The sequence below is a fragment of the Ammodytes marinus genome (assembly GCF_949987685.1).
Source record: "Ammodytes marinus genome assembly, chromosome: 7".
Taxonomy (NCBI): domain Eukaryota; kingdom Metazoa; phylum Chordata; class Actinopteri; order Uranoscopiformes; family Ammodytidae; genus Ammodytes; species Ammodytes marinus.
The window spans coordinates 27337856-27480822 of record NC_137211.1 but is presented as its reverse complement, the minus strand read 5'-3'; the positions used below and the strand labels follow the sequence as shown (position 1 = coordinate 27480822).

Here is a 142967-nt window from a genome sequence, read left to right as displayed (position 1 = left end):
CGAGTTGGCCTGTCAGTCAAAGTCTCCCCGGATAGTGAGCACCTCTTTGGACTGTCTGCAGGTTAATATTCACACACACACACACACACACACAAACACTCACTCACTCACACTCACACACTCACTCACATGTGAACTCATTACATTTTATTTAATTTTTTTAATTTTTTTTTATTAGTTACACTACTCGTTACTGTAAAAAGCAACCTGTGCATTTCCCCCATGGTAGAAGCTGATAGCGTACGGCCACATCACAGGCAATGCTCCGGACAGCGGGACCCCGGGGAAGAGGCTGATCGACCGCCTGGTGGAGACCATCTGCAACTGTTTCCAGGGCCCACAGACGGACGAGGGAGTTCAGCTACAGATTATCAAGGTACACACCCAGTGCTTTGTTTGGTTGCACCTTTTTAGGAAGACCATAACAGTTGCATTGATTAATTTGTCCAGTGTGGAGCTACACAATGCAGTCCATTGATTGGTTGACAGGATCATCATTTACGTGCAAGACATTTCTATTTATTTCCATTTCCTGGTCACCTCTTTTGCTAAAAAAAAACTTCCTAGAGTTTCTATAGTTAGCTATGGTTCATAACGGCTGCTTATTAGTTTTAAAAAAAACATATGGAGAGAGAGGGGGAAGACATGCTGTAAATAGCTAATTCCTATATCTTTAGTTTGACACTCGTCTTTTGAGTCAAAATGGACAACAAACATTTAGATTAGCACCAAACCTACCTTAGCAGAGTATAACAAACATATGCCATGTGAAGTTGTGTGATTTTTCCCACAGGTGCAGCAGCCTCGTCTTCATGACAAGAGATCTTGTCTGATAACTCTTGACTTCTCCCTTTCCCCCCTGTGTCCAGGCCCTGCTAACGGCGGTCACCTCCCCACACATAGAGATCCATGAGGGCACAGTGCTGCTCACTGTCAGGACCTGCTACAACATCTACCTGGCCAGCCGCAACCTCATCAACCAGACCACCGCCAAGGCCACACTCACACAGATGCTCAACGTCATCTTCACACGCATGGAAACCCAGGCCGTAAGATTGTTACTGTGCATCGCAGTAATTAAAGATGTTTACTGTATATCTTAGTCCATCTTAAAGGTGCACTATGCAGTTTCAGGTTAGGGGTATTTGCAGAGCCTAAACATATTTTCTCTTCATGTAATTCTTAGAATTGAATATTTCTATCATCATTTATAAAAACTAAACTAACTAAAACTAATTCATTTAAGGCGTCTGGAACCTAACGACTAAAATATGTTTGTAAACTAAAATGATCACATTTTCCTGTGAAAAAAGTTGGTTTATTCAGTCATGAGAATATATCTTAGAACATGTTCAATTCTGTGACACACCCAAAGTTACATAGTGCGCCTTTTAACAATCTTAATCTTAACTGTGAAGATAACAGCTATGTGGCAGAGAAACGTCTATGACCTTGGTATTATATTTTTAGCCACAACCTCAAAACTTCATAATACCAGCGCATTCAAATTAACAGTGGCTATAAGATTAACCTAGCTACTTTTTTAAATTATTAATAAAATGACCGTTAACACTTAACTATCTAGTGAGCTCACTTGAAACATACAATTGAAAAGCCTAGATCTTTAATTTTTTTACATTGTTTTGAAATGTAGAAGAACTGAATGAATTACTTTTTAATTGAACTATCGTTATCACTTTTCCTCCAATTTTTATCCAAATTGAAAAAGTAAGAACCATATTCCCTTGTACAAAATGTCTCCCTCCTTTTTCTCCTCCTGCTGCCTCTCAATAGTATCTGGAAAGTCAGGAGCAGGAGAAGGACAGGCTGCATCTGCCCCAGCACGACTCCTCTCCGGTCCCAGGGAAAAGGAGGTCGGGCTCCCCCCACTCTGACCGGACGCCCACCCCGGAGCTCCAGGGCTCCCCAGCAGCCAGTACTCCAGATCTCACCACTACCAATACTCCCAGCTCCCCCACACCCCCACCTCCAGCCCCTGACCAGGACCAGGACCAGGACATAGCACCAGACACACAGTCAATCAACGGGGAACCGGAGGGCAGCGATAATGCTCCGATGAATGGAGGAACAGAGCAGGTCACAGAATCAAGAGGTGTGTGTTTGTTAAAGCCTTTTTTTTTGCAATAAAACAAAGACACATACACACAATACACATAGCTTGAAGGTGGATTGCCTAAACATTAGTCAGCCAGTATTAAGCATGAAATAGTCTATATACAGAGTTAAATCAAATACAAACAGTAGCAGAGCACGTCAATCAAGAGGATTGTATAACTTGGGCCTGCATCTTTCAGCTACATTTAAGCTAGAAATGTTTGTTCTTAACTCTTTTCGTTTACCTCAGATTCAGTTTTTGAAGAAGAATGTGAAGAGAAGCCTCCAGCCGCTCTGCCAGCTGAGGAGGATCAGGACAAACCAGAGAGAAATCCAGATCCAGCAGAAGAACAGCAGGGGGATCAAGAGCCAACACAGACACACTGTGAAACAGGTCGGAACGCATTTCTTTATGATAGGTTTGTTTTAGTTCACCAGGAGGACCTGCTGGGGTCAGCTGCAACATTCCAGACCTACAGTGGGTGTAGTAGAGGGCCTGGATCCAAAACTAGCTGGAGAGAATATATCTTCATACTAGCCTGGAAACGCCTTGGGATCCCCCAGTCACAGCTGATTGATGTGGCCCGGGTAAAGCTGTTGGTCCTCGCGACCTGACCCTGAATAACGGATGGATGGATGGATGGATGGATGGATGGATGGATGGATGGATGGATGGATGGATGTTTTAGTTATCCACTCTTTTGTATTGATAAATGTCAACACACTTGTCAACAGTAATTGTTTTCCTTTCATGTTCCTGACCTGAACATGTTGTAACCTCTTGTCCAGGAGGGGAGCATCATCCAGCCCCCCCTGACACGGAGCAGACCCAGGTGGCTCCTCCCACCGTCACAACAGACAGTCAGCAGATGAACGGCATCATTGAAGACCGCTCCTCTGTGTCCTCCACAGACATGCTGGTGAGCACTGTTACTAAGCGATAACATTGATTCTGTTTACGTGCACACACAAGACAATATTCCAAATCAGATGTTTACATGTGCAGTAGCTACATGTACTGTATATTCCAGATGACATGTTAATCAGAGACGTACAGTTTTGAACAAGTTTCTCCTTTTTTTGATGCATGTGTTTTCATAAAAAGTAAGACAGACTTTCTCCATCTTTATTTCCCAGGATGCCGAGGGCCTGCAGGGACCCCACAATGCAGCTCGCTTCTCTCACATCCTGCAGAAAGATGCCTTCTTGGTGTTCCGCTCTCTGTGCAAACTCTCCATGAAGCCGCTCGGTGATGGGCCTCCAGACCCAAAGTACGTCTTTATTATATGCCTCTAAATGAACGCTCACTTGAATAAACGGGGCTTTTAAGTCTGATCACGGCTGAGTCATGTGAAAAGACAGTTTTAGGTTATTTTACCCATCTCATACTCGGTACCCTTTTCCAGTCACTATTACATATTTAATCAATTGTAGCATTTTTCTTCCAAGCCTTTATTTGTATATATTTTTTTTCTTATATCCCAACAAATACTGTACCGTGGACTTGTTACTTATGTATAATCGTATCGTGAGTTTTTAATACGGTCACATCCCTTCCATTTTGACCTGATAGATAGAAAAAAAATAGAAAAGGCTTTTGGCTTTAGGCTCCATGCCTGTCGGTTCTCTACAGGTTAGCTCGCCCCGTTCCATCGTGGTGTGTCTGTCAAGTTTCTAATTACTGTAACATTAGAACCTGAGCCAGTCAGTGTGAATAAGTCAAGAGTAAACTGAGCCCAGAAGAAACACACAAAGTAGTCAGTCTTTCCACTGTTTACGGGGTTGATGGTGAGGCCAAACTTCTATCACCAATGCACCTTTCTGATTGACAAACAGTAGACCTATCACGAAGAGTACAATATCTGGATTGAACAGGCCAATTTGATTCTACTAAGAAAATTCCGAGTTTGGGGAGAGCCCTAACACATAGCATGATGAAACACCATTGTATGCAAGTACATTGCAACACTATGGAACTTTAAAGGTGCACTATGTAACTTTGAGTGTGTCAGAGAAGTGACATTCTCTCAAGCTATATCAAGACTGAATAAACTTTCCTGACAGGAAAATTGGATCCCTGTAACACTGTTTGAAGTTAGAAAGCTGACTGAAAAGTGACTGTTTTACTGTTGTTGTTGTTTTGGTCCACATTTTGGTTACAAACATATTCAAGTCTTACATTTGGTTACAGGTGCCTCAAAATAATTTGTAAAGATAATTAAAGTTCCCTTATACTGCATAGTACACCTTTACGCAGACTTACATTCTGTTATTATTGCTGTTACTGTAGCTATTTGCCTTTTTCTATCTCCTTTTCTATTAACACTTCCAGCTTCACTGATGGCTGTTGGCCTCACTATTGCTCTCCTCTGCAGGTCCCATGAGTTGCGGTCTAAGATTGTCTCCCTGCAGCTGCTGCTGTCTGTGCTGCAGGGTGCCGGCCCGGTGTTTCGCACCCACGAGATGTTCGTCAACGCCATCAAACAGTATCTGTGTGTGGCCCTGTCCAAAAACGGTGTCTCCTCTGTGCCTGAGGTCTTTGAGCTCTCACTGGCCATCTTTCTCACCCTGCTCTCCCACTTCAAGGTCCACCTCAAGATGCAGATTGAGGTAAAAAAAAAAAGAAAGAATGTAGAGACTGTCATCGCGTATACCCTATACTGAAGAGGGAAATAAACATGTTGTTTTATTTAAAAATAAATATCTACATTATAAAGTATTTGTTGGTGCAGCTTTGATTAAAAAGTCCCACTGACATGTCCTTATTTTTCACCCCCTCTCGTCCACTTTGCCTCAGGTGTTTTTCCGGGAGATTTTTCTGACCATCCTGGAGACGTCCTCCAGCTCCTTTGAGCACAAGTGGATGGTCATCCAGACACTAACACGCATCTGTGCAGGTAACACTCATTTCATTTTCTGTCAAGCTGAAACAAAAAAATGTAAAACAAGGCATTCTGAACCAACGTTATCCTGCCCATATCGGTTATTTCGTTTATTATTTAATTTTTTATCATTTTAATGCTTTCCCTCTGTGTGTGTTAATGTACCGTCCCCTTAAAAACATAGAACAGCGTATGTAGTCAAATGACTCCCCCAATCCGCAACATGGAAGAGAACTCAAACACTGAGCAGGGTTCGACATAACGTATAGCCCGATGGCCCGGGGCCAGTAAAATCATATGCAGGGCAAGTTGATTGGCCAGTCACTGTCCCGCCCAGGCCAGTGGCTGGCCAATCACAGTTCAGTATCTTTTTGTAGACTATATCATGGTTCATTGAAATGCGCGTTGAGAGTCGGAATGAAAGCAGTGTTTATTTAAGACTCAATATAATAAACCTAATATAAAATATATTTTTTGATGAAAGGCCAGTGGACAACCGATGCGTGGGCGGACAGGCGGAGCAACAAGCGGGTGCACTCTCGCGCCGTTGGCAGAGCTGCCTACCGTCCGCCTGTGAGTCGACAAATCAATCGACTTGCTTTGCCCCCTTTCTTTCTTCCCACAGCAGAGGTTGAGGTGCAGAAAATGATAACTGCGCTTTTCCTTTATCTTTAATGTTACAGTATTTGCATCCAAGCCCCAATGGTAACACAAATGAGAGGCGTTATTTAAACGCTGTGAATGCGTCTCCGGTGATTGTGTCGGTTGTAGACAGAAACGAACTGAGGGACTCCGCTCACTGTACAGTTCCTATAGTCGCGCAGTTTGGCACTGTGTTTTCAGGCTCGAGACCATGCTCGAGACATTCAATCAGATCGCGGAAGTCTTTCCCATTGAAATCGCTAACGGGGAGAATATCCCCGGTTATTATTTTAGCCACAAACCACAGTTCATCTGCGCGGCGGCTCACTCGCTGGCGAGATCACACGGTGAAACGCTGCTGTGATCGGACGAAGGCATTGTGTGTTTCTAAGGTGATTTAACGTCATAGTCTTAGACGAGCGTTTAACTTATGCTGCATATTTTGCACTGCATTTTTTTTTATCAATAGTTTGAAAAAATGGTCCCACACCGGACTCTTATGTGAAGCTGACACTTCATGGAGAAGTGACACTCCTGCAGCGCGCTCACGACCAGATGAATGAAATCTCCCATTAAAAAAACGGCATAACCCCCTGATTTTCGGATTTCTATTCTATTTTTAAAGTCAACTTGAGCGCAAGTGAAAAACCGGTCATTCGGTCGACACATTCACATCCCTAATGCATATAGAGAAAGTAATAAAAACAGCCTAACACACCACAAAGAATGATCAGACCTTCATCTCTTATTTTTTTTTATGTTTGAACATTTTTTCATTTTTTCATTTGACTTTTATTTATCCTCGAGAGACCAATTGAGGGGTGACCCTCATTTTCAATGACGTCGAGTCAAAACAAATTCAAAACAACAATACAAACAAAATATTCAATGCAAAAACATCAAATGACATGACTTCATGACTTCTGCAGGTGAACTATTCATTAAACTGCCCAAATTCAAGAATAAAAACAATAATCAAATTACTGGACTTTAAAATACTGGCCGACTCTTTCAACATACTTTCAGTTGTAGGCTTCTAATTCAATATGTTTGCCTGGTTTTATATTATGTGTATGAGCAATATCAACATTTCATGTAATTAACTAAAAGAAAAATAACCAAATCTAAAGGGAATATCTATACTGTTACAGTATAGATATTCCCTTTAGATCTGGTTATTTTTCTAATACAGGTATTATAATTATTGACACTAAATTATGAAGAAAAAAAAAGTGTGTGCAGGGCCAGTGAAAATATACAAGGGGCCAGTAAAACTCGGATCCACTGGCCCAGCGGGCCAGTAGGAAAAAAAAGTTATGTTGAACCCTGCTGAGCAACACAAGGAGTTTTAACCTAAGAAAAATGCTGTGTCCATAGCGTTGACACATTTTTGCCTTAGTGAAGACGACATACAACCCCACTTAAAAAATACTGAACTATCCCTTTAAGGTGGAACTAAATTCACATTTCATATCTTTGAATACCTGCTCTGCTTCAACTTGAAGCATCAGGCAGCATTAGATTCACCTGCCATGTTAAGTGTTACAAAAATATTACAGTTCAGAGTTGGTAAGATTGCTGTTGAAAATTGAATGTAAAAGTGGCTCCGGCTCAGACATGGTACCAAAAATGCAAAATTGCCATTGCATTTATTTTCCTTATTTTGAACACAACAGTGTATAATCGCCATACTTTTTCCTCCCCCAGATGCCCAGTGCGTGGTTGACATTTACGTGAACTATGACTGTGACTTGAATGCAGCCAACATCTTTGAGCGCCTTGTCAACGACCTGTCAAAGATTGCTATGGGCAGGAGTGGTCAGGAGCTGGGGATGAGTCTATTACAGGTACTTAAGGATATTCTGTCCTTATGTCGCACATTGTAAATCTCAACCAGTTTTGAATACATAATTTATCTTTCTGGTCAAGAACAGACAATAACATCCTCAATTTGTTTTATAATAATGTTTTACCTGCTAGTTATTACACTGTTTTCTGGATACACCACTATTATGGATCAGAAGCTTGTAGTGTAGCAAAGGGTGACGCAGGATTATTCTGGCTGTAATTTCTACAGTTATGGATTTTCTGTTACACCAATTCTGTGTGTCTGTCTGTGGACTGTGTAAAGTAACTCAGTTGTGTTTCTGTAATATCCACAGGAGCTGAGTCTACGTAAAAAGGGCTTAGAGTGTCTAGTGTCCATCCTGAAATGTATGGTGGAGTGGAGCAAAGACATGTATGTCAATCCCAACCTTCAAGCTAACCTGGGTAAGTATGTTACTGTACAAGTCATTATGTGAATAGTGTCGCACAGCCAGACCAAACAGAACAGCTGGTAGTATGGTCTGGTAACACGCTATGTCAATTCTGAGATTGGGGGTTGCGATCAAACCAATTACAATCAGTTTGGGCGGCGCTAAGCCCAGGTAGCAGCAACATGTCCTTTCAAATGAGTGAAATTTAACCTGTACATACATAACTGTGTGTAGCAAAAGATCTCTTTTACAGTCTATGAGCTAGAGACTATTGGCGTTACAAACACACACACACACACACACACACACAAACACACACTCTCTCTCTCTAAGAAAGGCTTATACAGTCTATGGGCTAGATACTATTGGCGTCACACACACACACACACACACGCACACACACATACACACGCAGCACACAGGTAGCCTACATGCACACTACAAACGCCAACACACCACACACACTCACACACACACACTCTCTCTCTAAGAAAGGCATATACAGTCTATGAGCTAGATACTATTGGCGCTACACACACGCACACGCACACACACACGCACACACACAGCCTCTATGATTGGCTATTGGCCCGATCTCAATTTTTTCTACATCTGTGGAGAGCTATATGAACAATGCACACACAGGAGAGGGGAGGAGAAGTCTAAACATCATGTACTTGTGTGTCTCTATGTTTCGTTCTTCAGGCCAGGATCATCCATGTGACAGTGAGGGTGGAGAGCTGAAGCTCCCAGAACACCTGTCTGTGCGTAGAGACAGCCTGAGCTCCCTGGACTCCACCGTGTCCAGCAGCATAGTGTCCCAGGCCGACCACCCAGAGCAGTACGAGGTCATGAAACAGCAGAAGGACATCATAGAGCACGGCATAGAACTGTGAGACCCTTTTCTTCTCTCCATAGGATCTACGTTAGAATTACTCTGGCTTTTGCCTTTTTCCTCTGTTTATTTTATTTTAAGATTTTTTTTTAACATTAAAGCAAAGACACACACAATATACACTAACAACAACTGATACAGAAAAAAATAAATAATTCATAATAATAGCATAAAGAAAACATAGATTGAAGGTGGATTTCCTAGACATCAGTCAGTATAAAGGATAACGCAATCTACAGAGTAAAATCAAATTACAATCTAAACAGCAGAAGAAGAAGTTAAAGCAAAGCTGTTCCACCCTAGTAAAGGAAATCAGCACGGGGCCCTGTGGAGACTTCCAGTTTAATAGTATCAACTTTTTAGCTGTAACAATGCCAATTTCAAGCAGCGTTTTCCTCTGATTGCTTCCATAGCTTCAACAAGAAACCAAAGCGAGGTATCCAATACCTTCAAGAGCAAGGCATGCTGGGAGCCACGGCCGAGGACATCTCCAAGTTCCTACACCAGGAGGAGCGACTAGACACTGTGAGGGATCACACAAGCTTAAATCAAACAATTGTTGTTGATTTTCCCCAGCAAGAAAAATACATTCATTTAAGTTGACAATAAAACCCCTATCACTTTTCTTTCTGCATCCACAGACCCAGGTGGGAGAGTTCCTAGGCGAGAACATGAAGATTAATAAAGAGGTGATGTACTGCTACGTGGACCAGTTGGATTTCTGTGGACGGGACTTTGTGTCGGCGCTCAGAGTCTTCCTGGAAGGCTTCAGGCTGCCCGGAGAGGCCCAGAAGATTGACAGGCTGATGGAGAAGTTCGCCGCCCGATATCTAGAATGCAACCAGGGGTAAGGCCGCACCTTTAGAACTCCATAAGTGACATGTATTTTTTATTTTTAGACACAACTTTACATTTGCTTAAAACATTTAAAAAATATATATATATTAGACCAGTGCAGTTACTAATGGTTGCCGTGCTATGTGTCCTCTTTCACAGACAGACCTATTTTGCCAGTGCAGACACTGCCTACGTGCTGGCATATTCCATCATTATGCTCACCACAGACCTTCACAGTCCTCAGGTAAGAACAGATTGTTTGGGGTGCGCGTAATGTGTAGTGGTTAGAGCGTCCCCCAATAGAGTCTCAGTCCTCCTCGCAGCAGACCCAGGTTCAAATCAGGCCCGGGTCGTTCTCTGCATGTCATTCCCCTCTCTACTCCATTTCATCTCCGTCTCTCAACACTGTCTAATAATATAGATAATCCTGTTACTGTCATCACCATGTTCATATGTTGGCCATTTATTTAATTGAGAATAAAAATGTGCCTTGACTTTTTGGTGTATTACAGGTGCATCTCAAACAATACTCATGCAAAAGTTAATTTTTACCCGTAATTTGATTCCCTAAGTAAAACTTGTAAATTCTTAATCCATCACTCACAAAGTGATATATGTCAGGCTATTTAAATGTTGTTGATTACGGCTTACAGCTGATGAAAATAATCCAGCATCTCAAAATATTAGAATATTACAGAAGATCAATCTGTTTTTATTATACAGAAATGTCGACCCTTTGAAAAGTATTTTCATTCATCCGCTCAAAACTTATTAGTTATTTTGCATGAATGATTGCATTAATGCGCTGTGTAGGGTTGGGTTGTATGATGGTTTTACTACTCTCTTCGCATCACCCTCCAACTCTTTCTTGATCTCTTTATTTATGCAGGTGAAGAACAAAATGACAAAGGAGCAGTACATCAAGATGAATCGCGGCATTAATGACAGTAAGGACCTGCCTGAAGAGTATCTATCCTCCATATACAATGAGATCGCAGGCAAGAAGATCGCCATGAAGGAGAGCAAAGAGTTCTCAATCACTCCAAAGTCCTCTAAACAGGGTGAGGACTTATCTCCTGTCATATGCATTCTGTTAGCATGACTTTCTTAAATAAAATGGCTGCTCTCTTTGTTTCCCTTGTGAACAGTATGTCAAATATTGGCTTGTAAAAAAGAGCATTTCAAGTTGATGTGAAAGTTTTGTTTTCACTTCTTCTAAATTGAAGGTAAGGGGTTCTAGAACAATTGTGTCAAGAATCCAGACCAATTATTATTTTTTCTTCCTGAATTATCCCTTCAAAATGTATCATTTCAATTGTGGCCATTTTGGAAGATGGTAAAAAGAAAATGAAAAATTGTTCTGGTTTCTTGAGTTGCTCTATAAACCTTCAATTTAGAAGGGAACTAAACTTTTGCATCAATTTGAAATGATAACAACAAATTGCCCATATACAGCCCCCCCACTATTAGCACTTATCACTGTTTGCTGAAAGCCACAAAACCATGAGAAACATTGGTGTTTCCCTCCAGGTGTAGCCAGTGAGAAGCAGCGTCGTCTGCTGTACAACGTGGAGATGGAGCAGATGGCTAAGACAGCCAAGGCTCTGATGGAGGCCGTCAGCCACGCCCAGGCCCCCTTCTTCAGTGCTACACACCTGGAGCATGTCAGACCAATGTTCAAGGTAGTTTTTATTGATTTAACTCCTACGAGGAACTTTTAAATGTGTATGAAAAAGTCAAAAAAAAATCCCCGAAGATCATGAATGACCAGTAACAGCGAACCAGTTCTGGGTGTCTGTGTTAATTTGTGTCACAAAGCCGACGTTATGTTGTGAATGTGATCGCGTGGTATTCACAAAAAACTGTCATTGCTTGCACTGAACAAATCAGACCATTTTTGGACACAGAAATGTACACCTGCTGATTATCTTGTGTCTTGTAGCTGGCGTGGACCCCCTTGCTGGCAGCCTTCAGTGTAGGACTACAGGACTGTGACGACCCTGAGGTGGCCTCACTGTGTCTGGAAGGCATTCGCTGTGCCATCAGGATCGCCTCCATCTTCAACATGCAGGTCTGCTCATCTTTAAGACACCCATTCATTATGTCATCTGTACATGCAAAACAGCTGTAAAGTGTTCATCATGATCTTCCTTATACGTTTTGTTCATTTAAAAACAAATTGGCCCAGTGTTCATGGTGTTAAAAATGCATCATCGAGGGGGAGGAGGGGGGGCACACTCATGGTTTTGACCCCGCCTCCCCCCTCCCCAGAAGCAGCAGACCCGGGTTATAATCTGGCCCGGGTCGTTCTCTGCATGTCATTCCCCTCTCTGCCCCCTTTCATCTCTGTCTCTCCACACTGTCTAATAAAGAAACAAAAAAAATAGATGCCAACAATAAAAACAGGACCGTGTATTAAACTGTCTTTTCTGTCTGTAGTTGGAGCGGGACGCGTACGTCCAAGCCTTGGCCAGGTTCACCCTGCTGACAGCCAGCTCCAGCATCACAGAGATGAAGCAGAAGAACATCGACACCATCAAGACCCTCATCACTGTGGCACACACAGACGGAAACTACCTGGGCAACTCCTGGCATGAGGTGACTGCTGACCAACAGGGTTTATGAGCATTAGTAGCACAGGATAAGACAGGATATGTTATAAAAACCTTTTAGAGAGGTGTTGATTCAAAGGTGTGGTCATTTTAAATGCTGCATGTTGGGCTGCTTTTGTATAAAACTGTTCTCAGATCATCACATTTAGAAACAAATGTATTTACTTTTTTATACTGTTTGGTTTAGCCTTCCTTTCTGCACTATTTAGACTGTATTTATTGTATTTGATCCTTTTGTACTTATTACACCATGGGTCGGGTCATTTCGATTCTTCCGTATGTCTGGCGCATATTGCAGACTCTGACAATAAAGCTGACTTGATTTGACTTTACTTGACAGTTATTGTTAATATAAATAAAACCTAATGCTACTAAGAGTTATTTGTGGTTAATTTCTTCTGTTGTCTTGTAGATCCTGAGGTGTATCAGTCAGCTGGAGCTTGCCCAGTTGATCGGCACAGGTGTGAAGACGCGCTACATCTCAGGGGTGGTCAGAGAGAGGGAGATGGGCATCAAGGGCTTACCCTCTGGGACAGAAGAGTTCATGCCTCTGGGGCTGGGTAAGACACACACACACACACACACACACACACACACACACACACGGCGGAGTCAGACATTCTGGAGAATGCTTGCTGATAAATTAACTTTTTGTCAAAATCAGTAAATATTTCCATGATTCACTACCTGTCTGAACTGTGTGCGCTGAAAAAAAAAATCCAGGGTTAACTAGGCTCTGTAAACTGACATGTAAACCAAGGATATGTAATCAAAGGGGGCTAACTGTAGCTAGCAACGTGCCCGTTAACAGAGCCTAGGCTGTGTATTTAAACCAGACATCAGAAAACACACAGTACTGAGAGGTATTCACTGATTTTGACATAAAAACATTCTCCAGAATCGCTGACTCCACCTTTAATCACATATAATAGCACTCTCACACATTTTCTTTATGATTTTATCGTCACATGTGGTGTGTGTGTGTCTAATGCCAGACTTACATTAGCTTTGTGTTAAATGTGTTTGTGTTTTTGCAGGGAACCTGGTGGGAAGTCAGGACAAGAAGCAGATGGCTCACATCCAGGAGTCAGTAGGAGAGACCAGCTCTCAGAGTGTAGTGGTAGCTGTGGACAGGTAAAGTACTCGGATACAGGACATTAACATTATAATAAATGCATGATCTCTATTAGTCCTTTGTAATGAATGGATGTTACCGTTCCTTTACAAATACTAAAGCTACTTTTAAAACCTGCAGGATCTTCACCGGTTCCACCAGACTAGATGGAAATGCAATCGGTGAGTGTGTTATTCTTCACATTATCACTGTCTGTGTATGTTACCTCAAAAAAGAAATGTATTTATCCTGTTTGGCTGTACAAAATGTTTCCAGTGGACTTTGTGCGTTGGCTGTGTGCGGTGTCCATGGATGAGTTGGCCTCAGCACACCAGCCCAGGATGTTCAGCTTGCAGAAGATAGTGGAGATCTCTTACTACAACATGAACCGAATCAGGCTACAGTGGTCTAGGATCTGGCAGGTCATAGGAGACCATTTCAACAAGGTAAGTGGAACAGAGGGGTGTGTTTTAAAAGGCATTTTATTTTCTAGTAAAGAGTAACCCTGCGTTCCAATCCCCATACTTCTATACTATTTAGTAGGCCAGAAAAAGATTTAGGATGTCCCAATTCATGCACGTCAATTATAGTATGCTGAAAATACGTAAATGCCCCACTAACTCCAATAGCATTTTGGAGTACTAGTCTTTATTCTTGACATTTCTCGACATAATGAAAGAAAATCTTCCTTATCTGATATTTTTTCTCTCCTGTGGCCCAAAAACTCTTCTGTACTTTAGTATGTAGTGTAGTAAAAAGAAAGAGTATGTGATTTGGAACGCAGGGTGAATCTAATGCATATCTGATCTTCACTCATGCCTGTGTTCCTGTAGGTGGGCTGTAACCCTAATGAGGATGTAGCCATCTTTGCTGTGGACTCACTGAGGCAGCTCTCCATGAAGTTCTTGGAGAAAGGAGAGCTGGCCAACTTCCGCTTCCAGAAGGATTTCCTCAGGCCTTTTGAGCACATTATGAAGAAGAACAGGTAAAGCGTGTTGTAATATAGGTGGTGGGTGGAGTACAGACTGTACTTTGTAAGTACACAGGTGGCCTATAGATATTGATAAGCGTCATTGAATTAAGAATGTCTAGGAATGGTTGGGCAAACATGGATAATATACAGTAGATATAGGGCTGGGTTATACAGCAAAAAAAAAATATTTCTTTTTCCATATTGATCAATATCTTTAACACGATATATCATTTGAAGATAATGCTGAAGCCTGAAGAAACCAGAGGGTTCATTAGTTAAACTGTAGAATATAGTTCACTAACATATTTTGGGATAAAAGAATATTGAATCCCATTAAAATGTTAACATTTAACTTCACAAACATGCTTTATCTGCCTTAACAAATCGATATCATAGTTATCAAAGTTAGTTTTATTAGAGATCCACTATTGAGATGGTTTTAATAGACCAGCTCTAAGTAGACATATAGAGGACTTGTGTTTCTCTATTAAAATATGATATGCAGTGTACCTTTAATAGTGTTTGTTTATTTGTTGTCAACACACCCAGGTCGCCCACTATCAGAGACATGGTGATCAGGTGCGTGGCTCAGATGGTCAACTCCCAGGCGGCCAACATCCGCTCAGGTTGGAAGAACATCTTCTCAGTGTTTCACCAGGCGGCCTCGGACCACGATGAGGCCATAGTGGAGCTGGCCTTCCAGACCACTGGGCACATTGTCAGTGAGTATTGAGTACTGCAGCTGCCTCCTGACGGGCGGCCATCTTGGCTCAGGTCATTTATTAAAAACTCAAATGACAGAGGGCTGTTGAAACTGCTCATGTTGACAGTGAGATCTTCAGTCCCACTTTACAGGGTTCCCACAGTCTTGAAACTCCTGGAAAAATTATGACATTATAAAAAAAACTGTTATCCTGGTCTGGAAATGGTTTGGAATGAACTGAATGTTTGGAAAATTTTTGAATTAACTTTACTTTAATTTTCCCTAGTGGTTAAAACACGTTCATAAAAATCTATCGTTATGCAAAATTGTTCCTGTAATAACTATTGTTTAAAATCTAGTGCTGCTCAGCCTACAGATAGCAGTTTGCTTATCTGGAAGAAGTGGTGTTTTAAACCCATTGATGCTAATTTTCATGGCGCGCGCAGCATAGAATGCACTGTCATTGGTTCAAATACACATGAGGTGGGTTTTGTTGATCTTTTTTTTTTATTCAAATCCCTATCCCAACTGGCATTTTCTCCCCAAATCCTCCACCCCAGCATTAAGTTTCAGTTTCGTTTTCATCTCTGTTTGGACCAGCTGATCGGCTCCCGACAGCGGGAGTCAGTCTGCGTTCCAGTTGTACTGGGAAGTCGGATTTATGGTGCCAGTGATAACTGAACTAAATTATAAAATAAAGCTATCTCTTCCTTCCTCTATTTGTCTATCTTTATCTCTCCACTGCACACTCAGTCACTACTATCCATGCTTAGAGGAAGCAGGATTATAACTAATATTTTATATTATTTATTATTTTTTTCCCTCCCCCATCTAATTTTGACGATATTTAGAAAAATGTGTTGGTTTGTAAGCGCTACGGGAGCATGTTTAAATTAAACCTGTGAACCTTACCCTTTAAATGTATTTTATTTAATGTTTCTATGTGCTACACAGGCTTAGATATTAAGGTTTTGGTAGACGTTGACAATTCGTAGTATTTTTTCAGAAAACCCTCAGGCATTAAGGACATGCATCCTAATCAATGGGTTAACAATGCATGGCTTTCGAACGACAAATTTACTGTAACGCATGGCTCAAGAGAAATATTTTAGGCTATAAGGTTATGGAAATTGGGTCAAATTTCATGGAAAAGTTTTAAAAATTCATTGGTTAAAATGTGTGGGAGCCCTGACTTTATAATGATGTGTGATAGTTGAGGGACAGGAGAGATTTAAGATGTCCAAAAGCCAACTTTTTGCTGTTTTTTTTTCTTCCCTCAGTGAGCACGTTCCAGGTGCACTTTGCTGCTGCCATCGACTCCTTCCAGGATGCAGTCAAGTGCCTGTCAGAGTTTGTTTGTAACGCAGCGTTCCCTGACACGAGCATGGAGGCTATCCGACTCATACGACACTGTGCCAAATACGTTTCAGAGAGGCCACAGGTGGGGAAAAACTGAGTTGTGACGATACTAGTTCCAGTGTCTTCATGTATCATATGCAACATAAATACAGGAGCGGTTGTTGAGCAATTAAATTATTGAGTGTCTGGCTCCCTCCGATCATGCAACATACAGAAAAGAACACAGAATCGAATACATAAGACAGACATTAGACAAATACTGCAGGATACTTTTAAGTGCAACATTTTTAAATATAGGAATTAAGTAATATATGCACATGAATATATGAACAGATGTATTATAAACAGACAAAAAGAGTTTGTTTTGGTGTGATGGGGGGGTCTAGTACTTTTGGAAAAAAAAGGTTGTTGTTCAACAGAATAATATTTTAATATATGTTTTTTTGGAATATATTGCACTTTATGAAATGTTCTTTTGTGCTGTGTCCCCTCTGCAGACCCTGAGGGAGTACACCAGTGATGACATGAACGTTGCCCCCGGTGATCGGGTGTGGGTCCGTGGCTGGTTTCCCATTCTCTTTGAGCTCTCCTGTATCATCAACCGCTGTAAACTGGACGTCCGCACCAGGTAGAAGAAAAAAAAACTGCTCATTTTGTGGAATGTAGTTCATATTGTCACTATGGAGACTTTTAGCACACTTTTAACTGCACCTTTGACCTACAAACACCTTCAAGATGCACTAAGTCTTTGTGCTGTGCTTGTGTCAGGGGCCTCACCGTCATGTTTGAGATCATGAAGAGCTACGGTCACACCTTCGAGAAGCACTGGTGGCACGACCTCTTCAGAATCGTCTTCCGCATCTTTGACAACATGAAGCTCCCAGAGCAACAGACAGAGGTCAGAGGTCACTAGGAAAGGGCTCGTCAAGTCCCATGTTTTTTTTAATGGTTTTGACAATCCACCTTGGTATTTGAAGGATATCTTTTTTTTTTGTGATTGGGAGAGGCAGAAGATCTTAAAAACACCAATATTTTTAGGACATAATATATGTTAATTAATCATTTATAGAGAGAAAAAAAAACTCTTTTGTTTGCTTCCAGAAAACCGAGTGGATGACGACGACATGTAACCACGCCCTGTACGCCATCTGTGACGTCTTCACCCAGTTCTACGAGCCTCTCAGTGAAATCCTGCTGGCTGACATTTTCACACAGCTTCATTGGTGTGTCCGACAAGGTGACGGCTCCTAATTCAAATTCATTGTAAGGTTGAAGCAGAAGACCTTTTTTTTAAATTGGACCATTTTAAAGTTGTTTTCCTTCCGCCTGCAGACAATGAGCAGCTGGCTCGGTCAGGGACCAACTGTCTGGAGAACCTGGTCATTCTCAATGGGCAGAAGTTCAGCCCCAGTGTCTGGAACATCACATGCTCATGTATGCTGGAGATATTCCAAAACACCAGCCCTCATGCGTGAGTCCTGTATCACTGTCATTTCAACCGGAGCTTTTTGTCAATTTATCTTCAATTCAATCCGATCTGCTCAAAAATCTTAGTGAAACCGCATGTTGAGGTCTTCATGACACCATAAATTCAGCCAGTTATTTTCTTTTGAAGGCAAGAAACGGTTACAAGACACCTCAGAAGGAAGAAGGAAATTAGGGGAATAATGTTTATGTACTTCAAAGTTATTGAATATCACAACCACTAGTTTTCTGAACTGCCATTCTCTTTACTTTTCACTTCAGTTTGTTGACTTGGCGACCGGCTGGACAGGAAGAGGAAGCTGCTGCAGATGGCAAGCATTATGTAAGGAAATAACCAAAACACACTCATTAACTTGACAATTACAGTACAATTATCTATCACTCTTGGTCTGAAACTTAAGTTACTCTTGGACAGTAATATGATCTATCTTACCAACCCTATCAAAATTATGCTACTAACCTGTGAAATTCAATCATGTTTGCTGGTGTTTGTCTGTAGGAAGCTGATTTTGACACTCAGTCTCAGAGCAGCTATGACAGGGCTCTGTCTGAGAGAGGAAACAGCCAGTTGTCCAGCGATGACACCTGGAAGGGCAAGTCCAATGCAAGTGAGTACACAACATTCACAAGTACACACACACACAAACACACACACAACCTTGCTTGCTGTCCATCCATTTCCTACTCTCAATAAATTTTTTTTCTGTGTTGTACAGGACTTTCAGACCAGAAGCTGTTTGCAGGGCTGCTGATTAAATGTGTGGTTCAGCTTGAACTGATCCAGACCATAGACAACATTGTATTCTACCCAGCCACCAGCAAGAAGGAGGATGCAGAGAACATGGCTGCTGCACAGGTAGGTTACAGCAGTTAGATAGATAGATTTTATCCCAATATGTGAGGCCAAAAGGGCATATTGCTATTGCTCTTACTTCTTCTTAATATTATTCTTCTGACACGCTAGCCCTTCCACAGCGTTGCATGCAAAAATGCAAACATTTAGCAGAATATGTATCCCCACTGTGGATATTGTGTTATTGCTTTTCTATACACAGGAGAGTTTCCCCTCTAGGACCATATAAGTCCACCTCAGTTCATCCCATTTTAAGTTTCAACGCAATCAACACAATTTTTTTTACACAGCCTCTGGGAAAATGAGTAAGATAGCTTAAAAAAACATGGCCGCAATAGAACTCATTGACCATAAGTCCTTTTGAACCTAGCCAACAAGGGGCGCTGCATGTCATTCCCCTCTCTACCCCATTTCACATCTGTCTCCCCGCACTATACATTTTTAAAAAAGCATGGAAAATGCCCCCCCAAAAAAGTAATTAAAAGAAAGAGAAAAAGCTTGATCACTTGCCCATGTAAAACACTTTACTATTTCTAGTTCTTAATCTTCTGTCAACCTGTCTTCCCGTCAGCGAGATGCCCTGGACGAGTGTTCTGCTGAATGTGGTGAGGCTGCTCCAGACCAGGGCATGTACAGACACATGACCTCCGCTCATCTCTTCAAACTGCTGGACTGTCTGCTGGAGTCACACACCTTCGCCAAGGACTTCAACTCCAACAACGAGCAGAGGACAGCACTCTGGAGGGCAGGTACATGACAAAGGAAAAGTCCCCTCATGATTGGACTTTAATGTTCTCTATATTCCACATAAAGTACATTGAATGTTTTAGAAAACATCAAAAGTTATTAGAATGTCCTCTGCTAAAATGACAGATGTCTTAACAGTAAGCCATGCAAAGCCCTCTAATGTTTTATCTTTATTTTTTACCAATGATTGCCTCTCCCTTTGTCCGTAGGTTTTAAAGGGAAATCCAAGCCCAACCTGTTGAAGCAGGAGACTAGCAGTCTGGCCTGTAGTTTGAGGATCTTGTTCAGGATGTGCTCTGACACTCAACTGAAGGACTCATGGCCCGACATCCAGACACGACTGTTGTTGTAAGTACAGGCATTAGACATCAAGTATGTATGATACTATAGAAATATACACATTTAACAACCAAAGACAACATTTAAGGCCCTTCAGCGTGCATTTGATCTGGGACTAAGCACCGCATTAAGTTCAAGGATCGACTGGTGCTCAAAAGGTTGCTTCAATCTAACCTTGTTCAATTGTGGAACCCTATATCTCCAGTTTAAGGGACGTTGTACATGTTTTTATGCATTGTATGTATTTCACACTAAAATGGACAGCTTTTCATTAAAAATAGTGGGTTACTCAAACATGACTAAAAAGTATATATATTGGATTGACAAAATCAACAGTCACCCAGTCCAACATGGGGTTGTGTTTTAAATATAAATACTTTTTGGGCAACAATTTAGCTCTACGGTAGAGGTATAAACTACTCTCAATACTTGTTAATATGATTAAGTTGACAATAAGAAAATATGTAAAATTACCAGACTTATCCTTTAACAGAAAAATGTCTCCACTTGCAATTCCTCAAACATGCAGGCAGTGTGTTACTGCCTGGTTAAACCTTGGTCAAAAAAGGGACCAACTGCGTCACTAGTGGTAAAGTGATGTACTGATGTTGGTTCTGTGTTGAATGAGTTGTTGTATCTTATTATACTCACATCTTATTAGATACACACAGTGTACAGTATTGAGTGATGTGGATGCATCAGTGTTGTGTTGGTCATAACCCTGTGTGTGATGTTATGTGTGTTCTCTCTCAGGGTGTGTAGTGAAGCGTTGGCCTACTTCATCAGTCTGACCTCAGAGAGCCACAGAGAGGCCTGGAACAGTCTGCTCATGCTGCTGCTCACCAGGACTCTACGGCTGCCAGACCACAAGGCAGGAACACACACACACACACACACACACACACACACACACACACACACACACACACACACACACACACACACAGTTGTCAGTATACTGTGTACAGGTGTGAAGAGGACAAGAGTTTGATTGAAGCAGGTCAGGAATGCATCAGGACAAGTATGTCCAACTGTGGATAAATCTGACGAGGCTAAGATTTTCAAGAAAAGCCTAGTGCATAAAATGTATGCAACTCTTGTTGTCATTCTATATTTTCTTAAATATCTTTCATAAACACGTTAGTGTGCTGTAATCTAAGAATGATGCACTGTGGGTGAAGTGCATTGTTCACTGATGATTCATGGCACTGCCCTTCCTTTCTCTATTGTGTGTATCCAAAATATTTCCAAAAACACTGGTTATACACCTTTGGCAAATGCTTGAGTTAGAGGGGATTAAAACACAAACTGTATGTCACTTGGTTGAGTTGTGGGTGCTAATCTACATTGTTCTCCTTTTCTTCTCCCAGTTCAAGCCCCACGCGTCCTGCTACTACCCCCAGCTGTGTGAGATGATGCAGTTTGACCTGATCCCAGAGCTGCGGGCCGTGCTCAGGCGCTTTTTCCTGCGCATCGGCTCCGTCTTCCACATCGTAGCTCCCGAGAGCGGCCTTACATCTTAGTGGGCGGGGCAGAGAATGAATTGAGAAGACAGCGAGACATTGTGACACGTGAGAGACTATTTCCCCCCTCCCCCCTCCACACACTTCTATGACTGGAACAGATTACAGAGAGAGAGAGAAAGAGAGAGAGGGGCTCCAGTGTCAGGAGGAAGGAAGACAACAAAAAGAATATTAGCTTTTCATGTCTCACTTCTTCAACTTTTTTCTACTGCAATCAGCTTGTAGAAAAAAAATCCATCCTCTCTTTTATTTCCACTTCGGCGATGGACAGCACTGTGACCAAGCACTCTCTGCTGCTGACTGTAGTAGTCCATTCATCATTCCCCATGACTCCTTATTTCAAACTGTAACGACTAGAAAAAAAACTGTAAAACACATAATTTATTATTGCAAAACCCTGTATCTGGAATTTGTTAGCTTGACTTCGGTTGTTTTTTTTTGTTTTTTTATATGTAACAAAAAAAACATGAGGAAAGAAAACGGGAAAATACCATTGAATTGAATGAACCTTAACATGTTGACCCCTTTGTGAAAAATATCTTTGGCCACCTGTGCCTGTTCGGAAAATGCTGACGCTATCAGCGTCGCCAACGTATTGTGAGATTTGTGATCGGATCAACATACACGGTGGAAAATCTCAACCACTTATGTATCAACAATTCCCATTCTAAGCATCCTGTTTGCCCGCTTTTATTTTTATCTTCCCTTTTATGTCTGTGTCATTCAATAGCAGGCTAATGCCACTGTTAAAGTTACTGAAACTCAGCAGCATCTAAAAACATCTATTACATGCTATCAATTATCAAACACAGCCTTTTCATTTGAGGGTTAGTTAGTTGACAATGAAAGGTTTGTTGAAAAGGACCGGATACTTTCCTCTGTCATGCATTCCTTTATGTTTTGATCTATAAGCCTTACACTTAAAACGAAATGTACATGGGGTGAACTGCCAATTATTATTATTATTATTACTGCTGGCATATAACACCCTCCCACATTGGCCCTATAAGGTGACAGGGGTTGTGTTTTTCCCACACTCTTTTGTGCATGGGTTGGTCATGTATTAACGCCGCCCAGTGTTAAGTCACATTCAACAGCAGAGTTGAGCAACAGTTATGTCCATGAAGGGTGGAAGAAACCAAAACAATGCATCTACAAAGATTGAACTGGAATCTCTTGTTTGTCCTCGTTGTTTGTTCCATGCCTTGTTTTAAAGACGGATGTATGTAATTATTTAAAAGTGCATTTAAATATTTTTGTTGAGAATCATTCCCATCCTTCGCAACTATGGATGTCGATACCTTTTTCTTCCCTACAACAAGTGGAATTATATATGAAAAAAAACTGTGCAGACTGTATAGTTTTCAATGTAAGATACATAGAAATTAAAAGTGATATATGGTGACGTAATCTTCCAAGTATGAATAAACCTGAATTCTGATCCACTCCCAGTGACTATGGATGTCATTTGAAAGTGTTTTGTGTTTTTCTCACGTTGAGTTTTTGCACTTGTCAAACATGAGTGCTTCTAATTATGTCTTATTTCTTCATTGAGTTTATCAGTTCTAGGGGTTGTTGTTATATAAATGCAAGAATGATACATTGTTTCATTTTCTGTTCTCTTTCGCACAGGTCTCTATGGTGTCCTTTGGTCCGGTGAAGTGAACCAAAAAGCAGCTTTATAATAAGCCATGTGACGGCTTTCTTTTCATTCATGAGTCAGATGTTGTCTTAGGTGTGGGAGCAATTAACGTTGTTTCTGAACTGTTCTACAATTGGTCAGTATTTCAGCGGGGCAGAGATCCTCCCAGTGGCATTGGCAGGTCTGTGGCATCTGTGGCAGTTCAGAAGTGCCTCCCCTTGACTCACTGCCAATAAGGACGGGGACACATTTCCTGGGAAAACCATGGACCTATAAGATAAACCCACTGGTATGTGTTTGTTGCTATGACAGTCGCTCTGCTTTCAGGTGATTGTTTAGCAGTATGTTCTACTTTTTAGTGCTATTTCTATTTACTTAACCACTTCCTCAATGGAGTAATGATTAATAAAAATATAAGACAAATAGTTTTCACATTTTAATGTAGGCTACAACGTTTTTCACAATTTCTCTTTGCTATGCACTTATTAGTATCTGTGCCATAGCGTAAATGGGAATGTAAAATATTGTACACATAGTCCTATTCTTATATTTAATATTTCCCTGTTTATATTACTCGTATTCTCAGTTCCAAACATTGACACAGCCATGTGTTTTTATTCCTTTGTAAAGCACTTTGAAATGCCTTATGTATGAATTGTGCTATATAAATGAATTTGCCTCGCCTTGTTATAACCAAGTAGGCTCATTTTCAATAGCATATATGGAGAAATATTTACTTTAAATGTAGATGTTATTGATTTAACTTTCTATGTTGAGATTTCTTAAAAAGTTAAAACATAAAAAGGGTTTCCATTCAAGATTAATTCTTTTTTTGTTATTGCAAAGTCATTTTCCGAGTGTTTGAGAGGCCTTTTCAGTCACTGTCTACTGCGCTGTGATATTATAAATCATTGATTAATGATGACTGAATAAATACCAACTAAGGAAGAACTTGATTAACTTTGTTAGGAGTACAGATCATATTTACAGGCTGTGAAGTGGCAATATTTATGGGATTAACCGTAATATATGCAAATAGGCAATTCACCAGACTGGCACCAGGGGTCTGTGGACAGGCAGAGGCAGAACAAAATTGTTCAGGGTGTATTCACATTCACAACTGCCGTATTTAGTTTGGTTGAAACAAACTCAGGTGCACTTCCGCCTTCGGTGCGCATCTTTCAGGCAGGTGTGAATACAGCAATGAATCACACTCGGGGGGCGGACCAAACAAGAGCAAACATTTCTGGCAACCCCAGAGACATTGTTTTTTCTAGAATTAGTTTTTGAACATGTTTGTTATACTGTGTTGCAAATACAGAGTAGCCAGTGTCGTAGAATGTGATATATCAATAATCTTGTGAGAAATAAGAAGAACTAAAACGCAACTGAGTTTTAAGTATGTTAATAGAAAAGGATAAAACAAACAGAATCAAAAACTAAAACTGTTCATCTGAGCAGGGTCAGAACTCCTTCACCAAAGAGTTGGTTCAAAACTCTGACAACATTCGGTTTCCAGTCAGAATATTTATACAGGGGTTTAATCAAAAAGTTGATTCTCTCAGGAAACTACAATAAAGACCCCTCAAAAAGATGGGACATTAAACAGAGGAAACACATGAAAGATCAATAAAAGTAGTAGTAGACCAGTTGACCAGTAGAACCCAGAAATAGGTAGCTAAGGTCTCTTCTAGGCGTTTTAGATGGCTGCACATCTCCTTTGTGGAGCACTGGTCGATGCTGTTGTCTTTTAAACACTGACTCTGGTTTGAAAGGGGCGAAGTCTGCCTTTGAAATGCTTTCTCTCCAGTGTATGCAAGTTTCCCCCTGAATCCATCAATGCGATACCTCATCTGCATGACATTCTTCTTTTTCCCTGCATGCTTGTGTTAAGTTTGTTAAATTTTCCAAAGATGTCCGTTACATAATGCGAGGAGGCACATTTTCTGCCTCGGTCACAAAGAAAGTCGGGTGAGCTTCTAGCTAGCTCGCTAGACAAAAAGTTTCCTTCGCTCCCCGAAAAAGATTTTCCAGCGTCCTTGGGCTCTTCTTCTTGGTCTGTCCCATCTTTCAGAGTTTTATGCCTTATTTACCACCGTCAAAAGGCTTATAGATGAGATTGCTGCAATGTAGGATGAATGTACCTTTTTTCTTGTAAGGTGCCAGCCCTACAATAGATAAAAGGATTGGTCATTATTTTATTTCAATAACACTAACAAACCAATACAACAATGTAACAAACCAACCCGTCTATAAGTAAAGAGACTTGTTTTAACCTTAGAGGTTGGCACAGCCTTTATCTTAAAGCATTATATGTACTTACCATGAGTATCTTTAAGATGTTTCATGAAGATTGCACTTCGAGAAAACGCTCTGTATTCGCACCATGGACAATGATTGTGGCTTCTTTTAGTTTGATTTCCTTCCGGGCAATGACATGCCACCACAAACTTTTCTGTAAAAAAACAAGAAGTAAATGAGGAATAATAGTAATTTACAAATGACAGTCTTTTGTCTTTGATCATTTTACGATACCTTTGTCTTCATCAACAAAATAGACAGCTTCTCTTAGATGCTTCTGAATTAGATGTCCAGAAGAAGCCTCTACGTCCGGAGGGCAGAATATACACTGCTCACCCTCTAAGTCAAGAAGAGCTTGTGGCTCATCGAAGAACTGATGTGATTCTGTAAAAAAAAATATATGCTAGTTAGTACCCCCCTCGCTATTATATACTATCTATGGTTAGTATTCATGATTCTGACCATGATTACAGAAACTTCTTTCTGTGTCGTAATTTCAAAATAAAATTTTGGCCAAAGGATATAGACTCTGGTAAACAAAGACAGATCAGACATAAATTCAACTAACAGGAAATGAAATGTATCCAATGTAGGGCTGCAACTAACGATTATTTTGATAATCGATTAATCTGTCGATTATTTTCTCGATTAATCGATTATAAATCGATTAGTGTTTTGGTCCGTAAAATGTCAGAAAATGGGGAAAAATTTTGATACATTTTCCAAAGCCCATGTTGACATCCTCAAATGTACTGTTATGTCCAAAGCACACAGATATTTCAGTTTACTGTCATAATATGATTGAAGAAACCAGAAAATATTCACATTTGAGAAGCTGAAATCAGAGAATTTGGACAATTTTTATTACAAACTTACTCTAAACGATTATCAAAATAGTTGGCGATTATTTTAGTAATTTTTATTATTATTTTTAGATTCTTCGATTAATCGTTGCAGCTCTAATCCAATGCAGAAGCAGTGGAGAATGACAGAACACAACACAGTGACTCGAGCCTACTCTCAACCAAAATAAAATAAAAATACAAATAATCGCAAACATAAGTTAGGATAGCAGGATGCAAGTGATGCTGATGCTGTTCACAGTTGCTAGGGAAACCACCTACCGTCGCAGTCCAATGCAGCAGTGTGAACTGCCCTGTTTTTAGAACGTCTCAGCCCGTCTCGTCGCGAGGAGTCGCAAGGAGTTGCGATTTGCAAGCAGTTGCACTCTGATGCCGTTTGTCCTGTATTCCCACAGCGGGAGCATGGCTCGCCTTTTGCGGTCTTGTTCTTGGGGGAGGACGCCCTAAGCTGCTGTGCTTCTCGGGCAGCCATCTCCATCTCCATTGATGTACTTATGTCTATGGCCCTATCCAGCGGCAGGTCAGCCTCAGTCAACAGTCGTTTCTGAATAGCTTCACTTCTTAGACCAAACACCAATCTGTCACGTAAGGTGTCATCGAGTGCATCTCCAAACTCACAATGTTCTGATAATCGTTTCAGTACAGCTACGAACTGTGAAACCGATTCCCCCTCTTCCTGGTTTCTCTTGTGGAATCTGAACCTCTCTGCAATAACCAGCTTGGGGGAGTAGTGATCTCCTAATATTGTCACTGTTTCTTCATAGGACAAATCCCCTGGCTTGGCAGGTTGCACTAGAATCCGCAGCAAGTTGAATGTTTTGAATCCCATAACACTCAAAAATGTGGGCACCAAAAGATCAGGTGCAATCTTATTAGCGAGTACAAAATAGCCAAACCTCTCTGTGTATGAACTCCATGGTTCAGTGTTTAATTCAAATGGTCCCATATTTCCTATCAGTCCAGCCATTCTCCTTTTTTTTTCCACTTCCCTTCCTTTGTCACTTCTCTGCCGGTCTCACGGTCTCGTTGTTACGGTGGAGTTTCCTTCAGTCCTTCCGCGGTTCAGTCCTCTGTTTCCGAACTTTCCGTTCACCCTGCAGTAGCCAGCTAGTAGCCTTTACACAGCTAGCCTCACGTTCGCGCTGTATATCCTCAAAACATCCGTCCTTACTCGATCTTTCCGTCGAAAATAAACACAGCGTGAGAACGCATTACCTCGTGGCCAGTTGTGTTGTAAACTAGGGTATTAGTTTAGTTAGTAAAACAACTTATAAGGACACGAGAGACCGTGAGCATTTCACATGCACTGCTTTTGTTTTGAACTCAGGGCAGAGACGTACTTCTACCTACGTAAGCACGTACAATAACAGAGGGCGTGACAGTATCCAAGAAGGGACAAACTTAAGCTGCCCACAACAGTGTGGTCATAATTGCTTTAAGTGCGTGTGCGCTGTTTCTCAAAAGCCAAAATGGGCAAGGGCAACTTACTTTTGGATTGAAGATGTTTCATGGTTACGTTTAGATAAATCGAGAATTTTTATTTATAACTATCTTTTTTGATCAAATGCTGTTGTTTGGCTGTGGCATGTTCTGGAACTGAGAATAAGAATAATATAAACACAGGGAAATATTAAATATATGAATAAAAATTGTACAATATTTTCCATTCACATTTAAGCTATGGCACAGATATTAATATATATTTAGATTAGATCATATTATACACAATTTCTCTTTGCAAAACAAAGAAATTGTGAAAAACGTTGTGGGCTACATTAAAATGTGTAAACAAGTAGCCGATTTTTCCCTTATATTTTTATTTTGTATTTATCATGGCGAAAGTGGTTAAGCAAATAGAAGTAGAACTAACCCAAATCACACACTCTTTCTTTTAACCATACTACATACTAAAGTACAGCAGAGTTTTAGGGCCATAGGAGAGAAAAGAAGATTTTTTTTTTCATTATGTCAATGTCAAGAATAAAGACGAATAGGCCTACTCCAAAATGCTATTGGAGTTAGTGGAGGCAGATATCTTAATTACATACATTTGGTCTGCAATAGGAAAGAGAGAGAAAGTCTACAGGTTGGCTGAATACAATTTGGTTTACAATAGGTAAGAGACAGAAAGTCTGCTGGCTGAATGAATCAGCAGAGAACTGTCTGGGGAAGACAATGGAAGGTAATTAATGTATGACATGCGTCTTAGCTTGCTTGTTTCAATGTATATTGAAGCTGTGAGATAATTTATCCTTAAGGCTACTCTATATGCTCCAATTCCGTGCGTAAATAGAGACGTACGTTTACAACGTTATATCCGTCACTGCCCTCATACTTCCATGCGTCCTTTATGTTGGAATGGACATTAAGCAAATCAACCATTAGTGGGCAGCATCGCCGCTCAGAGTAAAAAGTTACTCAAATAGGAAGAAGAAGAGTCAAACAGTGAATTGACTGGAATACATATTTTATAATAGGTCCATGGAAGAAACAGCTTTAGCGATATACTACCGTAGCAATGGAAGAGGCTAAACTGGAGGCTGTATTATAGACAGCGGGGGTCTGAGGACATCAATCACGACATGTCAAACAAACTAGTCTCGCACGGACCTCCGGTACTTCTCTATTGCTGCTGTCATCCTGCCGTCTAGCTGACATTCTTCCCCGTGCGATCCCCGCTCATGCTGCTCTGTTGTAGTTGTCTGTCCCTGTGCCCCGGCCGTGTAACTTCATAGATATATAAATGTGTATATAGTTTCGTACCAACTCACACAAACCTCTCCTCAAAAGTTAAGACCTTTTCTAAAGTATTATGTCTTTCGTTTGTGTTTGTAAACAAATGTACAGTAAGTGCAAGTGAACTTGCACTTGCACTTGTTGGCTATTCGCCCCCGTGATCTTCGGTAGTAATGCTCCGTTCTGTCCGTTTGGTACGCATCCGCAAGCTTGCAGGATACGTGCAGAAATACGCACGTAATGTACGCAGAGTACGGACAGAATTGGCTCCGTCTGTATCCGTATGCGTATCTAACGTAGAGCATAAATGAGCCTTAAGTGAAAGTGAACTGTTGGCTGTGCGCCCCTTATATTAACCTATATACTATCTATGTGCGCCCCCCGTGATATTCGGTAGTAATGCTCCGTTCTGTCCGTTTGGTACGCATCCGCAAGCTTGCAGGATACGTGCAGAAATACGCACGTAATGTACGCAGAGTACGGACAGAAGGCTCCGTCCGTATCCGTATGCGTATCTAGCGTAGAGCAAATGAGCCTTAACACTACAAAACCAATATCTTTAAATGATGCCAGAGGTTTTCGTTCTACATGGAGTAGCGCTGGAAGAGAAGTGTCTTTTATTTCTTGTTCTTTTGCTACCCATGATGGGGTCTTATCTATAAGCTATCCAGGATAATGCATCCTGCCAGTAGGTAAAAGGCACGGGCATTGGCTGCCCAATAATAGTGCTGGAAGACGGTAGGGCCAGCCCTCCTAAATCTTTAGGTGTGCACACATGTTTTTAACATATGTGCTTTGTACCCTCAGGGGAAAATAATGAGTCCAATGTTTTAAAAAAAGGCTTTTGGCAGAAAAATGGGTATACTTAATTATGGGAAATAAATACAAAATCCTAGGAAAGGTCAACATTTTAATTGCATTAATTCAACCAATAATGAATAGAGGAAGTATCCACCAAAATTCAATATCATGTTTAAGTTTATCAATCATAGCATGGTAGTTCAATTTGTAAAGCAGGTTTGATTGTTTGGGAATAGTGGCTCCTAGGTACTTTATATGTTCAGTAACTTTAACTGGGAGATTACTGAGAAACTCAGGATCTAGATCATTTTTTTTTGGGCTGTGACCCCATTTTGACATCAAACATTTCTGGCGACCCTAGAGACATTGTTTTTCTGGAATTAGTTTTTGAACATGTTTGTTATACTGTTTTGCAAATACAGAGTAGCCATGATTAGTGCACAAATTCACAATTTTATTTTCAGGATGGCTGACGAGGCTGAAAATGAAAGGGCCTACTGAGCAAACAATCTCTCTCATATGTCACTCAAGAATGTAATCCCTGATGAGTTCTGTCATAGGAAAGTTCAATCAGCTGCAACAGGCAGGTCCACTGCGCCTGTGTCACAGTGAAATGGGTCTCTTACGGCCTCTGCACACATCCTGCGTCTACCTCTGGAGCGCGTTGCCTTACTGCTGCGTCTCTCGGACTTTTCTCGGACACACATGGAACGTCTCAGCAGCTGCTGCTGCTGCTGCTGCCGCAAAGCCCTATCTTTCTACATGGAGTTTTCATAGATAATTCCCATTAAAAATGAAGTTCTTTTGTGTAATTTATGATGCATATGATTTATATTGAGTCTAATATTGAGTCTGGACAGTAATCCGTGCGCCCCATTGCCTTTTTTTTGCCACATTTTGAAAGGGACACACCAGGAAATGGTGAAACTACAGCGAAAGCTGCCAGTATGAAGTCAATATGACTCGCAGCAGAGTATTTCTCTACCAGTTAAAGCAGAGAGACCCGAGAGAGACGCCCAGCTCTCAGAAAAAAATAGGCGAGCCTCCTGAGGTGAAGGGGAGCGTCGCTGAAGACGTGCCTCCGACGCGCATCAGCAGTGCGTCTGAGGTTGGATGTGTGCCCGCTCTAGGTTGATTACACGGTCAGTGACAAAAAGTCAGACGCAGACGCGAGGTAGACGCGCAGTAGAGGTAGGATGTGTGTGGAGGCCGTTACCCAGTCAAACTTAGGCACATCCATATCAGGGAAATAGGTAGCAAAGTGCTCTTCTAGGCGTGTTAGATGGCTGCACATCTCCTTTGTGGAGCTCTGATCGATGCTGTTGTCTTTTAAACACTGACTCAGCTGGGGGAAAGGGGCGAAGTCTGCCTTTGAAATGCTTTCTCTCCAGTATGCCACTTTCCCCCTGAATCCATCAATGCGATACCTCATCTGCATGACATTCTTCTTTTTCCCTGCATGCTTGTGTTATGTCAGTTAAGTTTTCCAAAGATGTCAGTTACATATGCGAGGAGGCACATTATTTGTATTTACCTCCATGGAAAAACGCCAACGGTTCGTTTCTCAGCTTGGAACACCGCTCCAACACGTCACCTCTGGACAACAATGCATGCCTTTAAGTGGGGATCTAGATGCTAGACATTCAAACTTCCGCCAGTTTTTGGTATAACCTGATAGTAAACTTTTTGAAGGTCCAGTAGAGGCGGGACAGACTCCTCAGACTGTGAGAAAAATAAAATGTTATCATCAGCGCAGAGGGCTATGTGGTGAGGTGTACGGGGGTAACTTTGGGGTTGTTTCTGAGGTGAGCCGCTAGCTAGCTCGCTCGACAAAAAGTTTCCTTCATTCATTGAAAGATTCTCCAGCGTCCTTGGGCTCTTCGTATTGGTCCGTCCCATCTTTAAGAGTTTTATGCCTTATTTACCACCGTCAAAAGGCTTTTTCTTGTAAGGTGCCAGCCCTACAATAGATAAAAGGATTGGTCATTATTTTATTTCAATAACACTAACAAACCAATACAACAATGTAACAAACCCACTCGTCTATGAGTAAAGATCATTTTTTAACCTTAGAGGTTGGCACAGCCTTTATCTTAAAGAGGAACTATTATGCTATTTTGTCAGTCTAACTTTGGTACTGCAGTTTAGCCTCTCTGCAAAACACACTCTTTCCCTCTGCACTTTCTTTGAACCTGGCCAGATTTGAACAGGTGGGGAAGGGGGACAGGGACATGTCTGAGTGTTTAGCAGCATGACCATACATGGAAAATCCGCTTTGTGTGACTCACACAATCCAGGAAATTAGACAATGGGCTGCCGCAATCGGCATCGGAGTGTTGAGGATGTGCACAGTCACCTGCAGCAACCCCAGACAGTAAGCAGGGAATTTGTCTAAAATGCATGTATATCATTATCTGACACTTTGGTATCATTTAGCATGACTGTATAACATTATTAGGGATGTGAACAATGTGTCGATCCTCGGCTCGATTGTCGACTCGTGCTCAAGACGACTCTAAAAATAGAAATCGGTAAATCGGGTGTTTTACTTTATTAGATGTTTTGGGGACATGGGAGACGTCCGTTATGAGAGTTCACGTGTGGTCACGAGCGCGCTGCAGGCGCTTCACTTCTGCAATGTGCATTAAATGTCCAGTGTGGGTCAACAGTTCAGTGCAACATATGCAGCATAAAGTTATAGCATTCGTCTACAACCGTGATGTTCAATCACCTTCACACAAAGCCTCCGCCCGGGCAAAGCAGCGAGTAGCGCTGTGAAGGTGACTATCACCGGGAGACCTCGCAAGTATAAGCGAGTGAGTCGCCGCTCAGAAAAAGCTCTCTGTGGTTTGATGGATAAAATGATAACCGGGGGTATCCTACCCGTTAACGTTGTCTACAGGAACGGCTTCCGCGATCTGTTTGTATGTCTCAAGTCTAAATAGGCTACACAGAGGCATGTCGGCAAGCTGACAGCGTGACTGAAGGGACTGTACAGTGAGCCGCTCCCCTCCGTTAGTTTCCGTTTTCAGCCGAGTAAGTTACATTCACCTCCGACGCATGGACAGCGTTTTTAAAATTAAAGGCTCTCATTTTATTATCAAAAAGGCTTTGATGCAGATGAACACACACAGCGAGCGGCAGCAGTGTTTTTTAAAGGAAAGCGCAGTTTATCAGCACCACAACTTCGTGCTGCTGCTGCAAAAAAAGGCACACTGTCTTTTATTTTTTTTGAATGGCACAGTAAATCGATCGATTTGTCGATTCATGCCTCCGACACGTCGACACGCAAATAATGAGTCGTTTAACATCCCTAAACATTATAGCAGCATTTATGGTCAGAAAAGATGAAAAAGCATAATTGGTGCTCTTTAAAGCATTACATGTACTTACCATGACTATCTTGAAGATGTTGTCTGAATACTGCAGTTCGAGAATACACTCTATAGTTGCACAATGGACAATGACTGTGGCTTCTATGAGCTTGATTTCCTTCCGGGCAAAAACATGCCACCACAAATTTCTCTGTAAAAAAAAAAAAAAGTAAATGAGGAATAATAGTCATTTACAAATATTGCTTTAAAAATGACAACATACAGTGTTTGGTCTTTGATCATTTTACGATACCTTTGTCTCCATCAACATAATAGACAGCTTCCCTTAGATGCTTCAGAAGTAGATGTCCAACAGAAGCCTTTACGTTCATAGTGCAGAATATGCACTGCTCACCCGCAAAGTCAAGAAGAGAGCGTTCGTCACTGAAGCTCTGATGTGAATCTATAAAAAAGAAATGCTTAATTACAAACACTGTCAGAGAAAGCCAAGAGAGGGGGGGGGGGGGGGGTGAGCCCATACACATCAAAGCTCATTATGACTTCACTGTTAATCCTTTCAAAACAAGGTAGACAGGGAAGAAGTGTCATGGATGCTCTATTACTTGTCGACACAAATACAGTGGGCAATGCCTAGCCCCTGTCCATAGGGGTGTGTGTTTGACACTTTTAAATAAATTAATAATAAATGATTAATATAAATTAATAAAACGTAAACATATTATTAACAATGTTATCTTTTGCCCAGCAAAGACGGTCAGATCAGTAAACTATCCCAAAGCTAAGACAGTAAAAATAATCAAAGTAGCCTAGGTAAGGGTTGTTGACATGTAAACTAATTGGGCTTAGCTGCCATGGTGGGTGTTGTTGTATACTGTCTTCTTAGTATAACAACTAATAAGGACACGAGACCGTGAGCATTTCACATGCACTGCTTTAGTTATGAACTCGGGACAAAGACGTACAACAACGCAAGCAAGTACAATAACAGGGGGTGTGACTTTATCCCAGAAGGGACAAACTTCATGTCAATACACAACATATCCCTCCCCCTTTACTTCTGATGTACAGACTTAACTTTGGGCATTATTGTGCCCCAATGATGAGTCAGTGTGTTGTTTTCATTTTACAGGCACGTTCAATGTGGCCTTTCTTACCAAAGTTTCGACAGTCCAAGTCTTCACACCAACACTCTGATGCCTTGTGTCCTGTATTCCCACAGCGGGAGCATGGCTTGTCTGTTGCGGTCTTGTTCTTGGGGGAGGACGCCCTAAGCTGCTGTGCTTCTCGGGCAGCCATCTCCATTGATGTACTTATGTCTATGGCCCTATCCAGCGGCAGGTCAGCCTCAGTCAACAGTCGTTTCTGAATAGCTTCACTTCTTAGACCAAACACCAATCTGTCACGTAAGGTGTCATCGAGTGCATCTCCAAACTCACAATGTTCTGATAATCGTTTCAGTACAGCTACGAACTGTGAAACCGATTCCCCCTCTTCCTGGTTTCTCTTGTGGAATCTGAACCTCTCTGCAATAACCAGCTTGGGGGAGTAGTGATCTCCTAATATTGTCACAGTTTCTTCATAGGACAAATCCCCTGGCTTGGCAGGTTGCACTAGAATCCGCAGCAAGTTGAATGTTTTGTATCCCATAACACTCAAAAATGTGGGCACCAAAAGATCAGGTGCAATCTTATTAGCGAGTACAAAATAGCCAAACCTCTCGGTGTATGAACTCCATGGTTCAGTGTTTAATTCAAATGGTCCCATATTTCCAATCAGTGCAGCCATTCTCCTTTTTTTTCACTTCCCTTCCTTTGTCACTTCTCTGCCGGTCTCACGGTCTCGTTGTTACGGTGGAGTTTCCTTCAGTCCTTCCGCGGTTCAGTCCTCTGTTTCCGAACTTTCCGTTCACCCTGCAGTAGCCAGCTAGTAGCCTTTACACAGCTAGCCTCACGTTCGCGCTGTATATCCTCAAAACATCCGTCCTTACTCGATCTTTCCGTCGAAAATAAACACAGCGTGAGAACGCATTACCTCGTGGCCAGTTGTGTTGTATACTTAGGTATTGTCTAGTTAATATAAGAACTTATAAGGACACTAGACCGTGAGCATTTCACATGCACTGCTTTTGTTTTGAACTCAGGGCAGAGACGTACTCCTACCTACGTAAGCACGTACAATAACAGTAGGCCAGGCAAAGTAACCCATTTTTGGGCCAAAAAACAGACAAATTGTAAAAGAATTTTTTTCAGCTCAGATAATTTCTATGAGGTGTCCAGAACAACATACTAAAAGTCCTAAGAAATCCTAGTTGAGGAAATATGTTTAATTCTCATCAATCCGAGATGTGTGCCAATAAGGCGAAACACCAATAAATCCCAATGGGGCAATTTTTTTCCTTTAGTCCTATCAAAATGAAACTTTACACAATGAAAGTATCCATGAAAATAAAAACAAATTGTATTACAAGTTTCTTTGAAAATGAATTTTAATATGCAAATGAGCTATACACTAATCGTACACGCCCAAAATAAACCCAAATAGGCTTAATTTTTTCCTTTACTCCTACCACAATAAAACTTTACATAGTAAAAGTATACTTGAAAAGTCACTTTTTTTGTATTACAAGTTTCTTTTTAAATGAATTTGAATATGCACATCAGCTCCACACTTATTGAATATCCAATCATCCTACTGCCAATGGGTGATGGCAATGCTGCTTTTAGACTGGCCTCAAACCTGAAAAACTGCCTGGCTTACCTGCCAGGGGTGCCTCTCATGAATTAGATTTGTCTCTTCAAATGCCACTGCACGCAATTTGATAGCACTACAACCAATCAGAGCAATGAACAATGTGCCGTATTAAGCCCCGTTCATTTAGCGAACAGCGGGATTAACTGTTAAATTTAACTTTTGCCGTGGTCGTCTGCAAAACAGAATATTCCTCTTACTTGCTAATGAAAGATTGAGTGCCGTCTTCCAAATTGTAAAGGGTCGAGGCCAAAGCCGTCTCAAACTCAAACAACATATCCGCAGCTATCTTTGATGTTTACTATCACGGCTTCGACGGCGCACTGTCGTCATCCGTTTACGTCCGCCCCAGAGCACCATACATAGGGCTCTGGCCCGCCCATATCAGATAGAACCAATTGAAATGTAGCTCAGGATTTCTTGACATATTTAATGAGCTTCAATGGAGAGTGCCCAGACCAACAGGCGCAGCACATTTAACTTGCCAGCGCCTAGTGGCAGGTCTGGATTTCCAGGCTAGTGCCATTCCCTTTCCTATGCCAAATAGACGAGACGTAGAATCACAGCCTGAAATGGCATGGAGAAAGAAGAGATTGTCACACACCTTGGGACCAAGTAACTCCTTTGTCTACTTTATGCACCATATCCGTCTTGTTTTTGTTGCTTTCTTTGGTTCTTGTGCCATAAACGGCTCCTGTGCATTCAGATCAGCATGATGCAACAAGAGTTCTGACAAGTCTGTGTCATCACCTACTGAGACTGTGTCTTTTGTTCTGGCAGAGGCAATAGCAGTTTGGACAATGAGCACATCTGCATCGTGCTTTGCATGGTTTGTGATATTCCATTTTTATCTTTGAAAATTGATTTTAATATGCAAATTAGCTATACTCTAATCAAATATAGGCTACCCAAAATATATTCGCATAAGCTTAATTTTTTCTTTTAAAGATCCAAGTGACTGCTGCAGATATTGCTGCAGTTGGTCGCATACACATTCAGTACTTTATGATTCCTCCTATACGTGAACCTATTGTGTATCAGCCACTGGCTCTGTTGCCAGCAGATAACAAAACATCACAGCTGGATGTTTTGTGGAAGACAACCCTCCTCCTTCACTCTCAAAGGCCATCATGGTCTGGTATGATGCAGATCCTGCATCTTCTAGACGAACACCCTGGGAGAGCTTCAGTAACATTCCTTCCAATGATTGATCTTGATCCCAGTGATTAATCCTGCATATACTCAACATTGCAGTATCTGCAGTATGATGTGACCCCTGTTCTGACGTTCGACCAACCCCTTCTGGAAAGCCTTGACCATTATAAGTTAACTTATAATACAAAGGTTTTACTTTTCATGTAGACTTTCATTGTGTAAAGTTTTAATGTGGTAGGAGTAAAGGTTCAAATTAAGCCTATGCGGATATAATTTGGGTAGCCTATATTTGATAAGTGTATAGCTCATTTGCATATTAAAATTCATTTTCAAAGAAACTTGTAAGACAAAAAATGGTGTATCACAAACCATACAAAGCACGATGCAGATGTGCTCATTGTCCAAACTGCCATTGCCTCTGCAAGAACAAAAGACACAGTCTCAGTAGGTGATGACACAGACTTGCTAGTACTCTTGTTTCATCATGCTGATCTTAATGCACACAAGCTGTTTATGGCACAAGAACCAAATAAATTAATTGATAGCTGTCCCCAGACAAATGTGCAACATCACATCTCTCTTCCTGAGATCCTCTGAGATTGTCTTTCCCTTTTGGCAAGTCTGATCTGTATGGGTTCACTTTGGTGGGCCTACACTGACCTGGTTTGATCTTTGTTTTATCTAGTGCCACCCAATTTCTTTATTACATTGGTCCATTTCATCACAAATTTGGCCCACCTGATTACCAATGCAGCTCAGGGTTCACAAACTTTTTCACATACAAAAGTTGGCAAATCATTTTTTTAAATCTGTTTTAACAATTGATTTCTGGAAAAGAAAAATGTTTAATTGATAAACAAAAATCTGTTATTTCATATAAAAAATACTGGTATTGATAAATAAAATTCATAAAGGCTCAAGGGGTTCACATACTTTCAAGCAGCACTGTATGGTGCATAAAGTAGACAAAGGAGTTACTTGGTCCCAAGGTGTGTGACAATCTCCTCTATCCATGCCATTTCAGTCTCGTCTATTTGGCATAGGAAAGGGAATGGCACTGAAAAAAGTAAAAAATTACACTAGCTAAGGGAGGGGTTAATCTAATTCATGAGAGGCACCTGTTATACCCCTGGCAGGTAAGCCAGGCAGTTTTTCAGGTTAGAGGCCAGTCTAAAAACAGCATCGCCATCACCCATTGGCAGTAGGATGATTGGATATTCAATAAGTGTGGAGCTCATGTGCATATTCAAATGCATTTAAAAAGCAACTTGTAATACAAAAAAAGTGACTTTTCTAGTATACTTTTACTATGTAAAGTTTTATTGTGGTAGGAGTAAAGGAAAAAATTAAGCCTATTTGGGTTTATTTTGGGCGTGTACGATTAGTGTATAGCTCATTTGCATATTACAATTAATTTTCAAAGAAACTTGCAATACAAAAAATGTTAATTATCATGGATACTTTCATTGTGTAAAGTTTCATTTTGATAGGACTAAAGGAAAAAAATAGCCCTATTGGGATTTATTGGTGTCTCGCCTTATTGGCACACATCTCGGATTGATGAGAATTAAACATATTTCCTCAACTAGGATTTCTTAGGACTTTTAGTATGTTGTTCTGGACACCTCATAGAAATTATCTGAGCTGAAAAAAATTCTTTTACAATTTGTCTGTCGAAAAACGCTATTTTGCCTGGACTACAGAGGGCGTGACAGTATCCAAGGGACAAACTTAAAACGTTAAGCGCGTTTCTCAAAACCCAAAATGGATAACTTACTTTTGGCTATTATCATGGCTATTACTTTTAGATAAATCGAGAATACCTAGGGGGCAAAACCCCTTTAAAAAAAAAAAAAACAGACATGGAGCGTTGTAAAAGGTTGTTCACCAGAAATGATATCCAGGACCTTCCAGGATCCCAACCTGGGTGGACAACCTGGTCAACAAGCTGCTGGAAAGCTACAGGGGGCCGACATAGAGCAAATCAGAACCACTGTTTAAGTGAATGGGGATGGGCTAATAGGGATTTTTTTTAAACTTATAGATATCATTATGAAACTTTGCAAGTTGATTACTGACATTAAAACAACAACTTTTTGTATTACAGTATTTTCCAAAAAGTTTGAATAAATATGAAAAATCATCAATATCTTACTAATGATGCCTACATTTGCATATCTGCAAAGCCCCAAAATCTAGATGTTGGACAAAAGCAGAGTCAATTTGTTTTTAAATTTTTAAAACAATACAAGTGTCCAACTGCCTGAAGCTTTTCCTAATCACAGTTCAAATTTGATCAATAACTTTAATAATATAATATAATATAAAAAGATAATAATTTTTTACACTGTTTTTTCCAAGGGAATGTCTAGCCCTTTCCTAAAATACCAGCTGGAGACTCCAAAAGGACACTTTTGGTCCATGGCACATGAAATGCAACTGTGTAAAAAATGTATTTTCTATGGGTTATTGATCAAATTTGAACTGTGATTAGGAAAGGCTTCAGGCAGTTGGACACTTGTTTTGTTTTCAAAATTTAAAAACAAATTGACTTTGTTTTCTTCCAAAATCTAGATTTTGGGGCTTTGCAGATATGCAAGTTTACGCATCATTAGTAAGATATTGATGATTTTTCATATTTATTTAAACATTTTGGAAAATACTGTAATACAAAAAGTTTTTGTTTTAATGTCAGTAATCAACTGGCAAAGTTTCATAATGATATCTATAAGTTAAAAAAAAATCCCCATTAGCCCATCCCCATTCACCCCCATTCACTTAAACAGTGGTTCTGATTTGCCATGTCGGCCCGCTGTATCTTTCCAGCAGCTTGTTGACAAGGTTGTCCACCCAGGTTGTGATCGTGGAAGGTCCTAGATGTCATTTTTGGTGAACAACCTTTTACAACGCTCCATGTCCATAAAATCACTTTGCCCTCTGGGTAGAATGTAGGCTATATTTATAATTACCCTTTTGATCAAATGCTGTTGTTTGGCTGTGGCATGTTCTGGAACTGAGAAGAAGAATAATAGCCTATAAACAGGGAAATATTAACATGTTCAATATTTTACATTTACATTCATGCTATGGCACAGATATTAATATGTATTTGGATTTAGATCAGATTATACACAATTTCTTTTTCCAAAACAAAGAGAAATTGTGAAAAATTGTGTAGCCTACATTAAAATGTGTAAACAAGTAGCCGAGTAGGCAATGTATTACTATATTTCGAGAAGCCTAGCCTTATTTAAAAAAAATATAATTTTAGCCAAAAAAACAAGCCACGGATTTTGCAAGGGCAACAAAATCCCACGTGAGTATCATAGGGAGTCGGGACCATAGATAGCTGTCTTTATCCTACTGACGGCCCTGAGCACAAGTGAGAGTTGGAAGTGTAGAAGAAGGATTTCCAGTGTTTCTACTACATGTCCACAGGAGGGCACTCTGCTCAAACTGGCAGTCGGTCTCAGGCACGCTTGATTTCGGGGTAACAAAGGTTACCATGGAGACCTCACATCCTTTGTTTGGGCAAGTTAAGTGGAAAGCTGATTAGCAACTGCTCTATGGGTCTCTGTGAAGGAGAACGCCATATTATTAACCCATATTAAACCACTTAATACAAACAACGACGAATGAGACCGTCGCACTCAACTGTCAACCTACAGAATTGTAGGCACCCCAACGACCCCAACAAAGAGTGCAGCTAACATTAGCTAGTTAGTAGCCTAGCAGGGACTTCCGTTCTACTAGATAGTCCGGCTCAGGGTAGCCCCGGCTAGCCCTCATATAAATCAGGGAGGGGCTCACAAATCCCACTGTCTCTGTTGAGATAACATTTAACTTCCAAACACATCTGTTGCAGAGTGTGTGATAGCGGATCAATATGGCTGTACGGTGAGTGGGCACGGCGGAGTTACGCAGAGAGCGTAGCTGTGGGGGTGGATCTACGAGCCAGTAGCTGGCCGAATGCTAGCCAGACAGACGCGATGACGGAGAGGGTTACCACTGCCGGGGTCTGGACTGTCAACCACAAGACATGATTTTATCAAGGCCACCCTACAAGTAAGAGTTTCCGCTCAGTCTACGAATGTGATTCTAATGTCTGTGAGCGTTGTGTTGGCGAAGTTAGAAGAGATTGTAGATGACGAGTGGGATTTTCTTCCCTTTCGAGCCAGCTGCTTAGAAGAAGGAGGTCGACATATTTAAGAATGAGTGTTGTGTAGTAGCCATCATATGTCCCTTTGAGCTTCTCCTTTCAACTGTCACTCTGTTTGTTGAAAATCAAACTTGCATTAAATGAGTTTTTCCACTGTAAACACACCAATCGAGATGTGCAATCTACGACGGTACGATCAGATATGTAGGCTTATGTGTGACAGTGACAGCCATCTTCAGTTGCTATAGCTCTGTAACGTTGGTTTTTGGCGAAGCTGTGTGTCTATCCGGATTGATTGACTGAAGAATAGGTTTTTCTAACGCTGACTGCTGGTGTAGCCTAGGAGATCAAAGTGTATGAAGAGCTTGTAGTTAAAAAAGACGTTTTAAACATTGTGATTAAAGCTATGCGCCCAGTGTTTATGATATGGCCTGTGCTGCCTTCAGGGTCCCCTTGTTAGCCCGTTTATTTATATGTCCATGGTTTATCCGTTAGTAAATCAGTTTGTGGAGAGACTACATTCTTGTTGGGGGGGAAAAATTTTTTATCCACGGTTTATGTGACTCTTTGTTAGTTTGTGGTGTAGCCGTAGGTCAGGACCATTTCCACATCATGTCGGTCAGGATATAACAGGTTTTGGTAACACTTTACAATAAGGTACACAAAAAAAGAGTAGTTACCCTTTTTAAAAGGTAAGTAAACTTACCTTTTTTAAAAGGTAAATTTACATTTTAAAAAGGGCAACTACCCTTTTTAAAGGGTAACTACTCTTTTTAAAAGGTAAACTTACCTTTTTTGAAAGGTACATTTACCTTTTAAAAAGGTTAGTTACAATTTTAAAAAGGGTAACTACTCTTTTTTTGTGTACCTTATTGTAAAGTGTTACCCAGGTTTTTTTATCATAGGTGTAGTCCTGTCTTTAAAGGCCAGTTTGAACCAGGAAATATATATGAGCCAGATATTCACACTCTCTCTGAAGGCCACGTCGTGTTACGTAATAGAGGAGGGCTGGGCATACAGCACATTACAGAGAATAGGATAGGAATGAGGGGCGTGCTGCAAACATACACGCTTCCTCCAGCACAAAGTCTCACCTTCTTGGAGTGTGTGTCACAGATTTGTGCACAGAGAGAAGAACTGAAAGACTTGGCCACATTTTGACACACGGGGGAACACACACCGAGGATAACTCCATGTGATTGTATTCAGCACTGCTGGTAAGGCGCTAATGCTAGGCTACTTTTCCTTATCTGAGACGTTCATAATGAAAACATGTTAACGAGATTTTACATCAAGATCAAAACACAGAGATGGCTTGCAAAACCAATCTCTCGCGCAGTCTACAGAAGGCATTGTAGTGTAGATAACTGGTCGCTTTCATCTGAAAGTTACAGTCCAGATTCCAGCGCAATTACGCAGTTTGGGTTTGTTCAGAGTTAATAGGCTATTTGAACGGTCGTCTTTACAAATGTTGCGTTCAGTTGCTACACGTCGTTGGTATTCCTGAGGTGTTTACGTCAGTGCGCGGGGCTGATGATCAAACCCGAGCCACGTGTTGTTGCTTTGGGACCGTGTGCGGTCACTGTAAACACTGCTGCCTTGTGGGGTCTTCAGTTGCTGTAACAGACTGCTTTTTGTTTCATTTACCTCGAATTATGGCCACAAATGGTCGACCGAACTTATGTTTTCTAAGAAGTTGAAGTTTATGGAATAATATAAACGGGATGATCAGGCTTCTATTGTGCAGTCAGGAAGAGTAATACTAGCCTATGTATCAAGCCTATGTAAAGTCACCAGCACTTGACACACTCATGATATCCAACAACCTATCATTTGTTGACAAAAAAATCACTTTTGTCAAATCAGTGTATATCTCTTCATGCTCTGCTATACCAAACAGAACCACTTTGTTAACATTCCCTTTGTTTACATACTGGTTTACAGAGCCTAGGCTGTGTATTCATACTTGGTTTTATTTGCACCACACACACAGTAGTCCTAGTACAGACAGGTAGCAGACTGTGAAGAGATATTCACTGATTTGACAAACAGTGATTTTGGAATTTTTATTTTTAGAAAAGGCCATGATAAGCAGAGCAGAGCTTGGGATCATTAACTGTGTGTGTGTGTGTGTGTGTGTGTGTGTGTGTGTGTGTGTGTGTGTGTGTGTGTGTGTGTGTGTGTGTGTGTGTGTGTGTGTGTGTGTGTGTGTGTGTGTGTGTGTGTGTGTGTGTGTGTGTGTGTGTGTGTGTGTGTGTGTGTGTGTGTGTGTCAGTCACTGTATCACTGGACTCAACACCAGTGATGTGTCAGGACTCAGGTGGCAGATGGAAGATTTGTGCTGACAGACCTAACGTGCATAGAACTATTGAATAAATAACATGTTTTTTGTTTGTTGTATATTTCTCTTTATGTTTCCAGGGCTAGTTTTTCAACGGCAACTAACAAGAATTTTGGTATTCAAATAATCAACAGAATATTTCTTCAATGAATCACATTGTAGAAAAATTCCTGTCATAATTTTCCATGCCCAAAGGAGCTTGCTTATACTGCTTGCTTTGTTTGGCTACAGTATACCATCATATGTGGCAAAGAGAAGTCTCAACTCTTCTAAAGGTGTGGAGATGTCTCGTTTGTAAGATACACAGCATAATCGATAACTAGCTGCAAGCACAAAACAATTGACTAACGTACCAACATTGATTATTTGGTCTCGGCTGAAGGGACTATAAAGTGAAGACGGGATTGTGACAATCTTGCACTAGGCTAGGGCAAACCTCCCAAGTCTATGGGGCTGTAAACAGAACTATAGCTTGGTGCCAGGTTTATGTCAGGAACATTCTAACCTTTATTTATACAGGTATATCCCATTGAGACCGAAGACTCTTTTGCAAGGGAGACGTGTTTTCCTTTCCCACGTTACCATTCACACACATTCATACACCGATAGCAGGCTAACTATCGACATTCACACAAGGCAAGGTGGGACACAACAACTATGACACAGGTGGCAGGGCGGGGATCGAACCTCCAACCCTTTGATCATCGGCCCCATTAAAAAGGACGCACATTCCACCATGGATTTTCATAAAGTCAAACGTTGCTACTTTTTATACTTAAACAATCATCCATGAAAAAGTATGTATGTGCAGTGTCATAGTAAATCCAGGATTCAACAAAATTGCAGATGCATCGAGAATCGTTTTGCAATCAAATCGTTGACCAAGTATTGAATTATTAATTCATTAATAATGGTTTTTATTTACATCTCAGGTAGGAGATTTCCTCCGGCCATGTTTATTTATACACAAACTGTTTAACAAGAGTTACAAAAATCTGTTGAAACTGCATCTGACCCTTACTTACTAGTGCTATCAATGGTTAATCCCTTGTGTGATAACCGTCAATCATACTAGGGCAGAGTAGTGTTGGACCAGAGATGTAAGGTAGGCAATGATTGTGTGTTTTAATGCATTTAAATGAACCACCGACACCAATATAATGACATGATAACTTGTACACTTACTAAAAATCTGTTGGGAAAGTCTGTCTTGTATGTAAATCCAAGGGCATGCCTAAGTGTGACATTAAGCAGATCGGTGTGTAAGGAACAAAGACGGGCGTAAACTGAGACAAACAAGGTGCCGGCAAGCTCAGACTGGAGGTCAAAGGTCACTGATTAGGAGATGATGATCCGCCAGCATCGACCTTTAAAGCCAGATTGTCCCTCTGATCTTCTTCTTTGAAACACGCACACACACACACACACACACACACACACACACACACACACACACACACACACACACACACACACTCTGCCTTTACGACTGTCTTGTTAATATTATACATTGCCATCTGCTCCATGATATAGTCCAATTAGAGAGATGCACTTTGACCCCACCTGTCCCAATTTGATTTGAAATTCTGCAGCCATCCCTTCACACACACACACGCACACACACACACACACACACACACACACACACACACACACACACACACACACACACACACACACACACACACACACACACACACACACACACACACACACACACACACACACACACACACACACACACACACACACACACACACACACACACACAGGGCTCTCACACATCATGTCTAAGGATAATACGACACACCATGCTTATAGCCTATCTAGACTTTGACCTTTCATTGTTGTCTCTCCACAGGGCCTGAGCTGATTTGTCAGCCTTGTCTAGGTTTGCTTTCACACCAGAGTCCCCTGGGTATAAGCGGACCATGGTGGTCTGAACAGAGGACGTGCAGGGAGAAAGCCTGGCGGTGTGTGTGTGTGTGTGTATCGCTCTAGCACAGCAAGAGGCTCAACAGAAAGGAAAGCAGAAGACACAGACGGAGTGAAAAAGCAAATTAAAAAAAAAATAAGCAAAATGACTCATAACAGAGAACTGGTGGTTTTCTATATAAACTACAAACTTTCCCAGAGAGACTATCCCCTCAACCACATAGGACTGCTGGAGCCTCACAATAGAACTGAGCGGGGGGAGGGGGAGTCAGGAGGGGAGGAGGAACAGAGGGTACCGACACATGCCAACGGTACTTTGAACGGGACTAGTCCTGGGTCAACCCCCCCTCCGTCCCCGCTGCGGCAGCAAGACTTGCCCTCTACGACGGCGGGTCTGGACGCAGTGAAGGAGGCGCTCAGAGACTCTGCTAAGGAGTTTGAGCTGCGCTACGCCCGCGCCTTCAGCGACCTGCACAACCAGCTGCACATCACCCCGGCCACCGCCTACCAGAGCTTTGAGAACGTGATGGACGAGGTGTTCCGGGACGGGGTGAACTGGGGCCGTGTGGTGGGCCTGTTCGCCTTCGGAGGGGCGCTCTGCGTGGAGTGTGTGGAGAAGGAGATGAGTCCTCTGGTGGGCCGCATCGTCGAGTGGATGACCGTCTACCTGGACAACCACATCCAGCCCTGGATCCTCAGCCAAGGAGGATGGGTAAGTTTCTCACACACACACACACACACACACACACACACACACACACACACACACACACACACACACACACTGGCACAAACACAAACGCAAATGTACACAATAAGATAGAATAAACATCAAATATTATTACTAAAATTATCGTGGAGATAATGGGAAAAATATCATAATTAATTACTTGATTTTATATATATATATACATTAGGGCTGGGTATCGTCAAGGACTTCGCGATACGATACGTATCACGATACACTGGTCACGATACGATATATCACGATATATTGCGTATCTTGATATATCACGATATATTGCGCCCTACCAACTGAGCTAAGGGCGCCCCCCAATTATTATTGGTGATACCTTATCAGCTCTTTGTGGAGGTACAGCAAACACCTGCCCGAAGACTGGTGGCAAATTCAAGGTGAACATGTATCAACCAGTAAGGGGTTGATCTAATAGTTAATTTAGTGTCTCGTCCTGACCACAAATATGCTGTCATCAACACATCTGTCATGTGTGTGTGTGTGTGTGTGTGTGTGTGTGTGTGGGTGATCTCACGTAGTCAAAATTGTAACACATATTAATTTGTACTACATAGTTTGCTTGGCAACAAGTTGGTGATACATAATTAGTGAGCATGCTGTAGCTGCTTGAATGTCAGTGTAACCTAGACATTGGGAAGTACATTTTTTTGCATTTTTTTTTCTGAAATGTTGAATGGCTCAAGATGTGGAGAGTATCCATTGCAATGGTTTCACTTCTCCTGCTGCCACATTACGTACGTCTTGAGCACAACAACTTTCAACTCAAGCTTTTATTTATTTAATCACATGGTGCGGGGGAAAGAGCATTGGTGTGATGTGTGTTCATAAGCTGACACTCTTACCTTAGGGGTAGTCCCAAGCTGAAGGGAACATTTTAAATATACAGAATTCAGTGGGTGGTTTACTGGTAGAGTGCTTTGATCCATCACTGTTTTTTCCCCCTTTGTCGCATAATCATTGCTTTTTTGGGAGGGGAGTTCCCTTCAAAGACATCTACATTTTCCCCTAAAATGAATTACTCTGTAGGTAAACACACATACAACTTTGTTGTCTTTCCTGCTGTCTCTGAGGGCACGTTCACACTAAGCAATGTGCCCAAGCAGGATTCACAGCTAAAGTGTAGTTGGGTTTGACCACACTTCCATTGGCCCTGGTCTGGTATGACACTTATGCATTGTTACTTCTGAGTCTTCAACACGACCAAGTATTGTCAGACCAGCACCGTCCTTCGAAAACTGTCCTGTGTAAAGTACCTAAAGAAACACACACTGGGGTTATTCTTTTTTTGTTGGCCGGGAGACGGGAACTCTACCCACTCTACCCGCAGAGACAGTGCTACGCATGCATTCAGCAGCATGACCATATAGAGAGGACTGGATCACTGATGTCACTGTGAGCCAGGGTTAGAAAAAACCTCCTGAAAGCTTGCATTTAGAGAGGTGTAAAGCCAACCAAAACAGCCTGCAGGTGTCACGTCCAAATGGGTATGCCTCATTATTTGAAGCCTTGGCAACGTTTAACACGTCCAACGACATTCACAACAACATTTATAGGGCTGTAAAAGATGGAAAAGCACAACAGATCCTCTTCAAGACAAGAAAAGCAAGAGATGGAGAGACATTATAAGGGCTAAGTCAGGTTATACATAGCAAAGGAAATGGTGTCTAATGTCTTATTAAATATTGATTGTATCTACATAATGGTACAATACTGGCTTCTCCTCCCCAAAACAATTTAATGAAAAAATTTAAATATTTTTTTTTGACTTCAGGTTATACTGACCACCCTAAAAATCAGATTTAATAAGACAATCTATTTGAATACATCTTCCCGGCCTCAGGAAAATGACATTTTATGACAATAAGTAATAATACAATCACCTTCTGGCTCTGGAAATATTTGTAATTTAATTTGTAAGACTTTAAATGGGTGTTAGTTCTAGCTGCATTATGCTCAAACAATTCAGGACGGTATTTAAGAAGTGAAAGGTGTTTTGAACAACAGAACAAACCTTGTGGCCATAAAAGCTGAGGTTTAATTTTTAATTTCACCTCTTTGTTTCTAACAGGCACGTCATTAACGGGCTTAATTGATCCCGTTGGAGCTTATTTATTTGGGAGCTTCCACTGTCATCCCTGATATCATTCCTAGCATCCCAGCCAGTAGCTCGGGATGTGCGATAAACAGCCAGATTGTCCCTGCCTGTGCTTTCTTTTTTAAAAGACGAGTAAAGCCATTTACTGTCAGATAATAAAGCATGGCCGACAGAGAGCGGAGGTAGAGAGACCTAATAATACTGTTTCCAGCCGAGCGGTGGATGGCAGTGATTACTCAGTGGAGAAGGAGCTGCCTCCGGGTGAAGGGAACAGGGTTATTACCAATTATAAATGAATAATATCTCAAGCAGCTACTGTGTTTTTTTCCCCCTCCTCTGTGCCAGACTAATAAAGGCAGACGTTGTTTTAGAAGAGCCACACTGCCACTGTCTGGGGGGAGGCTTGGTTGGAGATGGATGGGGATAGTTGTTCCAGTGGTGAAATTCAGGGAAAAAACAGAGATTACTATCATCCCCCATTTTCAAAGGAAAGTCAATATATAATATAATCATATACGTCAATTTGGTCAAGTGTATTGCCAAGCTTAGTCTATTTTTGTTGTCCGCATCTAATGACCATATAAAGAACATGTTGTTTGGTCCTGATCAGCAGTGGCACTTACATGATTTCAGTATTTTTCTTTAATAATGATAATAGTAGGGCTGTCCTGAACACCATTTTACAGGATTTGAATACTCGTTGGTTTTTCCAAAGGAGCATTCAAATACTCGTCCTAAAAAAACACCCCATCAAAAAACAAAATTAAAGGTGGAGTCAGCCATTCTTGAGAATGTTTGTTGACAAGATCACTTTAAATCAGTGAATATCTCCTTTACAGTCTGCTTCTTGTTCATACCGTGAGTCTGCTGAAAAAAACAGTGGGCCCCCCTTTGTTTACATTCTTTTCTTTACATTCTCTTTGTTTACATACCAGTTCTGGGCCGAGAACCCTTGGGTTCATTGACTTGTTTTGACACGGGAAACACCTGAGCTTCCTTTGTGCCCTTCTCCATTAGGGGACTCTCTCTCTCTCTCTCTCTCTCTCTCTCTCTCTCTCTCTCTCTCTCTCTCTCTCTCTCTCTCTCTCTCTCTCTCTCTCTCTCTCTCTCTCTCTCTCTCTCTCTCTCTCTCTCTCTCTCTCTCTCTCTCTCTCTCTCTCTCTCTCTCTCTCTCTCTCTCTCTCTCTCTCTCTCTCTCTCTCTCTCTCTCTCTCTCTCTCTCTCTCTCTCTCTCTCTCTCTCTCTCTGTGTAATTAACATGCACACGACTAGCATAGTGGAGAAGGGAAGGATATCTCTCCCATGGGACCTATCGAGCACACCATCATCTCTCTCTCTCTCCATCTCTCCTCCTCTTTTGTTCATTGTGGTTAGCTCCTGTATTTGCCCCCTATCTGCCCTTCTCATCCCTTTCCCACCATCTCTACAGCCGTCTAGCTAGTCTTGTCTACTGCATTTCATATATTTCAGATCAGTCTTAACTGTCATCGGTAAGCCTTTCTTTCCTATTTCTATATCAGTTTGTTTATTAAAAGCACATACACATACATACATGTTTTTCTGTAAAAAAAAAAAAAAAAAAAAAATCCGAATTCCGTTTGTTTACTTTTTATGATAACGTAAATGAATTAAATAATATATGTTAAGTGGCTCATCACACCTATCTAAAGGCATTTGATAAACAGCTCATCACCAGAGGCATACAAGTCTTAATAAAACAGTTTTGGCTCTGTATTTCAGTCCAGTTTACAACACTCATTCAACCAAACTTGGGTGTTTCAGCCTCTTGCACCTACTTGTGGGAGTTGGAGTTTAATTGTCTATTGCGTAACTGTCCCTCTTGTTGTTTCCTCGATAAAACTTTCAACTTTCCTTCGAAAAATAATTTGACCCCAAATGATGTCAAATTGGGTGGGACTACGTGTTGGGATTGTTCATTCCGTGTTTTCTTAATTGCGGAAATCATAGGGCCCTACACACTCATTGCACCAATGGTTTCTGGCTCACTACCCCTACACCTCTAACCCAACCTGTGCAGTTGCCACCACCCTATTATCTGTCCTTCTTCCACCCCTCTATGCCACCATTATCCTATTCCCTTTATTAATGGTTCATGCGCGGCTAATAAGGAGAGAGATGGGTTTGGAAGCTGTCCGGCATTACTTGTAGAAAGTTGTTTGCCTCCGGAAGCAAAGTTTTTACATAAACTGATATTGTGTTTTTGTTTTTACATTATATTCTATGGTGAGAGCAGAGGCTGGTGCTATGTCAGACTGGTCATGTGACTATTTTAAACAATGGACCCGCGGCCACATACACACACACACACAATCACAAGAATTTGCTGTCCTGGCTTTTTAGTTTTGCAGACAGCTGTGTTATTCCTTAACATGTGACATAGGGCTGGGTGATATGTTATGCAATGTAGCGCAAGATGTTCTAAAACAGGATGGTTTAAAGAACTTCATCGTGAGCATTGAATACAAATAGTTTTTTATGCGTTTGGCGGCATGAGAGACTTGCCGGTGTTACCTTCTTTGTGTAATATAAAGCCTTTTTGAAACAAGCAATCTGAATTGATAACTTACTTCAATGATAAGTAATTGCTATTAAAGACACACACACACACACACACACACACACACACACACGAGTGAGACATCAATCTTGCCAGCTAAATGTCCATCTAGATGCTAGATGCAGTTTATGTATACAGGTGTGTGCATGTGCGCGTGTGTGTTTATATTACCAGCACACTACAGAGTGTAGAGCTTTTTTTTTTAGAAGCTTTGCCAGATTGGCCAGGTTTCTTTTCTTTTGCTACGCCCCTTGGAACGGTCTGGCAAGGAGCATGAAGAAAGACATGAGTTGAGAGAGACAGATGGAAGACAAATGCAGAGGAAGAAAAGGCTAGTGATTCAGCTCCATGATAAACCAGTATGTAGGTTAATGGGTTCTATGCATAGTGAGTGAGTGAGTGTGGTCTGCGTTTGCTGTTGTACATTTCTACATGTGCAGCTCACATGATGTTGCTGAATGTAAGTGGAGCAGAGAGAAGACAGTGCATTTTGTTTGCCTACGTACTGCTCCACTTCTCCCAGGCTTAGTGGAGAAATCAGGTCACAAGCACGTCTTTCCCCCTGCCTACATCTTTCTTGTTCATTCTCAGCTCTCTCCTGTCTCTGCTTCCCTACCACACATTGTCCCTCCGTTCCAATACCCAATACTCCCACACTATTTAGTATACCAGAAAAAGATGTAGGATGTCCCAATACATGCATGTCAAATGCAGCATGCCAAAAATACCAGGATGTCCTAATATATTCAATTTCATTTTGAAGTATACAAACCTGTAGTATAGTAAAAAGACAAATGTGGATTTGGAATTGCAGGGTGAGTTTCTGTGGCCCTCTCCTGTCTGCACCCTGCCCTCCCCTCTCACTGTGTGCTCAGATCTGGGATCAGATTATGAGGCGTATCATGGGATTAGTGAGTCTCATGGCATGTATTAAAGCTGGGGTAGCGCTGGGATCGCATAGAGAGAGAGAGGGGTTGATGAGTATTTCATGATAATGTGGCACACCCAATCTCATACAGCACTGAAGGATGATAAAGCACATCAAGGCTAACGTTGTTATATTCATCACTTTGCTTTGCTGGAATGGCCAAGAGGGTAAAGTAATAAAGAGCAAAGATAACATCAGTGGCTCTGCAATAAGAGCGAGAGAGAGAGGGGAAGAAATAAGAAAGAGAGAACAAAAAAAAAGATGCTGGGCTGATACAAAATTCAAGTGTGCCAAGTGATATCTTTCATGTGGTTGATCTTTTTGAAAATGTATAGTTGGTTATAGAAAGCCTTTTTGACATTACAACAATCATATCAATGGTCCACAATGTTTTATTTATTACTGTATCACATGGACAAGGCATATTAATGAACATATGCCAATAAGCACGATTATTGCCAGAGGCTAATTTCTCTAATTTATCCCTTGGCATGTTTAAACTTCTACATGAAAAAAACACATGTTTGTTAATAACACAAACAATATAAACAGTAAGAAGTAATTACATAAAACATAAAAAGTCATAGTGCTAGCATTATTGCATATTGATTGTTGATACGATGTTAATGATATTGTGCGTTGCCCTCTGCACAGTTAACTGAGAAGAATTAGTGTATGGTTATTCTTGTAGGGGTTTTCCATCCGTCCTCCCCTGTCCCTCCAGTTTACTCGTGCTTGCAGCTTTCAGACCATGGTGGTGAAGCACAGTGTGTCCTCCAGGGCAGAAGCTATCTTCAGGGGAACACCCTTCACTTTTACCCGCAGTATGTTGGATACTAGACGGGGAATCCACCACCGTGACTTTCACCTCTTCCTGCACACACATCTGAAAGAGCTTAGACTATACGTGGGTAAATTCGCACCGACGCTTTGAAGCCCCAAAAAAGTTTTTCACATTGTATCTGAATTTCCTCAGAAGGTTGATCTGAAATATCTTTTGATGTTGCAGATAAATTGAATGTTTGTCACAATATAAGGCAGAGTTCATAGCACACGCATCACATTCACTCACTGTGGAGCTTACTCATTGAAGGAAAAAGTGTTCCTTGTTGAACTCTGGGCCCAGGGACACCGCTGTGTGTGTGTGTGTGTGTGTGTGTGTGTGTGTGTGTGTGTGTGTGTGTGTGTGTGTGTGTGTGTGTGTGTGTGTGTGTGTGTGTGTGTGTGTGTGTGTGTGTGTGTGTGTGTGTGTGTGTGTGTGTGTGTGTGTGTGTGTGTGTGTGTGTGTGTGTGTGTGTGTGTGTGTGTGTGTGTGTGTGTGTGTGTGTGTGTGTGTGTGTGTGTGTGTGTGTGTGTGTGTTGCACAATGCCATGCGGTGTTCACATGCACATCCGAAAGTGTCGCAACTTGCCCGGAAGTGTTGCTAAGCTACTAGCTGTGACTCATGCCATGTTCCAGTGTATTAATGACCTGGTTTCTTCTCCTGCATGTGACTCAGGGATCATCAGGCTTCTGCTCACTGACTTCTGGTCAACTTTCAGACAGTGTTCTGTTCCCCTCACCCAATGTTGTTCACACCCTTTGCCTTCTCACTCGAGGGTTTCTAATACATTTTTATTTAGGGACTCTTTTTATGATTTATTTTGTGAATGAATGTAAGCAATCCATCACTCGCAACGGATGACCAAGGATTTTCTTTAAGGAATAGTTGAACATTTTTTTGTTTGGTTTGAACAAGGCAACAAAAAACATTTTCTTCTGTGCATGCATTTTGTAAACTCATCGCTAGTTAGCTTTTCACAAACGCTGGTAGTCAATCAGCCAATCAAATACATACTGTTGACCTATACTGTCAAGCACATCTGTGGAAGTTTTGAACCCCGTGAATGAGGCAACAGACATGATACCTAAAAGACTTGTTTACTTAGGAGATGAACACATATTCCTGTATCTACTTACAGATTACTATCAACATTAAAGGAGCTGTAATAATGGTTCTTTTAGCTAACTTCCTGTCAGTTACTGCAGTTAGCGGTCCCCTCGCTCGTCCCTACGTCACCACATTAATGCACTGCGGTCTTCAAGCAGCGAGTTATCTAGCACCATCTCAGATCCATAAGTGTGACAAAACATAATAAAAACTATCAAAACAGACATTGGGAAGGATTTTTACCTGCTCTGCCATTGTAGGCGCATACACATTCATCCATCTGTTGCTCTGGCGTGCACCGGCAGTGAGACCATGGAGTGTATATGCTATATATGAGTGAGACGAGTGTCGGTTTGTTGCGTTCTCTCTTCTGATTGGATAAAAATTTCGGGATACTACAATAACTTTATTTGCCGATTACATGCAAAGCAGCTGACTGAGAGATCGGCTTTATGAAACGCGCACATTATGTAAGTGATCACTGTATGAATAAAGAGCGATTTTACACTTATATTAACATAAATAAACCGCTTACTTCACCTTTAATCATGACAGTGATGACGGCTATAAACTCAATTAGCTTTTTGGAAGTTTCCCCAAGTTATTGAATTTCTGTTGTTCACCTGTGTGTGTGTGTGTGTGTGTGTGTGTGTGTGTGTGTGTGTCACGGTCAGGATTTTTTAGTGTTGCATCTTGTTATGGTGCAACACTGGCGCAACGGCCAAATCAGAGCTGATGAATGGAAAGCTGTTGCTAATAGCGATCGTTAAAATGCTCCTTCCTCCACGTGTAGCATTGGGCCATTTATCAACCACAGGAGACACACACACACACAAACTCACATCACACACACACGTACAGTAGCCATGGCAACCAGCTGCAGAATCTCCTTTTCCTGTGCCCCCTTAATTTTCACTCTCGTAAAGTCAAGCTTTTTACTTTCAAGAGCTAATCCTTCCTTTTATCCTCCTTTCTTCTCCCTGGCTATCATAGAAAGAGAAAGGGGGAAAACAAAAGTAGACGTGATATGAGGAGGAGGCGCTGTGCATGCCGCTGCCTAGCACTTGATTTCCTCAGAGAGCAGAGCAGTGATGAAGATATAAAGGTGTGGCCATGTGAAGGGGGAAATGAAGGGATAGATGAAGACTGTGTGAACTTACCTTACAGTGGGGAGATTGGGATAGCAAACCAACAGGGCTGCTTTAACATTGGCATATAAGCTACCTGGTTAATGGCATTATGTTTATGGTATATTGAAACTATAAGAGTCGACCAGTTATTGGCATAATGGCCCATCAGCAGGACCGATTTTCAGCACCTGGCGATTATCTATATAGCCTAATAAGTTGCAATGCAGAATACACTTTCGGGTCTTCTGGTAGAGGTTGTTTTATCCAACATATCATTTTCCAATGTAAGAATATAAAGAGCCTTGGTGCTGCATAGAGTAGTTGTAGACATTTTACTGTAGAGCTAGGGTATACATTTCTGCTTATTTTCCTTACAAGACGAGCTAGTAATGTTGACATTTTCTCAGCATTTTATATCGCCGTACTTTGCTGTATCCCATGGCACTTCTCCATTATAACATTGTTGGATCTTTTTTTATTTTCTTGCCCACTGGATGATGATGGGGCATGTTTTGACATGTCTGTGTGTTGGTGTCAGTCACCATCACATTGGTGCTACAATTGTTGCCCTTCTCCATTCACATTCCTCACATTGTTCTCAGGGTTGACACAGGCAACTGGGCGGTGGTCAGACTGCCTCTTTATCAAGGTGAACAACTAAAAAGGCCAGTAAACCACTGACTCATCTCATATTGTGTATACAGTACTTCTTAATTGAACTAAGTCATTACTTGCTTCATCACCATTCATCAATCCCTTGTGGCTAAATCCAGTTGCTTCACTTGAATGCAGCGTAGTCATCATCCAGTACACATTTTAACTCACATTTTGACTCCTGTGTATCCGCCCATGTTAGCCGACTGTGTCATAAGAGAAACATCGATTGCAACAAGACCAGTTTCCTTTTTAAAATGCTCTGTTTAAATGTTTATCAAGGCATGTAGAAGAGTCAAGGTGAGGTGGAAGACAAATATGTACTGCTCCTCCCTGGCGGCTTCCTCACATGCAGACAAACCAACTGATTGTCCTTGGTTGAGTGGGTCAGAGAGGGCCACGCTGTTCAAGTGAGCAACACATGTGGAATGACGTGGGTTGACATAGGCATGCAACCTTGACTTATGTGAATTAACTGTCACTGTAACTAGTTTAACTGTATTATATAAAGTGTGTGTGTGTGTGTGTGTGTGTGTGTGTGTGTGTGTGTGTGTGTGTGTGTGTGTGTGTGTGTGTGTGTGTGTGTGTGTGTGTGTGTGTGTGTGTGTGTGTGTGTGTGTGTGTGTGTGTGTGTGTGTGTGTGTGTGTGTGTGTGTGTGTGTGTGTGTGTGTGTGTGTGTGTGTGTGTGTGTTGCTGTTTCGATGACACATAAACTGAGCTGCCAGGAAGCTTCTGGTTCGGGGGTCTTGTACCACAGAAGTGATGTCATCACTGCACAATCTATCTCCCTCCTTATCTTCCAGCAGCACATTTACACCTTGCATTACATTCTTAGAGATGTGAGTCACAAGCCATTTGTTTGAAGCATTGCAGTTTATGAGGTGAGCCGGACATTGCCCATCCCTGTCCAGTGTGGCTGATGTGCTGTTTAGTTTAAGAGATTTGAGTCTGAATGCTGCCTCTTTGTGGCCATATGTTAAAACTGCATCATTTGCAGCCAATTTCTAGGAAATAGTTTCCATTCTTAGCAATGACGGCTTGGCAATCTGAAGAGAGAAGAATGTCAGCAAAAACAAGGCTCTTACAGGCACAGTGTTAAAGTATAAGTTGACTAGGCCAGTTTGCAACACTGAATCTTATTGTTTTTTTGTTTTGTTTTAATCAATGAGATCCTCTTGTTAGTGTGCACAGCATTGATACTGCTGCTTTTTATGCTATTTGTTATTTTGCTTTACCTGTTGCTCCATTATGGAGATCCTCAATGGTCTTTAATGGTCTCTCTACCATTGTGTCCTTGAGTAAGACATTACTCATGGGGCACTATAGTATGGCCCACTCCGAAGTGTGGTTACTTGAGAGGGGATATGTGAAGACAAATTTCAATGTAACCATTGACTTATAAAGTAACTAAACTTAACCACTACTCTAAACTCTAGCCAAATACATATACACATTGTTATGTTACTCCTGAAATAAATACCTCGTACATGGTCAGCATAAAAATACCCTGCCCTGGCCTTAACCCTTTGTTTTCCCTCTGTGTCTCCCCAGGAGCACTTTGCAGAGCTGTATGGTCATGATGCTGCTGCAGAGAGCAGGACCTCTCAGGAGAGCTTCAAGAAGTGGCTGCTGGCTGGGATGACCCTGGTGACAGGCGTGGTGGTGGGCTCACTCATTGTCAAGAAGCGCCTGTGAACGGGGGGAGATACTACATGACAAAACTTCCCCCTAACACAAAGCTCGCCCTGTACCTGCCTCCTCCACGCGCACCTACAACCTACTGCACACACCACGGAAGTAAAACAAAATGAAGGTCCTGTTTGCCTCGACATGAACTGCAGATGATGTGTTTTAAAATCCAACCCACAAAACACACACATCCAACAGTGGACTAAGAATCGTCACATGGTGAATTTTTTTTGACGGATAAGTTGGGTGTGTCACCTTATTTCACCCTTATAAAAAAAAAACGTGTGCGGTAAAACGGAAGACGGTTATCCTTTCATTGAAGTGAACCAGCTGTCTCTCTCTTTTTTTTTATTCCCTTCTTCCTCTGGTTCCTGTATTATTTTTCTTCTTTCTTCATGTTTGTTTGTATTAGTTTTAACAAATTTTGATTTCCCATTTTCATCCTCAATTGAAACATAAACTTAATGTCTCAGAGTTAAGCCCATTTATATAAAGAGTTGCCCCCCCCCCCCCCCACACACACACACACACAGACAGCTCTATAATAACATTGTAGTTTCATATGGAGAGTTAACGCAGGGGGGGAGGATGTAGCACCCAGCCCTGAACAGCGTCTGTAGTTCCCATTTTATCCTGCCAGCCATTCTGATCACCAACACGCAAACAGTATAATATCATAATCCATAACTCATACACTGATTGTTTTGTCTATGCCCTGTCCTTCATGCTTATTGGTATTGTATGAATGTTTAATGAACGAGTCGATTTGATTTTAGTTAATAAAAACATGGGAGTCTAAAGATCCCAATGGGAATTGAACTTCTCTGCTTGTTTTTTTTGTCTGTTGATGGTGCGTTTGGTTTTTGGGATTTGTGAGCCATTCAAACGACACTGCTTCCGCTGATCCATCCTTTATGATCATACACCTGGCCTTGGTTTGATCCTGTCAATGAATGCAAGACAACTTCGGTGTTTGGAGCCTTCAAGGCAGCGCTGCCTGGTTAAGGTTAGGGTTAGGGCCTTCCATGCAGTGCTGCCTTGAAGGCTCAGTTGGGTGCACAAAACACCATCAACCGAGAACTTCTGACTAAAAGGTGTAACTGCAGTTCAAGCAACCAGGGCACCATGGATCGTAAGACCCCTCATGTCTACTATCTACTACCAAGCGCTTTGGGATGGAGACAATTGGCTAAAAAGTGCTATAAGTCAAGTCCATTTACCATTTACTACACAGTAGCAATGATTGATAGATAGATAGATAGAGAGGTAGATAGATATAGAGAGATAGATAGATAGATAGATAGATAGATAGATACTTTATTGATCCGGAAGGAAATTCAGACATCCAGTAGCAAACACACATAAACATTAAAAAAAAATGCAGCAAATACTGAGACCCAATTTGCCACGGGAGTACTACCGGTAACACCAAGACCCAGACAACACAGGCCTCAGGTTTATCAGGACACATAAACCACCACAGTAAGGTAAGGGTTCCCACAGATTATAAATTCATTATTTAGTTGTTTTCACTCTCAATTTCCCAGCCCTGAAGTAGAAGTCTTGAAATTCCCTGTTTTGTTTAACAGACATTTTTTTTTTTTAGGGACTGACATGTTATAGATACAATTATTTTTTGCAGCCATCATTTTTAACACTACTGAATAGGAGAGTGGGAATAGTGTTGATCATATTCTGTATGTGATCATTTTGAAGTCAAATCCTTATGAGCTGCGATGATCAAACAAAATACTTTTTCCTCTTTTTTAAAGAGATCCTATTATACTACTTTTCTGGTCTTAATTTCTTGTTAAAAACTGCTATAGAGCAACCTGACACGAATCACATCACAAAAAACTATGTAGATTTTCGGGAAACTCTTCCTCTTACCCTAGCGAGCACAGCAGTCTCCCTCTACACACTGCTTTGAGCTTCTCCGCCCCTCCCCCCTCCCCTGCTGCAAACCCCACTCCGTTGTGATTGGTTACCTTCCTTCCAGCAGCGGGAGATTTTCAGGAAGGTGGGGGCATGCAGCTGGAGCTTGCCTGAGCAGCATTACCATACATGGAAACATCCGGGTGCGTGACTCAAACTACCCGGAAATTTGAACAAGTTATTTCTCGACCGGCTGCCATACAGTAGTGTTTAGTGCTCTGCATAGCCACCCCAGACGGTCCGCAGGGAATACGTCGAAATGCATGTACGTCATTATTTGATACGCTAGTATGGTTAAACATGACTATAAATCATTATAACAACGTTTATAGGTCATAAAAGTCGAAAAGTATCTTAGGTCCTCTTTAACTATTAGTCAAATCTTACATTTTATCTATGACAGTGTTTTGCTTCATGTTATCACCAGAGTGAACATCATAGCCTTTTGAAGCTGAATGTAGCAAACATATTACTCTGCTGTCTTTAAAGGTGCAATATGTAACTTTGGGTGTGTCAGAGAAGTGAACTTTGTTTAAGGTATATTCCCACAACTGAGTAGACAAACCTTTTTTTGGATCCCTTGAACAGTTTTGAGTTAGAGAGCTACCTTAAAAGTTACTGTTTCGCTGTTGTTGTTTACAGAATCGAGGCCCACGGTTTAGTTCATAAACATATTCTAGCCTTTCATTTGGTTGCATGTGTGTCAAAATAATTTCATTTTAATTTATGATGAAAGAAATAGGCCTGTCTAATACTGAGAATGACTTGTAGAGAAAATACGTTTTGCAAACTAACTGCAGGCTCTGCAAATGTAAGTTAATCCCTCTTCCCCTGAAACTGCATAGTACACCTTCAAAGAAGCAATGCAGTTCAGTAGCAGATGTCCTTTTGAGTTAGATTTGGTTAGAAATCTTGTTTACCATCAATGCCACTCAGCAACTGTCTGTGGCTGTAAGACCGTGTAAAAACTAAACACCAAAACCATCATATCTCACACACTCACTCCAGAAGTTATCCGTGCATTGCTTCCATGGCCCAGCCCCGCTGCTTCTCCTCCCCAGACACTCCTTACCTGTCACATCTACATCTGGCTCTCTCTCTCTCCTTCTCTTTCTCTTTCCCTCTCTCCATCCAGCTCCACCTCTTCCTCTGAGCTGTCCCCCGGCTGTCACTGGAACTCCTCGTGTGTGTCAGTCACAGCTGGCCCACATGCCGCTTAACAAACACACACACACACACACACACACACACACACACACACACACACACACACACACACACACACACACACACACACACACACACACACACACACACACACACACACACACACACACACACACACACACACACACACACACACACACACACACACACACACACACACACACACACACACACACACACACACACACACACACACACACACACACCACACCACACCACACCACACACCTACCTGCCACTCTTATGTGGTCCATGAGAGATGGGGAGGAGAGGGAGAACCGTCTTTGTTTCTAAACATCTTTCCATCATCTGAATTCCATAGGGGTTTTTATCTCAGCATTTCACACACCAACAAATGGCATGTTGATTAATTTACTGGGAAGGTGGGGAGTTCCCATGGCATACAAACCACATTGACTATTGATGAGTGTCGTCCTCTAAATGCATCTTTTTAGCCAATGTGTGTGTGTGTGTGTGTGCCAATCATCTCTTTGTGTGTCTTTTTGATTAAATTGAACTTAATAAAGCCCATGTTGGAAGATTTGATCAGTCTGTTCTGTTACATTGTTTTCATAATTTATCATTTTCAACTGTACATATTGCATAGACATATTTCCATAAATCAGTATTCTCATTTATACTATATTTAAATATATATAGCAAACAAATCAGCATGCAACAAAGATCACATGTTGGAATCAACCAGCGATGTTGTGGTTATGTGGCGAGCACCTTAATCCAGTGGTTCTCAAATATTTTCTGTCATGCCCCCCCCTAGGGGACAGAATTTTTTTCGCGCCCCCTAAATTGAAATACTATTGAGAACCTGCTAATATTTATTTATGTATCTGTACAAAACCACTGTATGAGTTTCTGGCACGAGCATTCTGCATACAATCACCTTATTATCAAATTAGATAACAAAAATTAGCTGAGATAACTTCTGCAGCAAACAAATTCAAAGTTCAGTTTATTAGCTCAATTTGTAACATTTAAACAAGACTGCTCAGTCTGTGTGAATCTCAGGACAGAGAAACAAGAGCAAATGATTCACTGAGGTTTGCATTTCATTCAAAACATTTTTAAACTGTAAACATAGTTAAGGTGGTGTTTTTTTATTATTATAGGCCAATGGGCCTTCTGTGATGCAATAACCTATAATTCATTAATGTTATTATTAGTCTACTTGCTTGATTTATTTTTAAATATCCTACAGAGACACTTGGAGACACGTAGACATTTATTTACTGCAAATCACGGCCTTTCGCGCGGTTATGACCATACACAAGCACACATCGCGCTTGCTAGCACTTAAACCTGCAGTGTGTAGAATTGTGGGTTTTATTTCCTAGCAGATTTTGTAGAAAGTAATTATAATATCCATAAGTACATTTAATTTAGTGCATAATAGCTGAAAAAAATGTTTTGAATAATTTTTTTTTCCCTTAGAAAGGGTCTCATATATGTCCATATTTCTGCATTTTTGGACCAAGGCCTAGTGCCGCCATCTTGAAAGTGTCATAGTTGGAATGTCATCAGGTGCATTGTTTAAAATTTAGAATTGTTCTTGTCCTTGAAGGCCACTGGAGCTTCTGTTATTATTCAAAAGGGGTGGGGTTACCCAGGGAGTGTTGCATTCTAGAACTTTGTAGAACTTTCTTGATGATGTCATATTACACACTGCACCTTTAAATATATATTTTTTTTTTTGGTCAGTTGGAAAGCAAGGCAGCCCGCGCGGGGGCGCGCCCCACCATTTGAGAAGCATTTAATCAATTTGTCAATTCTAATGGCATCTTTGTGCACTGTGTGAGGGCACGGAATCTTTCGGCTCCGTGAGAATGGTTACTGATTCACTCACTGCAATCAGGTGTGTGTGGCAATGATTGGCTGATTGAGCCCAGGTCTGTAGAGGGTATACAGGTGAAACTCAAAAAATTTGAATATCGTGCAAAAGTTCATTTATTTCAGTAATTTAACTTAAAAGGTGAAACTAATATATTATATAGACTCATTACATTCAAAGTGAGATATTTCAAGTCTTTATTCGTTATAATTGTGATTATTATGGCTTACAGCTTATGAAAACCCCAAATTCAAAATCTCAGAAAATTAGAATATTACATAAAATCAATAAAAAAAGGATTTTAAATACAGAAATGTCAGTCCTCTAGAAAGTATAACCATGCATATATACTAAGTACTTGGTTTGGGCCCCTTTTGCATAGATTATTGCCTAAATGCGGCGTGGCGTGGATGCTATCAGTCTGTGGCACTGCTGAGGTGTTATGGAAGCCCAGGTTGCTTTGATAGTGGCCTTCAGCTCGTCTGTATTGTTGGGTCTGGTGTGTCTCACCTGCCTCTTGACAATAGTCCATAGATTCTCTATAGGGGGTTCAGGTCCGGAGAGTTGTCTGGCCATTCATGCACAGTAATACCATGGTCAGTCAACCAGTTACTAGTGGTTTTGGCACTGTGGACAGGTGTCAAGTCTAGCTGGAAAAAGTAATTCAGCATCTCCATAAAGCTCTTGTTTGCTGTTATATGTCATTTTTGATCATCAGAGTAAAACATTAGACTGTTTCAGAAATATTTAAAAGTTCCTCGTAGCTACTTTAACAGTAAAAGCAACATGTAAGCAAAGGTTTCTCCAGATAATTAAATAATTGGACAGAGACATAGGGAACAGTTTATTATGATACGGTCAGACAGACAGTTATTATCAGCATATGACAGAAGGCTGCAGTGGGTTGGAGAGGAGGAAACTGACTGAGTGTGTCACAAAGTAAAATGACCACAGAGATGTTGACTAGTGGATAAGCTCCATCTTTATAGTGCTACATTCAAATTGAGACTCACTTTAAAACACACACACACATCTCTGCACTAAGGTCAAGGTTATTATGTGCCACCTCCAGTGTCAAGTCAAGCCATCTCTCTACTTCCACTGGCCCTTCTGGTAGTCCCATTTGGAGGAGAAGCCCTCGATGGGGTTGACCCTCATGTCCAGCATCCTCTTCAGCTGCTTGGCCTGCCAGTCCTCCTCAAAGGTCTTGGGGCGCGGTGGGAAGACTGGAGTAAAAACAGGAAATATAGAGACATGTTTAGCACTTCACTGAACTGTCCCTGTATTAAGTTATTACATTCATAAACATGTAATGTTGTTACAAGATTGTGTTGTTGCCTCCGCATCTGCAAAAGTCAACATCCGGCTTTCTGGGCTTAATTCTCTAGCCTTAGAATCTTTTTCAAAAAAAAAAAAAAAAAAGTAATAATAATGGAATGTATATAATTAAATTTCCGGCCACCCCCAGCCTTTGCTACTGTCTTGTGTGTGTGTTCATAGATGTAGTGAGACAGATGGAGGAGGCAAGACAGGATTTGACTTCCTTTTTTTCCTCTAGAAGCTTAAATAGTCCACCTGTTCAGCCATCTTTTGGCATTCTCATTTATCTACAGTGTCCAATTCTGCTTCTGCTATATGCTGTCTTGGCTTAGTAAGTTTCTGTGTGTGCATTTGCAAAGGTTAGCGAAGGAGCCCATCATTTCAGGTGTGGGCACAGTTGTGTGTACTATTATGTGATAGAATCTTGCGGGCACCCCTGTGCACTGTGCGTACCTACTGCTATTGCATACTTGGTTACTTTTGATAACAGAGCTATCTTTAATATTGTTTTTCACAGCTATGACAAGTCAAATTGAGTGCTATGAAAAAAACGTCTGTGCCCAAGTGAGAGACTGTGGCACCAAGGTGTGTCATGTTGAGCTCAAAAAAAGGGTTTCCTGTTCTCATCCACTTAGAACTGTCAACTATAAAAGAGGTGGGTGTACTGTGGGTGTGTTCTGTCAGATTATAATAAAGGCAGATCTACCATGGACTCTCTGCCACCAGATAATCAGGCCAGTGAAGCCGATAAAGAAGAAGATCCCTCCTATGACAGTCTTCCACTCCGATGAGGGGACATTCATCTCCGCGACGGTCTTATTGAACTTCATCCGGTACACTGCGTGGAGGGGATGGGGGAGGGGGGGTGATAGAGAGGTCAATTTCCTTATTTAAAAAAGGTGGAGTCAGCACTTCTTGAGAAAGCTTGTTGACAAAATCACCCTCTGTTCGAATCAGGGAATATTTCCTCCTCACGATCCGCTACCTGTATGTACTGTGTGTGTTTTATTACACAGCCCAGGCTACCTGTCTGTACTGTGTGTGTTTTATTACACAGCCCAGGCTCTGTAAACATGTATGTTAACAAAAGGGGGCCGCCGTAGAGTGGAACTCGAGTATTAACACTGGATTTGTCGTCACAGTGCAGACAGCAAATCATGAGGAGATATTCACAGATTTTGACGAAACATGTTTTTGACAACAAGCATTTGTATTTACTGTAAGTTTAGTAGTTGCACAGATTCTTGTATTGATTATAATTATAATTAATCTTATTATTTCAGATGTGGTGTGACGTGTGTATTTTGTGTGCCACCTCAGCAGTGTGACACGCTCAGCCTTTTAAGTTGGTCTGAACCTACAGGCGATCTTCTCCTCCTTGGTGAGCTGGCTCCAGGGTCCCTTCTCCTTCTGCTTCAGGCTCTTGTCAGCAGCAGTGAGGACCTCTTTGAAGGCTCTGTCAGGCAGAGGGTTCTCTGCACGGTCCCAGTACTGGGGCTTAGACATGTCCGTTTGGTCTGACACACCTGGAGGGCAAAAGGAGACAGGGTAAGGTCACTATAGCTGCACAATATACATATACACAAAAACAACAGGAGTGGGTAGAGTCAGGTGAGGCCCCACCTGTTTTAAAAACATGATAATCTAAGTTCACCCACAACATCTTTAATATTTCTCCTAAATCCTAGAACCTTTTTATTTCAGATTATTTGTCTTTGAGTGTAGTAGACGTGACACTTTATGTTGACTAACTTGACTCAGTCAAAACAACAAGATGACTAGACTGAGTCAAGTTGAGTCAACAAATCAGTGTCATAGTCTAGAGCTGAGTCTGATTGGTCGGACCAGTGCTGTCCAGTTTACTGTATATAAAGGCAGAAGATAAGATATACTTTATTGTCCTGTAAAGGGGAAATCATCAAAAAAACACACTTGCCACACAATGCACCTACACACAAAGAACATAGATTACATAAATCACATATGTATATGCAGTTTTTCATACATATTTTTGAGCTCACTTTGACAGTTCATGAAATATTAAAAGTTTATAAAATAAACCTTAAAGGGATTATAAACACAGGTATAATAAAACTAAGTAATAAGTAATCAAATGTCATAATGCACCATAATAAATAATACTATGAGACCACTAGCCACTGGAATGGAAAAAACTATTATTTATTACTTAGTTTTTCCATACCAGTGTGGAAATGTGATCTGATTTGCCGAATGGCGGCGGAGGTAAGGCCATAAAGTTGGCCCAGTGTGGTTTCACCTTGTGTAGGACAGTGTTTTAAATAACTTTTGCCTTGTTGTAGGTGCGGAGATACAACATGGTGTGTATGGGTGAAGTCCTTGTTGTGACAGTGTGGTCTCTCTCTCTCTCTATTTCTACTCTGTACTCAACTATCAAATAAAAGTGAAAACAGCAACAAAAATATCCTTGAAAAAATAAATAAAAGACTGCATGCTTTCCATCCTGTTCTATTTCAGAGGCAGTAAGGTAAATGGTGTCATGGTACCGTGGCTGGACATCCTTGCGCTGCAGGTGGGCAAGGCCACTGTGGCACGTCTAGCAGCGAGGTTTCCCACACGCCATACAGTCAGGCATCTGTTTCCCAGCATCTGTAAACAGGTCAACAGTGACGGAAATGTATAAGTGTATCACTTATTCAAACACAGACGGTTCAAAATCCAATAAAATGCTCTGGCTAATTTACCAATAGTCATCATATTGGCTATAAGCTTGCCTACAAACAAATACTTCAAAGACCTATTTAGGAGTGTCACATCACGGGTGATCACTTTTAGATGAGGTTGATTTTAATGAGGTTAACTATTTCCGAAAGCACAAAAAAAAAGGTACACCTTCTTTTTTAGACTGGAAGTTATCACATTTAGTTTCTGCAACTAGTTTAGTCAACACTCATTTTTAGAAGTAATATCGTAGCTTGTACATTCTTCCAGAACATGAACTTCAATTTGGACATTTCAAAGCAAACAGTTTCTCTTTGTTTGTTGTTATTCACAACAGGAATTTAGTAGATCTAATGTTTTTTTTTGCTGTGGCCTGAATGAAAGCCTAATCCCTCCTTTGACAGTCTTAAGACTCCTTTTAATTTTAAGATTAAATGAAAAAGCAGCCGTTGAAATACATTAGAATATTATGTAATTTCCATTAAATATTGTAAACAAGCCAGCACAGCTACATTATTCATGCCCCATTGAAAAAGGCATGGCTTAAGGTCACAGGGTACAAGTTACCAGCTCATTTCTGCACAGATTTGGACTGATGATCTTTCTCCTTATACTGGCTATACTGTACAACTAAGCACATTTGAATACAGAAGTATAATTGAGTCTTAGGTTCAAGTACCAGATGATTTTAAGCAGTCAGTGGTATGCAAAAGATCATATTATGGCATTAATAATAATGCAGTAATCTTGCACTGACAATGTGCACAGCCTCAATGGGTGGTGTTCGAAAGTAATGAGGAATAATTTTTAAATTATACTTAAATAGTTTCTCTTCTATTGCTTCTGTGTGTGTGTGTGTGTGTGTGTGTGTGTGTGTGTGTGTGTGTGTGTGTGTGTGTGTGTGTGTGTGTGTGTGTGTGTGTGTGTGTGTGTGTGTGTGTGTGTGTGTGTGTGTGTGTGTGTGTGTGTGTGTGTGTGTTTTCACCTGCCATGTTATGGCTTATCACACACACACACGCACACACAGACACAGCCAAGGAAAATGGTGGAAATTGGCAGTTAGTCAATTCAACCGTCCGAGTTGACCTTCTGTAGGGACAGAAGTGAACAGAAAAGTTGAACCTTTTTTTCAAACACATAGTTCAAGAAAAAAAACAAGTTATTTATTATAAACTGTAAAGTTCTTTCTCTGGAGCATTCCTTGACTGTGCAAAAAGGTTCGTCAACAAGAAATTTCTGGCATTCAATAATGAACGTTATACAGGCTTCATGTTGAGCTAATTTCTTAAGCATTGTGAGGAATGCTCAAGTGCCAAGCATACAGAGACATATTTTCAAGCACCAGAGTATGCTTTTATTCAGACATAAACAGAGCCCTATCCGACCACCTCAGTTTGCTAGAGAGCGTCGAAGAGGACGAGGGTTCTAAAAAATCTCTCAGTCATGGTTTACTATCTATCATGCACGTCTGCCTCTCTCCCTTGTATGGGGAGAGGGAATCTATCCCTCAAGTGCTCCTGACCAAATACCATTATCTGCTTGTTGCTTTTAGCCAAAGACAGATACTCACAGTAGTGGTAGTGGAGTTAAACTGCAGGATTTAGAAGATGCAAATGAGTCTTGAAAAGAGTAAGGTCTTGCAAAAAGAAGCCTTCTTTCCCTGTGTCGTCTCTGCACAACACTGAGCAGTAACCAACAAGTGGGCGGGTGAGAGACACTGAATGGGAGGGAGAAAGAGAGAGAGAGAGAGGGAGGGAGAGAGAGAGAGGGAGAGGTAGAGAGAGAGAGGGAGAGAGAAAGAAGAGGGGGGGGGGGCTTGGTGAAGAGAAAGCCCAAACCAGTGCAAGTAAACAATCTAGCAAAACATGTGACAGAACTGGCAGAGAGACTGCAGCTAAACTGGGTTGAGTTCAGCTGCAGATTGCAAAGAAGGCATGAATACAGTAAACTTTCTCTGGTCATATTTCCTCTCTTATTTTGCATGTTTCCCTGTCTCCTCCGCTCTGTCTACACACAGCTTGACCAGGGTCGCCTGAGGTGAGGTTACATGGGGACACAGAGGGAGGGGACTATATTTTACTCTCGGGTGAAATGGGAGAGAGAGAGTGCTGGGCATGGGTTTGAGAGAGTGAGACAGAGCTTTGGTGGAAATAAAGAGTAAAGAAAGACGGATACAACATCACATAAAGTATAACACACACACACACACGCACACACACGCACACGCACACGCACACGCACACACGCAGGTTGGCACTGGGTCTGCATGGTCATGGTTTGTTGCATCATACATACCAGCCACTTTTTTTCCCCCAGACTTGGGATAGCAATTTTCCATGGTTGTTATTAATCCCATTAACTGAAATAATAATGCAAACATTCCACTATCATACAGTTTAAGAGGAGTGATCCAGTTGTGTCCACTCTAGCTGTATTTGATATTTATAGAGGACCCAGTTTCAGGGAAAGACAGACAAGAACCCAATTGCAGGACACAGGAAACAGTTCAGATTCAAAAATAGATTGTAATGAAGTGGATGACAAACCAGGTAGTGAGACAGCATGGCAGGCAAAAGGGAAAGTCACAAACAGGCAAGCAGGATCGGAACAAAGGATGAAATCCGAATGCTGGAAAGGGGGGCTGATTAGCAGATGGGGAGCAGGTGAGTAAGGGCAAGCCAGGTGAATGCAATTAACAGGGAGTGCAGAGCAGGAGGGAGTGGCCGGGTCTGAAATGACATGAAAGTTAGAAAGGAAACCAAGAAAACAGACATATGAAAACAAACTAAATACTGGTGTACTGAAGTTGTGACACCCAGGCTGTGGTTGGTTATCAGACAGTTGTTTCATTGTTAAACACTACTGTTGTGTTATGTAACGTGCTGTAACTCACTCTCCCTGTGTCTGCAGTGGTCACAGTCTGCAGCCCTGCTTTCTCTCCACCAATAAAGACCAGAGTGCATTCAGAATAACAGGTTCACCGATTTATTATCCCATAAAAGTCTTTATTCATTATCTAACGACATACTGCTTGTATAGTACAGTTGTGTTGTAGGGTGTATTTGTGGAAACTAACAACGTACATTTAATAAACTATATGTTACACTACAGGCACGTGTTTATTTTTCTCAAACTACATTTATCTGATAGCTAGATATTATATAGAAAACATACTTTCAAGTGAGTTTATTCCTCATACCCAGGGCTGTACAGTGCGACAGTTTTGATCGCATTTGCTACTGAAATTGATCACGTGCGATGATGAATACGAACCCATTAGCACTCGTGCGACAGCTTGCTAATGAGGAGAGGCTGTCTTTGAAACACAGAGGAGAGATGCACAACACTGCTTAGAGGGCTCTACATTAACACTGCGGGTAAATGAGTCTTAGGCAAGTAAGTTATTGAGTCCACCCTCCACTTTGGCTGGTGAAAGATGTGTGCTCGGGATCTGTGCGGGTGCAGCGATTCTAGGTATAAAAACTTCACCAACGGCAATTACCGGAAGGAGACGGCACATTACCGCAGTTAAGTTAGCTCGTGTACAAACAGAACATTTCCTGTGCGCCTTCACATTAAAAGCCTGTTATTAGCCAAACGTGAGTTGACTTTTATTTTGAAGCCGGTAAGAACAGGAAGTTAGCGCTTTTTTCTAGCTTGAAAGGCAACTCATTCAGCTGCAGAGAGCAGTCAACAGTAGCCTAGTCTATTTACAAAGTTTTAAATAAGCCACTGAAAAGCTACTCCCAACACATTCACAACAACCTATTTAATTTATCCTAAATTGTACCAATATCTATACTTATTTATTTAATAGGCTATGTTTAATGTTTTAAAGTTTGGTTTTAATTAACAGAAGGACATTATAATAATAATTCTGAATCAGCAAAAAATTGCAATTGGCAGGTTAGATTCTTTTTTCTAAATTGCAATCAGTGCACCCCTATTCATTCTTCTACAATTATTACTGCACACACTAGGATATCATATTAATTGTGAATCTCAAATGAGACCAGGATGACATGCTCAAAGGTAATTAGAGCAAAATGCAAGGGTTAAGGTTATGCAAGTTTTCAATCATAGCCTACTTTGTGCGCTACCAAATTTATTTTTGTGCTACTGAATTTTTTTGCTTGCTAGCACCAGTGCTACCACCTGAAAAAATAAGCGTACAGCCCTGCTCATACCTGATCTAATATAATTTAACAGCCATGCAAAATCATTATGGATAATACTGTAGGTTCCATTATCTTTATTCCCTTTTGGATAGCTTCTGTGATTATGTATTGTGTTTAAAGGTGCAGTGTGTAGCTTCTAGAACTTTCAACACTAGATGCCACTTATTCAGATATATCACACTGCATCTTTAACTGAATCTCTTGTATAATATGTATTTAGTTCTTATAAACACACAAGTAAGCATGTAAACAAATTAAAAAGTAATAATATCGAAGTAAAATAAGTAAGTCAATAATAATAATAATAATAAAATAAACACATAAGATATCGACTTTAACGTATACATTTCCTTTAGAAGATCTTGTAACAACAAGTATGAGCACTTTTTAATTGTTGATTATTTGGTCAAGTTTCAAAATCATTTCTAAATTATATTCTGAAACATCTTATTAAGGAGCAAGTTCTGGAAAACTTGGTCTTCTGGATGTGAAATTTGAAACTGGGTGGGCATATAGGTTGCATGTGACCCACAGCACCTCGACCCCAGTCAGGTTCTGCAGCTGCAGAGCCAGGTCTGTTTTTTAATCCAGATTCCTGTTGGACTCCTCCAGTGTGGAGCCTTCAGGACCCACCCACGTCCCTGCACAAAACAGAGGATGGCCATTGTTCAGAGTACTGGAATACACAAGAAGTACTATAGAAATATTTCTCCTCAAAAGACTTCATTACTATAATTTACTATTAAATTGTATTTATTGTGGCAAATTGCACAGATGATGTGGTCAGAGAAAGATCTAAAATGCACAACTGTAGGGATATTATTCCTGCACACCACGTACATTCTTATACCTTATGGGTTAGACCAGAGTTAGACCATGGACCTATAAAGAAAGTTTAAAAAAGAGTTGGCCCCATAATCATTTCTACATTAGTGCCCCTGAGAATAAAGGGTTGTTTGGAATGCTATTAGTGGGGCCGCCATTGTGTTTACATTTGAATAACAGATTGTGATTTTTTAAATGTAAAGATCAAAGGAAAAGTAGAATCTGACTAGGAAGTAACATCAAAGGAGCAATGACATGCTACGAGTTCTATGACATCATCAACCAAGTTTACAAGTAGGACATTAAGCCAGTCAGATGATTTCAAACCTTTCAACAGGTGACTGACAATACTGACAGAAAGCAAACTATTACAACGATAAAAGACCAGACCACTGATAGACTACATCTGTTCATCATAGACGAACAGCAACGTTCAAAAGCAGCATTACTTTGAGAATTAAATAGCCAAAGAAAATGCAGCAAGGAAGAGCATATATTAGGACCCATAGACAACAGGGCACACCTAGACCTCAACAGAACTACTTGAGGGAGTGTGATCAACTTCGTCATGAAGTTAGACGGCTTAATGACCAGCTGAAGGAAACCACAACACAGTTGGATAGGCAGAAATACCTTAAAGAGGTCTTCATCAACAAGGAGAAAGAAACTAGAAGAGAGCTTGAGAGGCTGCACAAGTTCAGTGATGCAGACACTCTCAACACTGCAAAGATTTCCAATCAGGTGAGGGACACGATAAAGAGAAGGAAGAAGAAAGACCTTCAGAATGATTACGAGGAGCTGAAAGTGGCTTATATAACAAGCCAAGATAAATTTACAGCTGAGCTCCAGGGGGAGAGGGAGAAGATAAGGCTCCTTAAAGAAGAACTGAAAACCATCAGGGTTTCACAACATGAGATCAGCCAAAGGTGTGAAGCTGATATCCTTGCTGCCAGACCACAGGCTGGAAACCTTCAGTGTGAAGGTGAGAGAGAAATCAAGTGTCACACAGATAAGATGATCAAGGACTTGCAGGTTGAGCAGGAAGCCCATCAAAAGATGGCGAAGGATATCTTCCGAAAGAAGATCAGAAGGTGGCAGGAGAAGTATGATGATTACTCTTGCAAGCAAGAAGAGTCTCTCCCTCATGGACCAGAAAACGAACTCCTGGAAGAGGCTCAGGTCTCAGAGGAAGAGCCATGCTGGCAGAAAGAATCCCTCAACAAGGAACCAGCTCTTGTACTTCTGGAGGAGGTGGAAGGAACTGAGGAGAAGCCCTCGATTCAGGACGAGCCCCTCCCCAATAAACCAGCCCTGAAACTTCTGGAGGAGGCAGAGGTAATGGAGGAGAAGCCCTGCAAGCAGGAAGAGTACCTCCCGATTGAACTTGTGGAAGAGGCTAAGGTCTCTGAGAAAAAGCAGTGCCTACAAAAAGATTCCCTCCCCAACGAACCATCTCTTGTACTTCTGGAGGGGGTGGAAGTATCTGAGGATAAGTCCTCCAGGCAGGAAGAGTCTCTCCCCATTAAGCCAGCCCTAGCACTTCTGGAGGAGAAAGACGTATCGGAGGAGAAGCCCTGCAAGCAGGTAGAGTCCCTCCTAAATGGACCAGCAATTCAACTTATGGAAGAGGCAAAGGTCTCTGAGGAAGAGCCATGCCCACTGAAAATGTTCCTCCCGCACAAACCAGGTCTTAAACTTCTGGAGGAGTTGGAAGATAAGCCCTGCATTCAGGAAGAGCCCCAACCCAGTGACCCAGCCCTTAACAATCTGGAGGAGAAGCCCTGCAAGCAGGAAGAGTCCCTCCTAAATGGATCCTCAATTGAACTTGTGGAAGAGGCAAAGGTCTCTGAAGAAGAGCCATGCCCACTGAAAATGTTCCTCCTGCACGAACCACCTCTTAAACTTCTGGAGGAGGTGGAAGACAAGCCCTGCATTCAGGAAGAGCCCCAACCCAATGAACCTGTCCTTACAATTCTGAAGGAGAAGCCCTGCAAGCAGGAAGAGTCCCTCCCCATTGGGCCATTCCTAGCACTTCTGGAGGGCAAAGACGTATCGGAGGAGAAGCCCTGCAAGCAGGTAGAGTCCCTCCTAAATGGATCCTCAATTGAACTTGTGGAAGAGGCAAAGGTCTCTGTGGAAGAGCCATGCCTACTGAAAAAGTTCCTCCTGCACGAACCACCTCTTAAACTTCTGGAGGAGGTGGAAGACAAGCCCTGCATTCAGGAAGAGCCCCAACCCAATGAACCAGCCCTTCAAATTCTGGAGGAGGCGGAAGTATCGGAGGAGAAGCCCTGCAAACAGGAAGAGTCCCTCCTAAGTGGACCAGCAATTAAACTTATTGAAGAGGCAAAGGTCTCTAAGGAAGAGCCATGCCCACTGAACATTTCCCTCCCACAAGAACCAGCTCTTACACTTCTGGAGGAGTTGGAAGAGAAGCCCTGCATTCAGGAAGAGCCTCAATCCAATGAAACAGCCCTTCCAATTCTGGAGGAGAAGCCCTGCAAGCAGGAAGAGTCCCTCCTAAATGGATCATCAGTTGAACTCATGGAAGAGGCAAAGGTCTCTGTGGAAGAGCCATTCCTACTGAAAATGTTCCTCCCGCACGAACCACCTCTTAAACTTCTGGAGGAGGTGGAAGCAACAGAGGAGAAGCCCCTGGATCTTCTGGAGGCGGCCAAAGTATGTGAGGAGAAGCCGTGCAGGCTGAAAGAGTCCCTACACAAAGAACAAGCCCTAGAATGTCTGGAAGAGGCAAAAGCATCTGAGGAGAAGCCGTGTAGGCTAGAAGAGTCCCTCCTCAATGCTCAAGCCCTGGATATTCTGGAGGAAGCCGCAGAAGCTAAACAGAAGCGTTTCAAACAGGAGGAGTCCCTCCCCATTGAGCCATTCCTATCACTTCTGGAGGGGAAAGACGTATCGGAGGAGAAGCCCTGCAAGCAGGAAGAGTCCCTCCTAAATGGATCCTCAATTGAACTCGTGGAAGAGGCAAAGGTCTCTGTGGAAGAGCCATGCCCACTGAAAATGTTCCTCTCACACAAACCAGCTCTTAAACTTCTGGAGGAGTTGGAAGAGAAGCCCTGCAGTCAGGAAGAGCCCCAACCCAACGAAACAGCCCTTCCAATTCTGGAGGAGAAGCCCTGCAAGCTCCTAACCAAACTACCCTTTGAACTTCTTGAGGCTGAAGTCCCTGATGAGAAGCTCCCAGAGACAACAAAGAAAGCTTCATTCTGGAAAAGATTACGCCACTTTCTGGGGTTGCGGAAAGCACAGAAGTGGAAGAGGTAGAAGGTGTCCACATCCAGCAGAGTCCCTTGAGCTGACTTTCCCTCCATCAGCCAATTCAAGTCAATAAATCCTTTTCACAACAGACATTTTGACTTGCCATAGCACGACAAGCCAATGTTGTTACGGCAAAAACGATCTGCCAATGGACTAGAGGGATATAACATTAAAAAAATAAAAAGCAATTTAAAAAAAATCCTGAATCATAGCTGTATTTTGTAGAAGTTGTAAAGGTTGAAGTTGTTTTGTGTTTAAAGCTTTATGGTTATGTGTGTTAACACACAATGTGATTGTTGAGCCTTTTAATAATAATATAATTTGGGTGAGACAGCTGATCATGCCCAACAAAGTTAGACGGGGACAGGAAGCAGTCAAAATCAAATAACACAATGTGTGATATGTTTAGATTCTTATCTAAAGCCTTCAGATCTGCACTTCTGTGACAGTGTGAAATACAATACAAAACAATCTCTAAACTAAGTGTTGAATACAAAAAGACAATTATTCTAGACAGTGAGAGACAATTGAAATCAAACAACTAAATGAAAATATTGGTACATGCAATACCATGGACTTTGAACTAAAGGGATTTAAACTGGTTTGTGTCAAAATATAAGGTTTGAAATCGTAAATACAATGTGCTCTGCTATTGTTAATCTAATGGAATGTGTGACTATTGAAATTCAAATGAAAGATAAATGTTAATTATCAACTGTGTGTTCAGAACACCCGATTCAAAAATGGAAGACTTTCTCTGACTGAAGAATTTGTAAATACACTGCATGTTATGGGACTGTAGTCGAGGTCAGCAGACAGACTGACTGTTTTGAATACTTTTGCAGATGTGTTTAGGCTACTAGAGAAGAAATGGACAAGGCCATATCTGCATTGTCACAGGCAGAGAGGAAAATAGAGACCTAAAATGATCTGTGTTTTAGAATGATTCTTCTTAAAAAAAAGAAAAAAAAAAATTCTAACTGTAGTAGCTGTGTATCTGTGTATCTGAATCTTATGGCAGTGGGGGCGGGACCCGACAAGCCTTTGGCTTCTCCTGCTTCCCTTCGGACGATAACACAAAGTAATATGTATGAATATGCAATGAGAAAATTATGTATTGTGTGTAATTGTCCGGAATAATAATAATAATAATAATAATAAAAAAATAACTGATTTAAAAAAAAATCATACGTCAGAAAACAGGTCTGAACAACAAACTGATATTGTCAGTAATAAAAATAATAACTGTACTAATTTAAACAACAAGACTAAAATGAAATGTTGTTTGATGCAGTTGTATCAGGAAATAATGTTTACAGTAAGAAGTAATTAAACCATTTAAATCGAAACATATAAAAGAAATCCAATGGCCAATTACCTGTCATGGAATGTGTAATACTTGACCTGGGAAAAAATCAACAACACGCATGTCACAAGGGAAATACGCAGTACGACTAAGCCTGAGGAGCTGCCTCGGTCTCGGTTTGTCTGGGCCTGAGTACCGGTTGTCCTCCCACTGAAAAATTGTCCTGCCGACGCTAATTGCATAACTTGATTTTCTCTACTTATGACATCTATTGCAGTATGTCCGTCCTGGGAGAGGGATCCCTTACTCTGTCGACTCTCCCTGAGATTTCTTACATTTTTTTTATTCCCGGTAAAGGGTTTTTACTGGGAGTTTTTTCTCAGCCGAGCTAAAGGTGTAAGGGCAGGGTGTCATATTGTATCATATTGTATCATATATCATATTGTATGAAATGTAAAGCCCACTGAGACAAATGTATTTGTGATTTTGGGCTATACAAATACAACTGATTATGGTGTTGACACAAAATAAGGAATGGCAAGCTAAAAAGCCTATTTTGATAAAAAGGACAAACGCTGGGAGGTTGTGTCGAAGCTAAACTCAATAGCTTAGTATATGTTGGATACATACATGTAATTTAATTTGCCTAAAGATAGGATTTGTATTTTTTCAACATTGCACCCTGTTTTGTCCCACTTCTCAAGAATCACTGATATATTTTTTAATGTTGTGTTGTATTTTTGCCCTTTCCATTGAGGCATATTCAGTCCTGTCTTTGTGTAAAGAGGAAAATAAGGGGAGAATTGGAGGGAGGACCGACAACGCCACCTGGGGAATTATACCTCAGGAAATACAGTACATTATGCATTGGGTGCCTTAAATCAAGGGATCTGATTGGTTCCTAACTGTTGTATAATGGGCGTATACATAACTGCTATGATGTCCAATCAGTTTGCAGAGTTCCATGTCACTTTGCGAGTAAAGCTGGTATAGTTTGTAAAGAAATGGATATTCAAAACTGGGTGACGTTACTTTTGTTTTTGAATATTATTAACAGTACTGATATTAAGGCAATGCAGATTCGTTTACTGACAGACGTACACGGGAATTTCAAATCTTTATTTAAAAATAGCAAACAATCCAAATGTGCATAGATTGGAACTGCTGAGGAAAGAAAGGATTAGTGCTGGGAAAAATTCATAAGCAAAATACAAAATAAAAGGGAAAATATTCTTTATTACAATCATCAGCAAAAAAAAATGTTGTACTGTATAACATTTAAAAGTCATAGTCTTATCTAGAAAATTGGGAAGTATTCAAGTGCTAGGTCTCATTTGGCCTGTGTGTACATTTTTGACACATTGAGCCAAATTCAGACAAAACCTGTAATTTTGCATGACGTTTTGGCAGTATTGTTTTTGTTACACTTATACAAATACATCTAATTGAATTGAATTGCTAGATATGACAAGTGGTTATTGAGAGAACTATCACACACTGACCCTCTTTCATGAGTATAGGTTGCTTCAATTGAAAATGCCATACAAGTTCACTAGATGGCGCTACCACACACAACTTCAAACAGCAGACATACAGTCTTCATGCATTGGTTGAAACAGAAACAAAGACAAGCATTTATCTTGCCGTCGCAGGTAAAGACTGGGTGGAAAACTTTTCCTCTCTCACTTTCCAGTATTTATGTTTTTATATTTCAACACTGCTGAAACACTGTCAAATGTGAAAAAAAAACAATTGACTTATTTTTAAATGGTAATTGTTTAATGAAAACATTACGGGTCTTTTAGTCCTACAGTTTACATGAGAATGATAACTATTATGACGGTTTAGAGTGGAAATGTACGTAGTTATCTATAAAAGTAGTCAGATGTTATTGTCTTATAGTTTATGAACTAATATTTATCAAATAAAATAGAAATATTCTGGAATTAAAGGATCTCATAAGATGTTTGAGCGCTAACTAATCCATCAGAGTTTAAGGGATAGTTCGCTATTTTTGAAGTGGGGTTGTATGGGGTACAAACGCATAGTTATTATGTCACTTATTACCTAATGGAGGTGGCAGTCAGCGCAGTCACTATGAGGAATGTAGGGGAGACGTCACTGAGGCGGAAGTCAGCCTTGTACTGTTGCAGAGGGGGCCAGAAGAAAAACTTTTTTTCTCCACATATATAAATGTTAACCTAAAATCTAAATATACCTTCAATTGTATGCTAAACTGAGAATTTTTCACCAGCTGTAGTTTGGACATAATGCTAACAAGTAGACACCATGATTTTTGTGTGAATTTACTTTTTTTTTTAAATAAATGATTGGGTAATTCTACATTTAAGTTTCCACTTGTTAAAGTCATGGAGTGCTGGAAATAGGGTTTGTAAGCACCCTCTATTTTTATCTGAATGCTCAAACACTAATAGTGATTTTTGAAGCACATTTTCTGAGACTTTTTACACAAGTATCCAATTTATTTACGAAATGTGCCAAATCTAATGCACATTCTCAACCTATTCTTAGTTAATGCAGACCAGTATGGAGACCAGTAGTAAACAAGGGTTTTCTAAATGCACAGACATTTTTTGAACTACTGAGCAAGGGAGAACACTTACTAAAGGGATAGTTCAGTATTTGTGAAGTGGGGTTGTATGAGGTTCTTATGCATAGTTAAAGGTGCTGTAAGCGGAATGGTTCTTTTAGCTAACTTCCTGTCAGTTACTGCAGTTAGCGGTCCCCTCGCTCGTCCCTACGTCACCACATTAATGCACTGCGGTCTTCAAACAGCGAGTTATCTAGCATCATCTCAGATAAGTAATTATGATAAAACATGATAAAAACCATCAAAACAGACATTGGGAAGGATTTTTACCTGCTCCGCCATTGTAGGCGCATACACATTCACCCATCTGTCCTCTGGCGTGCACCGGCAGTGAGACCATGAGTGAGACGGGTGTCGGTTTGTAGCGTTCTCTCTTGTGATTGGATATTAATTTCAGGATCCCCCAAAAGTTTATTTGCCGATTACATGCAGAGCAGCTGATTAAGAGATCGGCTCTAACGCGCACCATATGTAAGTGATCACTGTATGAATAAAGAGCGATTTAACACTAATGTTAACATAAATAAATCGCTTACTTCACCTTTAATGTGTTACCTTATATGGAAATGGCAATCAGTGTAGTAATTTTTTAGGAGTTTGAAGGAGGCGTCACTGTAGCAGAAGTCATTAAGCATTAACTAACCATTAATTAATGTACCCTTATTGTAAAGTGTTACCTACTGTTGCAGAGGGGGCCTGAAGAAAAACGTTTTTCCTCCACATATACACTCAACAAAAATATAAACGCAACACTTTTGTTTTTGCTCCCATTTTTCATGAGATGGACTTAAAGATCTAAAAATCATTCCAGATACACAATTGTACCATTTCTCTCAAACATTGTTCACAAATCTGTCTAAATGTGTGATAGTGAGCACTTCTGCTTTGCTGAGATAATCCATCCCACCTCACAGGTGTGCCACATCAAGATGCTGATCTGACATCATGATTAGTGCATAGGTGTGCGTGTGCCTTAGACTGTCCACAATAAAAGGCCACCCTGAAATGTGCAGTTCTGTCTCACAGCAAAATGCCACAGATGCCACAAGCATTGAGGGATCGTGCAATTGGCATGCTGACAGCAGGAATGTCAACCAGATCTGTTGCTCGTGCATTGAATGTTCATTTCTCCACCATAAGCCGTCTCCAGCAACTTTGCACAGCCATTGAAGAGGAGTGGACCAACATTCCACAGGCCACAATTGACAATCTGATAAACTCTATGCGAAGAAGATGTGTTGCACTGCATGAGGCAAATGGTGGTCACACCAGATACTGACTGGTTCTGAGTCCCCAGACCCCCAATAAAGCAAACAAATGCACAATTCAGAGTGGCCTTTTGTTGTGGACAGTCTAAGGCACACCTGTGCACTAATCATGATGTCAGATCAGCATCTTGATGTGGCACACCTGTGAGGTGGGATGGATTATCTCAGCAAAGCAGAAGTGCTCACTATCACACATTTAGACAGATTTGTGAACAATGTTTGAGAGAAATGGTACAATTGTATCTGGAATGAATTTTAGATCTTTAAGTCCATCTCATGAAAAATGGGAGCAAAAACAAAAGTGTTGCGTTTATATTTTTGTTGAGTGTATAAATATTTGCCTTAAACATAAATATCCATTCAATTGTACACTAAACTGAGATTTTAGCAATAGTTATGAGTCTAGCAGCTGTGATACAAAAAGAAAGGGCTGTCTGGCAGCAAACTAAAGCTGTGGAAAAAAGATCTCAGTTTAGCGTATTGGGTTAGCTGACTGCCATCTCCATACGGTAACACATTTACTATGCCTAAGTGCCCCATACAACCCCACTTCAAAAAATACTGAATTATCCCTTTAAATAAAGAATGAAGTGAAACTGCAAATGACTGATATGCAAGTTGGACCTCATCATGTGTATACATTCATGTTATATCATCAATCAGCCTCTTTTGTTGTACACTCCAGAGTCTAGACTTTGAAAGTGTCTGGGTTTCCTGCTGTTTGACTGTGAAATTAGAAATAGGAAAATGATCAGAGAAATTGGGGTGCCAATAAGAAGGTGAGGGCAGAGGGTCCACTCATACAACAATAAGCAGCAGAGCAGAATATTGCCAAAGCGATTTAAAAAGGGAAATGATGAGCAAGAGAGAAGAAGAGGAGGAGGAGCCTCAACATCGTTAGCATGGGAATAATGCCAGCATGACCCACTTACACACAATGCCTCAAAGGGGGAAAGCAAAGGGGGACAGACAATCGTGCAAACTCACATGCAGACGAATAAGACACAATGTATTCTGCTGTACAGTCCTGAAATGTTCTGCAGCAAAGCAAATATAAAATACTTATGATATGAAATGCACGCAATTAGGGCCAAGCAGTGATAGAAAAGATCTGAGGCCATCGCAACATCTGTGACCTACATTCACCAAGTTATAGGAATTAAGCTTTTTTGGGGGGGGATTTTGCAGACACATTCGCGTGACTAAAAGTGGACCTATCAGAGAAAGGCAAATGGCCGTCTCAATCACCTGCCTACAGGGTGGAGGGAATTGTATTTTAAAACAATGTGATGAAGCGTTCATCTAGAAAAATGGAGACTTCTCTCCATCAGTATACCAAGAGGCATCAGTGTCACTGTCAACAAGCGATGGCCTGAATCTCTCCATAGTCCGGATGTGTGTGTGTGTGTGTGTGTGTGTGTGTGTGCGTCAAGAGTTTAACATGACAGAGCTAAAAATGGTGGACAAGTACGCGAGAAGGGAACAAAGGGGATACTGAAATAGGCTAGGAGGCAAGGGGCGGATGATGTGGTCACATGACGGTGCAGGCTGAGCTGTATTTAGGGGTGCCATCTAAACATAAAATGTGTTTGTAATTTAATGTGTGTGTGTGTGTGTGTGTGTGTGTGTGTGTGTGTGTGTGTGTGTGTGTGTGTGTGTGTGTGTGTGTGTGTCTGTGTGTGTGTGTTTGAAGGTGTGTGTTAGTAAAGTGATAGACAGAGAGAGAGAGAGAGAGAGAGAGAGAGAGACAACAACGCAAAGCAAAGAGGTTTTCCTAACAAAAGCAACATACCACACAGTAACTGGCTAGTTTATCACTCAGGAACCTGGCTTGATAAAATGTAGTTCCTGAGCATTGGACCTGGTCCTTTAACAAATAGATTAGCACTTTAGGCGAGTTGGAGCGGAGTTAACTGAGAGAGAGTGCATAGAAGTGATCCTTCTCTTCCTGTAAAGAAGAACGGGTGGTCTGATTCTTCCTTCTCCAGGTAGTTTGGTCGTATGTTTTTTCAAACAGTGACTATCTGCTTGTGAGTCTGTGGAGTGGTCACACACTGGTGTGCAAATTGTTGTGAGAGGCCAGGGGGGGGGGGGGGGGGGGAATCCAGTCTGGGCTGTAAACTTGAAAACTTAACCTGTGGGACAAAAAGCTGGACACCCTGGGATCCCTTAGTCATGACACAATCTCTCCCTTTTCTGGTAGTTTTAGGCCTTCCCCTTATACTTACCTTCCTGTCTGTCATGTTCCTTGGTGTTTGGATTGACCTGGCCTGACTTTGGTAATATTGTCTCTAGCCCCTTATCTTAAAACGGTAGCTAACTCACAAGGGTGGTCTCATATTCATTTACAGTTAAATATTCAAAGTGATCGATAGTGAACCTGGTGCACACACACCCACACAAAGGCATTCACAAAAGCAGTCAGGCAGTACGCAGATGCAACCGTACCGGACTGTCAAATGTGCAAACATAAAACTACACATGCACAGATTCAGTTAAGCATCTGCACATGCGCACCTCAGTGAAGGCAGGCAGGCAGGACACACACACACACACACACACACACACACACACACACACACACACACACACACACACACACACACACACACACACACACACACACACACACACACACACACACACACACACACACACACACACACACACACACACACACACACACATCCCTTGTACAATAATAGTTAAATATTAATCCAGGCTCACAGGCAGACACTGTAAAATGAGTGGTAAAGTGGGTCATCGCGATGAGAAACAACACCAGAGAGTAACCTACATATCAGGAGGGTTCCAGCGGTATCACAGAGTTATCTCCCATTGAAACTCATAGCTGTCTTCAATATACCATTGAATTACATTTTTTGTCACACTGCCAAATTGCTAAATCTATTTTCACCATCTGTCTGAAACTCTGTCTTTTAATACCCTTTTATGCTCATTACAATCCAATCCAACAGTGTGTTTAATTAAGCAGTTGCAGTCTTCAAGAGAGTCAAGAGGTCTGAAACGTGGCATGGTTCTGGGGAAAACTATGGGATGGAAGGGTAGGGTTATCTCAACATGAATGTACTCACTCTCATTCAATACAACATGTGCGATTTCATGTAAGTGACTACATTAGACTACAAATCCAAGAGTAGAGTGAGCATTTTTTTTTTTTTGGTTGTACATTTTCTGATTTCTCCATCTGAATAATGTATCAGTCTGACTCTCTGTGAAGTGCTATGAGTCAATTATTGACTTGCACCAGATTTCAGATCATTGGCAGCAGCACTTCATTTACTCCCCAAAACACTGGAGAAAATAGAATATCATTCTCATTTCAGCCATTTTCTTGAACAAAGTTTTGCCACCATCATGTTTACAGTCAACTTGAAAGACACCCAAAATAAAAAAAAACTGTGAATAAGTTAATTGAAAATGTTTTTATTAATTGTTTAGAATACCACACGGTCAAGCATTTTGGACTCTTTTGGGCATCCAGTGCCGTATACGACAGGATTCACGTCACCGTTTAGTCCCTGGTAATCACATATTTAAAATATTTTTTTTTGCATTTCACAACAGATTTAAGGCCATATTTACAATGTAAAGCAATTCCTACCTGTGTATCTTTATTCGGAGTCAATTGAATACCAAGAAAGTTACTTTATGAACTTATTTCAAGTCCAAAGTAGTGCAATGAGCAATGAGTTGGATTGTCACTATCATTATCATTTATTATCATTTTAACTTTGCCCTTATAAAAATGGTTGTCGATATACTGTATAATGTGTTGGTTTTCCACCTCAATGATGAGGATCTCCTGGTTCATGGTTGACAATGGCCTCTGAAAACCTCTCTTGGCAAAAGAAGCCATACGGTCTATGGTGGACGCACACACATTGACTAGAGCGAAACCTGCCATGGCAGTCATATGTGGTGACTGGATAAAACAGCATTTACAAAAATGAATGCGTTAGGTTCTGACTTTAATTAATCGTGATGTAATGCGTTAAAGGGGGAGTCGGCAATTCTTTTTTTCAAACTCAAGTACAAGTAACATGAGAAGATATTCACTGACTTTGACAAATAGTGATTTTGACATCAAGATTCCGCTGACAGCCGTAATTTATGTGCACAAAGTTGCACAATATTTAAAAGATAAACACATCAATTGACTTTTTCTGTTAATTATTGGTCCATTTTCATTAGTATTCCAAGTACCACTTCCTGAGACGGAGCAGAAACTTTTTATATCCAGGACTATACAGTACATCCGTTTCCTCTTTGATCTCTCCGGTGGCAAAATAAGCGACTTAAAGCATCCACTTATGAGATTGTGCAGCATAATCCCAGAGGTGAAACCAGGTTTCAATTGAAAACACACAACTAGGGAATGTTAAAGCCAGATAAAGCCTTAAGCTCAACACCACCGTGTGACTGGATCCTGAACTTCCTGATACACAAACCCTTGTCCCCCACACTTAGTACGTTTACATGCACAGTTTAGTCAAGCTACGATTAGGCTATAGCTAGATTAGGCCATTTGAACTGCTAGCATGCAGCTAATGTTTAGCAGGCTGCTAATGTCTAGTGTCACGCTTACTAGTCAACGTGCCTCTAACGGTTAGTGAGCGGCAGACTGGTTTCTAATTCTTCCTTTGGTGTTGTTCTTCTGTTAGCATTGAATGCTTTTCGACTTTCTGGTCAAAGCTCTCAGCGGGAAACTGTGGAGCATGCTCAGAGCGCCTAGGCCTGTCACAGTCTGATTGACTGTATATGCAGGAGAAACCCAACTCCCAACAGCATAATCTGGGTGTGTTAGCTCTGGTTTGAGAAATCTGATTTAGTAAATTTTCAGTCAGACTAACATGTTAACATGCAAGTCTTGTTTCAGTCGGACTAACATATTAACATGCATTTTAAAGGCATGGTTTCAGTCGGACTAACACAATAAACCGGTTTTCTCTAACGTCATGTAATTATAGTGACGGACTCTTAACAGGACTATGCTGGAGAGAGTCAGCAGCTTCATGTTCACTTCATCAGCGAGGACCTGCTACCGTAGACACTGTACCATCATTTACCATCATCTGTCTGTGAAGAGATGATCTGTATGAGAGTATCATGTGTGCTTCACTAAGATGAAAAATCCTTATAAAAACAGTCTTACAGTCAAAATGTTTTTTGGAAAATACAAAATGTGTTTATGGAAGCTTTTTTGTGAAATTTCACAGTGTCAATGTGGTTCTCTTCCTGCCGTGCTCAACAGTCACTGTGTACCATCAGTCTCTAACATTTGTAACCAAATTCCAGTCTCTCTTTCACACACACACACGCACGCACACGCACGCACGCACACACACACACACACACACACACACACACACACACACACACACACACACACACACACACACACACACACACACACACACACACACACACACACACACACACACACACACACACACACACACACACACTCACCTTTATAATAATAATATAATAACCACCTTTACATGAGGAAACGTCCTTTGCCTTCATTCTGACTATCATCATTTATGCCAGCCTATTATTGCTTTTGTTTAACAATATCTTTATACACGATCAAGTGAAAGAAAAGGGAAATGTACCGTCCATTTAGTTTATCAGGAAAACTGTCCAGATTAATTTCCAACCTTGATAAAAAAAATCCCTGTAATTGCGAAGTTTGCAAAAAAAAAGTATAAGTCTTCACAGGATACAAACAACTATTGCTAAACTTAATTTAGACATACTGTATATAAACGTACAAAAAATTACGAATTCCGTGTATTTTGTTTCTTTAAAGTCTTCATTAGTCTATGCATTAGAGACGGCATTATTAGCATCTCGCGCCTGGCGGATGCCGTAAAGCCATTTGATGACTCTTGCGTTCCTTTCGATGATGGAGATGCCGTAGGGGACCCGTTGGTTGGCTCTGGCTGGCGAGTCCCTGCCGTCCCCCTCTCCCCCGGCCTCCCTTGCCCAGTCGGCCTCGGAGCTCGGCGTACTGATGCTGCGGAACTTTGAGGCTGACCCCACGTCCGAGCTGGCCCTCGTGAAGCGCTCCCTTCCCCCCATACCATCCACCTCCTCTGGCCCCAGCCCGCAGTAGTTAAAGAATCGCTCCAGGTCGGCGTTGGTGCGCGAGTAGCGGTCGCTCAGGTCCGATTTGGAGCGGTACAAGGAGGGGTGTTTACGAACCGAACCTTTGGAGCTGGCGTTTGATATGCGGGTGAAAGCGGGGGATGCTGGTGGGATCATCATGCTCATTCGGAACAACATGGGACTGCTGGGTGGCAGATAGGGGGGACAGGGGGGCGGCAGGGTTTGGGATGGGGTGTTGGGAAGCTGAGGGTGGGCTGCTTCTGGACTGTTCCGAGGGGGCAGAGAAGGTGGGACCTGGTGGGGCGCCACTTGGCCCCGAGCAGTCTGTTGTCTGGGCCTGGGATGGGGCTGCAACTGGGCCCTCTGAGGCTTCCTTATCTCAGGCTGAGGCCGAACGTCTACCCGGCGCACCGTCAATATGTTAGTGGAGCTGTAGGGGGCTTGGACCCTAAAACGGGGTGCTCGTGCTGGGATAGGAGGCGGGGTACCACCAGGGATGTCAGGTTGAAAGGAAGTGCAGGGTGAGGAGTTGATGGGGCAGGGTTTCATTGGTTTGAGATCTTTGAAGAATGGGTTAGTCTTCTCCTGTTCTGCTGAGAGGCTACTGCCCATGCTCTTAGCTCCTGATGAGGGGGATGATGAGCAGTGGGAGTTGGAGAAAGAGGACTGAGAACATGCCACTGGTGCAGCACACACATTATTGATGAGATTATTCAGAATATCCAAGTTAAGAGCAGGTCCTCCCCTCCCTCCCCCATCCTTCACATCAGCTTGGCAGCGGAGAACTTTGCGGGCAGGAGAAGTGCTGATCTTTCCTGGAGAAACGAGGGGCTTGCGGATGAATGGTGGTTTGACGGGAGCCTGGCGGGTAAGAGCCACCTGCTGACTCTTTACATACTTGGCCTTGTCGGCCTCCAGTCGTTCTACAGCACTCAGCTTGCGAGTCCCAGGTTCAGCCTGACAACGGAAGTGGTCTGGACCCTTTCTTAGTATCCTGAAGGACAGGGCAGAGGAGAAGGGAATCCCTGCCAGGCTGCCCTCTGATGGCCGCAGGGTCTCCATATTGCTAGAGCTGACAAAGAGAAAGGCAGATGTTTAGCCAAATGGTTTCTGAAACAGTATTATTTGTGAAGGAAAGCCAAGCAAAGAGTGAATAAGGAATAGCTCAGAGAAAGAACAAGATAATGATTGTTCTTCTTTGTAGTTATTTAATGTACACACAATTATAGAAGCTAAAATGTTGTCGACATGAGGGAATGTTTTACAACTGGCAGAAGGAGAGATGGGTGAGAGAGGGGCTTTGATGGTCAACAAATATTCCTGAGCTCCCACATGTATTCTCCAAGCTTAAGAAAATAGCTCTTTTGTACTCTCTTTAGTGTGCACCCTCCTCCCCCTCCTCCTCCCACTTTCACACCATGGTTCCCGCAGCCCCCTTTAACTTCCTTACCGGTCGGTCGCTGTGCCGCTGCTCTCACTTTTCTCTTCCTCCTTTCTTCTTTGTGGCCCTCCTGCCTTATTATCTCTTTTACCCAGTCCAGACTCACTGAAAGAGGACTTGTTGGACAGGGTCAGTTGAGGTCAAATTCCACATCAGCCAGACTACTTCTATTAGCTCAGCGGTGGCCCAAAAAAAAGAGGGTTAAGGCTGCAGATCAGGGCCAACAGTCAGACAGAGAGGAGCCATTTAGGAGCTCTGTTTTTATCAAAATGGAAGTCTGGTAGATGATCCTTGTGAGGCAACAGCCTTTCTCTGATCCCCTTCACAGTCTCTGTCCGGCTCGTCTTTCAAACCCATCAGCCTGTGGTCCAGCTGTGATCTGACACAAAACACCAGCCGCTCACTCAGCCAGGGAGACCCACAGTCCAACGAGATGGTTGAAAAGAAATGGAAGTCCGAGTGAGATAATTGTAGTGCTCACGGTTTTTCTGTACGCCTCTCATAAACAAAGGCATGCATGCACACTGATACACACACACACACACACTCTCACTTACACACACTCTCACCCACACTCACACAGACTTATCCAGTTGACAGACGGTGACTCTTTACAATACTGAAGTGGAGCAGGCAGGACAAGCTGTAATACTATGTCTAGCTCCTCCCCAGCTAGCCAATCACATGCCAGGCCAGGAGCCTCTAGGGGCGGGGTGGGAGGCATGAGGCACACCCTCATTGGCCCACCGCAAAAGGGATTCTGACCAATTGGACCCTTCCCCGACCAGAGCACAATATAACACTGAGGCAGGGTTTTCATTCAAATAAAAATTCTTGGAAAAAAGGGGGTTGGGGTAACTGACAAACCAACTACTTGCAACCAGCTCAGAGGGGTGCTTTTGAAAACATTGTGAAGTGTAGAGAAAGCCATGAAAGAAAGTGTTCTTAATTCGCATTGTTCATCACAGAAGAAAGAGACGCAGAAAACAATAGAGGATTATTTTATTCTAAGTCTAATTGTGCTTATGGGTTGCTTATGGGGAGTGCAATAGGCTCAATGTTTGAAGTACAAAAAAAAGAAATTCAACAAGAAAAATTCCTTTCTTAGAATTTCTCTTAGTTTTTTCCCGATTGCAAACCCACAGTGGGCACATCTGGAGCTACATGTGGAAAACTGTAACGACAGTCTGCACTACCAACAGTCACTTTAGCTTAACAATTCACACATCACCTGCAAAACAGGCTCAGGGCAGCAAACACTATGAACAATCCTCATTGAGATAAGACACACTCAGAACAGTATAAACACTAGCATCAAACACCAATAGACAAATTACAATCTCTTTGTTTTATTGCATTGTTGACAACAACCATGTCATCAAAAGCATTTCCCTGCACACCTGAATATATCCTTCCTCTTCCTCCTATTGGGGCCAGCCGTTGGGTCCTATTGTAAATATATAATTTATACAGTAAAACTGTTAGTATATACAGTATCTGTGTAAATATTCTATAATTGTAATAGAGAAATCCTGTAATGTAAATTCCTGTAATGTGATACTTTTCTGTAAGGATGCAACTCTCACCTGTTTGTTCGGTGAAAACGGTGTTCGGTGTTGCATTTGCAGATTGGGTTGTACCCTCAACCCTGCCTCTCTCTATGAGAGACCATGATTCACAACAGAGTCTATCAGTGTAGCCCTTACTGTATTTCATCAGCAATTACTCTTTGTTCTAGCTCTTTGTCTTCTAGGTTTTCCTCGAAGCATTCACACTCTCCCTACTTCTCTTCTCCCTCCACCAACCTGTCTTCCTTGGTCCATTTCCAAAAAAAGCATTGTTTGAGCTTTCCCTATATACTGTTTATATGTTCACTAACAAGTCTAAAATAAGACAACTTCTAGTGTTTCAGTTTATATTGCAATCTGCAGTGTTTGAAATGCACTAGGCTGATATCCATTCTGTTTTGAATGTGTGTTAACAGTTAAGACAGCAGTGTGTTAGCATTTGAACAAAGTGCTTAAAATCCACAGTGTTGTGCAGGCTGTGGTTAAGGCCATGAGATAAGTGTGTAGAGTTGTGTTTAAGCAACTGTGTTTAAGCAATGAAAAACGAGCTAGAGTTTGGTCCACATGAACTGCTGCTGTGCATAGTGTAGTTAGAGTTTTGCTCACATGTTGCTCCAGTTGTGTGGTTTAGCAACTGAAAAAATGTAATGCGAGACACTGCAGGTGAATAGGGTAAAGAATTAAACTTAGATATCATTATATAATTCTTTATTTCAGACCCAGGGGGATCCATATCAACACAAACAACATAAACAAATACACAAACACAGAGTAAACAATACACAGCCTTTCACAATATTCAGTGCCAAGCATACAGACATGATCGCCAATGGTTCCACAGTCTGGAAGAAAATCTGACCGAACTGCATAGAGGGTTGGCCAAAACTGCAATTAAGTTATTTTCAGACTCAGATGCCCTACACATAAATCCATACATCAGGCCACGTAACACAGCAGAGCAGGTAGGGAGTAGGGACCCCAACACTTACAAACATTTGGCTTGCACTGGCTTATGAAATTTGCCAGTTGATTACTAAAATTAAGCAATTGTTTTTGTATTTAAGTGTTTGCAGAAGCCAAACATCTAGATGTTGGACAAAGCCAGAGTTAAAAACTTTATTTACCTTCAGAATAGTGCTAAGATAATTATGGAAAATCTGCTTGATAAGTGCTTTAGAAGTTGAGATTAATGGTTCACAATTAATGTTTGAAAAAAATAACTAATGTTGAGATATTGTCCGTTAAAGATGGTTGTCTAGGAGAAATATACAGACACAAACAGACAATGTTAAGTCTCCTTGGTGGAGTTGGAGACGGTCGGTTAAGTGCTTTTTATAAATCTTAGAATAAAAAATGGATTTTTAACTGTTTTTAGAAATAAACGTTTGTATAATTGAACTGTAACCCACGTCTTAGTCCACAAATCTTTATTTTAAATAGTTTGTTTTCTGTACTAGCAGTCAATAATGGGGACCCAGGTTGAGCTAGATTCTGGAACGTAACCCCTTTTCCTCCGGCTGGCCAGGTCAGATTGTGGTGAATGCAGTTTTGAAAGTAAGGGAGGGTACAGGTTGAAGTTACTGTTGACTGTCTCGTTTATGGTCTCCATCAAGTGTAGTTACTGGTAGTGACCGTGGGGTAGGGTGTGTGTTTGTTTGAGAAGGTCAAAGGGCAGAGGGAGATAGTTTTGTGTTGAGTATAACATTTGCTTTTCACCGGGGCAGTGAGGGTGTAGTAGAGGTTAGACTTTCTGCCCGAGACCAGCCTGACCTGCTGGGCTGGCATTCTGCCCAAACACAGCCTGTCTCCTAGGGCCACACCTCTGTCCAAGCGCCCCGAACGTCATCTCTGATGCCAAAAGGATCCTGGCTGTTGTTCCTAGGACTTATTAACAGCGGTTCCATGTGCTGTGTGGTCCTGGTGGAGGCTGTATTGATATAGTAATATATGCTCCTGTAAAGTTCTCATATGAACAGATTTCTGTTATTCTGATCACTCAGAATTGAAGTTTAAACTTTAATTAAGAGAGCCAATGTTGACGATAAACAAGCAAAGAGTTAAAACCTAGAAGAAATGCGTTTAAAACTGTTAATCTGCTCATCAACACATGCATGTTGTCGATGAGCCTGCCTATAGGGTGAGCCCATGGCTGGGTGCAAACACTGAGGGGCAGCTCAGTGTTTGCACTAGGGCAGCCAGCTGGCCTGTCATATCGCAGTGGCCTTGACCCCAGTGAACACTGAACCCACATTGTATAGCGAGAAATAAAACTAGAGAGAGGGTGGTGTTTACTGTACCAAATAGATGTCAGCTGAAATCCTTGCCTTGTTCAGCCTAACACTTGTAAACTAAAGGAATGAAGAAAGTGTAGATAGCAACATGAGGTCATTTCAATTCCATCTCAGGGTTAAGTTGTTGTTTAGCTTTACCAGACCGCTGAGATACAGGGGATTCAGTATCTTGCTCAGTTGCAACATGCCAAAATATCAGTGATGTCTCAGGGTTCTTTGGAAAACCTTAACCTTTATCATAAATAGTGAGAGAGAGAGAGAGAGAGAGAGAGAGAGAGAGAGAGAGAGAGAGAGAGAGAGAGAGAGAGAGAGAGAGAGAGAGAGAGAGAGAGAGAGAGAGAGAGAGAGAGAGAGGAAGGGGTGGTTGCAAAGAAGACAAAATAAACTGGATTTGCCTCTTTGTGCTGAAGCTGGTACACTATGAACTGGCAACTAAGAAAGGTTCACACACTAGTAAGCTGTAACCCTGACTGTCTAACCGAAACCACTGCTTCACACATATACACACACACACACACACACACACATGCAGACACGCGCACGCACACACACACACACACACACACACACACACACACACACACACACAAACGATGCATGAACCTTACTCAAGCAGCTCAACTCATGGCAGGGTGCTATTGCATTTACCTGCTTTAGCGGCCTCTTTTTTGAATATGGAGAAATGTAGCATATCCATCATTTGAGATTGGTTATTTAATAGTACGTGTCTTTAAACAGTTTACCTAATAGTTCTGCTCCTATTAGCAAGAAATAACAGGAAAGAGCAGAAAACATAACCACCATAATGCTCATTCCTAAATGAAGTCATTGTAGTTTGACAAGACAATGGAGATAATTATTCAAAGTTCTTTATTAGGAATTGCCCCTTGAAAATAACCCATCTCATTTTCAAGGGGTCCTTCGTAACATAAAAGTACAATAACAACATATTTAGAACATATTCCTTGACATAAAAAAGGATACACAACAACAGATCAAAGAAACAACAACAAAAGAACACGTCAACACACACATTTGTGCATAATGAGAGCTTAACATTAATCCTGCATACGATATTTATAGACAAGAGATAAATACATGGGAAAGAGATTATCAATGATAACAAACAGTAAAGATTAGACATTTCATCATAATATGTGATTAGGTACATGAACAACTGTTCCTATAGCAAGATAAAAGAGCATTTTTATAACAAAAAGCCCAGCAAAGAATGTTCTTTTTCCTCCTCATCATAGTCTGCCTCGGAGCTGCTGATCCAGTTGTACACACCACAACCTTCCAGTCTGGTCTCTGAACATCCGTCACAGTAAAGGTCACAGGGACTGCCAATTATTCTAACAGCATCAATATTTCGACATATTTCCCCATTGACTTGAAGCCCATTGGCTTTAACTGCGAAAACAAAGCATTGAACCATAAGCAATGAGTTATTGTAGCATGTATCTCCATCATTGTACAGCCCCCTCCCCCCACTCTCATCTGTTTTTTCTCCGCTTAAACCCCCTCCTCTATCTCCGCTCCAGTCACTGTCTATGTCTGTGGCCCCAGGAAACACAAGCATCCATCCATGCTCTGTTGCACCCAAGGGTGGGACATATAGAGGGTCTGATGGTTTAATTTAGCCTTGCATGCCTGAATGTCAGCATCCTCATGTCTTTATGTGGATGTCAGAAATACATGCATTTAACAGCTTCCTCTCTTCTGAAAATGTTTTCTACTAGATTGTTGGGAGTGTGTCTGTGGGAATTCTATCCGATTCAAAGAGAAGAGCACAAGTGAGGTCTGACACTGATGTTGAGGACCAGGTTTTATCCCAAAGTTGTTGGATGAAGTTTGGTCAGTTTGGCTCTGTGCAGGCCAGTCAACATGTTTCCAAATCAACATGGGGCACAGTCATGCTGGAACAGAAAAGGGTCTTCCCCAAACTGTTCCTACACACATTGGAAGCATAACATTGTCCTAAATTGTCTTGGTAAGCTTAAGCATTAAGATTTCCTTTCACTGGAACTAACTCCCCTGTCTACAGTGAGGGCGTCTTGGAAGCATTTTTTTACGCGGGCGAAAGAAGACGTTATAATGTTAATCTATGCAGCTGTCTGCACCTGTTGCATGAAGCGCAATCTTCAGCTGTGTCTCAAGCACGTACATGTGACCAAGCCTTTTTTACACTCTAAGAAATGTTTTCCCCTCAACTATACACATGTAAACCAACGGCAGGTTGATACACAATTAAAAGAAACAAAATACATACAGTATATTCATGTATACCATTTCTTATGTGTAGGAATTATTACTTTATCTTTGAAAAGTGCTACATAAAGTGTTCAATGTTCTATCTATCTATCTATCTATCTATCTATCTATCTATCTATCTATCTATCTATCTATCTATCTATCTATCTATCTATCTATCTATCTATCTATCTATCTATCTATCTATCTATCTATCTATCTATCTATTTATCTATCTATAAGACAGAAATGCAAGGAAAGAGAATATGTCTCCCTCTTCATGTGCACATTCCGAGGACATGTAGGCGTGGACACAATCATACACTGCTTTCTTAGCTACACACACACACACACACACACACACACACACACACACACACACACACACACACACACACACACACACACACACACACACACACACACACACACACACACACACACACACACACACACACACACACACACACACACACACACACACCCATACATACATGGGAGGGACAGGGCTGGACAGTCGCCTCAATGGCTATAGGTCATACTGTTGGCTTAGATAGGGAGTGTTTTACTCAATAACACACACCCAGTTGGTTGCATTCACATGTTCAAACAGTCATACACGTTATCTATGTGAGCTCTTAAAGGTTGGGGGATCTTTGACCCCTTTGAGACAAAACAAAGCCACTCTAGCAAGAACACACTTTCCTGTTCTGCTTGAAGTATTGCGTTTTTTCCCCGATTGCTTAAGCACTATTTTAAAGGGGCGACCGTTTTTTGTAAAACACTACACACAAATAGCACAACCACACATCCAATCGGAACAACACTCCATACCCTTTGCAAAATGAAACCCTCTTGCAAAAACTATAGGCTACACTAATTTATAAAAAAAAAACACACATTTTGTTACCATATGAAACATACACGTTTGATATGACTTAAAGGAGAAGTAAGTGATATGGTCCTTTTAGCTAACTTCCTGTCAGTGATTGCAGTTAGCAGTCCCCTCCCTCATTCCTATGTCACCACCACATGAACACGCAGCCGTCTCCGCAGATAGTGTCGCGATGGAGAGCAGCGAGTCATCGCTTGCGGACAAAGAGACCCACAAAATTGCATCTGGCAATTACTGCAAAGCTGAATGACTAGCAGACCTGTGATATGAACCGTGCATACTGTTTAAGAGTTATTGTTGTATGAATATAGAGTGATTTAACACATGTAATAAAAATAATATCGCTAACTTGTCCTTTAATTCGGTCTGAACCAGTTACACACTGCTGTTGCTAACCTAAAACACTTTTAGCAATTCTACTTCTCTGTGATTAGAGTATACTGTAAATGAAATACACAGAGAAAGTGCAAATATACAATACGTTCACCAAACACTACACAAGATCAATGCTGCAGAGTGGCGACTGAGGAAAATATAACTTAGCCTATGTCTTTTTGAATACCTAAATCAGTCAATAGGTCAACAAGCACAAACAGTAAGTATGTCATAAAAGCCCTTTAGCTGAAAATAAGTCTGCTAGCTCAATGCTAATTTATGAATGGAAACGACATGTCAACAGACTCACACTTTTCTGCAAAACAATACACACGGTGATTTGCAAATCACTAAACACACTTTTCTTCTTCCATTTTGGTTCAAGGCAGGTGAACTTACCTGCTGCATTTTTATAGTGCTTATACCTGATTGGTTTGTGTTTAAAATCAAGCAATCATGTGTTTGTGCTCCTGATGGCTGTGTTGAACCAATTGGCTCATCGTGTTTGGTCATTTGTGTTGTCAGTGATTTGGAATTGCAAAGTTTTTGCTGAATGATGTCACAAACGTTGCCGAATTTGGCTCAACTTTACACACATGCCCAATAAGACACAGCAATTGGAGATAAACTCCTAACTTACACAGCAAAATTAAACTCTTGAAGCAAAACCTAACAATCCCTTTTCAAAGGCCCAGACTGATTGGTATTCAATTAGTTTAATTTTTGCATGTGTGTGTGTGAGTTTTTCCAATTTTAGTTGTGTTGTGTATTTTGAATAGATCGTGTTTCCCAATGATTGAAGGATATTTCCTTTTTGAACAATGTTTTGTAAAAAAAACAGTGTACAGTGTTTTGCAGAAGTGTTACAGAATTTCAAAAACAGTGCAAAGCATATATTGGGCTTGTTAATGCTTTTGTTTAGGGCATGGTTATAAAAGTTAGAGGTTGTGATTGGTCATAGCATTCACTTATAGTGTTCAAGCATTCGGCAAAAACTATATTCGATTTAAAACAATTACACAAGTTGTAATTGGGCAGTTTTTAGCTGCTTAGAAATGACCAGCTAACCTTCGCAGGAATTTGTTGTTTAATAAATTCCCAAAATGAGACATTTTGTATAAATTGTGATTGGGAAGTTATGGCAGTGGAGCTGATTTTAGCTTTATTTTCTCAAAAGTTGAACAGTAAAATAACTTCAGAGTACATTTGTTCTGGAGAATGTTTGTTGACAAATCACTTTCTCAAAATCAGGGAATATATCTCCTCACAATCTGCTACCTGTCCGTACTGTGTGTGCACTGATTATTTTTTAATAAACAGCATAGGCTCTTTAAACTGGTATGTAAACATAGGGAATGTAAACACAGTGAGCCCAATGTCTGTAAAATGATAACTAGTTTTCATTGACAGTAATGGACATTGGACAATGCTCATGACTTGTAGTTTTGTGTAACCTGTGCAAACATTACCACCTAGTGGTCAAAACAAGCTAGTGCTTCAAAAACAGACTATGCCAGTTTAAATTGAAGAAAATTATGAATGCATATTTTCTAATAACAGTTCAAATATGTTTTAAGCTAGGCTACATGTTGATCAACATGTCGTTTAAAACACATAATAACCATTTCAATATCATTATAATATGTAGGTCTGAGTCTTGTTTTAATTATGGTTCTTGATAGGAACCATCAGCTGTTGCTTGTTTCCCTAGGTGGAGACGGACGAGTCTTCACAGTAGCATATCAAAATGGCGAGCCAAGAGGAGTCTGTGTGGGAGTTCATCGGTGTCACTGATGTTGATGAGGAAAGGGCCAGGTTTTTCTTGGAGTCCGCCGGCTGGAATTTGCAGGTTGGTCTTTTCTTTGTTTTTCCTTTGAGTTGCGACAGACTGTACGGCGGAAAATGAAAAGGTAACAGTGGTGGCGTATGTCAGACGAATAGCTTGTCGGCTAACGTTAGCCTGTGTTGCCGGTAATTTGTGCAAGTCACTTTTGACAATGGCCTGAGCGCTCTCTGTCACCAACATCAATGCTGTTGTACATTTGAAACAGTAAAAGTTACGTGTAGAAAAAAAGTGTATTCCTGTTTTTTCATTACAAAGCAGATGTCCATTAAGTTTTGATATTGCTAGTCTGCTTTGAGTCCATTGAGCCATGCTAGCTAAAGTTAGCGTGTAACGAATGAAAGAACGGTCCAACACTGGGTAACTGGCATTACTGCAGTAACTGTACATTGTCTCGTAGATTTATTAACGTTCGTAGAGTTCAGAAAATAACGATTGGCCCTAATCCCATTTTTTTTATTATAATCTAGCAGAGTAGAGAAAATGAAACTGAACGGCTGTTATGTTCAGTTTGTTTAATACTTCGACTTCCGCGTTCGCAGTTAACTGCCCAAAAGTTGATTAGCAACTAACCTAATTCCCCTTTGTAATTACTGTGGAGTTACTAAATTTGCCATTTTTACCATTTTCCCAGCTCGCACTCGCCAGTTTCTTCGAGGATGGAGCTGATGACGACATAGTGACGCTACCTCCACCTCAACCTGAGGGAGGGTCTTCAGTGTCCCGTTCTGCGGGACCAAGGTAATGTTTCCATCATGTCACTGCTTGTATTAATACCACAGTTATGGCTGCCTATTTATCTGTGCAATGTGTAACCCCGAAATAGTGAAATCCTGTATATTTGTGTCTTACTTGTTTGCCCCTTTCAACTCAACAATGGTGATGTTTTGATTAGGTAGTCTGTTTAATTCATGTAGCCTATGATAAAAAAACAGTATCACTCAAACCAGGCTTTATGAGGTTAATACATCTTTTATTATAACAAACGGCAAGTATTTATGAGATACCAACATGTGGAAGTGAGCTTTCGTCTTTCATTGCTTCAACCAAGGTGGTGTTTACATTGGAAACAGTAACGGTGCATCGGCAAAAGTATTTTTGTGGATGCAGCACATCATTTACATGATAAAAACGCAACTGCAACAACGTCACCCTGTGAACTAGTGAAACCGGTCTCTCTGGTAACGCTGACGTCACGGCTCCACTCCGCACATGCGTAGGCCTATTATTATATTTCATTATATCAACATAGCCACACGCGAGTCAGAAGTTAGAAGACAACATGCACGGTGTCTCTGCAGCACCATCACTGTGATCAGCGGAGAGTCTCTCGCAGGGCTCAAATATAACACTCGCCAAATGCGGGTACATTTAGTCGAAGCGATTAGTAAGTTATTGAGACCACCTGCCACACAGATTTGTGCTCTGCCGGTTTTTCTATCAAAATAAACTTGTCACCACCTGTAATGCTGGACACGGCTTTCTACATTAAAAAACACTATCTATAGATCAGCACGCAGCAGTTAAGTTACTGTTCATACAAACAGAGCATTAAGGCTACAGCTTTACATTGAAGGCATTTCACTGGCTTTACATTAGTATTTCACTGGACAAACTTCAGTTGGCTTTTATTTTGAAGTAACAGGAAGGTAGCCGCTGACACAGGCAGCCCCTTCACAGCCCACTGAACCCAGCAGCGCTCCAGCATGTCTTCTGTTTTCACGAGTTCTAAGCGGTGAAAAAAGAGGACAGAAAACTTGTCATTTTAAATAATTGTAACCCTAAGCTCACACCAAAACCTTAATGAATGTTAGTGGCATTCATTTTCGGTTACAGTTAACGGATTGTGTCACCTCCAGCTACTGTCTATGCGTCGGCTGCTACAGCGACTTCGGCCCGTTTTCCGAAAACAGTGTGCATGAGGAAAGTTTTATAAACAATTGCGTCTTAATGCAGAAACTTTTGAAAACGTAAAGGTAAAATCTTTCCGTTTTCACCGTGTAAACACCACCCAAGATAGTAGGGACCCTGAAACATTGCAATTGGCTTTACAGTCCATTCTAGAAAACAGTCCTGGACACAATTCTGTGCTATAGTGTTTGCATAATTGAATTAAGGCTTTGATTATAAATATCAATGTTATATTAATTTGTAACATACAATTCATACAGCCCTTTATTTTCTTTGACTGTCAGCAGCACTCAGCCCAGGGTGACCTCCTTCAGAGATATGATGAATGAGGCAGAGGATGACAGTGATGAGGAAGAAGGCCAGAGGTAAGTGTGGTTCTCAGTCTGACTATTCATTTTCACTCACTGGAACAGTGATGGATTGACATATTGATATCTCTTCTGCCTTTATTTAAAAAGCAGACTAATATTTTAAACGGTTGTTTTGCATCATATTTTAAAATTGACTATGAAGGCAGTTATATATGTTCTCCGATGAAACTGCCTTCCCAAGTTTCAGGCCTTTTGGCAAAATGGTGCGATGATAATTTCTTGGATCTTAACACGTCAGAAACCAAAGATGGTTGTCTTCTACACATATCTTGGTGCTATGTTTGACTCACAGCTTAAATTTGAAGCAAACACTGAACTGATTGTCAAGGTCCACAAAGGATTCATTTGTTGACTCTTTTAATGTCTGATAGAACGTTGTGTAACTTTTACCATTCTTTTATCAAAAGCCTTTTAACCTTTTATTTTATTTGTTGGTATAATGGGTTCTCTGTGAAGGACAAGGACAGTCTAAATAACACAGTGAAAGTGTGTTCCAAGGTTATTGGAGTTCAGCAGGTCTTGGGCACAATGTGGGAGAAACAGGCAGCTGAGAAGGCAAATAAGATTATCAGCCAAACAAACCACATTCTATTCACACATTCCTCTTATGAGCCCCTTACAGACCCTTATTCAAAGCCCTTTATTCCTTCTGCCATTGAGCTGCTGAATGTAGACTTTACTCTTTTTAAATGTCTGTTAATTATTTACTCATTTACTGATTCTCTCTTGATGTCATTATTGGTTGTCTGTTGTATAATGGACTATGGTTGGGTGGGCTACAAATGAATTACTCCTTTGGGGATGAATAAAGTTGCCTGAATCTGAATAACACATTTTTTAACTGATAATTATTAATAGGTTAAAAGTAGGGCTGCACAACAAATGGAGCAGTGCTTGGCAGAGGTTTAAGCATTCAGATGTGATGCCATTGACGTGCCTGGTAACTAGTGATGCACGTAGCGACTGATTTCCCCAATGTTTAAACAGAGGGTTTAATTTGAACTAGTTGACTATTATATAGTCAATAAGCAAAAAGCATTTTTTTTACCAAGCTGTTTATGTAAATACCATTGTAATGTGCACCGCACCATTTATTATTAAGATAACCACACTGTCATCGGACACATGTACCGGACCGATTTACACTCATCAGTCACTGGGTGAAGAGGTCCGAGTAAGAGCTTTTTCTACAGGAAGAGATAGTTATTTTAAGTGTGACTTTATAAAGTTTCTAGTTAAACTTCATTGCTGCACTGTTTGCTTATCACCAGCCACTTTGTGTTGGGTTCGTCGCCACTCCCGCGCGTAAAGCCAGTGAATCCATATAACACAGCTGACGAGGGAAAAAAACAACAACAACAAAAAACACGGCACAATGTTTGGAGTCATACAATACAGTTGCTGTGCCTTTGTGCTCCATCACCATTTTATCTCTCTCCCTCTTTTACTGACCTACACCTATACACACATTCATTCGCACAACCTATGATTCTCACAAATGAAATGTTCATGTGAATGTGCTATTTTTCCACATGCTAGGGAATTAATTACTCATCGACTAGTATTTCTGGTGCCGACTAGTTAGGCAGCGGCCGTTCAAATGTTTAACCGACTAGTCCTGTGCATCTCTACTGCTAACACCTTTTCTAGTAGAGGCGGTGGTGTGTTGACAGGCGGGGATACAGGCGTTATTACCAACAGGGCAATTAAAAAGGCTTAGTGGTAAAGTCTCCTCGTTTTTTTATTTAATGAATGTGGGTCCTCCTACTGCTGCTGATTTACAAAAATAAGGCTCTTGTCTGTATTTAAAACACAGACTAAGACGGCAACCCTACTGAAGATATTGGACATCACTACACACACTACACAGCCTACTTGTCAGAGAGTTTTTAGTGTGACGCTCCTTCAGCTCACCTCACCTGATACCAAATGGCATTCCTCCCAACGGCACTAACCATCTTCTCTGTCTGTCTGTCTGTCTGTCTTGCTGTCCATTTACGGGCATCTTAGTGGGTAGTGGTTCTTGAATCTGCCGTCCCTTACCATCTCTATTCACACCCTGCCAGGTTTTTTGCTGGGGGATCAGAGCGCAGTGGGCAGCAGATCGTTGGGCCTCCCAAAAAGAAGTCTCCCAATGAGGTGGTGGAGGACTTGTTCAAGGGAGCCCGGGAACACGGGGCGGTGCCTCTGGACAAGGGTGGGAAAGGGCCAGGAGAGTCCAGCAGGGCCAAGGCAAAGTCAAACCTCCATATATTCATAATGTTTAGTCTGTTTTAAGTCTCCTCTTTTCTTTTTTTTCTTGGTTCTGTTGTCTCATTGAGTTGTTCTTGTCTCTTGTCATTCTGTAGGCCTTCATTGGTGGAGGCTACAGGCTAGGTGCAGCTCCTGAGGAGGAGTCAGTCTTTGTGGCTGGTGAGAGGAAGCCAGGCTCCAACAGCCAGCAGGATGTGAGTTCAGATCTTGACTGACTATACTGCACTATTTTAACTCTTCAGTTCTTGCTTTGTTTCTGGCATCATTGGTACTACTTGTCCTTTAGCTGGCCTTACAACCAAGAGAAAGTGATCACTGAACCTAATTGAATCCTAATCGTTTGAGGTTATTGTGATTAGTCATGTTATATATCATGTTTATGTGTACATGTTTCTGTACACATAAGCACAAGTCTTACAGGCTATATAAATTAATTAATGTCAGAAATCATAAATTTACAAGCAGTACTTTTTCATGTGTAGGAAGTGTCCGTCACTTGAATACCATTAAAGCTGGTCATTTCTAGATTTTGATTGCTAGCAGTTAGATCTGTCTAACATTACGTGTGTGTGTGTGTGTGTGTGTGTGTGTGTGTGTGTGTGTGTGTGTGTGTGTGTGTGTGTGTGTGTGTGTGTGTGTGTGTGTGTGTGTGTGTGTGTGTGTGTGTGTGTGTGTGTGTGCTAGGTACATGTGGTGCTGAAGTTGTGGAAGTCAGGTTTCAGTCTGGACAATGGTGAACTCAGAAACTACAGCGATCCTGGCAATTCCAACTTCCTTGAGGCAATCAGAAGGGGGTGAGCTCATTTATGTTAATCCGCTTAAAATAGTAAAATAGGTGATTCAGTTTTTTCACTCTAATTTCTAATAGCACTGATAATCCTGTGAGTAAGCCCCTCCCCTCCAATCCACCTGTTTCTTTCCCCCTGCAGGGAGATTCCCCTGGAGTTGAGGCAGCGGTCTCGAGGGGGTCAGGTCAACCTAGACATGGAGGATCACAGGGACGAGGACTTCTCCAGGCCCAAGGTGGCCTTCTCGGCCTTTGGAGGTGGAGGACAGAAGTTGGGAAGGTGAAATGGATGAGCACTCTTGTTGTTTTATTCAACACAGTGTCTGTATACTTAGATTTCACTGCAAGTGCAAAGTAATGGCTGGTAAAGCTCTTTTGTTCTACATGGAATCTTCTTTAGTCTCTGTATTTCGGACTTTCTGTGTTGGACATTCCTGATGATTAAAACGTTTCTTATCAGTCATGTTGGAGCACATTTACATTTCAAGGATAGAGTTGCTTCTACGCTACCCATGTTTTATGTTGACAAGTGCATTTCATTTAGTTTACTCAAAAAAAGCCGTAAAGGAAAGTCCTGCACTTATTTTTTTCCTTTAAGTTTAGATGCAAATAATATGTTAAGTACTCTATTCTGACTGTTGCCTGAAATAAACAAAGGTTGACAAAGTCAGAGTACATTTTCTCCTTTTCCATCCTCCTTCCTCTTTAGTGCCACCCCAGATTTGACTCCATCCCCCGTGTCGGCCCAGCAGGACCAGGCAGCCATCGAGGCCCAGGCCAGCTCCTCTGTCATCCTCCAGCCCTCAGAGCCCGTCACTAACATCCAGATCAGAATGGCTGACGGCAGCAGGCTGATCCAGAGGTTCAATCATACCCACAGGTAACTGATTAGCACTTTTCACCCTAAAGTTGCCATGTACACAAATGTACACAGAAAGGTCAGATATAGTTGAAACTGTTTTTAAGCGGTGGAAATGCAAGCCAGATCTGGCGTACACGAGCTGACCCGCACCGAGCATCACTGAACCGAGTCGCATCTCTTAGTGCAAACGAGGCATAATTGACTCCATGGCAACAGTTGAGTTTACATTTGTAATGCAATCTAGTTCCTGTTTACATCCCCAACATATTATGGGAACTGTAGTTCCAAGCTCAATACCTAGTGTTATATATAAGACAGACAAAAGATAATAGAAGTGACACAATTCATGAACATTTTCAAGACTTTTCATCTAATCACCTGCTAAATGACCTTAAACCTATAATTTATTTAGATTAATTTTGCTGTTGATTGACCAAACTGATGCACAAATACTTTCAGTGTATCATTTGTTGTTATGATGTATAAGAAAATCAATGGTTAGGTTGTTTGGATCAGCTTATGTTAGCTAATAGCCACATTACCTCCTTTCACCCAAACATAATTGAACCCATATTTTCTGTCCTGTCGTCAGGGTGTCTGACGTGAGACAGTTTGTGGTGGCGGCCCGGCCCACCATGGCTGCCAGAGAGTTTGTTCTGATGACCACCTTCCCCAACAAGGAGCTGTCGGACGAGAGCCAGACCCTGCAGCAGGCCAACCTCCTCAACGCTGTCATCGTCCAGCGGCTAAAGTGAGGAGCACTCCCCCCTGGTGGTGTGGCTGAGTAACTTCACTCATGTTGAAACCTGCTTCTCCTTCTGAGGGAGGACAAAACACAGACTTATGTATGGATTTTTTTTCTATTTTTCTTTTTTTTTTTCTAAAGTGAACTACTCTGCTCCCCACACCCCCACTCTCTCAACCTCCCCCAATCGGTGGTCTGTGACGGGCAGTAATGAGGGGAAAACTTAAAAAAATCTTCCAGAATTGAACAGAGGAAATGCCTACAGACACTGTTGAATTGAACAGAATTGTGGTTTTAATGAAGATGTGTTTAACTGACAGCAGATGGTTTAACCCCCCAAAAAACAGCAGCAGTCCGGCTTTGTGGTTGCAGAGATGTTCACAAAAAGTGGCTTTTTTCTGTTAACTCGCTCCCCACTTTTCCTCTTCTATTGACCTTAATTTGGCCTTCAGGTATGTTAACTATCAGGTGATCAATAGATTCATGCAGCAGAGTAACTCCCAAGTTACTTTTTTTTAATTTAGTCTCAAACAGAAAAACGCACAAACCAGACACGCATTGGAATATAATTCCTATTAAGGTTAAAGGAAAAGTTGATAGAGGGGCCCTTCCATTTCTCAACAAATCAGTTTTTTTCCCTCCAAACCAGTAGCCTTAGCTTCTTTATTCAACTCCAGAACTACACCTGTCCTCTTGTTCAAATGAAGATGGAATTCTTTTTTTTTTAAACTGCCTTTCTTTCCATAGGATCGCTACGATTTTCCCAGTTACACATTTGCATTTTGATCAAGTGAAAAACAGTTACACATGGCTTTATTGTCAAACCAATGGTTGAGCTAAAGAACATTAATTGGTAAACACTGGCTGGTAGTAGTGGAAGTGGAATTCCTATGACACACTGACATCTTCTATGCATCCTGGGGCAGCACAGAAATATGTTTGGACCTCTGGTAAAATAAATCCATTTTATGGTTGATGTATAAATAACTTTGTGTAGTCTTGTCTTTTTATTATTGAAGGGTATAGGACATTTAGCACTTCAACAAAGTGAACAAAAAATTAATTCTATTCTTTAAATGTGATATTGTGGCTCTCTCCAAATGTCTTAGTGTCCTTATTTCAGCCAGTAGCCCGTTATAATTATACAGTGCATTTACATAAACTATACTAATGTCTGTCTTTATAATTGTTTGTTTTTATTTTAGGTTGCCTTTTTAAGAACTGGTTGGCGACAACAAATAAAAAGATTGGCACACACAGCTAACTCTGGCTTTACTAACAGCATTAAGACCATTGTCCCGATCAAATAACTAAATAAATGCTTGGACAGTAGCCACATTTCATCAATCAATCTGTCACGCAACTTGAAAATGTGTTTTGAAATTTCCAAATGATCTTGGTTGCTGTTAAAGGTGAAGTAAAACTTCTTTAACACAGAAATAGAAGACATAAATCGTGTGTGTGTGTGTGTACACACACATCCCGTGTTCCAAATTATTATGCAAATTAGATTTAAGTGTCATGAACATAATTTCTTATTTTTCAATACCCAAGACACTCATGGATGGGATTGTGTCTCAGGGCTCTTTGGATCAGATGAAATCAATCTCAGACACCTGTGATAATTAGTTTGCCAGATGAGCCCAAGAAAAACTACTTTAGAAGGAAGTTCCACTTTATTAAGCAGGCCACAGGTTTCAAGCACTATGGGAAAGAAAAAGGATCTCTCTGCTGCCGAAAAGCGTCAAATAGTGCAATACCTTGGACAAGGTATGATGTTAGATCCCGGAGTTTGAGTTACCCCTGTACCGGAGGTTCTGGTACCAGCTCTCTGTTTAAAGGGTCTGATTCCTATCACCTGAGAGTATTACTCGTTCAAGGATAAACTAGGAATAATTAAGTTGGTGGCGAGGAGACACGCCTAGCTTTCTAACTGCCTTCGTCCTGATGTCTACCCTGCTTACACTGGCCCAGCAGTAGGACCGAATAGCCCTCGGGTCTTACTACCACACCAGTCGCATCAGTTAACGGCAGCTCTCCTCTAAATGATCCAGGCTCTTGGTATGGGTGCTAGGATAGGGTTTTAATGGCCAGGACAGCAGGCCATAAGGGTATGTTAAGTTTAAAGGGCTAGAAGTAACCTATAAGAACCTTTTGTAGATGAAAGAACACACTTCACCTAGTACATTACAACCTTAGAAAAGATAATGATCCAAGGTCCACAACGACGTGTTAAATGAAGATTAAATGCTTTATTGCTATCAAAGGCAGGCTTACAGCTCAATTCAGATTAAAAAATGATTACTTACATTGATTGGTTATTCTCACAATGGTCCCTACTCTATCGTCTAATATCTAACCTTATGCAGCAGAGCTGAAGCGGGGAATATTGGTATCCGGTTGGGTTGTGGAGAGGCAGAGGGGAAGTCACTAGGCCTAGCAACTTCTCCTTCACCGTTGTCTGGGAACTGCACGGATATCCTCACAAACTTTGTACAAAGTCTCAGAAAGTTCTCCTAAGAGGCGGGGAGAGGGGAGCCTAGTCAGACTCAGCCTTCCACACCTCCCAGCCGTCCGGTCTTGATTCACTCAGTGATTCACTCAAAACATAAGATATTTCACGAAAACTTAAGTGTGATCATCATACTGTGAAGAGATTTATGGCTGATTCAGAGCACAGAAGGGTTGGTGCAGATAAAGGCATAATGAGGAAGGTTTTTGCCAGAGAAATTCATCGGATTAGGAGAGTAGCTGCTAAAATTCCGTTACAGAGCAGCAGACAGGTATTTGAAGCCGCTGTAGGTGTAGGATCCTCCAGAGGTTTGCAGTTGTGCATAAACCTATAATTGGGCCACCCCTAAACAATGCTCACAAGCAGAAACGGTTGCAGTGGGCTCAGAAATACATGAAGACTAATTTTCAAACAGTCTTGTTTACTGATGAGTGCCGTGCAACCCTGGATGGAGTAGTGGATGGTTGGTGAATGGCCACCATGTCCCAACAAGGCTGCGACAGCAGCGAGGAGGTGGCGGAGTGATGTTTATGGCCAGAAACATGAGGAGAGAGCTGGTTGGCCCCTTGAGGGTCCCTGACGGTGTGAAAATGACCTCTGCAAAGTATGTATAGTTTCTGACTTCTTTCTTCCGTGGTACAAAAAGAAGGACCGTGCCTTCCGTAGTGTAGTATCTAACGTTATGACACATTCTGAACCACGGTTTAATCTCTATAAAGGTAAAGGCCTCTCTTTGTGTATGCAGGAGAGCTAGGCATGTGAAATGTTTAGGTTAGAAGTCTGCATGCAGGTGATCATTAAATCTTGTTTACTTTGTGTATCTAATTAGGGACAGATAGCAGGACCACAGCATTTAGCATCCAGGAATGCGCCTTTTAATGGGCAAAGTCTAGAAATACTGTACATCTGAGTTGCATTAGCACAAACTCAGAAAAACATAAAGAACTAATGGTTAATTTATGTGAGCTGTCCAGCATTGCTTCTGTAAGGAGCCAGGTCAGACATCCTGGCGACATTTATGGCTTCAGGACAGGTCAGTGGGATGATGCTTTGAACATTCCCTGCGTTCCAAATCGCATACGTTCTACTATATAGTACAGTCTGTCACAAATTATTATGCTAATTGGAATTAAGTGTCATAAACATTTAATTTTTTGTATTTTATTTAAACTCATGGATGGTATTGTGTCTCAGGTCGCTTTGGATAATTGAAATCAATCTCAGACACCTGTGATAATCAGTTTGGTAAGTAAGCCCAATCAAAGGAAATCTACTTAACAAGGACGTTCCACATCATTAAGCAGGCCACAGGTTTCAAGCAATATGGGAAAGAAAAAGGATCTCTCTGCTGCCTAAAAGCTTTTTCAAACCTTGGACAAGGTATGAAAACATTAGATATTTCACGAAAACTTAAGTGTGATCATCGTACTGTGAAGAGATTTATGGCTGATTCAGAGCACAGACGGGTTCGTTCGGATAAAGGTAATATGAGGAAGGTTTCTGCCAGACAAATTCATCAGAATAGGAGAGTAGCTGCTAAAATGCCATCACAAAGCAGCAGACAGGTATTTGAAGCTTCTGGTGCCTCTGGAGTCCCGCGAACCTCAAGGTGTAGGATCCAGAAGTTTGCAGTTGTGCATAAACCTATTATTCGGCCACCCCTAAACAATGATCACAAGCTGAAACAGTAGCAGTGGGCTCAGGAATACATGAAGACTCATCTTCAAACAGTCTTGTTTACTGATGAGTGCTTTGCAACCCTGGATGGTCGGATGGATGGAGTAGTGGATGGTTGGTGAATGGCCACAATGTCCCAACAAGGCTGTGACGGCAGACAGGAGGTGGCGGAGTCATGTTTTGGGCCGGAATCATGGGGAGAGAGCTGGTAGGCACCTTCAGGGTCCCAGACGGTGTGAAAATGACCTCGGCAAAGTATGTAGAGTTTCTGACTGACCACTTTCTTCCGTGGTACAAGAAGAAGGACAGTGCCTTCCGTAGTAAAATCATCTTCATGCATGACAATGCACCATCTCATGCTGCAAAGAATACCTCTGTGTCACTGGCTGCTTTGGGCATAAAAGGAGAGAAACTCATGGTGTGGCCCCCATCTTCCCCTGACCTCAACCCTGTTGAGAACCTTTGGAGCATCCTCAGGCAAAACATCTATGAGGTTGGGAGGCAGTTCACATCAAAACAGCAGCTATGGGAGGCTATTCTGGCATGCTGCAAAGATATTCAAGCAGAAACTCTCCAAAAACTCACAAGTTCAATGGATGCAAGAATTGTGAAGGTGATATCAAAGAAGGGGTCCTATGTGAACATGTAACTTGGCCTGTTAAGATGTTTTTGATTGAAATAGCTTTTGATTTCACTAAATATGACCTCCTAATACTGCAAATTCAACAAATGACAATTTTTAGTTGTTTACAACCTATAAAATGTTTTGAAACTCTGTTATGCATAATGATTTGGAACAGTGCATTTGGAGTTTTTTATTTTTGAAAAAAATACTTTTATTATTGGGAGGTTTGTTCAATAAAATTTGAAAAATACTCTAAAGGTTTATGACTTGAAAATTATACTGACTGTGATTTGCATCGACTATTTAGGAAAATCTGGGAAAATCTAATTTGCCTTATAATTGGGAATGCAGAGTATGTAGAAAAAAGATTTAGGATGTCCCGATTCTTGTGGCCAGATTTAGGATGGTTAGAAGTACCCGGATGTCCTACTTCATCCGGCCAAGATTGTTAGTGTTGAAAACTGCATCCTATTTGGGCGATTCTGACCCACGACGAAGCCTCCATATGAAAACAAACTGGGATGCGCCGGATATAAAAGCAACAGGCAAGATCAAGGCGCAATGTTATGATGAAATAAAAGAGTGAAAGTATGTCCCAATAGTATGCCTACTGCAAGTATGCCTACTGCATCCTAACTAGATTATTTTTATCGTCGGATTTAGTATGTAGAAAAGAAAAAAGAAAGGGTATGCGATTTGGAACGCAGGGATAATATGATGAAGGTGTTGGAAAAAGTAGGTCGTGTCCAGATAGTCAGAATTCACCAATCAGGATGATTAAGGGCAGATCTTAGAGAGATAGAGACAGGCCAACCAGGACATCACATTTTGGGGTTTAAAAAAGGACACACACATGCAGAGAGGTTAGGTGTGATATGGAATTGGGAAAACTAGGTTGGCCGACCTGGTCTGATGCAGGCTTGAGTTCTTTGTCTTAAATAAAGTCCGTTTTTATCCACCTCAGCTCAACCTGTCTCAGCAGTTTCTTTTATCTTTCAAACTGCACCTTTTTTGAATGGAAACCAGCCCAGATACTTCAGTAGCAAAATCATCTTCATGCATGACGCACCATCTCACGCTGCAAAGAATACCTCTGTCATTGGCTGCTATGGGTATAAAAGTAGAGAAAGTTATGGTGTTGCCTGCCCTTAACCCTATTGAGAACCTTTGGAGCATCCTCAAGCAAAAGATCTATGAGGTTTGGAGGCAGTTCACATCAAATCAGCAGCTATGGGAGGCTATTCTGACCTCCTGCTGTGAACTTTGGGGCGACTGTGGCTCAGTTGGTAGAGCGGGTCAGCCGATGATGAAAGGGTTGGAGGTTCGATCGCCGCCCTGCCACCTGTGTCATAGTTGTTGTGTCCTTGGGCAAGACACTTCACCCACCTTGCCTTGTGTGAATGTCGATAGTTAACCTGCTATCGGTGTATGAATGTGTGTGTGAATGGTAACGTCATGTGGGAAAGGAAAACAGGTCTCCCTTGCAAAAGAGTCTTCGGTCTCAATGGGATTTACCTGTATAAATAAAGGTTAAAAAAAAAAAAAAAAAAAAAAACTTCAAGTAGAAACTCTCTAAGAACTCACAAGTTCAATGGATGCAATAATTGTGAAGGTGATTTCAAAGAAGGGGTCCTATGTTAACTTGTAACTTGGCCTGTTAAGATGTTTTTGATTGAAATAGCTTTTGATTTCAGTAAATATGACGTCCTAATACTGCAAATTCAACAAATGACCATTTATAGTTATTTACAACCTATACAATGTTTTGAAACTCTGTTGTGCATAATAATTTGGAACAGTGCCTAAAGTGAGATATTTCAGTCCTTTTTTAAATTTATTTAGTTGATTATGGCCTACAGTTCATTAAAATCAAAAATCATGCATCTCGAAATATTAGAATATTATATTAGACCAATCAAAAAAAGGATTTGTCAGCCTTCTAAAAATAACCTTCATACATCCACTCAATACTTGGTCTGTTGTTCTGCTGGAAAAGGAAATCGTCATCACCATAAAGCTTGTCAACTGACGGAGGTATGAAGTAATCAAAAATCTGCTGACGCCTGCGCTGACTTTGGACTTGATACAACACAGTGGACCAACATCAGCGGATGACCTTTGTGTTGACTTATAGGTCTAGCATAAAAATGAGTCAAAATTATATTTGGATTTTTGAGTTCTGACTGTGGTGACATCAAAAGTGTAGCTCAGTAGCATAGTAGGGGAAGGTGGGGTGATTTGTGCATTTTGGAAGTTGCAAAACCCCTTGTTTCTAGAAAACCGTGGAAGAAATTGGAAATGTGACCACATATTTAAGAAGAGCCATCCATTTGACTCATCCTGTAAAGAAGGGAGACACAAGGAATAAGATATAAGCACATTTAAGCTAAAAAAACTGTGTTTTGCCTTTCAAAGTAAAATTTCCATGATCAAGGTTTTTTGATTATTGTGTCTGAACAATTATAGACACGTTTGAAAACATTTGACACATGTTTTAGTGCTTTGGTATGCTACACTTTGAGTCTATATAGTTAGCACAATGTCAACCCTAAATTGCTGCATCATGCCTATTATCCAAAATTCTGGGGATGGGGTGATTTGTGCGCAAGGGCCTGGGTGAGTTATAAGTAAGTAAGTAAGTAAAATGTATTTATAAAAGCACATTTATGACAGTTTGCACTGTCCAAAGTGCTGTACATAGTGCATTCAGTAGGTAAACAATGAAGGTAAAATAACAATAACCAAAATAAAAGACGTAAAGCCCATACATCCACATAAACACAGATAGTAGTGCAGAGGTAAGTAAGTAGTGCAGAGGTTAATGGGGAGGAAACACCAGGGTGTACATATGGGTTTTGAGCCTTGATTTAAAGGCAGAAATGTAGGGGGAATCACATTTGTCAGGTGGCAGTTGGTTCCACAAGCACGGAGCAACTAGTGCAAAGTACATTTCTGAGAGTTGTGCCAGTGGCATGGCTGTATACGCTGGTCACCAAAAGAAAGTGATAGTCTACAGTAGCTCAGGAGAGAGTGACATCTCAATTCCACTTAACGACACCACTGATGAGAGTTCAGATGGCCAGAAAGATGATGATGGTGACTTTGTCATTGACACAATGACGCACAAATCACCCCACGTAGTGGGGTGATTTGTGCGACAAGACAACTTTTTTTCCGAAAGCTATATTTCTTAAACAGTTTATTCCAGATCCAAAGTTTTTATTGCCAGGGATGCACAACATCCTGAAATATATGTACATATTTGAGTTGGAGACATAACTGTCAAGGCCTCACTTTAAAATCACTTTGAGTAAAAAGTTGCACAAATCACCCCACCTTCCCCTATATGTTATACTATATACTAACTTATATGTTGGATTCATACATTACTTTGCCTGAACATAAGGTTTTTCTTTTTTCTTTATCCATGTTGGGTACTCTTTACAATTAGAGTACATTGTTAGTTAATGCTTAGTTAATGCGATTAGCAGTTAGGTAATGTGGAGTTACTGCTTATTAAGCATATTTGTGCTACTATGCTTATTTAACCATTAACTAAGCATTAACTAACAGTGAATTAATGTAGCCTAAATGTAGGCTGATCTATTTCACACAGGAAATTTCACACAAATATGTATACACACATGCAAATAAATTATAAATGTGGTTCTTGGAAAATTATTCTCACATAAGAATAAATACCTGAGGCACAACCAATTTTCTACTATTAACCGTTTTTTCCCACTGAAATGAATGAAGAGTGCTTTGAAACGTTTGTAGGCCTACCTTCATTGATAATCTTAAGAAAATCCCAATTTTCTTTAATTATATATATATATATATTCCCCTTCTCTGTTTTCCATGAGAAATTAATTCGGAGCTTGTCAGTTGATTATGAAATACATTTATGACCTTGCATTCCGGCATTATTATTTACTTGTCATCTTTGCAAGGAAAAAGTTCAGAGGTAGACATGTGACCGACACGAGGCGTGGCTTCCTACGTCAACACAGACCGACGAAGGCAGCAGTGACGTCACTTTCCAGAAATCCCCTTCTGTGCCGTTTCACAGCGACGAGAGGAGAGAAAAACGTACAAATAACGGAGTTTGCTCTCTGAGATTCCGAGGTGGTTAAGCTGATACTACAACTAAGACATTAAAGGTGAGTGTGTCGCTACTAAAATCCTCTCTAGCGCTAATGGATATTCACATCCTGGTTTCGTTTACCAAACAAGCTAACGTTACGGGCTAACTTCAGCTCTCTGCTTCACGGCTGTTGATGTCGGAAACAAAGACGGACTCTGCATAGCGACTCGGCTTAGTGTATTAAAACACATTTCAAACTATCCTAATTCAAATGAACTAAATGTGTGTTTAAACCAGTTTACAGCGTTGGGGATGGTTACATTTGAAAGATGGTACATTGTAACCGTGGACTATTGCGTTGTGTTGGACTTAGCGTAGCCAAGACTCCGTGACACCAATATCTCTGTTTATTTATACAGTCTATGGTTTATTCTGACGAAAACAAAACCTCTGTGGTAGCCTACTTTTAGAGAGTGAAGTGTTCATGACATGTACACTTCAAAGTAATTTTTTATAACAGCAATCTTAAAGTGCAAGTTCATTGGAATCCATAGGTTGACAGGTTGTGACTGTATCATCATAACAATGTTGAAAAACAGTAGTTCCTCAATTCAAAATATACACCAATGACTGAGTGAATATTAGAATGTCAAGGAAACACCAAATCCATTATTATCAAGGTAACGTCCGTTAAGCTCAAGGACTAACATATTTATCTATGGACGCAGATCCCGTGGTACAGTGTGAACATACAGGAAGTGAGCTCATGATGCCTTTCTTCATAGAGGAAAGTGTCTGTAATGTCTGACCTAGCTAAAATACAGTAGAAAAGGGTGTGGGCCAATAGACCTTGTTGTTAGTCCTCCTCCTCCTCCTCCATCTCCTCCTCCATCTCCTCCTCCTCCGCACCCCTCAGGCCTCTGCCAATAGACCGGAAACAGCTTGCCAAGAAAACACCACAATTTGTTCAGGCTGACTCAAGATAGACCATTCCTTCTTTTCCATTTCCCACACATTCCCAGGCTGAGGGAAAGCAATGTATTTTCTGTGTATTAATAGGCTACGATTGTGATTATATTAATGTATTTCATAAACAAGGTTGTTTGGGCTGGCTGCCATTAATCAATCAACGATCAATCAACCAAATGTCTTTCCCTTTTCCCCAAATTGTTCTAAAAGGAAGACCCTGTAACCCAACTTGCTGTGATGTGCAGTGCAGGACTGTGTCTTGTGTGTGAATAGCCTAGCCTACGTGAATGAGGTATATTAAGTGCAGTCTAGTTATTATACCATGTAAGAAATGTCCCTTCACATTAGAGCCGTAAAGAGCGCAAACAAGCCCAGCTGAAAAGTCAACAACACTATAGATGCAATGAAAGTGGCCCTCTGTCTGTGTCCGCTGACACAATGACACGCTTGAATGTGAGCACTTATAGAAGAAGTGAATAGAGTGCTTGGCAGGAGTAGCTGCTGGGAGAGGGAGATGTTACAGTTGTCATGTGACTGTGGTCAGATTGATTTGTTTAGTTCAGGATGTAACGTGATGCATTTTTTTTACACAAGTTGTCAATATGAATGTTTGGCCACAATACATCCTGTGTGCAAACAGTGATGGTAGTCATGTCACAGCAGGATTTATTTTGTACTCCTTTAAAAAATATGAATTTTCTGTGATTGTGACACATTGTTGTGGTCACAGTATGATTAAGAAAATGCTTCATCTGTGATGTTTATACGGGTCCCCCTGGCCCTTGTATAAGAACTATGCGGTGTCCTTGAAAACTTTGGATTCCAACAGCATGTGTGGACCGGCCTATACCCAGGGGGCAAAGTGATTTTATGGACATGGAGCGTTGTAAAAGCTAGTTGTTCACCAAAAATGACATCTAGGACCTTCCACGATCACAACCTGGATGGACAACCTTGTCAACAAGCTCGACATAGCAAATCAGAACCACTGTTTAAGTGAATGGGGGTGAATGGGGATGGGCTAATGGGGATTTTTTTGAACTTATAGATATCATTATGAAACTTTGCCAGTTGATTACTGACATTAAAACAAAAACGTTTTGTATTACAGTATTTTCGAAAATGTTTAAATAAATATGAAAAATCATCAATATCTTACTAATGATGCGTAAATTTGCATATCTGCAAAGCCCCAAAATCTAGATGTTGGAAGAAAGCAAAGTCAATTTGTTTTAAAAAAAAAAAAAAAAAAAAAAAAAAAACAAGTGTCCAACTGCCTGAAGCCTTTCCTAATCACAGTTCAAATTTGATCAATAACCCATAGAAAATACATTTTTTACACAGTTACATTTCATGTGCTATGGACCAAAAGTGTCCTTTTGGAGTCTCTAGCTGATATTTTAGGAAACGGCTAGATATTCCCTTGGAAAAAACAGTGTAAAAAATTCATTTTCTATGTGTTATTGATCAAATTTGAACTGTGATTAGGAAAGGCTTCAGGCAGTTGGACACTTGTTTTGTTTTAAAAATTTAAAAACAAATTGACTCTGAATTTGTCCAACATCTAGATTTTGGGGCTTTGCAGATATGCAAATGTACGCATCATTAGTAAGATATTGATGATTTTTCATATTTATTCAAACTTTCAGTAATCAACTGGCAAAGTTTCATAATGATATCTATAAGTTCAAAAAATTCCCCATTAGCCCATCCCCATTCACTCCCATTCACTTAAACAGTGGTTCTGATTTGCTCTATGTCGGCCCCCTGTATATAGCTTTCCAGCAGCTAGTTGACCAGGTTGTCCACCCAGGTTGGGATCCTGGAAGGTCCTGGATATCATTTCTGGTGAACAACCTTTTACAACGCTCCATGTCTGTTTTTCCAAAAAGAGGGGTTTTGCCCCCTAGGTACTACACATAACAAAGGACACACTTTGGATCTTATCATTTCCAGGGGCATAAATATCTCAAAAGTGGGGGTGACTGATATGGGTCTCTCAGACTACTGCTGTGTATTTTTTGAGAGTACAACTTCTGTGCACACAACTGATCAATCAAAAGTAATCAAAAAACGGTATATTACAGAAAATACTAGTGAAACATTTATTCAAGCCTTTTCTTCAATACCCCCTCACCCCTGTAACTCAGTTAATGAGCTTTTAGACAACTTTAATGCCAAAATTACAAGCGTTATAGATGCTATTGCACCCACTAAAATGAAGGTTGTCTCTAGTAAGAAAAGATCTCCCTGGAGAAATGCCCCGCAGGTCAGACTAGAAAAAAGAGAGTGCCGTAAAGCAGAACGCAGGTGGCGAAAAACAAATCTCCATTTCCTATTTGGGCGATTCCTATTTGGTGCAAAGGGACAAAATGTCCCTTCGCACCGGTGTATTCCCACAGGCCCTGAAAACAGCAGTCATTAAGCCACTCCTAAAAAAGAACAATTTAGATACATCACTCATGAACAATTATAGGCCCATATCTAACCTTCCATTTCTAAGCAAAATCATTGAAAAAGTTGTTTATCAACAGCTAAATAACTACTTAGCAATGAACAACTGCTTTGATGTCTTCCAGTCAGGTTTTCGACAACACCACAGCACTGAGACTGCTCTGGTTAAAGTCCTCAATGACTTCCACTTAAACACAGACAGTGGCAAAAGTTCTGTCTTAGTTTTACTTGATCTCAGTGCTTTCGACACAGTTGACCACAACATATTACTAGATCGCCTTGCAAACTGGGTTGAACTTTCTGGAACTGTGCTAAGCTGGTTTGAATCCTACTTAAAGGACAGAGAATACTATGTGTTTACATCCGAGCGAACAAATATTGAATGCGGGGTTCCCCAAGGTTCCATTCTTGGGCCTTTTCTGTTTAACATCTACATGCTCCCACTTGCTCAGATTATGAATAAGAACAAATGATGCAACCATAATTATGCAGACGACACACACATTTACATAACCATATCACCAGGTGACTATTGTCCAATTCAAACACTAAAGTAAGTGCATTGAACAAATCAATGATTGGATGTGCCAACATTTTCTTCAATTAAACAACGGCAAAACTGAAGTAATTGTCTTTGGTGCCAAAGATGAACTATTAGAAGTCAGTGCAGAGCTTAAATCTGTTATGCTAGAAACCACACACCAAGCCAGAAATCTTGGTGTTGTCATAGACTCAGGCTTGAATTTCAAAAAACACATTAAACCAATTAATAAGTCAGCCTATTACCACCTTAAAAACATATTAAGAATTAAAGGGCTTATGTCTCAGCAAGATTTAGAAAAACTTGTCCATGCATTTATCTTTAGTAGACTTGACTACTGTAACAGTGTCCTTGCAGGCCTTCCAAAAAAATCTATCAGACAGATTCAGCTAATTCAGAATGCTGCTGCTCGAGTACTCACCAGGACCAAAAAATTGGATCACATCACCCCAGTTCTGAGGTCTGTACACTGGCTTCCTGTCACTCAAAGAATTGATTTCAAAATACTGATGTTGGTTTATAAAGCACTAAATGGTTTAGGGCCAAAATACATTACTGATCTGCTGATACGTTATGAGCCGTCCAAAGCCCTTAGGTCGTCTGGGACAGGTCTGCTTACAGTCCCCAGAGTTAGGACTAAACAAGGCAGGGTTCGACATAACGTATAGCCCGATGGCCCGGGGCCAGTAAAATCATATGCAGGGCAAGTTGATTGGCCAGTCACTGTCCCGCCCGGGCCAGTGACTGGCCAATCACAGTTCAGTATCTTTTTGTAGACTACATCATGGTTCATTGAAATGCGCGTTGAGAGTCGTAATGAAAGCAGTGTTTATTTAAGACTCAATATAATAAACCTAATATAAAATATATTTTTTAATGAAAGGCCAGTGGACAACCGATGCGTGGGCGTTTTGACAGGCGGAGCAAACAAGCGGGTGCACTCTCGCTCCGTTGGCAGAGCTGCCTACCGTCCGCCTGCGAGTCGACAAATTAATCGACTTGCTTTGCCCCCTTTCTTTCTTCCCACAGCAGAGGTTGAGGTGCAGAAAATGATAAGCGCTTTTCCTTTATCTGCTGCCGTAATGTTACAGTATTTGCATCCAAGCCCCAATGGTAATACAAATGAGAGGCGTTATTTAAACGCTGTGAATGCGTCTCCGGTGATTGTGTCAGTTGAAGACAGAGACGAACGGAGGGACTCCGCTCACTGTACAGTTCCTATAGTCGCGCAGTTTGGCACTGTGTTTTCAGGCTCGAGACATTCAATCAGATCGCGGAAGTCTTTCCCATTGAAATCACTAATGGGGAGAATATCCCCGGTTATTATTTTAGCCACAAACCACAGTTCATCTGCGCGGCGGCTCACTCGCTGGCGAGATCTCACGGTGAAACGCTGCTGTGATCCGAAAGCATTGTGTGTTTCTAAGGTGATTTAACGTCATAGTCTTAGACGAGCGTTTAACTTATGCTGCATATTTTGCACTGCATTGTTTTTTATCAATAGTTTGAAAAAATGGTCCCACACCGGACTCTTATGTGAAGCTGACACTTCATGGAGAAGTGACACTCCTGCAGCGCGCTCACGACCAGACGTGAACTCACATACACGGTGAAATCTCCCATTAAAAAAACGGCATAACCCACTGATTTTCGGATTTCTATTCTATTTTTAAAGTCAATTTGAGCGCAAGTGGAAAACCGGTCATTCGGTCGACACATTCACATCCCTAATGCATATGGAGAAAGTAATACAAACAGCCTAGCACACCACAAAGAATGATCAGACCTTCATCTCTTATTTTTTTTTATGTTTGAACATGACTTCTGCAGGTGAACTATTCATTAAACTGCCCAAATTCAAGAATAAAAACAACCATCAAACTACTGGACTTTAAAATACTGGCCGACTCTTTCAACATACTTTCAGTTGTAGGCTTCTAATTCAATATGTTTGCCTGGTTTTATATTATGTGTATGAGCAATATCAACATTTCATATAATTAACTATAAGAAAAATAACCAAATCTAAAGGGAATATCTATACTGTTACAGTATAGATATTCCCTTTAGATCTGGTTATCTTTCTTTATTTTTCTAATACAGGTATTATAATTATTGACACTAAATTATGAAGAAAAAAATGTGTGTGCAGGGCCAGTGAAAATATACAAGGGGCCAGTAAAACTCGGATCCACTGGCCCAGCGGGCCAGTAGGAAAAAAAAGTTATGTTGAACCCTGCAAGGAGAAGCAGCTTTTAGTTTTTATGCACCAAATCTCTGGAACAAACTCCCAGAGAACTTGAGGTCTGCTGCAACTCTCAGCTCTTTTATAGACTGTTTCCATTTTAACCTGTAATTTTTATTTTATTTAAATGTTATTCATTCGCTTTTATTTTTTTTTATTAATTCGCTTTTCTAATGTGTATTGTGTATTTTAATCTGGCCCCTGTAAAGCACTTTGCATGGCCTTGTTTCTGAATTGTGCTATATAGATAAACTTGCCTTATACCTTTTCATATACAATTAGATGGATAGCCATGAATGAATAAAGTGTCATTCATTTCTTTTAAGTTTGGATTTGTGCAGTTTTTCCTTTTTTTATTTTAAAAACTCCAACTTAAAAATCCAAGCACTGAATTGGTTGGCGTTTGTGCCAGCCCATTGCTCACCTTATTATATGGATTGTGTATCTGCCATGACTTGATCAACCCACACATTGAATACACTTTCTTTGTTTTCGTCAATATTAAATAAAGTCTTTCCTTTGTCTGAATGAATGAATTGGAATGTAGACAAACGGATGTCAGACGTGTACATACTTGTGGGTTTATTATCTGTCTTTGTGAAACTGATCTGCTGTGCTGTTTGCATAATCTCACTCAGTTGACTGGCTATTATCAGTCATTTCCTCTTCCTTCTTCAGGCTGCTCTTGTTGTTTATATGCTGCTGTGCTGCTGCTGAATACTTCTGACTGTAGTTTGGTTAAAGGTGCACTGTGCAGTTTCAGAGGAAGGGGGTTTGTTTACATTTGCAGAGCCTGCACTTAGTTTACTAATCTAATGCTAATTGTTAGTTTTCAATAATTCTATCATCATGAATCAAAACTAAATTATTTTCTGAGCGAGTCACTTTTTAGGTAGATTTATAACTTTAAACATTTTTTCGAGGGATCCATTTTTCCTGCGAGGGCAAGTTTGTTTATTCAGTTATGAAAAAATACCTTAGAAAATTTCTCTGACCTACCCAAAGTTACATAGATGAATTCCAACAGAAACCTTTAGTTTTTTTAAATAATTTGTTGTTAGTTACACTAACTGGTTAATCTCGTTCAGTGAAGCCATCCTCCCTTTTTCAAGGTAATTTACTTACAGCTCTTTGTCTTTTCTTCCTAGATGTCCCTGTATCCATCCCTCGAAGACCTCAAGGTCGACAAGGTCATCAAAGTAAGTATGTTGGTGTGAGCTCATGTTAGGACAGACATCGATCTAATAGATAGATTAGCTCAATAGTCAGTAGCAGGGGTGTGCATGTGTTAGTAAATCATAACAGAACACACAACACCACATGAACACACGGGCACAGAGACCCGCCTCTTTATAGCGTTCTGTCTCCTGATTGGATAAAAATGAGCGGGATACTCAAATCTATCTTATCTGGCAATTACTGCAAAGGTGAATGACTTGGAGACCTGTGTTATGAACTACACATACTGTTTAAGTGATTGCTGTATTAATATTGAGTGATTTAACACTTATATATTAACAAAAAATATCACTTACTTCTCCTTTAACACCATTTATTCAGGTTTTGAGTTAAAATTTTTAAATACCCACATTTCTAATACATATTCATGTCCAATCATTTATTCTTTCCTATTTTCTTGTGTTTTTTTCTGATGATGACAATTGCCTTCCAGTTGACTAACTTGTGTGGCCCATTCCTCTCTAGGCTCAGGCTCAATTTGCCCAGAGTACCACCACCATGCCAGCCATCACCGAGGGAACCCAACAACCTCAGATGACCATTGCTGCCATGCCAGGATCCAGTGAGTCTCACATTTATTATTCATAGTTTTAGGGGGTGATTGTGTTACAATCTCATCTTCACTCGCAGGACAATCAGCTAAGCAGAGACACAACGATAATTTGGGGCAGAAAAAGCTTGTAAAAAAATAAGAATAAAATCCACTTTTGCCCGGAAGACTACCATTAAGTGTCCACTGCGATACTAAACATTTTTGCTATCACAACATTGAAGATTCCGTTACATTACGTTTTTCTTCCTTTTGTCTCTCTTTTTTAACAACCCTCCATCTTTCTCCCTCTCCCTCTCTCCCTAGGCTTGTACCCCAACCTGGAGGAGCTTGGAGACTATATGGGTCTGGCCCTCAACAGTGATGAAGTCCAGAGGAACATGGCCTTGGTGCCTGTGGCTGACAATGTAAGTGTGTGTGTGTGTGTGTGTGTGTGTGTGTGTGTGTGTGTGTGTGTGTGTGTGTGTGTGTGTTCAGGGGATGTCTATTAATGAATGCAAAACATTTTAAAGTGTGCGAGCATTCATCAAAAAAATATAAATAAAAATTGATGCAGCAGAACCAGAGATATCTTTCTTATTCCACAAATTGTTCTTCTAGGGGCCTACATTACCTTCAACACAACCCGACTGAAAAAAGTTTTGCTCTCGGCTGCTCTGTTGTTTCATTCTAGTAGTGGCCTATGTAGCCTGGAGCCTATATCTTCAAGCAGAAAGAGGTCTACAGAGGCCTAACCCTAACCCTAATGGCCTTCCTCTACCATGTAGTAGTTTAATGTAAAAGGGTCTGACATTTCCAGTATATATGTATTATAAAAATAAAAAAAACACATTCTACTTGAACATAAACATGTGAAACCAACGTTTGAAGACTTATTTTTCTAGGGGAATACTTTTTATGACAGAACTGTATTTTTTTCTATACTTTTATACATGTCGTAAGAGGAAAAATAAGTGTGCATGTATTGTAGGGTTAATTTAACATGCTTTCTTTCTTTTTTTCTCACCAGCAAATAGCCCTGGCCACCAGCTCAGGCGTGGGGGGGATGATCCGGCCGGTGACGGGGGCAGACGTGGGCATCAGGAGGGCAGAGATCCGCCCTGGACTGAGGGAGATCATCCTCTGTAAGGACCAGGACAAGAAGGTTGGACTGCGCCTCCGGTCCATCGACAACGTGAGTCAGCATATAGCCTCGCACAACTCCTTTGACAAGAACCTGTTTCTAGTATGATTCATTCATCCCAGATTGGCTTGATTTAAAATACACACGACACGCCCCTCTTTATACATTCCCACATTAGATAAGGGTTGAGATATGGGTCAACGTCTGCTCGGAGAGACAGAGGTGAAATGAGGTAGAGAAGGGAATGACATGCAGCTCTAACCACAAGCGCCCCCGTTTCAATCTTATTTTAATGCAAGAAAGAGAGTTTTGTAGTCGTGTGAACACTACTAATGTCATACTTTAATAAGCAATGACATTACATTACAAGCATGAGCTTGTAAATGCTTTTGGGTTACATCTAACCAGCCCACTGCTCTAACTGCCTTCTTGGTTTTGCCCGCAAGCTTAAACACTGTTTTACTTGAATAGTTCTAGGAAAGAGGAAATAGTTGTCATTCTCCGTGGTTTTTCTGACCTGCTCGGGCCTGCTCAGAAAAGTTCTAAAGATCCATTTCAACCTCTCAACGTTGTTATCTTACCAACAAGAAGTGTACAAAAGATTTTATTTACCCTTTTTCCAAGTCTATCTTAATGCAGTACTGCCTTTATATAATCTGAAACAGTTATTGGGCCTTTTTAACATCCTGTCCAGGCTGGGAGGTGATCCCTTCCTGTTGTGATTCCAGTGCAAGAGATTAGTGGACAAAAAACACTGTCCTATTTAACCACCACAACTAATATGAGCTTTACGCAATCACAGTGAGTCATATCAACTAGGGACGTTTCTCAATAAATTTGTTCTTACTGTGCTTCCCTCTCAGCCTAGCGAGGTGATGATGGATTTGTTTGCTCACAAGAATTAGAATTTCCTGTGGTTGTTTCACAGTAAAGGGATATCACTGCCCTTGACATGGAGAGAAAAACCCTGCGTTCCAACTCGCATGCTCTTTCTTTTTCCTATTCTACATACTACATCTGCTCATAAAAAGAATCTAGTTAGCATGCAGTAGGCATACCATTGGGACATACTTTTACTTTGGCACATCCTTAATCTTTTTTTTCTACCATACTAAATAGCAGAATAGAGCTCCCTTTGTGACATTAACAGTGAATAAGGCAATATTATGCGCAGGATGTTGCAATGATGCCACACCACAATGAATGTAGCATTAATTATGTAACACAGGCACTCAACTACCGCCTCAGTGTTTCCCATGGGATTGTGTTAGACTATGGTAGGTGGACCTTGTTTTGGCCCCTCTTTCCGGTGAGCATGCTGCCATGGAAATTGAACTCTGTATATTTTTAAATTGAATGCAAAATCAAACTCATGATGTAATCTTGTATGTTTGCCACTGCGGCACAGACCTAAACAAAGAATCCCATTATGAGAACTTGCTGAAACATCACAGTAGCTCTGGTTAGAGCATACAACCAGGACCAAAATAAGCTAGCGGGTGTATTTAGCAGTATTGAAATACAACTTTTCCAACTTTAGAAACGAGCTAAAAATGCCACAAATTCAGCTTTGCACTGTTTTAAAAATGAAGAGATGAGAGTCGGACACACTGAAATCAAAGTACCCAACTAAAGCTAAATTACCATTTCATAATTGTCATTGATAACTTTGGCATCGTCATTATCTTCTTAGTTTTCTTTGATTGATAGGAAAGTGGATAACTGTGGCGGATACTGTTAAGTTCATGTTACTTATCTTAAATCAGATAGTGTTGTCCAGTGCAGTGATTGTGTTTGTGTGTGAGCGGAGGAAGGGAGGGGGTTGGGGCAAAAACACAATGTTATTTATGTTACTATGAGAAGATAGTTTTGGTTCATTATCAAACTGGTGAGGCAAATTAAAGAAAAAAACAAACAAAGTGAATGATATCTGATGAATATCGCTTCATAATTCATCCAAGTCTCCTGAAACATTCCTAAGCCTGAGTTGACCTTCCTTCACAGCATGGATATCGAGTTAAACAGGTGGAACTCATTATTTTGAAAGAGTTGTTCAGACATGAGCCTTGATGATCTTCTTTGTTTATGAACACATCTCCTCTTTCCTCTTGAGTAGCTATTATTTCCATTCTCAGCATCTGTCTTCTATCCTCCTAATTAGAATATGTCTCTCTCTCTCTCTGTCTGTCTCTCCCCCCCCCCGCGGTCTCAGGGTGTGTTTGTGCAGCTGGTGCAGGCTAACTCCCCTGCAGCCCTGGCAGGCCTGCGTTTTGGAGACCAGGTGCTGCAGATCAACGGGCAGAACTGTGCCGGCTGGAACGTAGACAAGACCCACAAGGCCCTGAAGGCCGCCGCAGAGACCCGCATCGAGCTCATTGTCAGGGACAGGTGAGGGGGACTATTAATATACAGTACATCAAATTATTATATTTAATCAATAATTAACCAATTCTAAATATTAAATTAATTATAGAGCTTCAAGTTAGGTTACAAAACGTATTTACTCTACATGTAAGTCTTAGAACTGAAAAATTCTTCATCATAAATAAATAAAAAAATATATTTTGAGGCAGCTGGAACCAATTGTAAGACTAGAATGTGTTCCTAAATAAAACGGTGGGCCCTGCTGCTGTCAACCACAACAGTGTAACAGCAACTTTTCAGGTAGATTTCAAAGCAAGGTTGTTTATTCAGTTATAAGAGTATGCCTTAGAAAAAGTTATCTTCTGTGTACCGCACTAAGTTACTTAGATCACCTTTTAACAGTGTGAGTGTCTGTGTGTGTGTCCAGGCCATTCCAGCGCACCATCACCATGCACAAAGACAGCTCAGGCCACGTGGGCTTCATCTACAAGTCTGGGAGAATCACCTCACTGGTGAAGGACGGCTCTGCTGCCCGCAACGGCCTGCTCACTGAACACTACATCTGTGAAATCAACGGGCAGAACGTTATTGGACTCAAGGTAAGACACTCCTCAGTCTTTTCATCAGATAGTTTGGTTACTATTTGAGTAATTTCTGTGTGTGCTGTAAGACCAGATAGAAATTCATTCAAATAACCCACATTTTCTGGCCAATTAGAATTTTGCATTGAGAAGGCTGGGTACATACTGGCAGAGTTTAGTATAACATGGGAACGTTACCATTTTTAAATATGCTTTATAGCCTGAATGTTTCATTTAAGATGGACATTCTTAAATACATGCTGTTCCTCACATTTCAATGCTCCTGTGTGAACATTTCAGGATTCTCAGATCAAGGACATTCTGAGCACCTCACCCACCGCCATGACCATCACCATCATGCCCAAGTTCATCTATGAACACATGATCAAGAGGTACCACTCCCAACATATTTCATTCGATTGAATTCATATTGTTGTCATAATGACTTATCATTGACGAGGTGATTTGCTTTACAGAATGTCCACTGGTCTTCTGCGCTCAGCCATGGATCACTCTGTCCCAGAGGTGTAAAAGAGCCGCAAGAAGGACTGGAACGTGTCAGGATTTTCACAATAAAGGGATATCCATCCTGTGCTCTCTCTCTCTTTCTCTCTCTCTCTTCCTTGTGCAACCTCTATCCCTCTCTCTCTCTCTCTGTCTCTCTCTCTCTCTCTCTCTCTCTCTCTCTCTGTCACTCCCTCTCTCTTCTCTTCATACCAAACCACCTCCTGAATCACAATCAACCATGACGCCATTTTCTCATTTTTAACCATCTTACCATGCCTTCTTTTTCTATTCTTCAGTTGTTCAATACATTTTTTGACCCTTTTCTACCCTTTTCTTCATCTCTGTTGACATTTCCAGTGCTTTTATATTCTGTTAATCCAGTAGTCTAAGTATTACGCTTTATTGTACTGTTTTGTGTTTAATTTCAAAGGCCGTTTCTAATGTTGTTGTTTTTTAAAGACATGCACACTATCATGAGTCCAGAGCTTCCTCCTCCTACTTGTAAAGATGAATCGTTGACTTGTAAGATTTCATCTTGTTAAAATGCTGTAAAAGTCAATGATCGGTTCAAAAGAGGTATACCATGTAGACTAGGCAGGTCTCTTCACTTGTCCCCCCCCCCCTCCCCCAATGTGTGTATGTTAATAATTTGAGCTGAATTACAACCGAAGCCTCATGTGAAACAGGTTTACTGACTTGGTTCTAGATTCCTATTGTGCAGCCATTTGAATTGGCCAGTATAAACTAACAGGTTTTAGCCAAGCAATTTTTTTGGACGTTTGTACCAGAAATTGGTAAAACAATTAGTGTTGATTATCGAATCAAGATTTAGTTTTTTTTTTTCTTTTTTTTTTGATAGCTAACATTCATAACCTGTATTCTAAGATAAGTTTAAGATACAAGAGTTGTATTTAAATTGTAAGTTAAATTTGTAGGTCCAGGGAACACTGTGTGCACATAACAAGGGAATGAGGCAAGAGGCAGCAGTACATGTGTGTCTGGGCCCTGTCCACAAAACACTGAAAGATGTGATTATCCGTCAGTTGAGTTGAAAACATTTTTGTTGGACATGGTCTTTTTTTTTTTTCAACCTATAATATTCAAAAGAATTAAGTTTGGACGGGGGTCTGTGCTGGGGGAGACCCACTAAGTGCACTTTCCACTACCTTTTTTCAGGAGGTTGTCTTTCCTGTTTCCATTTCAATGGTAAAGTTTGTGCTTTTTTATTATAATTATTGTGTTTGTGGTGCCTCATGTCGATAAAGAGAACTCACTGAATTCATGAAAAAATGATGTTAACCATAGGGAATTGCTTAAATTTGATGCTGAAAATCATATTCTCAAATTGAAGGCATTTTAAAAATACACTTTTTCTTTCTCTTCCAATGAACGTGCTCTTCTCTGCGAAGTGTTTGAGGACTGAAAACATTCCTTCCTTGACGTATAAACACTGTGAGATGATGATAGAGCTCATAGTGGTTCATTTCTACTTGTTATATAAAGTTGCTCCTGTTTATTGCTGTTCATGATGTTTGGATGCATGTATTCCTTTAATTTTCTAGGTATGCAATCTGACAACAACAAAAAAAATCCCTGTCATTCTGTAAGAAAAAAGGTAGAAAGATCTAAAAGTTTATATACGAATGTAATCGAGATAATATTGTAAAAGAAAATAAACAGTCTTTCTGTTGTTCACACTAGCTTGGTTTCCTTCTATCTTTAAACTAACATAATTATACATTCTCACAACACACAATTCCATAAGTCATGTCCAGCTTAAATAAATATCCAGAGATACCATGACACAGACAAACGGCACAGATGAAGACAACTGAAAATGTTTCTGCCATGCTGTTTTAATATTGGCTTTTTGGTCTTCCTTTATACAGTGTGGTGGTAGTGTGAATAGAGAAGTAGCGTATATGTCTTTTACTGTACATGCTACTATTGCCATTCAAATAGTTCATCAGATGACATTATCTGAAGATATTAATGATTTCAGCTATATTTTCTACACAAGGCATTGAAGGATGTTGAAGGACTTGGTATAACCTCTTTATATATACATTATCTTTTTATTACTTATTATACAACACACACTCTAGTAATAAAGAGTACAATGACAATTCACATTTAAACATTGACTAAAAAGTCAAACTCCCCCACACCACCTCCTGTCTTCCCCCCCCAAATATTCAGCTTTGTATGTCTAAGGATATACGTAGTATATAACCACTCAGTCAATATTGTACACTGGTACTGGAACTTCACACTGTAGCAAGAAGTTCAGGTTTATTATCACAGAATGGGACGCTCTCAAGATGTTGACCTTGGCCTCTTGATAATATTGGAATTGGTTTTTGATAAAGTGCTGTATGATAAAGAATGAAGTCAGTTGCAATTTTGAATGAAAATACATATTTTCTGTTTTCATTTATTTCTTACATCTCATCTTCAGTATGTTCTTGTGTCGCGGATTAATTTAGCAACTTGTGTGAACCAGTCAAGAAATGATTTGTACCAGATACATATCTCGCTCACGCAAAATAAGAAATGAATATCTAGTCCAAGCAAGTGCAACCTATGAGAAGAGTTCATTTGTGTTAACAGGGATATTAGACACGTATGTGATAATGACACAACTCTTTTTGTTCAAGATTGTGGGCATAATTTATATCTAGTGCACTCTATTATATCATCTACATAACTACATGACCATATATGCATAACTTGAGTTAACAAATAAATATTTTAAAAAGTTATTATCCTGTTTGACTAAAAAACACACCTTCAATGTTTTGTGCAACAGGGTAATATATTGGGTGCCCAAAATATTACATTGTGCAAACAATTTAGTAATGAACCTATCAGTCAGTCACATACATGGTTACTGAACTGGTATGCATTTAAATCTATTTTTATCTAAAGTCTCAATCCTTAGAGCCCTTTGCAATGTTTGCCTCTCATTTACACTGATGGAAGCAGGTTACCAGGCAGGCCAACCAGTGGGAGCAATAAAGCATGAGAGGGTGGGGGAGGGTGGGGGGGTTCAAATAACCATGACCACGTAATGTAGCTTTACTGTAAACTACTGTGCATAGAGGTAAAGTAAGGGGGATTGACATGATTGCTGCTACCCACAACAAGCTTATGTTGATATACTGTACATTAGTCATCATTCACATGGCTTTCATAAAGATATTGTATGACAATACATAATTAAATCGAGGAGGATGCTGCCTCCCACATTCTTACATCTGTTCCCACACGGGATTATATGGCTTTTTGTAAAACATGAAGTTTTAGCCTCCTAATCCACTTAATCCAACTAGTACATACAGTCAGAATAAGGTAACATAAATAGTGCACTACTCATGATAATGAGAGATAATGAAAAAGGTTATGGTTGAGCAAATGTTGCAGTGGTACTTTTAAGGATCTACCTGAAAAGTCTGTATTACTTTAGTTACATCTCACCTGTTTAATTGTTTTGCCTCAAAATTGACTGCAGACCGAAAGTACAATCTGTGGATATACAATCTCAACTTCAAGTAATTGCTTAAATTCCCAAAGTGAACAAAAGAACAAAACATGTCAACCAAAAATAAATGCTGCTTATTTCTTCTCGGAAAGAAAAATTAAAAAATCAGTAGCGTTGGACTATTTTTTTGCTGGTTTTGTTGGGGTTAGTATATTTCTTGATCCATGTTTGGCTCAACAGTCATTTAGATTCAGGGTGCTCATTATTACACAAAGTTAAACCTCTACACGAGATAATTAAAATGATGAAAGTGACATGTGATTGGCAATCTCTTCTAGGTCCTTTAAAAAAAACATTCAAACAAGGAACACAACCTGATATACATGCGGTTACAACTCAAACATATTGATTTACATTTTGAGTGACAACTCAAATGTAGAACATTTTACAGTGAGTGACGAACTCTTGCACAGTGGACTTAATATACACACTTCAAGTGAAATTGAACCTAGACCACGAGAGCGTTTAGTTAGCAGAAATATACAGCACACAGCACATACTGAGCACAACTCAGTTCATTCACCAAACTGTCAAACTGTATCTACAAATAAGTGTTGAATCACTCCATGACTTTCCTATTAGATTCAATAAATTGACGATATATCCTGTATGTTAAGTGAAACAAGTAATGCAAATTGCATTCAATTGAGCACGCTTCAAAGGTGGAGTCAGTAATCCACACACACTTTGTCCAGTGTATGCAATGTAATGTAGTAACAACAATGCTATTGGACAGGTACTTGGGGACGACCCCTGTTGCTAAGGCAAGGTCCGTCTGGGGACGGGGCCTCTGAAGGAGAAGGAAGGGAGGGGGGATTTATTTTGGTAGTAAGTTCAAATATCAACAAGCTTTATTTGATTAGGCTGACTACACCTTTAAGTACGAGGACCAGGAAAAATCATACCAGGAAAAAGGCCACCTTAAACATGTATTCAGTCTTGTAACATGAAATCAAGAACAAAGACTAAGTAACTCCCTGCAAAATCACAAAAATATGTGTTTACACTTTGGTTGTGTATAGATTAAAAAAGCAAGTTTAATTCAATAAGTCCTTTTTAAAGGTTCTAGTAGGTTAGTTGTGGACAGAGCCAGGCTAGGGCAAGCCTATTACCCCCGCTTCCAATGGTTATGCTAAACTGGGCAAATTGCCTGCTGACTGTAACTACATATTAATCAATTAGTCATAAATCCACCCATTGAACTTTTGGCAAGAGATAAAACAAGCGCATTTCACATGGTTGGAGAGAAACAGTGAAGGAGTTGTAAATATGTGGATGTAACTGCACATGCAAACCCCAGAGGGATGCTGAGCATTGAGAAGATAAAGGAAAACACATCATGACGTTTGACATGACAGTTAAATAAATCTGCAGATCTGCAGAATAAATAACTGGGGGCCATCTCACTGACATTGTGTTGGGGCTTTTGAATTTGGATCAGAATGGCTTGATTTTTGGAGATGTAATCATTTACACTCAGGGTAGAAACACACTGTCAAACACATAGTAGATTATCTGCTTAGTGTCTTGTCTCTCACTCATATATAATATCTATACTGTACATAATTCATATATTACGTCATAAGTCTTTTTGCACTTCTGGTAAATGACAAAAGTTTAATTCAGTTGGTTTAATACTTGTATTCTGTGCAATGACAATAACGCTAAATCTAATCTACTCTAATCAAATCATGAAAGTGATCATTGATCTGCCCGCTGCCTAACAGCTCAATGGAAGTGTCTAGGATTTTTCGCCAGCCTCACTGCAGTGTGTCAGTGGGTTTCTATCCTTAGAATCAGACCTCTGTAGCCATATTGTCCTTTCTTGATCGTAGATTGATACGCTAAATCTTTTCAGTCTTGAAGAAGTCAAAGACAAAAGCTCTAACGGTATCCAGTCATAAGAAACATACGCTCTGAATTAGGGTGGATTCTTCCTCAGTCACTGGTCAATGAGCATAGCTCATGTACTGCAAACAACAAGATAATTTGGTTATACAAGTACACACTCATATACATACACATTATTTCATGTGTGCACACTCAGCAGAACAAGATTATTTTAACATTGCAGGATTATTCAGAGTGGTAAATTGACGAATCAATGAACCTTTAACATTTTCCCTGTATTCTAAAACAGAACAATGAGCATTATGCATCCAAGCATAGATCATTCATTTCAATCAGCTAGCTCAGGTTAGCACAAGTCAGTGATGTTAGCAGACATCTTGGTAGCAACAGCAAGGTACAGTGGTGGAGAGACAAAGAGCAGGACCAGACAGAACAGATATTACTAGTCAAGATCTTAGTCATGAATGTACAGTTCCTGTTCCTCCTTTAAGCTATTTACCTTCAGGAGAAATGCAGGGCAGGAATATCTTTCTCTTCCTTCAAACTACAGGTATCTCCCAGCAGCAAGGAGCCAGACCAATGAGAGGTCAACGTTAGGGACCAGAGAGGTGCTGAATAGTTTCCTCTCATATTAATGAACCTCCCAGGTCTCCCCCGCCTGCAGGGTAATGCCTCAACCCGCCTCCCCGGCGCAACGAGTGCAGTGCCACAGTGCAACAGCCTCGCAGCAGCGACCCAAAGTGATACATGGGCTGTCCGCCGCGGTATGGACCACGGCAGAGCCACGCCACTGTCGGTACCACAGGGATGGCCACTGCCAGCAGATCCACCAGGAAATGACGACTCCAGTAGCTTTTCACAATCGCCCCAGAGTCAGACGGTGGTCCTTCCTCTGCTACGGCGCCCCCTACAGCACCTTCAGTTTCCTCCTCATCCTCCTCATCATTGACCTCCACTATAGTGACTCCAGCTATCTCCTCGTGGGACGTAGATCTCCTTGGCTGGGAGGTGTGAGGCTCTGGTGATAATACTGGGCTACTTTGACTCAGCTCTGCTATGTCTACAGGGGTTGATCCTGCTGATGGACAAGCGTCCTGCCTGTCTTCCACACTGAGGTTTTCCAGTCTTGTCCCACTGTGTCCACCTTCTCCACAGCATGCTCCAAACGTTTGCCCATCCTGCTTAACCGGTGATGTATCTGCTGAATCACACAGTTTTTCTGGTGCTGCCTCCACAACTGCAACCTGAACTTCCACCTCATTTCCTTCTACTGGAGAGATCTGCATCTCCTGCTGTTCTTCTGTCTGTCTGGTCTCCTCCTGCTTATCGTTTACTGGATCTTCCTTCAATCTGTTCTCTTCCTCCTGCCTTTTATCGTCCTCTATCAACATACACAGAGGACTCTCCATGGAACATGCCATGGTAGCAGAACGTGGTAAGAGGCCAACAGGTGTTTTGGAGGCTGGAATGGGCTCTGTGACAGTACTCCTGACCGTTGAAGTTGAGATGGTTATGGAGTCCAGCTCCTCCTCCCCTTCATCAGACATCCAGGTGGATGTGGGACTGCAGGCCTGGGAGCGGAAAGTGCGCTGCTCTGCAATGGTATCCAGATCTGATGGGTAACCTGCCATCATAGGGATGGGACAGCTTTCGGTCTGAATGCCTGTCTCACGTAGGGAGTGCAGATAAAGGTGGTGATGGGACAGGCACGGATGGCTCATACACCCCACTCCACCCAGGCTGCAATGAAAGGGCGCCGCTTGCTCGCTCGTGCACAGCTTCTCAAAGGTGGAGGAGTGCGGCATAGTGTGGGGCACAGAGTTGGCCAACTTGCGAGGGGAAGCACGAGGTAGGGTGTGGGACAAATTGTGAGGCAGAGAGTGAGCAAAGGTCTGCGTGTAGGAGTTGAGTAAAGAGGCTGTTTCCTCAGAGAGGAAGGCGGCCTCCAGCAGCAGGTCAGCTCGACTGGGCACGGTGCTCTCCCCGCAGCATTCAAAGCCGCTGTCCTGGGTGCCTTCCCCCGACAGACAAGGAAAGTCAGAGCTATTGCCATTGCGGTCTGCAGGACCATGATCACCCAGTTTAGTGTATGTGGAGCTCCGGGTCAGAGAACGTGCTGGGGAACCGTCACAGGAGTAAGACCCCCTATCAACTAATGTCGGTCGGGGTATTCCCCCTGGACTTTCCCCCGATACCGACGCCGGTGCTGATCCCCCGACACGGGTACGATAATTTGGTACGCTTTCCTCCTCCTTGGCTAATCCAGCCTGGGCTACGTCCATGTTCAGCAAAAGGTTCTCAAGCTTGTGGTTCTGAGTGTTGATGTCCTGGAAGTACTTCTGCATCTCCACGTCCCCGCTGAGCCCCCCAGCCTCACTGAGCCTGGCCCGAACAGTGTCCACAGCCTCTTTAAGTTGCTGGATCTCATGACGTGCCCCTTTCAGGGCCAGCTGAGCCTCCACCCGCTGACATTCCTCCTCAACCCAGTCCTCCTGCATCCTGTAAAGCCGGCCCCTCAAGTCATCTATCTCTGTGTCCCTATGAGGGAGAAAATGGAGCAGAAGAGAATGAGGAGGATGAAGATATTAGGGTTAATGGTTAGATACCATATGATTATAACCTGGAAGTAGTACTTCAGAAAAAACTCAAGAAGTCAGACAATGCATGCACAGTGACTCTCTGGCCAATATTGATCATCTCTATTTGTATTTCATTATTTCACCTGTCTTGCAGAGTGGTGATGGTTTCCTTTAGCCTGGCTCGCAGGTGTCGGATACACACCTCCTTCTGTTGAAGGGGTGTGAGGTACTGCTCTGGTGGAGGGGGACGGATGCCATGGTTATCGGTACATGACATGTACTTCTGATGACGTCTAGAACAGAAGCATAGGAGAAAGGTTTTCCAAGTTGTAGAAATGATTTCCCTTCATGTTGGATATTGAACCTATTTATTTTTTTGGAAATTACCAAAATGTAGTCTGGTAAGGTTGTACGCTTGTTTATTTATTTGCTGATCGCTTAGTTCCATATTTTAAGTAGCCATGAGGAACTTATAGTTGTCGATTGTAGCGCCCCAAAGCGGTAGTGTTTTTACGATACAATGTTAAAATGGTTTAGAAGTCATTTAAAGTTTCAGATTATATGTGTTACTTACACGTTTGAATTGAAATTTGAGCAATCAATTATTTTAGTAAGTATACTAGACAAAAGCACTGAGTTAGAGACGCTTTTCATCTTCATTACTGAACAGGTTATGCAGTTCCTGATACCTTACCCTTTGGTGGGGCTACAGTCACTGCCCTTACAAGAGCCAGAGTTGCTGCTGCTGCCGCCGAGGGAGGCATTGCCATGAGGGTCTCTATTGCTCGGTGTGGCCGCAGTCCTCCTGGTCCAAAGTAAGAGAAAACGTGTCAATGTATTCCTGGTGTCACCATTATGCCACACTGCATACAAGTCAGTTGAGTCATTTCTGTAAACTGAACAGCAAAGCAAGCATGACACTGTTCAAAGCCACACGACAAAAGACACTAATGGAGCAAAATATGAATCCAGAAATGCACAAATATACACAGACAGCAACACGACAGGGGGAAAACGTCACCTAAAACAGACATTTCTAAATGATAAACATGGACACACACTACAAAGGGAACTGACAGTGATGTCACAGTTCTTTTTAAAAGGGGATGTGCTCTGCAAAAACAAAAGCCAAAGAAAAAAAAATGCATGAACTACAAGAAGCATTCCAATGAATTGGACAGCTTTCACTGAACAGTTTGGAGGAAGTACCATGTCAGACAATAGACACAACATAATGTATAATCGATTCTCTCAGAGGTTTTCCACAATGTGACATCATGAAACATAAATGAAACATTCACACAACAGTGCAAATGGTCCCATCATTCCCATGCTTTTAGAGAGTCAACACTGAAGAGGGACCCAAACAGACCGGGAACGAGGGCTGGAGGAAGAGTGTGTTGAATGGCTGTGGCGATCTGGAGATTTGGTGAAAGTGTATCCTTTATTTGGTGACTTGGTCGCTGCGGTTGAGCCTTTAGTGGGGCGCATTGAGACCATACAGCCTCTCTCCATGGGAATGTAGTCTAGCTCTATGAACCTGCAGTAGTCAAAGCTGAATAGGCAGAGACAACAGGGTGTTACATCAAAGAGGACAGTATGGGGACATTGAAGTAAAGCAGAACTATTTTAAAAAAAATATTTGAGAATGTGTACAGGAATCTGCAAATGAGATGCTCGATTGGCTGTAGTTTATACACAGACAGATCCAAATCGCTGCACGCATTTGCATTTCTGCCACAACAGAAGTGTAGCAAAGTCATGTTTAAATAAACAGCAAATTGAGCGCCTGCTTGAGTTGTAACTGATGACTTGTCTGTACTTCCAGATACTTACATTTTTCAGCCAGTAATATCTATTTACGACATTTACAGAATTTTTGTGATTACAGATGATTTCTGATTACAGATTTATTTTTTAAATTAATTAAATAATAGCTAGAGTATAAATAGGTAGATGTGAACATCGATAAAACTAATATCTTTACTATTATCATTTAATAATTAAAATATTAGCAGTATCGGTATTCAAATCTAACTCTTTGCAAGAAAGTGGATAAGAGTGTTCCCGAAAAAACAAGCAGGCTAAATCAGAGCAGCCATCAATAGGAAATTCACACAGGACATGGACACAGGGTTGCACCCAACTCAGCGTCTTTATTCTTCAACTTCAACCGGCTGGAACTTTTTCAAACTGAGGCTTATATATATATATATATATATATATATATATATATATATATATATATATATATATATATATATATATATATATATATATATATATATATATATATATATATATATATATATATATATATATACAGTATATATATACTGTATGTTGGAACTAGCAGTTGTAAGATCTAATTGTAAAACATGTATTTAGTTTGTTTGATTAATATAAAATGATATGATTATTTTACAAATCGCCACCACACTGTTCAGCTACTCTCCTAAATACAAACATCCACTCAGATGGGTAAACCAGGCATAGTAAAGAATAACCTGGTTAGACCAGCCTGATCCAATGAGTTTCATATTAATTTCTCTCCCACAACTTAGTCTGGCCTCGTTCCAATCTCTTCGTGGGAAGGAGTCTGGTCAGAAAATGAGCAGGCCGATCAGGACCTGCATTCTGACCTAACCATCGTCCCATATAATGGATGGCAGCTTCTGATTGGTTTATGTAGTAGTCAACCTAAACCTCGTAAGACCAGCCATATTTCACAATCTTCAGTGAACGACTAAATAAACCAATCAGGGGCTGCCTTCCACTAATGGACAGAAAACGGGGAGGGTCCGTTCTGTCTGGAGGCTAGATTGACGACTACATGAACCAACCAGTGGCTGCCTTCCATTAAAGACTGAGCCGGGCTCCTCCCTATCGAGATTGGAGAAAGTCCAGACTAATCTGTGGGAGAGAAACTAATGACCAGGCTGATCTCCCCAGGCTATTTTAACGGTTTGCAACTGTTAAAGTAATAATCATCACTTCTTTTTGAAATGTGTTAAACAATAAAACTATTTATTTTAATGCTATTCTTCCCTTTAGAAAAGTTTGTGCTGAGTAAACGTGTCCTGTGTGACACAATAACGCAGAAGGCCAGATATTGACTATTCAGTAGTTCAGTAGATCAATATATGACAAAAAGCCAAGACAGAATGCAGACAGGCAGAAGGAAGCAGATGAAGCAGTGAGCCTGAAGAGGGACACAATACAAGTACAACAGTGTTTCAGGTTTGACAGTCTATCCAATCCATGCGTGGATAGATCCTGTGTCTGGACTGTGGGTGACATTCTGGTGAAGGGAGTCGTAGGTAGGTTGTAAGAGCTTGTTAGAGGGTTGGGGTTAGAGGGTTGTTAGCATCAGTGGTTGGAACACATAAATATTAATTAATGCTGTGGTTTGTTTATGGTGGAGACAGAGATGTTGCCCAAAGGTTAAGGTTAGCTGAAATATCTCAGCAACTCTTCTGTTGAACTGTTTAGTGTTTGTTAAAAACATGGTGTTGATTGAGCGACTGTGATGAACGAGTGATCATTTGTGATCATAGAATAGAAGGCTTCCACTCCCAAAGCATAATTAGCAGTATTTATACCGTGCATGTAACCGCTAAACACAACTATATGCAATAAAATAACAAGGAACCAGTTAATTCTTAAAATATTTTTTTTTAAAGAAGGGTCAGGGACCAGGGTCTCCCTGGTTTATTTAAATCACTGCACTATGAGATTATGTCACACACACACACACACACACTCTCACACACACACACACACACACACACACACACACACACACACACACACACAGGCTTTTACAATGGGACGGATGCTCACAGCGTGTTTTAGCGCCGCACTCTGGATGGCTTGACTATCACTGAGTGTCAAATTTGGCCACAGATGGGCCCTGACCAAGCGTTGATTTTTTAAGCGCTGGGAGCTCAGTTCAAAAATCAGCAAGTGCCCTGTACAATGACTGGGTCTGCCTTTGACTGCAAACTCGATACTCGGTAGCCTGTGTGGCCCCTTCTTCGCTATAGCGATTCAGTGGTTATCCCTCCGGGGATAACTTTAAGACACCCCTGTGTCTGCACCTGTGTCCCCCCCCAGTCATTACAATATGTGTTACATTCCAATATTTGTGACATACTGAAGCAGTGTGTTTACATATGGGACTGTACATATGGAAAAGATACTCTGCATTTAAAGTTTTGAAGTTGAGGGCCATTTTATTCAGCCTTTCCAAAACCAAACCAGATACATTGGTCAGTCCTCCTCATCCTCATCTTGTAATGTTAAAAGTGAACCACACTGTTTGAAATACAAACAAGTAAGCTAAGCAGCCAAACAGGGTTATGTCTAAAAAATAAATCAATAATAATAAACAGCATTTTCACTTATATGTATACTGGAATTGGCCTACTCTACACTTCTATACATGAAAAGGCTGCTCATTATTTTTTCCCCCTGTGATAATATTTTTCAGCTACCAATTTTATTTGAGCCAGTAAATGAATGGCTTAGACTAGAAAGAGGTACCTTACTTGGCTTCATCTGTCTGAAATCAGGAACCCTTTGTCTAAAAAATTATTAATTAATTTGATTGATGTTAAATCTGCCACCTAATCATTATAAACACCAAGTGTATGGTATTTTGCAACTGAAAGCCTTGTTAAGAGTAGCAACAGTAATTTAGGGAGGGGTTGTGTCTAAGTAAGAAAGACAGCATACTTAAATGGTGTCTGTGTTCTGTGCTTAGCCTTGTGGTGGTTTCAATGCATGCCGAGCTACAGCTATGGAGCATGCTCAGTTAGACTGTAACTGTAAGCGATGTCTCACGCTGGGGGCACAGGAATGGCCACCGGCGCCGTGGCCTCTGGAGCAGCCGGCACCGGCACAGGCACCGGCACCGGGATCTGGGACGCGGCCGGCTTTTGCTTCAAGCGCTGTTTGGACTGCAGCAACTTCAGAGGGTTGAATCTGAGGCAAAGACACCAAAACAAATGGAGGACACCACAGCTATACCGATGAAGCTGACTGTCGCTACATCTACTATAGCAACAAAAACATTTATAACCATTGACTAGGCGTCTTGGCTCCAGTTTAGTTTACTGTATCTGTCGATGAGCAATGCATAAACCTACGGCTTGACACACATTTATTTTAAGTTGATGTTGCTAATGTGCAACATCAACTTAGGCCCAATAAAGGCCCGCATTTATATTGCCAAAAAACCTCTCTGTAGTATTAAAGCAGTGACTGTGTAAAATTCAACCAGAGAGAGTAAATCAGTGCCCAACTAATTATATACACTAAAAAATAAAACATACCTTTTGTATACAGAATTATTGCAGCTTTTCCATTGCAAAGTGAGAAGTCTGAACCTAAATAGCCACGTCCCTATTGACAATAAAACCTTAATAACTGTCTCATATTTTAACCTGTTTTCAGTAAACAGGCCGAGGATGCCCATTAGCTGTTGGAGAAAACACATGAATACTCCTGCAGTAAACTTGCTATTCATCATTAGAGCTGAAAGTGCAGAAACACATTAGGGTAAACAGCTGTCACAACCAAGTTTGCAACAGAGTAGGAGAGAGAAAGTCAGAGATTATGTGATTAGGTTGTATGTCAATATTTGATTAATGCTTAAGTCATGTCACTTTCATTTGTTTAAGGTGGAGTCAGCGATTCTGGAGAACGTTTGTTGTCAAAATCAATATTTGTCAAAATCAGTGAATGTCTCCTCATGATCCGCTACCTGTCCGTACTGTGTGCGCGCTGGGAACATGCACTTTTACAGGGGCTGTATAAACACTGGATTTTTTTTTCAGAGCTCACAGTGCAGACAGGCAGTGAGGAGGAGATATTCACTGCTTTTGACAACAAGCATTCTCCAGAATTGCTGAGCCCGCCTTAAATCTGTCAAGCGGCAACATGACTGAGCTCGATAACAATGATAATACTTAACAAAGGCTGATGAGATGGAGAACATATGAATAAGTAGGATGTATAGTAATACACTAGTGGCATGAGTGCAGTTCATCTGGACCTGCAGTGGGGATGGAAACATCTGAGCCTGTATTTATCAAAATCACAATCCCTCTTATAGGTTAACTTTCCTTTAGACTACAATATACACATTACACACTCTTACTTGAGACTTCAGAGTCATTCATGAAGCCCTCCACACAGACTTTCAGCAAAGAAAAGGAACATTCCAAAATATCATGTCGAAATTGCTTGTAGTTACTCAGCTGCAGTTTGACTTAGCAGACAGTTGCACAATTCGAAATTGAGAAAATAGTGTGTCTTAAAAACTACAGCCACTACACACACACACACACCATACAATTTAAAAAAGCAGGTGACTTAAAGCAACAGTATGTATTTATTCAACATAATAAAACAATGTCAAAGTCAGTCGTATAGTCCAATAAGTTTAAACAGGGAGAATGGTCTGTCCCATTCCCGCTTTCAGTGCCCAATCCCCTTTTCAAAAACAAAAGTGTCCTAAAAGGTGGGGGAAATGTAGTTATTTCTGTAATGAAACCTATCTCAAGTAACAATATTCACAGAATTAAGCAGCTTGTAAAATGGAATGAATCTGGGCATTATCGGAGGCACTTTATCAAATGTTTAAATTGTTATTGCGGCAAATGTGGCTGTTATAGACCCAAATAATTATTGCACCAAAGGTACAGCTTCCCTGCTGCCGTAAGTTTGGGAGGACCTCTTACTATCCACAAAGGAGGTGCTCTCTTTTGTTTCCTGCACAACGTCTGTCCTAAAAAAAAATTTAAATAAGCGCATAATCCATTATGAACATCTCGTCCCCCACAGAACATGCATACTGTGTTTCTGCCTCCATGTTTAGGCGACTCCTAAACATCACCAGAGATAAGAGTCATTTTAAAGTTAAGAAACGACAAGGGTTTTGCTCATAGCTCATGTTACCTGACTGTAAGAATCTTTAGTAATCAAAAATGATTTCATACTCTGACACACTTGATAACTCGAAGTTCTGGTCCCATCACAGTGAAGTGTGTGATGGGAGTTGATACTTTTCATTCACAGAAGTAGTTGTCCATTACATTATATTCAACTGTGCCTTACATTGCACTGTATACTTCAATTATTACAAGTGAACACTGACATCACGAAACAGTTAACAGGTCCTCATTTGCTACCTACCGGCGGGAGCCCAACCCAGACCTCCGATTGGCTGGTGCAGGGGATGACATGGGGCCAAACAGCCTCTTGCGCAAATCTTTAGCTTCTTCTGACGTCACTTTAGCTCTCTGTTCTTCAGCTCAACACTGAGAACCTGGAGGGAAACATAGACATGACCAACAGTGAGTGAGTGACCGCATGAACCTTCACACACACCCAGAAAGAAGAGAGTGAGAGAGAGAGAGAGAGAGAGAGAGAGAGAGAGAGAGAGAGAGAGAGTGGTCAACAAAAGCAATGATAGCCTAAGAAAATCACAAAAACAGGACCACATAGATGGCTGACTGCCACTGTGCTCAGGTCTGGATGCCTTGTCATGCAGCATGGTTCTGCTGACGCAAGCTAACACCTAGCTGGCAAAGAGAAAGCATCAGGGTATATAAGCCAATTACCTCCCAGACATGTGGCAGATCTAACGAATCATCTCTCATCTGTCTCATCTCATGTCAAATACTATTGAGAAAGGAGCACTGGTAACTTGCATTAGCATATTTTTGTGAGTGCAGATATAAGGGCGTTGAGTAAAGTGTGTGTTGATTTGTGCTTGACATTACACTCAACAAAAATATAAACGCAACACTTTTGTTTTTGCTCCCATTTTTCATGAGATGGACTTAAAGATCTAAAATTCATTCCAGATACACAATTGTACCATTTCTCTCAAACATTGTTCACAAATCTGTCTAAATGTGTGATAGTGAGCACTTCTGCTTTGCTGAGATAATCCATCCCACCTCACAGGTGTGCCACATCAAGATGCTGATCTGACATCATGATTAGTGCATATGTAATAGATTGATTTATATTATCATTAGGTATGGTAATCTATTATTAGAAAATCTCCGGGAAAATGTATAATGTTAGAAATCTCTGTGATCGACTTATAAATCTATTAGATCTGTTATCGTTTAGTAATGGCTGCTTAATCGAGTACGGAAGGGGGAGCTCTTGGCCACATGCCTCATTCTTGTCATGCTACGACAGAGAGCGCACGTTTCAAGAGTCATTTATTTTCCCCTTTTCAGGTACAATTGAAAATGACTATGTAGGGTCTTAAATGTTTAGAATAGGGTTATGATATGTTTAGCTAACGTTTCGCTTATATTGTTACCGAATTTGTATGTTTGGAGTGTTGTTTGTTTTGTTTGCTGGAAATTGTATTTGCTAGCTTGAATGGTTTAGCTGCTGTTCCGCCACGGCCACTAGAGTGCGCCATGAGACCACGGTTGAGTTTCGTCAATGCAAAACACATTGTGATTAAATAGGAAATGTTAAAATGCTTATCTAGGCTTGATTATTATATGTGTTTATTTACTATTATACATGGTAACTCTTTAGAGAGATACATTACAGAAGTTGTATATTTTCTGCACTTTGTTGTTTAGTGTTTTTAGGGCATTGTGTGTGAAACTTTTTGAATTCAATACAATTCTTGTCATGCTACGACAGAGAGCGCACGTTTCAAGAGTCATTTATTTTCCCCTTTTCAGGGTACTACACATAGGTGTGCCTTAGACTGTCCACAATAAAAGGCCACTCTGAAATGTGAATTTTTTTGCTTTATTGGGGGTCTGGGGACTCAGAACCAGTCAGTATCTGGTGTGACCACCATTTGCCTCATGCAGTGCAACACATCTTCTTCGCATAGAGTTTATCAGATTGTCAATTGTGGCCTGTGGAATGTTGGTCCACTCCTCTTCAATGGCTGTGCGAAGTTGCTGGAGACGGCTTATGGTGGAGAAATGAACATTCAATGCACGAGCAACAGATCTGGTTGACATTCCTGCTGTCAGCATGCCAATTGCACGCTCCCTCAATGCTTGTGGCATCTGTGGCATTTTGCTGTGAGACAAAACTGCACATTTCAGGGTGGCCTTTTATTGTGGACAGTCTAAGGCACACCTGTGCACTAATCATGATGTCAGATCAGCATCTTGATGTGGCACACCTGTGAGGTGGGATGGATTATCTCAGCAAAGCAGAAGTGCTCACTATCACACATTTAGACAGATTTGTGAACAATATTTGAGAGAAATGGTACAATTGTGTATCTGGAATGAATTTTAGATCTTTAAGTCCATCTCATGAAAAATGGGAGCAAAAACAAAAGTGTTGCGTTTATATTTTTGTTGAGTGTATGTATGTATTAGGTCCTCTTGAAGTACACACACACACACGCGCGCACACACACACACACACACACACACACACACTTGGTTGTGTGGTTGCGAAGAGATGAGGATAGAGCATCTCATAAACATTTAATCAGTGGCTCTCTGTCAGTGACTTAGAAAGCTCACAATGGCATAACGCTGCTGGAAAGGTCAAATTCAAATCCTGAGGTAAAGAGGAACATTTAAGATGACAAACTGAGCTAGAAGTAAAGAGCACATGGTGTGGAAAGGAGAATGCTTATTTGAATTAATAATATTTTAGGGATAACTTAGTGGGTTCTTGAAAAGCCAGGTTTGCAAGGGATGTGTTGTAAGTCGACTTCTGCTGTAACACCTCCCTGCCACCCATGGCTGCCTCAAAAAATCCCTCCGGTCTCTTTTCCACTACAGTCATTGAATGAGGACGTACGTAAGTCAATGGAAATATTTTTTATACATATATTCATTTTATTATTTCTCTTCTGCCCCCTCCCCCTCCCCCAACATCTTATCAGGATTCTAACAAATTACCATATGCTATGCCAGATGGGGACTGTGTATTTGTGTTTGCTTTTTTTTCATTTGAGTACCATGTGGCTGGGTCCGTCATCCACCCCATTCACATCCATCTCCCAGGGTTACTTCACTGGGCTTATCTTCACATGACCTCCATCCAGATCTTCAGCCTTTTCTCTTCACCACTACTATCAGTGTATGCACTACATCAGAAGGGCATTCATGTGCAACTCACTACTCCCTTTTCAAAATCCTCCTTTCTGGGTTTCCCAGACG

General features: G+C 41.0%; 9 protein-coding genes across 11 annotated transcripts in view; 4 read left to right on the top strand and 5 right to left on the bottom strand.

The window, feature by feature from the left end:
* arfgef2 (ADP-ribosylation factor guanine nucleotide-exchange factor 2 (brefeldin A-inhibited)) overlaps positions 1 to 22777 on the top strand; it is a 25367-nt gene extending 2590 nt beyond the window's left edge. Inside the window, exons 3-39 of one of the 2 annotated variants that reach the window (XM_080030925.1) lie at positions 1 to 61; positions 230 to 376; positions 870 to 1049; positions 1795 to 2113; positions 2366 to 2509; positions 2905 to 3035; positions 3253 to 3386; positions 4491 to 4725; positions 4913 to 5012; positions 7347 to 7486; positions 7802 to 7910; positions 8603 to 8789; positions 9206 to 9317; positions 9434 to 9639; positions 9789 to 9873; positions 10519 to 10690; positions 11160 to 11311; positions 11572 to 11700; positions 12069 to 12227; positions 12654 to 12801; positions 13279 to 13375; positions 13497 to 13537; positions 13632 to 13801; positions 14189 to 14340; positions 14878 to 15050; positions 16312 to 16472; positions 16888 to 17018; positions 17159 to 17288; positions 17492 to 17627; positions 17723 to 17861; positions 18137 to 18197; positions 18375 to 18483; positions 18592 to 18731; positions 19300 to 19477; positions 19685 to 19823; positions 20568 to 20685; positions 21185 to 22777. The exon at positions 1 to 61 is cut by the window's left edge and continues 63 nt beyond it. In XM_080030925.1, the coding sequence (XP_079887051.1) occupies positions 1 to 61; positions 230 to 376; positions 870 to 1049; positions 1795 to 2113; positions 2366 to 2509; positions 2905 to 3035; positions 3253 to 3386; positions 4491 to 4725; positions 4913 to 5012; positions 7347 to 7486; positions 7802 to 7910; positions 8603 to 8789; positions 9206 to 9317; positions 9434 to 9639; positions 9789 to 9873; positions 10519 to 10690; positions 11160 to 11311; positions 11572 to 11700; positions 12069 to 12227; positions 12654 to 12801; positions 13279 to 13375; positions 13497 to 13537; positions 13632 to 13801; positions 14189 to 14340; positions 14878 to 15050; positions 16312 to 16472; positions 16888 to 17018; positions 17159 to 17288; positions 17492 to 17627; positions 17723 to 17861; positions 18137 to 18197; positions 18375 to 18483; positions 18592 to 18731; positions 19300 to 19477; positions 19685 to 19823; positions 20568 to 20685; positions 21185 to 21337 (5278 nt within the window). In that variant the 3' untranslated portion in view covers positions 21338 to 22777. Of the gene's footprint in view, positions 62 to 229; positions 377 to 869; positions 1050 to 1794; positions 2114 to 2365; positions 2510 to 2904; positions 3036 to 3252; positions 3387 to 4490; positions 4726 to 4912; positions 5013 to 7346; positions 7487 to 7801; positions 7911 to 8602; positions 8790 to 9205; positions 9318 to 9433; positions 9640 to 9788; positions 9874 to 10518; positions 10691 to 11159; positions 11312 to 11571; positions 11701 to 12068; positions 12228 to 12653; positions 12802 to 13278; positions 13376 to 13496; positions 13538 to 13631; positions 13802 to 14188; positions 14341 to 14877; positions 15051 to 16311; positions 16473 to 16887; positions 17019 to 17158; positions 17289 to 17491; positions 17628 to 17722; positions 17862 to 18136; positions 18198 to 18374; positions 18484 to 18591; positions 18732 to 19299; positions 19478 to 19684; positions 19824 to 20567; positions 20686 to 21184 lie in introns of those variants that run through there. The other variant, XR_013844943.1, reaches the window with a different exon arrangement.
* A 1516-nt stretch (positions 22778 to 24293) lies between these two features.
* Positions 24294 to 27454, bottom strand: LOC307252992 (uncharacterized protein). The gene is made up of 4 exons (XM_080030818.1): positions 26405 to 27454; positions 25515 to 25664; positions 25303 to 25434; positions 24294 to 25147 (listed from the first exon to the last, which is right to left on the bottom strand). The coding sequence occupies exons 1-4, from the start codon at positions 27108 to 27110 to the stop codon at positions 25065 to 25067; spliced, it is 1071 nt and encodes a 356-aa protein (XP_079886944.1). The 5' UTR covers positions 27111 to 27454; the 3' UTR covers positions 24294 to 25064.
* A 3235-nt stretch (positions 27455 to 30689) lies between these two features.
* LOC307252725 (uncharacterized protein) lies at positions 30690 to 35139 on the bottom strand. Its single transcript, XM_080030481.1, has 4 exons — positions 34170 to 35139; positions 33308 to 33457; positions 33074 to 33205; positions 30690 to 31641 (listed from the first exon to the last, which is right to left on the bottom strand). Exons 1-4 carry the CDS (start codon positions 34798 to 34800, stop codon positions 31598 to 31600), a joined length of 957 nt encoding a protein of 318 aa, XP_079886607.1. The 5' UTR covers positions 34801 to 35139; the 3' UTR covers positions 30690 to 31597.
* A 5738-nt stretch (positions 35140 to 40877) lies between these two features.
* On the top strand, positions 40878 to 57916 carry bcl2l1 (BCL2 like 1). 2 transcript variants are annotated; one of them, XM_080030309.1, is made up of 3 exons: positions 40878 to 40983; positions 45280 to 46065; positions 56979 to 57916. In XM_080030309.1, the coding sequence occupies exons 2-3, from the start codon at positions 45499 to 45501 to the stop codon at positions 57120 to 57122; spliced, it is 711 nt and encodes a 236-aa protein (XP_079886435.1). In that variant the 5' UTR covers positions 40878 to 40983; positions 45280 to 45498; the 3' UTR covers positions 57123 to 57916. The 2 variants fall into 2 exon arrangements, with proteins under 2 accessions (XP_079886435.1, XP_079886436.1); XM_080030310.1 differs by lacking the exon at positions 40878 to 40983 and adding an exon at positions 42175 to 42294.
* Positions 57917 to 62351: 4435 nt separating this feature from the next.
* cox4i2 (cytochrome c oxidase subunit 4I2) lies at positions 62352 to 67856 on the bottom strand. The gene is made up of 5 exons (XM_080030313.1): positions 67715 to 67856; positions 65970 to 66072; positions 64806 to 64970; positions 64151 to 64282; positions 62352 to 63350 (listed from the first exon to the last, which is right to left on the bottom strand). Exons 2-5 carry the CDS (start codon positions 66070 to 66072, stop codon positions 63217 to 63219), a joined length of 534 nt encoding a protein of 177 aa, XP_079886439.1. The 5' UTR covers positions 67715 to 67856; the 3' UTR covers positions 62352 to 63216.
* A 17602-nt stretch (positions 67857 to 85458) lies between these two features.
* LOC307252955 (protein FAM110A) lies at positions 85459 to 87382 on the bottom strand (the record flags this gene model as incomplete). Its single annotated transcript, XM_080030776.1, has 2 exons — positions 87197 to 87382; positions 85459 to 86818 (listed from the first exon to the last, which is right to left on the bottom strand). Exon 2 carries the CDS (start codon positions 86806 to 86808, stop codon positions 85459 to 85461), a length of 1350 nt encoding a protein of 449 aa, XP_079886902.1. The 5' UTR covers positions 86809 to 86818; positions 87197 to 87382.
* An 8906-nt stretch (positions 87383 to 96288) lies between these two features.
* On the top strand, positions 96289 to 104456 carry nsfl1c (NSFL1 (p97) cofactor (p47)). The gene is made up of 9 exons (XM_080030841.1): positions 96289 to 96418; positions 97047 to 97153; positions 98611 to 98688; positions 100761 to 100926; positions 101043 to 101141; positions 101632 to 101741; positions 101877 to 102014; positions 102444 to 102614; positions 103189 to 104456. Exons 1-9 carry the CDS (start codon positions 96317 to 96319, stop codon positions 103349 to 103351), a joined length of 1134 nt encoding a protein of 377 aa, XP_079886967.1. The 5' UTR covers positions 96289 to 96316; the 3' UTR covers positions 103352 to 104456.
* A 7721-nt stretch (positions 104457 to 112177) lies between these two features.
* sdcbp2 (syndecan binding protein (syntenin) 2) lies at positions 112178 to 126515 on the top strand. The gene is made up of 9 exons (XM_080031499.1): positions 112178 to 112318; positions 119600 to 119650; positions 120156 to 120252; positions 120547 to 120647; positions 121250 to 121414; positions 123576 to 123751; positions 124155 to 124326; positions 124609 to 124700; positions 124785 to 126515. Exons 2-9 carry the CDS (start codon positions 119600 to 119602, stop codon positions 124837 to 124839), a joined length of 909 nt encoding a protein of 302 aa, XP_079887625.1. The 5' UTR covers positions 112178 to 112318; the 3' UTR covers positions 124840 to 126515.
* A 4318-nt stretch (positions 126516 to 130833) lies between these two features.
* Positions 130834 to 140036, bottom strand: snphb (syntaphilin b; the record flags this gene model as incomplete). The annotated part of the gene is made up of 5 exons (XM_080030775.1): positions 130834 to 132745; positions 132930 to 133079; positions 133481 to 133591; positions 134228 to 134341; positions 139987 to 140036. The coding sequence occupies 5 exons, from the start codon at positions 140034 to 140036 to the stop codon at positions 130834 to 130836; spliced, it is 2337 nt and encodes a 778-aa protein (XP_079886901.1).
* Positions 140037 to 142967: the final 2931 nt, after the last annotated feature.

What these genes read in the sequence shown, in the direction of transcription:
- LOC307252725 (XM_080030481.1), bottom strand. Translation starts at nt 34,800, where the DNA reads ATGGCTGCACTGATTGGAAATATGGGACCATTTGAATTAAACACTGAA. An exon ending in CTTGGACTGTCGAAACTTTG is followed by an intron (nt 33,458 to 34,169) that starts GTAAGAAAGGCC and finishes TCTTTTTTATAG; the next exon opens with ATTCACATCAGAGCTTCAGT. An exon ending in ACATCTTCAAGATAGTCATG is followed by an intron (nt 31,642 to 33,073) that starts GTAAGTACATGT and finishes TATCTATTGTAG; the next exon opens with GGCTGGCACCTTACAAGAAA.
- sdcbp2 (XM_080031499.1), top strand. Translation starts at nt 119,600, where the DNA reads ATGTCCCTGTATCCATCCCTCGAAGACCTCAAGGTCGACAAGGTCATC. An exon ending in GCCTCCGGTCCATCGACAAC is followed by an intron (nt 121,415 to 123,575) that starts GTGAGTCAGCAT and finishes CCGCGGTCTCAG; the next exon opens with GGTGTGTTTGTGCAGCTGGT. An exon ending in GAGCTCATTGTCAGGGACAG is followed by an intron (nt 123,752 to 124,154) that starts GTGAGGGGGACT and finishes GTGTGTGTCCAG; the next exon opens with GCCATTCCAGCGCACCATCA.
- nsfl1c (XM_080030841.1), top strand. Translation starts at nt 96,317, where the DNA reads ATGGCGAGCCAAGAGGAGTCTGTGTGGGAGTTCATCGGTGTCACTGAT. An exon ending in GATGAGGAAGAAGGCCAGAG is followed by an intron (nt 98,689 to 100,760) that starts GTAAGTGTGGTT and finishes ACACCCTGCCAG; the next exon opens with GTTTTTTGCTGGGGGATCAG. An exon ending in GCTCCAACAGCCAGCAGGAT is followed by an intron (nt 101,142 to 101,631) that starts GTGAGTTCAGAT and finishes TGTGTGTGCTAG; the next exon opens with GTACATGTGGTGCTGAAGTT.
- cox4i2 (XM_080030313.1), bottom strand. Translation starts at nt 66,072, where the DNA reads ATGCTGGGAAACAGATGCCTGACTGTATGGCGTGTGGGAAACCTCGCT. An exon ending in CGCAAGGATGTCCAGCCACG is followed by an intron (nt 64,971 to 65,969) that starts GTACCATGACAC and finishes TTTGCCCTCCAG; the next exon opens with GTGTGTCAGACCAAACGGAC. An exon ending in CTGGTGGCAGAGAGTCCATG is followed by an intron (nt 63,351 to 64,150) that starts GTAGATCTGCCT and finishes TTTTTACTCCAG; the next exon opens with TCTTCCCACCGCGCCCCAAG.
- bcl2l1 (XM_080030309.1), top strand. Translation starts at nt 45,499, where the DNA reads ATGACTCATAACAGAGAACTGGTGGTTTTCTATATAAACTACAAACTT. An exon ending in TCCTCAGCCAAGGAGGATGG is followed by an intron (nt 46,066 to 56,978) that starts GTAAGTTTCTCA and finishes GTGTCTCCCCAG; the next exon opens with GAGCACTTTGCAGAGCTGTA.
- LOC307252992 (XM_080030818.1), bottom strand. Translation starts at nt 27,110, where the DNA reads ATGGCTGGACTGATAGGAAATATGGGACCATTTGAATTAAACACTGAA. An exon ending in TGCTGCATTGGACTGCGACG is followed by an intron (nt 25,665 to 26,404) that starts GTAGGTGGTTTC and finishes TTTTTTTTACAG; the next exon opens with AATCACATCAGTTCTTCGAT. An exon ending in TTTTGTTGATGAAGACAAAG is followed by an intron (nt 25,435 to 25,514) that starts GTATCGTAAAAT and finishes GTTTTTTTACAG; the next exon opens with AAAAGTTTGTGGTGGCATGT.